Genomic DNA, 121,896 nt, shown 5'->3' on the forward strand with positions numbered 1-121,896 from the left:
ATCTCGCCTCCCAGAAAATATACTAGACCAAATCCGGTATAATGCTTATATTCACGGCGCTATAAAATGAGAACCTATTGATGAAATATTTTTTTCTTTAAGCCATTTTGAAGGGACGGTTTATGGACTCAATTGACAATGAGAATGGACAGATAGCAATACTATAAAGTATAGATTTAGCTGTACAAACAGCCCCACGTCTGTTTACATTTCCCGGTCCTCTTGAGAATAATTAGACTCATAGCAGTGGCCGCGATTGTGTTAAGAGTTAGCTGTTTGCTGTCTGAAAGGCTTGGCACCATACCTCTCTGACCAGCTAGAACCTTATGTTCCTTCAAGGTCCCTCAGGTCCTCTGATCAGCTCCTCTGATGTGCTTCTGATCTCAGTGTGATTATTTGTTGTTTGACTTGTACAGCACTTTGGTCAACTTTGTTGTATTTAAATGTGCTCTATAAATAAAGTGGATTGGATTGGATTGTTCTGTATTACATTTGTGCAGTGGTTACAATGGATATAGGATGAAGACGGTTGTGTAGCAGTTTGTCTCGTAGAGTAGAGCATCTTCTAAAACTGATGCATGGTTGTTCAAGGAAGACCTCACTCTCAATAATACTTTCCTGTCTCTGTAGTACTATGTTGTGACAAATACCACTCTACCTCTACCACTCTACCTGTGTAGTTTGTCAAATTTTTATTTGTGGTAATGTTTTGTATTGCTCGTCTGTCTGAGACCAAGGACCACAATGGAAATAAGTCTTGTATTTTCTTAAATGTCAAATAAAATAAAGTCAAAATCAAATCAAATCAAACCATTTGTTTGTTGTGTGTGATTGTGGCACTGAAACACAGACCATGCAGCACCTTCTGATATGTCCCCTGCTAGAACAGCCCTGCACAGCATCGGACTTGGCAGAGTTCAATGAGAAGGGACAGCAATGTGTTCAGCTGTGGTTGAACCACATCTAGCCAAGTGATGATGATGATAATGATTATGGTGGTGAAGTGATGATGATGATGGTGATGATGGTGGTCTTCTTCTTTTCGTGTCCATATAGAAACCTATTCAGCTTATACAACGTTTAGCCAGTGCTTGGTACATTGCTGTCCCTTGATGTTGTAGAGTGCTAGGTCCTTTGCTGTGCAGGGTCCACCTAACAGAGGACATCTAAGGAGGTGATCCATTGTCTGGGGTTCTGTGCCACAGTCACATTTGGTTGGGCCACTAAGATAACCCCATCTATGATGGTGGTGAAGTGATGATGATAATGATGGTGGTGAAGTGATGTTTTTTATTTATTTTTTTTACTTTTATTTATAGCATTTTCAGCTTTTTCTGGCCGATAGAGGGAGAGAGGGAGAACGGGAGGAGAGGTAGGGAAGACATGCGGCAAATGGTCGCCGGGACTGGGAAAACGAACCCGGGACAATGTGGTGTGCTACTGGAGCGCCCTGGTGAAGTGATGGTTATGATGATGGTGGTGGTCCATCGACAACAAATTAAACGTTCCAGTAGTACGGTTGGCATTATGAATGATGAACCCACACACACAGTAGGCCTATGTTTTTATTTTTATTTTTTTATATTTGTATTTCTTTTTATACACAAAACAAGACAAACACAATACAGTAACAATAACAAGACCTCACAATACCACAATAATAATAACAACAATGCCATTAGCAATAACAAAAATAATAAACATTTACAGACACAACAATAGACACCACAAAAGACAATTCCTCCCTGTTGACAGAATTGGCTATGGGGCGACAATAATATATACAAGAGGCATGGTTTCTATCTTTGGCCTTGCTCTGCTGGCAGCGGTTTATTCATTCACATTGATTCATAACACAGCAGCTCATGTGGTCTCCTCTCCGGGAGAGGCAGATGTGGGAAGAAGATAGAGAGGGAGGGGACCAAGGCTTAAATACTCCCAACCTGGCGTAGACAGTAGAAGCTCAGCCTATAGCGCCCTCCAGTGGACACAGATATATATGCAGTCATGGGAGCAGTAGAGGACAGTTACAGTTAGTTACAACCATACATACAACCTCTAGATTCAACACTCCCACTTATGGTTGCTTAGCACACTGTATGAACTCTTCAAAACAATTTACAAAGAAAATAACACAGTCTTAGAACATCAAAAAGAGTATGGCAGTCAATATTTACACACCAAACATGACCTCTGCAAATCTCCTCAGTTTCAATTTGGAAGCAGGCTTCGTCATAGCGTCTGCTACCATGTCATCTGTTGGACAATAAACCAGTGTCATCCTTTCTTCTCTGATGACAGATCTGATGAAATGGTACTTTATATCCATATGCTTACACCTCTGTCGGCACACAGGGTTTCTCGCAATGGCAATAGTACCCTGGTTGTCCTCATAAACAACAGTCTTCTTATATACATAGTTATCCATCCCTCCGAGCAGTTGTTCTAGATAAATACACTCCTGTATCGTCATGGCCAGAGCCATGTATTCGGCTTCACAAGTTGACAGTGCCACTGTGGGCTGCTTCTTTGTTTTCCATGAAACCAGTGAGCTGTTTGTGTTCAAACTAACACAGTATCCTGCAGTACTCCTTCTATCCGTGATGTCAGCAGCCCAGTCTGCATCACTGTAGGCTTTAAGCACTAAGCCTTCGCTGCTCTTTCTGAAACAAAGTAGTTTATCTGCTGTACCTTTGAGATAACGAAAAACATGTTTTACCGTAATCCAGTGTTCCTCTGTGGGATCAGCAAAATGCTGTGACAACTTATTCACTACAAAACATAGGTCAGGGCAGGTACATGTTGTTAAGTAGATGAGGCTACCCACGGCTTCCCTGTACATTTTTACATCTGTCAGTTTCTGAGCATCCTCCTGGTAATCAAGTTTCTGATCACATGGGGTTTCCCTTGTTCTACATTCCTGCATGTCAAAACGTTTCAGGATCTTTTCCACATATCTCTTCTGGGATACTGTTACACAATTGGCCGACTGCTCAAAGTCCATGCCTAGGAAATGCTTTAACCTGCCAATGTCTTTCATTTTGAATCTGGTGGAGAGCATACCTTTCACCTGATCTAGGTTTCTAGTGTTGTCTGCTGCGATGATCAAATCATCCACCCAAATGACGATTATCACTTTTCCTGACTCTTTTGACTCCCTTGAGTAAACACAGGGGTCTACTGGATTCTGTAGGAAGTGATCCTCGATGAGGCATGTGTGAAGCATCTCGTTCCAATTTCGCCCAGACTGTTTCAGGCCGTAAATGGATTTTTCTAGCTTGCACACTAGCTTTTCCCCTTTCTTTTCATAACCTTCAGGTTGTTCCATATATATCTCCCTATCTATGGGTGCATGCAGATAGGCTGTCTTCACATCCATCTGATGTAAAATCAGATTGTCCTCAGCTGCTTTCTGAACCACTACCCTTACACTGGTCAGGTTGGCGGTGGGGGAAAATGTTTCACCATAGTCTATCCCCTCCCTCTGACTGAAACCCTTAGCTACAAATCTCGCTTTGTACTTTTCGTGGCCTTCGATCCCTTCCTTGATTGAGTGCACCCATTTCCCTCCCACTGTCTGTCTGCCCTCTGGCAATTTTGTGAGGGTAAAGGTGTGGTTGTCCTCTAAGGACCTCATCTCCTCGTCCATCGCTCTCTCCCACTTACTCGACTCTGGGGACACTATGGCTTCCTTAAAAGACTGAGGCATGCCACACACCACTCTGTAGCAGTAATCAATACTGGCGAGTGTACTGTCATCCTCGTCACTCCCTCTCCGGGCATAATCTATCAGATATTTTGGGGGTTTGTGTTCCCTTGAGGGATACCTCCCACTGCTTGGGGCACTTGACGTCACCCTCGGGTGCTCCTCGTCATCGCCCTCTGGGGGTGGCTGGCTGTCTGCTTGCACGCCTGTGCTCAGTACACTAGGCTGTGGTGTCTCTGTCCCTCCATACCTTACCCCGGAGTCCAGCCATGGCTCCTCTGTCTGTGTCTCGATTTCGCACGTTGTCTTGGTGACAAATTTCACTGGTCTGTGCTTTTGCACCTTCCCTTTACCGGGATAGTAGACTAGGAGTGCTGGGCTCCCTCTGTCGTGTCCTACAAAGAGCCCTTTTTCACATCTGGACTCAAGCTTGCCTCTGTCCTGCTGGTAAGCATAGCACACTGATCCGAATTTGTGCATTCTGGCTAGATTACATCTTTTCCCAGTCATTGCTGTATATGGGGTGGTGCCCGTGTGTTTACTAAAACACCTGTTTCTGGTGTAAGCGGCTTTTTGTACCGCATAATGCCACAGGCTCTTCGGTATGTTACTATCGTCTAGCTTACACCTGGCCATTTCAAAAAGGGTGCGCCATTCCCTCTCTGCTACCCCGTTCTGATGTGGGGAGTAGGGACATGACGTATCGTGTCTGATCCTGTTCTTTTTCAGCAGTGTTGGGGAAAATGTGTATATGAAGTGAACTAGTTTAATATAGGTCAACTAGCACTACTGAAAGACGGTCCGGCTGATGTTCTTAAAACAATTTTGAGATAGACAGATAGACATTTCAGTACATCACGTCGTGTGCTTTTAATCTTGTACATCATATCGTGTGCTTTTAATCTTGTACATCATATCTTGTCCTTTTAATCTTGTAACATCTTGTTCTCTCTTTCATACACACACATATACACACACACATCTCACTCAATCATACACACACTCATTGTAATCTTGACTCTCTCTTTCATACACACACATATACACACACACATCTCACTCAATCATACACACACTCATTGTAATCTTGACTCTCTCTTTCACACACACACATATACACACACACATCTCACTCAATCGCATCTCTCTTCGATGTTAAATCTATGTGTCATTTTAATGTACGTCATGTCATATCTGATATAATATGTCACGTCATCATATCTGTCATGGGGGGGCAGGGCTGAGAAGGGATTTATCTGACGAAGCACAGGGGTTGAGAAGTCAGAGTGTTTTTGTTCAAGCTGTGGTCCGTCTGCTCGATCCATAGCTCTGCTGTTAAAACTTTCTTTCATTAAACAAATTGCCTGTTGAAATTGGAACTATCGTCTCCTGCTGTGTTAACAACCATCAGCCACAACATTTGGTGACCCTGACGTGATAGATTGCTCCACCGGGCCTTTCATACGGCCAGTTCCTGGAATCTCCCGTAGACATTCTGGCGGTTGTCGACAAAGAAGGTGAGCGTTGTGCTTTTTATTATAATATCCGTGAGAGATTCTGCGGGAGGAAAAAGTGAGCTGGCTGTGTGACTGGTTTTGGATGGACGACTAGAAAACGAACACGAGTGGTGAGGTGTTGACACTAGGGCGAATCCTCTTTTAACAGGCTATAAATGCGCCACTAATGAATTTTAATTGCATGTTTTCGACCTGTTTGGTCAAACTTTTCTCTGACCCTTTACAAAACACTCTCCCCATTCCCCACTTCCTTGTTATAACTGTGGTTGGCTGGTCATGGTTGTTTTGTAGGTTCCGGCCCTCTCATACACACACATACACCGACACACACGTACACACATAACTCTCTCAGAGACACATACACACTCATTCTCATCTAGGAGAGACAGCGCTCCGAGAGGGATGTGAGTTCACTCTGATCTTTTTAAGAACGAAGATAGTAGATAGTGCATCCGTGGGTGGGTAGCTACAGAGAGGCCAGCTGTGATAATATGAGCAGAGATTGAAAAACAAATTGGGCCTTGAAGGAGGAGGGCAGCGTTTGACGAGACTCTAGTTTGTTTCCACTGTTGGAAGGAGGGCAGCGTTTGACGAGACTCTAGTTTGTTTCCACTGTTGGAAGGAGGGCAGCGTTTGACGAGACTCTAGTTTGTTTCCACTGTTGGGCCTTGCTATATTTACCTAATATAAATACTCCTTTCCTTTATATACTCGACCGGCCGGTTGTAAACACATACACACACACACACACACACACAGTCACACACACACACACACAGTCACACACAGACACAAACAGACGCACACACACACAGTCACACACAGACACACACACACACACACAGACACACACACACACACACACACACACACACACACACACACACACACACACACACACAGCACACACACACAGTCACACAGACACACACACCGACACACACACACACACACACACATTCCTGTGTACACACATACAATACACACATACAATACACACACACGTCTGTGCAAAGACACACAGACACACACACAGACACACAGACACACACAGACACACACAGACATACACACACACACACTCACCACACACAGACACACACACACAGACACACACACACACACACACACACCGACACACACACACACACACACATTCCTGTGTCCCGGTAGACAGCGGGTTGTGAGGCAGGCGGGTGGAGTTAAACCTGCTGATTACATACATACACACATACAATACACACATACAATACACACACACGTCTGTGCAAAGACACACAGACACACACACACACACACAGACATACACACACACTCACCACACACAGACACACACACACACACACCGACACACACACACACACACAGTCACACACACACACAGTCACACAGACACACAGACACACACACAGACACACAGACACAGACACACACAGACACACACAGACATACACACACACTCACCACACACAGACACACACACACAGACACACACACACACACACACACACACACACACACACACACACACACACACACAGTCACACACACACACACACAGTCAGCACAGACACACACAGACGCACACACACACAGTCACACAGACACACACACCGACACACACACACACACACACACATTCCTGTGTCCCGGTAGTCAGCGGGTTGTGAGGCAGGCGGGTGGAGTTAAACACCTGTTTATAAGAAACCTGCTGATTACATACATACACACATACAATACACACATACAATACACACACACGTCTGTGCAAAGACACACAGACACACACACACACACACAGACATACACACACACTCACCACACACAGACACACACACACACACACCGACACACACACACACAGTCACACACACACACACACACACACAGTCACACACACACAGTCACACACAGACAAACACAGTCACACACACACACACACACACACACAGTCACACACAGACAAACAGACGCACACACACACACACACACACAGACACACACACACACACACCGACATACACACACACACACACACACACACACAGTCACACACACACACACACACAGTCACACACAGACACAAACAGACGCACACACACACAGTCACACACAGACACACACACCGCATTGTACAACCAGGTTAACCGTGTCCTGGCTGTAAGTAGAACCAGGTTAACCGTGTCCTGGCTGGAGTAGTAGCATTGTACAACCAGGTTAACCGTGTCCTGGCTGTCGTACAACCAGGTTAACCGTGTCCTGGCTGTAAGTAGAACCAGGTTAACCGTGTCCTGGCTGGAGTAGTAGAACCAGGTTAACCGTGTCCTGGCTGTAGTACAACCACACACACACACACACACAATAAGCACACACACACACTAAAGAACGGAATAAACACACAAGACATATACAAAGTTAGTAAACACGAACAACTACACACTTGGCATAACGGTTTGTTTTCACTAAGTGCCTCACCTGTCCTAAATTCAATCAAGATGCATACAGCAGAAGACATACTGTTAGACCGGAACCCGCTCCTAAAAAACTTAATTCTCAAGGTAGGTGTCCGTTGGCAGAGGCGTACAAAGGCCGGGGACACAAAATGGCCTTCCGGAGGTACTTTTGATCTCGACCTATGCGAAGAGATGAATGTAATGATTCGTAACCACAAGCCAGGCGACAACAGCAAAAAGAGGTTGAAAAAGAGGACAGAAGAGTTGGGGGTAATGAAGCTCTACGCCCAGAAGGGGAGAGCATACAGGCAGGAAGCTAAAGCGCTAAATCAGAGAGAGACGGATATAGGGAAACCAACACCCCCACCTTATGTCACGCAATTGCCGGTGGGCACTGTGACAATAAGAGGAGAATATGAGGAGACGGAATTAGGGACCCCCGCTAGGTCAGAAACCCCCGCTAGATCAGAGACCTCCCTTAGGCGAGATACCCCCCCCAAACTGACCCCGCAGGATCTCTATCCGAAAGACCTGGCGGCATATGGCGAGACAGTACGTCGGAAGTTGTATAATGCAGAGGAAGAGGAGGTAGAGAACCTGGGCAGGCAGAGGGAGGGAGTCGGGAGGAAGATAGAGGAAGAGCCCCGTCAAAATGTGGCACAGCAGACATCAGAGAAACACGGAGCGTGTGGCCACACTAAACTGTTGATTGAGGAGGAAGATGAGAATGACACGAAACCAGGACAGGAGAAAGGAAACATTACAGGAACCCTGACTTTCGCCCCTACATTCGTGGGAAGTGTGACAAGCACAGGCCAGTTTCCCCTGCTAATAAAGGGGAACGATATCTTTCACATGCCATGGTCACCTCTAGACATCGATGGTTTAATAGTAAGACTACCGGACCTTTCCGAAGGAGCCTCCAGGTGGATCACGCAGTTTGAGGAAAATACGTCATCTTTTCTGCTAGCAGTGGGTGACGTCAAATCCCTGTTGACGCGTTTGCTAGGAGTTGGTGCCTGCCGGGACATCATGGGTGATACATCGATGCGAGTGGCATGCGACACGCAGGCCCATGATGGAGACATATTCAACGCGCATAAAGCGGCGTTGTGGTACAAACTCAGGAATCAATATCCATCACGTATAAATCCGGCAAAACTGGCAGGCAACCCCATAATGGAGACGGAAGGGCCTGGCGCCTATGTGAACAAAGTACTGAAGGAGTGGAGAGGTGAGCTAGGACACAACCCAGAAATTGACCCGTTGCAGAGAGCGATGTTTAGAGAAAGTGTGATGAGAGGGCTTCCAGAGGTGGTTAAGAATAGACTGGAAGACGTGGTGGGGTTAATGGACATGACTTATCCTTTGTTCTGTGCACATGTAACACATAGTGTGGAGAAGCAAAGGGCTCAGGAGCAGAAAGTCAGGGATCAGGATAGAAATGACGCAAGGAAGTTAACTCAGCAACAACTGCAGCCCCAAAGGAGGCTGCAGGCAGTAATGGTGTCATCTGCTACCTCTCCACCCATGCAGGACCAGGGACCCCCGCCTGCACCTCAGGTAGTGAGAAGCTATGGCTATAGTTCACAGAACCAGGCGTCCAGGCGGCAGGCAGGGAATGGGCAATCAGGCCCACGGTTTACACAGGGACCGGGGAACGAACAACAGTTTCCCCGTTTCCACTGTTGGAACTGCGGCATGCAGGGACACAGGGAAATGAGATGTGGGCAACCATACCGTCCCGGCTCGGAGTATGGAAGACCCGTGCGCCAGGGGGAGTCACAAGGGCCCTACAACCAGGGGGAGACAGGAGGGCCCCGAAACCAGGGGGGTAATCACTAGGGGTGCCCAGAGAATGCGACGGGGGGAAATCAAATGATTGTGGTTTCCAAGGGAGCTGAGCAAGAACCTATTCTGCAGGTCCTAGTGGAGGGCAAATTAACAGAGATGATGGCAGACACTGGAGCAGGTTTTTCCTGCATAAAGCAAAAATACGCCGCTCACTTACCCCAGTCTGGACAGTATGTTCGGACGGTCGGATTCTCGGGAAAAACACAATTAATACCCACGTCAGATCCAATCTCTATGACGTATAACAACAAGACCATAACAATACCTGTATTAATTTCTGACAGCACCCCGCGCAATCTCTTGGGACGAGATGCAATGTGTAAACTAGGCTGTAAAATCCTATGTACGCCTGAGGGGATTCAAATTGAACAAGACGTGTACCAAATGATGTTACAAGGGACAGGGGAGAAAGAGGCCACTGTGTTCTGGCTGGGCAACATAGATGCAGAGCTGCAAAGGGTCTGTGACCCCTGGGAGCCATTTCTGAAAACCCAACTGCCTCAGTCTAGACAAACAAACATGGAGGCACATTGCACACTACAGTATTTGACGAATAGTGACCTAGTTAGGAACAAGGCATGGTTGCAGGGACAGCCCGAGCAGGTGCAGATTAACTCATCTACGATAATTGTAGGGAGACAGGGCGCGGCGTTGAGGGTTAACACAAGTAAGTATCTACGGGAACAACATAGACTAAGAGACGCCGCCCCACACATCACTCTGAGAATAAATCCTGGTTACGAATCCGAACATCTAGGTTCAATGATACAGGAATCCGAGACTCAAAGGTGGGTCTCCACGGAATCTCCGCTAATTTGGAACAGCGCAGATGGGAGTTTCATAAAAATAATGATTTCCTTTTCAGTTTTGGCAAAACCGCAAGTAATCAGATTACCAGGAGACCCTTGCGTTATTCCAGAGGCGGATGCTTTGCTGGAACAGGACATGTTGGCGCGCACCCCAGAACGGTTGTGGTCAAAACACGACACAGATGTGGGTCTAATATTGTCGGCACAGCCAGTGAAGGTCAGGTTAAAGAAGGGTTGTAGACCACCCTTTATCAGACAGTATACAATGAAGCCAGAGTCGGAGGAAGCTATATCACATCAGATTGAGGGACTGTTAAAGGGGGGAGTGCTCGTCCCTTTCAAATCCAGATGTAATACACCTATCCACCCAGTGCTAAAGGCGGACAGGGCTAGGTACAGACTGGTACACGATTTGAGGGCGGTGAACGACGTGGTGTCTGGACCAGAGGCGGAAGTCGCTAATCCACACACCCTCCTGACAAACATCCCGAGTAGCTCGCAGTACTATACGGTCATTGATCTCACGCAGGCATTCTTCAGTGTTCCATTGGAAAAAGAGTCTCAGTATCTGTTTGCTTTTACCCACAGGGGGAAACAATACTCTTACACCCGGTTGCCACAAGGGTTCGCGCACTCGACACATTACTTCTCGAAGGCGCTCAAGGAAGACTTGCAAGGAGTGTGCGACACACTACTCAGCACGGTCTTACTGTATGCAGATGACATTCTAATCTGCTCGGATACACGTCAGCAGTGCCATGAGGACTCCATCAAAGTTTTGAGTGGATTGGCCGTGGGAGGCCACAAGGCATCCCGTTCAAAACTGCAGTACTGCCAGCCAAAAGTTGAGTACTTGTCTCGCGTCATTCAAAAGGGCATAAAAAACATCTCACCCACGCAGCTCGAAGCTGTATCCAAGGCACCTAGGCCATTGACGGTCCGACAGATGATGACGTTTTTAGGGATGACTGGGTACAGCTCTGAGTGGGTGGAGGACTATACGATAGCGACAGCGCCGTTGAGGATGATGATAAAAGAGGCGGGTACAGACAAGCTTCGCGCTCCCTTGACATGGACCGAGGAGGGGGAGGACGCGTTCATAAACATTAAGCGTCTGTTGTTACAGGCCCCTGCCCTGGCGCTGCCGGATTATGAGAAGTGTTTCCACCTATTCGTCTCACATAGAGCGCAGCATGCGACAGCTGTCCTGACTCAAACACAGGGGGGGAGTGGGAAAAAACAACAGATAGCATATTACTCTAGAGCTCTTTCGCCGGTAGAGCAGGGTCTGCCACCTTGTTATCAGGCCCTGGCCGCAGCACATTTGATGTATGAGAAAGCAACGGCCGTGACAATGGGATATGACATTTGCATTTGGACACATCACAAATTGGCAAACTTGATTGAAAGAGGCAAATTTGTTCTGACCAGCCAACGGCAACAGGCTTACATGAGGCTCCTGCAGTACTCGGATGTTACGATAAAAACATGCCACGGCAGTAACCCGGCGGATCTGGTACCACTCCCGAGCGAGGGTCAACCGCATGAGGGCGAGGTGGAGGTACAGGCTTTCGTGAAACTCCGTCCTGATTTGGGAGTCGACCCGCTCGCGATAGCAGAACTCTCGCTTTTTGTGGATGGGTCCTGCTATCGGGAGGGGGAAAATTTAAGGTCAGGATACGCCGTCGTACAGTGCAAACCTAACGGAGAAACACTAACAAGAAAGGCCGGACAATGCATGCAACCATGTTCGGCCCAGCTTGCAGAACTAATAGCACTAACAGAAGCATGCATAATAGCTAAAGATCGCACGGTTAACATCTTTACAGACTCTGCTTATGCGCATGGCGTATGCCACCTATTCGCGGCCATTTGGAAGGCAAGAGGCTTTAAGAAATCGGACGGCTCACCGATCCTTCACCACAAGCAGGTTGTGGCGCTTATTCAGGCTGTAAAGTTGCCCAAAAGCATTGCTATCGTAAAGTGCCAGGCACACAGAAAAGACCTGTCCTTTGTGACGACGGGAAACAACGCGGCGGACGAGGCCGCGAAGGCGGCGGCTGCGGTGCCGTCCACGGCTGTTCTGATGTTTGCGGCCGAACTGACGACTGAGGTAACTGAGGATAATTTGAGTGATCTTCAGGACTCAGCCACGCAGGCCGAGAAACAGTCGTGGACGGAGAGGGGGGCTGTAAGGGGGGCAGATGGTCTGTGGAGGAGTCATAACGGTTTGATAGTCGCCTCCATCGATCTTCTGTCCTTGGTGATACCTGAGGCTCATGGTGTTGATCACTGTGCAAGAGCAGAGACCCTGAAACGAATCACGAAAATGGGATTTTGGTCCCCAAAGCTTCAGGCACAAATTGACGTTACACTAGCCAGGTGTTTAACATGCTTACAGGGCAATGTGCGCAAAGGAGTACCGACAGTGGCGGCTTACACACCCCTCCCTGAGGGACCATTCAGACACCTGATTATGGACTACACAGATATGATAACGCCAGTGCAGGGCAAACGATACCTCCTGGTAGTAGAGGACTGCTTTAGTCGCTGGATTGAGGCCATTCCATCTAAACACAAGAACGCGGACACAGTGATCAAGTTCCTGTGTCGCGAGGTCATTCCGAGATTTGGAATTCCCACGATATTACAAAGCGATAATGGCCGCGAGTTCATCGACAAGGTGGTTAAAGGGCTGATGCAGAAATTAGGTATAAGACAGCGCCTTTCCTGTGTCTATAGTCCCGGGTCGCAGGGAAAGGTGGAAAGGGCCAATCTGGTAATTAAAAACAAACTGTTGAAAATCTGTATGCAAACTAAGCTTAACTGGATTGATGCTTTGCCACTTGCTCTGATGGCTATTAGAAGCAGCGTAAACCGCCAAACACAGCTAACACCGCATGAAATGCTTACAGGCCGCAGCATGCCAGCACCGCCATTTAGACACCTGGCTAGGGGCCCGGCATTAGATATTTTTGAGCAAGATCTGAAAAAATATCTTCAGCAAGTGACTAAAATACATGAAGCTGTGTTTCGACAGGAGCAGAGAAAGGAGAAAAGGGGGGTGAAGGAGGCGGAGAAGGAAGCCGCCAAACCGAGGCTGATCCCTGGGGACCTGGTCTTCGTAAAGGTCCACAAGAGAAAGTGGTCATCACCCCGGAGAGAGGGCCCGTACGAGGTGATCCGATCAACTGGAACGGCAGTCCAAGTCAAAGGATCAGCGACCTGGTTCCACTTCAATCACTGCATAAAGGCCAGCGGCGATCTCTTGGGGGATACAATCGATCGCAGTTATGCAGAACCCGACATGGAGGGCCCGAGACGGCAACTGGAAGGTGCAGTGCCTGCTGATGCTCCCACAGATGTTGGCAGCAGTGTGCGGACGGTCGGCCGGGGGCAACGACGTCATTGAGAACCGTCACGGTCGACCCGTCCTTGAGGATGACGGGTTTGAGTGGGTAGGAGTCCCACGGGGTCCCGCTCAGGCTCAAGTACCGGCAGGCTTTCATGACCAGGCTCAGAATCAGGCGCCCCCTCTGCCCTCCATCGAGGAAGGGGGGGAGAAGATAAGACTACAACCAAAAGGGGTGTTTCCCGGAGGACCGCAAGGGCATGTTTTTGATTTTGACCATTCCCCCGTTACAGGCGGGGATACTTACCATAGTGTCAATGTTGGTGTCAGCAATACGCCCTCAGCAGTATCACAATATGTGTGTAATCATCATCGATTGGAGTGCAGAGCGTAACAGAATGAGATTGAGTTTAGGGGTGGGACGGTGGACGGTGACGCTAAAAGAGGCAACAAAGTTCTGCTCGCTACCATCTGCCTCTAAATACTACTTAAGATCCGTTTCATGTTGGGCCGCTGAATGCACGGTGCGCATAGACCGTCCTGAGAGGCATATAGTGCGTGCATATGCCAACGCTACATTGACGGAGGTAGTAGACGTGGACGGGAGAGCTGACGTCTCCATTTGCGCAACTGCGGTGGGGGTAGATAGGAGGGTTGAGCCTGTCCCGAACCAAGCACAGGGGACAGGGGTGAGGGGAAAAAGGGAGGTCAAGGACACTGAGTCGGAAGAGGTGGGGGGACAGGATATGTTCCAGAGGACAGCCGGAACGTTGAGGGACTCAGTGGGCTCACTCTGGGCCAGGTTGAGGGGTTTGCTTCCTCCCGGGGAACAAGATGGGGGCGACTATGACTATGACGAGGAAGACCCGGAGGCTGACCCGATGTATAGGGCGGCTTTAGGGAATGAGTGGTTTAAGTGGGTCCAGTACACGAGCGCGCAGAATCAGATAGAGGATTGTTATGTCTGCTCCAAGGCACGTCCGGATAGGCTGCTGGTGAAGGGCACGAAGTTCAGTTGGGCTCAGTGTGACAGGGACGCAGAGGCATGGGAGGGGCCCCATAATAGTCGCCCTTGGTGCGAGGCAGAGTGTTTGGGGTTTCTCGGCTCTAGTCGTTTTAAGGCGGCAGGAAACGTCACGGATTTCAAGGATGTCACTATGCGGGAACGTTGTAGGAAATTAGATGTACGTGTGCAGGGGGTAGCGACGGGGTTGCCAATACCCAGAGGTGTCAAACTATGGCTGACCAAGGATTTCGAGTGCTTGCAAAAGGAGGGGACCCGGGACGTAGGGGAGGTGGCAGAGGGGCGGTGCACTACTATTTGGAGCATCACGACTAACTGCACGAAAGAAGGAAAGTGTGGACACGGGGTCGTGTTAAAGGGAGTGGATACCAACCCACGGCCTGTAGCTTGCCCTTTTCATGTCCAGGATATAGCACTGGCGGACCAATACTGGCTCTGCGGCGGTAGGAGGTTGAGGAATACACTTCCTTTAGATTGGTCAGGTAGATGTGCCCGGGTTCAGGCGATCATGCCAATGGTGGTCCTACCATTATCAGTGACGGACGGACCTTCTGAGTCTCCTATCTCTCGAACGAAGCGTAGCTACAAGGCAGACCCAAGGGTGTATCTGGACAGCATAGGACAGCCAAGGGGCATTCCAGCCGAGTTCATGGCTAAGAATGAGATTGCGGCAGGGTTTGAGTCTATTCTGCCATGGATATCGGTCAATAAGAACACCGGGTGGATCAACTATTTGTTTTACAATCAGCAGCGGTATCTCAACTACACCGAGGAGGCGTTGGATGCAATGGGGGACCAGATGCACGCGACCAGTACGGTGGCGTGGCAGAATAGACAGGCTCTGAACTGGTTAATGGCGGAGAAGGGTGGAGTCTGTTCCATGTTTGGACAGTACTGCTGCACATTCATTCCGACGAATGTGGGGCCAGGGGGAAAGTTCTCCGAGGCCATGGCTAAGCTGAAGGATTTGAGGGAGGAGTTGAGGGGGAATTCTGGCCGGAATGAAGAATGGTGGGGGAGTGGGGTGTTGGAAAGATTGGGACAGTGGGGATGCAGACGGGGATATCCATTGGGGTGGCAGGGTTGATATTGGTTCTCCTTTTCTGTTGTGGTATGCCTCTCTTGGGTAGGCTGGTAACTTCACACGTAACGAGCCGAATGCTGATGGTGGGGCAGAAAGAGATTGAGCCACAAATCGGGCCATGCCCTCAGCTTTATGCTGCCTTAGAGGGAGACGAGGGGATAGAGGATTAGGGGTATGGTGAGGTAGGGACATTTTCTTTTTGTTTTGTTCAGTTTTGTTTGTTTTATTCCTTTAACTAGGCGTATGGTGAGGAAGGGACATTTTCTTTCTGTTTGGTTCAGTTTTGTTTGTTTTATTCCTTTTACTTCAAAAAAAAAAAAAAAAAAAAAAACATGTAAAGGTTTTTTGAAGACATTTTGTATTGGTTCTTTCCTTTAAGAGTGACGGGGGATGGTCTGAGTGATGGTTTATTTTTTATTATTTTTGTTTATTTTACTCATGGTCCTGGTCAACCGGAATGGGAAGGGGCATCGGTATGGAATGGTACGGAGTGTCGGTTCTGAGCCTGAGGAAGCATTGAGAAGAAGTGTTCTGGGGATCGGTTCTGGGGACTGAAGGGACAAAGGGGGGGGGCTGACGCAGTGGGCAAGATGGGCACCTCCCGTCGAAGATGGGGGGACACGTGGTGAGGTCGGGACCAGCGCCTCCCGTCCAGGCATGGGGACATGCTTCTACGGGGACTGGAGGTGTGGCGTGGTGGTTGCTGTATTGGCAAAATGTGACTTTTGGCAATACGGTGAAGAGACTATGGCGTGGGCATGGAAGGGGGGCTGAGCGATGGACACTAGGACTCAATGTTATGGAAGAGACAATGTCATTTTTTTTGGGGGAGGGATGTTCTATGTTTAGTTCTGACGGTCAACTTCTCCTTTCCCTGATGAGAGTCGCGGTTTCCGGCCGGAACTGTGGCTCATTTGGTAAGCGGTGGAGGTTGGGGGGATTTGTCTGTCAGGTTAGGATTATAAGTTGGGGTATTTTTTTTTTTTTTTATGTTTTATTATTACTCTTGTTTTGAGCGGTTTTGTGTTTATTGTGAGAACGGTAGTCAGCCTTTGTTGGTCCGTTAGGGGTCCAGTGAATGAAGTAAGCGTTCTTGTTTATTTAGACATTTAAAATGTATTAGGTTTCTTGTTTAGATTAGGCATTTAAACTTTTATTATATAAATATGGTGTCTCGTTTAGTTAGACGTTCACATTTTCTTGGTTATATGATTTGGGTGGGACTAGGGATAGCCCCAAATGGGGGAATGTTGGGGAAAATGTGTATATGAAGTGAACTAGTTTAATATAGGTCAACTAGCACTACTGAAAGACGGTCCGGCTGATGTTCTTAAAACAACTTTGAGATAGACAGATAGACATTTCAGTACATCACGTCGTGTGCTTTTAATCTTGTACATCATATCGTGTGCTTTTAATCTTGTACATCATATCTTGTCCTTTTAATCTTGTAACATCTTGTTCTCTCTTTCATACACACACATATACACACACACATCTCACTCAATCATACACACACTCATTGTAATCTTGACTCTCTCTTTCATACACACACATATACACACACACATCTCACTCAATCATACACACACTCATTGTAATCTTGACTCTCTCTTTCACACACACACATATACACACACACACATCTCACTCAATCGCATCTCTCTTCGATGTTAAATCTATGTGTCATTTTAATGTACGTCATGTCATATCTGATATAATATGTCACGTCATCATATCTGTCATGGGGGGGCAGGGCTGAGAAGGGATTTATCTGACGAAGCACAGGGGTTGAGAAGTCAGAGTGTTTTTGTTCAAGCTGTGGTCCGTCTGCTCGATCCATATAGCTCTGCTGTTAAAACTTTCTTTCATTAAACAAATTGCCTGTTGAAATTGGAACTATCGTCTCCTGCTGTGTTAACAACCATCAGCCACAACAGCAGTGATTGGAACTCTCTGTTTGTAAACTCGGTCCCGTTGTCTGACCTCAAACATTTTACGTCCCCATAGGGGGCTACATCGGCAAGGAACTTTTCCGTGGCTTGGAGTGCATCACTCTTTGCTTTAAGGAAATAGACGAACACTACGCCTGTACCCACATCTGTAAAGGACTGTACATAGTTAAAGCCACCTATGGACTCGTTCCTTACTGGACCGGCTAGGTCGGTGTTAACTAGCTCCAGTGGTCTCTTTACCTTCTCCGTGGGGTCCCTGTTCCTTGTTTGAGTAAACTTCCCCCTTATGCAAACTTCACATTCTTTGTCAGGTCTATGCTTTTCACCTTTAATGTGCATACCGTCTGTCACTGCTTGCAGCCTTAGTAAATCCTCGTGATTACAATGACCCATAATTTCATGCCACGTCTGCAAGTCACATTACATTTGTCATTATTATTGCACTCCGTTTGTAGGTAATACATTCTCCCATATAAGATAAGATAAGATATTCCTTTATTGATCCCCTTGGGGAAATTCAGGCATCATAGCAGCATGGGGGGGAGGGGGGAGGGGTACAGGTAGTAAAACAACACAGTATACAGGTAGTAAAAGACAACACAGGCAGTGTAAACAATTTGATCAATATGGTCAATATAATTTACTATCTGACTAGCTGAGGAATATTCACATTATTCACAGTGTCACATGAGGTGCAGTATGCAAGAGGTAGTGTTATAATAATTTACTATCTACTGAGTATACATTAATCAAAGTACCAGGGTAGTCTACTTTGTCCCCCTTGGGTTCCTATAAGTCCCAGGTCAATGTCTGGTAGCAGTCGCTGTCGCTGCCCCCTGTTGTGGGGCCTGGAGGCTGCTAGTCGCTGCCCACTGTTGTGGAGCCTGATGGCCGCTGGTATGAAGGACTGTCCGAGGCGGTTAGTTGAGTGTCGGGGGGGGATGAGTCTGTGGCTGAACGAGCTTCTCATCTTGACTAGCTCGTCGTAGAGGGGGTGGTAGGGGTTCTCCATGATGGCATCCAGCTTCCTTATCATCCCCCTCTCTACCATCACCTCAAGTCTAGGTAGCTCGACTCCCACCACAGAGCTAGCCTTCCTCACCAGCTTGTTGAGCTTGTTGGTGTCCCTTGAGTTGATGTAGCCTCCCCAGCATGCCACAGCATAGAAGAGGATGCTGGCCACAACAGACTGGTAAAAAGACTGCAGCAGTTTGTTGCACACATTGAAGGACCTGAGTCTCCTCAGGAAGAACAGCCTGCTCTGTCCCTTCCTGTAGAGGGCCTCTGTGTTGTCCGACCAGTCCAGTTTATTGTTCAGGTGTATGTTAAACCGCGTACCATCTCGTTCTACAAGAACATCTTTACCTTCACTGAAGAACACTTCGGCGCCGTTAGCAGTAGCAGATTTTACTGAGAATAGTTCTTGTGGGAACGAGGGTATATATAGAGCTTTAACGTCACTGTACACCGGCGTCCCTTACTGTCTATAAGGCATACCTGTGCGTCTCCTCTCCCTTGCGCCAACCCGTAGGTGCGCTTCCCATCTGCCAGCTCCATGCTGTGTCCCTCCGGCTCAAAGGATTTATTGAAGTTCTTGAAACTGTTCCTGTCGTTGATGATGTGGGACGACGCACCTGTGTCCACGATCAGTCCCCTCCTCGGGAACTGCCGGTGCTGCGTTGGCCGGGTGACGCCCGTTGTAACTGAGGGGTACAATTCCCTGACTGTATTACTAGATATGATACTTACTACCACTACCTTTGTACTTAATATTCGGCCACCCAGTACACGGCATAAATATATTATCATGAACACTCTCACGTAGATGAAACGGATCCAACACAAATGTACGAATTAGAAACAGGTCTTTATTTCTACACAGCGATGGTGTGTAGAATAAGCACTTAATCACTTAATTACATTTATGAATTGAAATAGTATGCACTTTTATGGCAAGGAGTATTCGTCGGTATATCAATAGAGAATGTCCAATCTCTGAAGGCGCAGGTGGTAAATATACGACCTGGAATAGTTAAGGAATAACAGCAATGATACTTTAATGATTATACTAGATACACTAGAGGGGGTTAATCCGGTCGCTTGTAAGCCGACAGGAGTAGGAGGGGGGGGGGGGTAGAATCCGGCTGCCTCGTCCGGCCAAGGGTATCCCAGGTGAACCCACTGTAGTGCCGTTCAATGCGCCGGCGATCCTTGGACCACAGATGAAAGCAGGTGGACTCTTTGTGGGCCGGCTCTCTCCGGTCCACGGGGGAGAGACGTGAAGCGACCTCGTCTTGCAGAGCGTCTCCTCACCTTGCGTCCTCTCCAGGGGGGGGGGGGTTCCAACACACGGCAGTGTCGGGGGTCTTTATCCATGGAATAATCAAAGTATCCAAAGCATAATCCGTGCCTGGGAAGGCGGGCTGTCGTCGGTAGAATAATCCGGTATACAGGTCCACTCGCTCGTCGGCTCTGGGGCTCCTCGGGTGCAGCTTCACATAGGGTCAACCACCCTGGGTAAGCAGCCAGTTCTCTGCCCGAAACGATGGGGTACTGACTACGGTAGTATTCTCACCGCACGAAGCACTATATATTAACAGACTATTATTAGCTTAATAGACTACGTCCAACTCGACGATATAGTGCCAAATATGACTATTCAAATATTAATATACACGATGTCTCAATACCGATGGTAGGCGAACTTGGCCTTACTCCCACACGTGGCGTCGCGGGGAGGCTTTACGTCTGTGACTCTATTGGAGGGTAAGAAACTGGACTGAAAAGAAAGTCCTACTTTAGTAGCGCAGTATATATACGCACTATGAACAAATAGTCCCATTAGTGGTGCGGTAGCCAAATTCCTACGCGGAACTAGGACTTGTTCGTACATGTCGAGCGGTACGTTTGAACTGGGTCTGAGGGGTATGGCAGCCTGGCACCAAGGTCTCGACCAATAGTAGAATGGAGACTATTATGGGATGTTCAGTAGGCTAGAATGGATATTCAATGCATATTGTACAAGGAATATACAAGGGATATCAGGGAATATTAGAGAATATACAAATACAATTAAATATATATATATAAATAAATATATATATTCGGTTTAATCTGGCCCTTCACAACAGCCACCCCCTGAATAGGTCCCAGACCTAATCAGTTAAACAGAGACAGATTAATCGCGTTGTCTATTTACACATAAGGGTTTGCTGTAGGGGTCAGTCAACTTCACAAAGTCATAGGGTTGTAGGGTCATGGTCATCATCGATTGTGTCTGGGAGTCGAGGCAGTTCTATGAGCCTTGCCACGGGACGGGTGTAAGTGCGACCCTGGACGAGCACTTCAGCTGCTCGGACCTTGCCGTCGGCACCGGTGATCACTTTGCTTACGCGGCCGGCCGGCCACATAGCTCTGGGCAGTGATTGATCAATAATCATGACGACTGTTCCTTCTGTCAAATTGTCTCTCTCCTTTACCCACTTCTGGCGGGTCTGTAGAGACGGTAGGTAGTGCAGTAGGAAACTGTTCCAAAACTTGTCGGCTAATACTTGGCTGTACCTCCACATTCGTCGGCCGTTCGCTTCTTCAGGCCGGTACATTGTCTGGGGTAATGCAGGATCTAGCCGCCCCATCAGGAGTGTGTTGGGGGTAACTGGGTCGATATCCGCTAGATTGGGGGCTCTGCGTAGGCGACCACCCACTCTGATGAGGGTATGAGCGTCGCTCTCGGGGGCCAGATGAATTAATCTGCTGTCGGATGGGACGGGCTTTCCTCCCTGTAGACAGGCCAATTCATCGGGGAACGAGTCTCTCTGGGCTCGCTGCAGTAGAAGCAATTCTGCTTCCTCGTAGTTAGCTGCTGACATATCAGCGGGGGACTTGCACTCCGGGTGGTACCGCAGGAATGTTCTTTGTTGTGCACTCTCTATGGACGTGCAATCGTCTATGTTAGGGTCGGTGGAGGCTACGGTGCTCAATCCACAGAACACAGACTTCTTAATTTCCACCTCCTCTGGACTTGCTTCCCTCGGGATAGGCATGGGCCACTGTCCTTCCGGGAGTCTTAGGAATGCGGGGCCGTCACTGTAGACATTGCGACGGGTGAGGTCATCCAGGGGCATCCCCCGGGTGATGACGTCAGCTGGGTTCTGTTTTGTATCAACGTAGCGCCACTCTGTTTCTCCGGTTAACTCTTCGGTTAAGTCTTGAATCTCGGTGACTCTGACTCCCACGAAGACTTTGTACTTGCATGAGTCCGGTTTGATCCAGGCGAGTACCGTCGTGGAATCCGACCACAGGACTGTTCTAGACACCGGTATGGTGAGCTCACGTTGGATGAGCGTGGCTAGGTGCGCTCCGGCTAGGGCTGCGCAGAGCTCTAGACGTGGGATAGATTGTTGCTTGCGTGGGGCTATTCTCGAGCGGGCGAGGACAAATGCTGTGTAGATCTCTCCCCCCTGGTCTTGGGCCCGCAAGTAGGCTACTGATCCGTATGCGACCTCTGAGGCGTCACTGAAGACGTGTAAGTCCATTTTACATGTCTCTGGCCTCACCGTGGGTGGGAAGTAGCTTCGGCGCATATTAACGCCTGGGAGTGAGTGGAGCTCCATCTCCCACTCTCTCCAGGTGGATGCAAGGTGTGCGGGAATGGGGTCGTCCCAGCCCTGGTCCTTGTCCCACAATGCTCGTACAATCATTTTTGCCCTGGTGGTGTACGGTAGAATACATCCTAGCGGGTCATATTGTCGGGCGAGTGTTGTGTACACACTCCGTCTGGTGGTCGGCGCCGCCGCCGGCCTTCCCTGCTCCGTAGTCGGGGGCTTGTGTCTGTAGTGAAGCGAATCTGTTTTGAATCGCCACACCAATCCCAGGGTCATCTCCTGGGCTTCTCCCGGGATTGTAGCCATCCAGGTCTCGCTGCTGGCTGCCTTGTCCTCGGAGGAGAGGCTGCGCAGTACTTGCGGATCGCTGCTGGCCCACTGCCTGAGATCAAAGCCGCCTTTGATCAATGAGGCGCAGAGTTTAATCAGGAGAGCCTCGGCTTCTTCCTGGGTTGAAAGGCTTTGTAGACAGTTGTCTACGTAGAAGCTGTTCTTTACGCTGTGTCGGACCTCTTCGTCCGCTGCTGGGTCCTCTGCTACATGTTTCTGTAGTGCAAATGTCGCACAGCAGGGGCTGCACGTCGTTCCGAAGGGGAGGACTTCCCATTGGTAGATGGCTGGGTGCTCATCTCCTGGCTTCTCTCTCCATAGGAACCGTAACAGGGGCTTGTCCGCCTCTACTAATCTCACCTGCAGGAACATTCCTTTAATGTCCCCGCTGATGGCCACCTTTTCCTGGCGGAAGCGGAGTAGAACGCCGAGTAGGGAGGGGCCGAGTGTGGGACCGGGCAGTAACTCTTTATTCAGATTTTGGGATCCGATCTGGTAGCTGCAGTTAAATACTATGCGGTCTTTACCGTTGTGATGGACCTTGTGGTGGGGCACGTACCACGATTCAGTGGTCTGGTCAGCCTCTTTAATGTCCATCTTTGTGACGTGTCCCGCTGTGATGAGCTTCTCAATCTCAGCGCGGTATACACTCTCTTGGGCGGGGTTCTTGGCTAAGCGCCGCTCCGTGTTCAGCAGGTACCGTTCTGTGGCGTCTGTCTTGGCGTGGAAAGTAGGCATTCCTTCTCGCCGCAGGAGTGGCGTGGCGTATCTCAACACGCCGTTGACCGGGACTCTCTTGGTCCCTGTCTCGAGGAGGTGAATTGCGTAAATGTCATCTTTAGAGCAAATGTCTTTCTTTCCGTTCTTAAAGGGCATTTGTTCCAAGGTCCATAGCCGCTCTACGTGTTGCAGGAGTGCGGTTTCTCCCTCTGTGACTCGGGAGTGGAGACATCTAGTGGCTGTACTTCGGTTGAGAGATTTGGCGAGCGGGCCTTGGAGAGTCCATCCCAAACGGGTCTCGACTGCTGCAGGGCAGCCTCGGGGTCCGGTATGAACCCGGTCTATCGGGACAATGAGGTCTGCATGGTCGGAGCCTATCAACAGGGTCGGCATAGCATTGTCTATGAGCGGGATCGGTAACTTGCGCAGATGTGCATATTTCTCCATCAGCTTGGCGACGGGGTATGTGTACCGCGACAGTCCTATTTCTTGGCTGGTGAAAGCGTCTGCAATCTGGTACCGTCGCTCAGGCTGGCCGCTTGCTGCGATAGAGAATGAGACATTCTCGCCCTTTATCGTCTTCAAATCTCGTCTTATTGTCCGAATTGTCATTTGGGTTTCGCTTCCCCGCAGCCCTAGCTGGGCCGCAGCGGAGGCGAGCAGCAGGGTCTTCTCTGACCCGTCATCGAGGACGGCGTAAGTGTCCAGGACTTTATTCTGGTAGCTTAGTGTCACACGCACTACTTTTAGGAGTACTCGGGCTCCACTGCTGCTGGCGGGATCGATGTACATGACGCTCGCTTTGCGGCTGGATGGTGCAGGTGAAGGGCGCCGTCTGTTACTGTCGTGAAGTATGTCCAGATGGGCTCCATCGCACTTGGTGCACCTTTTCTTTAAGCGGCATTCGGCTGCCATGTGTGAGCGCGCACAGCGAAAACAGCGCTTGTTGGACTTTATCCATTGACCTGCTTCCTCCGCGTTCAGCTTGGGGAAGGAGTCACATTGCGCTAGCCAGTGTTCTTTCTCACAGTAGGGGCACACTATCTTCCACTTCTCCGTTCTGGAGGGGGTACTGTGGCTCCTGCTGCTCGGTACTGACTCCGATTGGTGCATCACAGTCACCGATCTTCTTCCATCATTTAGTCGTCTGGTTCCTTCTCTGGAGCCAGGGGTGCTCCGTCCGAATGTATCTAGCCGTAGGCTGCTGACTTCTCTCGCCAGGAAGTCTGCTAGATCGAGGAGGTTCGGTTCGGGGCCATTCGGGTCTCTGTGGTCCCTCTGCCGCCTAAAGCGCTCCTGACAAGCGGGCGGCAGCTTCTCCAGGATCCTTTCCACATTTGAGTTGGCGTAAAGTTCATGCCTCCCCTTCTCTCTTTGCGCTCCCAACATCCCTACCAGGGACTGCACTCTGATGGACAGGTCGTCCAGTGCTCGATTGTCTATTGCTGGGGGTAAGCGGTCGATGTGTCGGATCTCCTGGATCACGTAATCCCATATGCGCCCATACCTCTGGTCCAATGCTACCAGCGCTGCTGTGTATGGGGTGGTGGAAGTCGCGTAGGCGAGCGCTATATTATGTGCGCGGGGTACCTTTAAGTGCTTCAGTAGGATGGCGTATTTGTGGCGTTCATCCAATACATCCACCAACATGGTCTCCAGACACATGCGGAGTTCTGTATACTGGGCCCGGTTCTCTTGGGTGAAGTCGGGTACCATAGGCGTGCCAATGTATGACGCTGACTGTGGATACATCGGCGAGCGTTGGGGGAGAGGCCTCCTAGGCGAGTCTCCTCCCGCTCCTTGGTATGGGCTGGTACCGGCAGTGTACCATGGCCCGCTTGTCCAGGTGCTGTTCCTCGGTGCGGGTCGTGCGTCGTGCTCACCCGTGTATAGAGTCGGGGGTCTGTAGCGCAGCTCCGCGGGAGTATAGCCTGGGCTGTACCGGACCTCGAATTAGAAACAGACTGTGCTGTCTTCGGGCGTGGTTCTCCTCCTCTTCCTCTTCGTCTTCAGTTAGGTCATCCAGTGCTTGTAGTCTCTGGTTTAGCCTCTCCACAGGATATGCTGCTCCTTCCCGGTTGCTAGGTCTCGCTTGGACCGGTGGGGGGAGGTGGTCTGTGGGGGGTATAGACCTCGTCTGTTGGTCAAGTTCAGGGTTGTTTACTCGGCTAGGGGATGCCGCCCTGGAGGTGTGTCTAGACGAGTTCCTGGAGCCTCTGGCGGAGGGAGAGGGTGTTGTCCGTCTGATCAGCTGTTCTATTAGTTGCGACTGCTGTCTGTCGCGCGCTGCGTCCCGTTGAGCACCGGCTCGTTCTCGGGCCACATTCTCTTCCATCTGAATGCGTCTTATTTCTAGACGTATCTGCTCGTGTTCGCTTCGCTGCTGGATCTGCAGTCGGTCGCGTTCAGCAGCGGCGTTCAGGCTGATGAGGAAGGCCTGCTGTAGGGTCCTCTCTGCCTCTGGAGAAGGCGGTTGTATAGGGGAGCCTTCCCTCGGGGTACTCCTTGCGGAGCCTTGGAGCTCTATCTCCACGGTGCTCTCCCCGTCTTCTTCCGTGCCGAGTTCTCTCTCGGTAGCGTTGTATTCCTCCCGGGACTCATCGGGGACTACTTCTTCAGTACTGGCGGGATGTGAAGTCATGTCTGGTTCCCACTGGTCCCCACCGTGAACTTGGTCAGTTACATTAGAGCCCGTAGGGGCCTCTATGGTCGGGGTAGTCTGGGCGTTGGGGTTAGACATACTTTTACTTTCTAGTTTTACCGCGTTTACTGTTAGTAGAAGACTAGGTTGTTGACTGACAGCGTAAGCCTCTAAGTACTGAGGGAGCCGTCGTTCGCGCTGCGGGCGTTGGTTAGGAGGATCGTTTCGTGGAGTGTTCATCATAGGCCATTTCAATATTAATAACACTATATTAATATTACACTAATTACCATCCGGCTCGAAGGACCAATTGTAACTGAGGGGTACAATTCCCTGACTGTATTACTAGATATGATACTTACTACCACTACCTTTGTACTTAATATTCGGCCACCCAGTACACGGCATAAATATATTATCATGAACACTCTCACGTAGATGAAACGGATCCAACACAAATGTACGAATTAGAAACAGGTCTTTATTTCTACACAGCGATGGTGTGTAGAATAAGCACTTAATCACTTAATTACATTTATGAATTGAAATAGTATGCACTTTTATGGCAAGGAGTATTCGTCGGTATATCAATAGAGAATGTCCAATCTCTGAAGGCGCAGGTGGTAAATATACGACCTGGAATAGTTAAGGAATAACAGCAATGATACTTTAATGATTATACTAGATACACTAGAGGGGGTTAATCCGGTCGCTTGTAAGCCGACAGGAGTAGGAGGGGGGGGGGGGGTAGAATCCGGCTGCCTCGTCCGGCCAAGGGTATCCCAGGTGAACCCACTGTAGTGCCGTTCAATGCGCCGGCGATCCTTGGACCACAGATGAAAGCAGGTGGACTCTTTGTGGGCCGGCTCTCTCCGGTCCACGGGGGAGAGACGTGAAGCGACCTCGTCTTGCAGAGCGTCTCCTCACCTTGCGTCCTCTCCAGGGGGGGGGGGTTCCAACACACGGCAGTGTCGGGGGTCTTTATCCATGGAATAATCAAAGTATCCAAAGCATAATCCGTGCCTGGGAAGGCGGGCTGTCGTCGGTAGAATAATCCGGTATACAGGTCCACTCGCTCGTCGGCTCTGGGGCTCCTCGGGTGCAGCTTCACATAGGGTCAACCACCCTGGGTAAGCAGCCAGTTCTCTGCCCGAAACGATGGGGTACTGACTACGGTAGTATTCTCACCGCACGAAGCACTATATATTAACAGACTATTATTAGCTTAATAGACTACGTCCAACTCGACGATATAGTGCCAAATATGACTATTCAAATATTAATATACACGATGTCTCAATACCGATGGTAGGCGAACTTGGCCTTACTCCCACACGTGGCGTCGCGGGGAGGCTTTACGTCTGTGACTCTATTGGAGGGTAAGAAACTGGACTGAAAAGAAAGTCCTACTTTAGTAGCGCAGTATATATACGCACTATGAACAAATAGTCCCATTAGTGGTGCGGTAGCCAAATTCCTACGCGGAACTAGGACTTGTTCGTACATGTCGAGCGGTACGTTTGAACTGGGTCTGAGGGGTATGGCAGCCTGGCACCAAGGTCTCGACCAATAGTAGAATGGAGACTATTATGGGATGTTCAGTAGGCTAGAATGGATATTCAATGCATATTGTACAAGGAATATACAAGGGATATCAGGGAATATTAGAGAATATACAAATACAATTAAATATATATATATATAAATAAATATATATATTCGGTTTAATCTGGCCCTTCACAACACCCGTAGTCCGCGCCCCGAAAACACAGTCCTGCTCTCCGGGCGTCATCTCGACTCGTCTCACAATCTCCGTCGCCACCATCTTGTCTGTAGTCGCCATCTTGTCTGTAGTCGCCATCTCGTCCACAGTCGCCATCTTGGCCGTGGCCGCAATCTCGTCCATCGCCGCCATCTTGTCCGTAGCCTCGACCTCGTCCATCGCCACCATCTTGTCCATGGGCGCCGCCTCGTCTATGGCCGACATCTTGCCCATGTGCGTATCGGGCGCTTTGGTCTCGTTTCTTTCGGCACTCTTTGTCTGTGTGCCCCGATGATCTGCAGAAGTTGCACCAGACCGTCTTGTTGCAGTTATCCCTCCGATGCCCATTCTCTCCGCATCGCCAACACGTCAGCTCCGTCGTGGGCCTGGCCTTCTCCCTCGGTGTCGCTCGGGCTTTCAGTGCTATCCCCCCCGCTTCCGCGGCGTCTGGGTGGATATCCTCTGAGGCCTCAAAGTTCCGCAGCTTGGCTTTGAACTGCCCCAATGTCATGTCCGTTGAACTGTGGGTAACCAGTAGCGCGAACGGCCTGTACAACTCCGGTAGTCCTCTCATCACCATCGCCATCATTAGCCCCTCACCTGGTGCCTCTCCTGCACTCTTGAGCGCCGTCATGATCTGCTCAGCTCGGATGATGTATTCTGTCATCGTCTCTGTGTGCCCCTTCTTCAGAGCCGTTAACGTTACATAGAGGGACACTACTCGGGGCCTTCCCCGTCCGATGTAATGCTCCCTCAACACTCCCAGGCTTTCTCGGCCTTTGTCCTTCGTGTCGCGGAATATTAGCCCCAAGCTCGTATCGTCGAGCAGCGGCGCCAACTCACAGTATGCGTCCGCATTAAGCTTGTCGTTTTGGGCTTGGTCCTCCGCTGTCAGTGGTCCCGCGGGGGCCGCCAAGATCACCGCCTTGAGTCCCGCGCCGTGCATGCAACATAGCATGCGCTCTTCCCAGAGTTCATATCCCTCCGCCTTTCCATTAAATGAGGGCCATTTGCTCCTTCCCTTGGTCGCCATCCTCCTTCTTGGTGGTAGGTGGTATAGGTGTAGCTTAAGCTCCGTTGGCCTAGTATCTAGCCACGCGGTACTCCCGGTGCTACTCTGGCCTACACTTCAGCTAAGCTAGCTACCCTTAGAGATCTGGGCCCATAACCTGTTGACAGAATTGGCTATGGGGCGACAATAATATACAAGAGGCATGGTTTCTATCTTTGGCCTTGCTCTGCTGGCAGCGGTTTATTCATTCACATTGATTCATAACACAGCAGCTCATGTGGTCTCCTCTCCGGGAGAGGCAGATGTGGGAAGAAGATAGAGAGGGAGGGGACCAAGGCTTAAATACTCCCAACCTGGCGTAGACAGTAGAAGCTCCGCCTATAGCGCCCTCCAGTGGACACAGATATATATGCAGTCATGGGAGCAGTAGAGGACAGTTACAGTTAGTTACAACCATACATACAACCTCTAGATTCAACACTCCCCCACTCCCCCCCCCCCCCCCCCCCCCCCAGGACCGACACCCCGACCCCGCTCCGCCGCTAGATTGTGGCCTTTACTCTCTCTGCCGCTGAGACCCAAAGTCCAATGCCGGCATGTCCACCCACACAGTATGTTATTGTCAGACGATGCAACTCTTACTCAGCATCAGCAATAACAGTTGACTGGTTTAATAATTGTCACTAGTTAAAAGCCTATCTACAGTAGAATTCCATGCCAGCCCTGTTGGCTCAGGTCACAGTTTTATCAGCTTGCTCAATACTGACTGGTCATTTTAATCTCATCTATTCCTGGCTTCCAAACTGGATTTCACTTCTCGTCAGTCGAGTAATGACGTCAATGCAATGAGAATATTAGCTTTTCGTGTGTAATTCGCTGTAAGGCAATCTTAAGCAAACAAGTAATGAAGGTAATTATCAAGTGGGGCAAGAACTCCTGTGTAACACGTCTGGGTGGCATTCCTCTCTGTTAATCACTGGTCTGGCACATTCTAACATGCATCCAGACCACCAGAAACATCACGCAACATCAACATGTATCAATCTTCCTTTCTGCTTGGAAAATGGGAATCAGAAAGTAATGAACATGCAATGTGTGAACATGTGCATTGATTTATTTTCTAAGAGTTAAGAAAATCTATCTGGGTGTTGCAGGGATATTTCATTTTAGTAGCACCTGTCAAAAATCTGCAGTCTTACCTCCGACCTGTATGATATGTACTGTATAATAATGCTGTATATACCGTATACATGTATTTATATTTACCGTATATTTACACCTCACACACTGCCATATATGTATTCATCAACATCTTTCTGTACATACCTGCAGGGCCGCCTGGGAGAAATGCGAGGCCCTGTGCGAGATTTAAACGCGAGCCCCCCCCCCCCCCCCCCCCCCCCCCTCAACATATTCTTAAATAATAGCGCTGCCCGAGGCTGGGCATGATACAGTCAACATATAGCAAGAGAGAGAGCGAGAGAGAGCTCCCGTTCTACAGTCAATATACAGTGTACAGAGAGAGAGAGAGAGAGAGAGAGAGACACATTGGAAAGAAATTGAAATGCTATTTGGCCCTAAACAGAGAGTACACAGTGGCAGAATACCTGAGCACTGTGACTGAAGATCCTTGACTAGGTACAGACTCATCGAGCACAGCCTAGCCATCGAGAAAGGCCGCCATAGGCAGACTGTGTGTGTTAGAAAGAGAGAGAGAGAGAGCATGTGTGTTTGTCGTGTGTGTGTGTGTTAGAGAGAGAGCATGTATGAGAGATCCAAAAGGACAAAGATCAACACTTAAATCCAAAGAGAGAGAGAGAGAGAGACACATTGGAAAGAAATTGAAATGCTATTTGGCCCTAAACAGAGAGTACACAGTGGCAGAATACCTGAGCACTGTGACTGAAGATCCTTGACTAGGTACAGACTCAGCGAGCACAGCCTAGCCATCGAGAAAGGCCGCCATAGGCAGACTGTGTGTGTTAGAAAGAGAGAGAGAGAGAGAGAGAGAGAGAGAGCATGTGTGTTTGTCGTGTGTGTGTGTGTTAGAGAGAGAGCATGTATGAGAGATCCAAAAGGACAAAGATCAACACTTAAATCCAAAGAGAAGAGGGTCTATACCAGAGAAAACAAAGCAGCAAGGAGCCAATGGCCGACATCAGCTAAATAGGCTAGCCAGGTACTGTGACACCAGGCCACACACAGCTTTGGCCAACGGCCCAACGCTACCCAAGCTACACAAACGACCAAGACATTCACACACAGCACATGTCGTATCTCCAAATGTTGTGAAGTAACATATGTTTTGCCTGGAAAAAAACATCGTTATTAACAAAACATTCGGGAGGGGAAGGAAGGAAGAGTGGGGTAATGTCTGTTACGATTAGTACGCTTCTTAGTCATGTTGGACCCAGATGGCAGAGTATGGATAGATGAGACCGGAGACAGCACTTGACGATTAACAGTTTACTTCAACACATACACGTACACACACACAGGTAACATTTATCAATGACCGCGCCCAGCAGGGCAGGACAGACAGAACTATATACACAAGACTAATTGACAAGACACAGAGGGTAATTTACAAACAAGACACAGGTGTGGTAGACAGAAACAATAGAGCACAGAGTACTAGGAAAACAATAACAAACAACCAGACTAAAACATAATTACAAACCACAGACAGGGAAACACAAGACTAACACAGTGGAGACAACAATAACAACAACAACACAGATAGTACACATAACAGACACAACTGACAATAAACAATAATGAGTTGATGTGTGAGCTGATGCCAGATCGGCATCAGCCCACCGGTTGGAAATGATGACTGAGAGTTATTGTTATTGATGGGAGGTTGTGAATATAAATGTCTGGATCCTGATCCCATAGGACCAGGACCGGAGGAAGTGTTACAGTACCCCGCCCTCGAAGGTCGACTCCCAGGCGACCCAACAGGCCCCCCGGGAACGGGGAGGGTGGGGGGTACGGAAGCTGCATCAGCGCAAAAAGAGGAGGGGGGAGGACGGGGGTTCGAGGGACGGGGCCTGCGGGAACAGGAACGGGGGGAGGGGGCTGACGAGGAGGGCTGGAGCAGGGAAGGATGGGAGGAAGAGACGACGGCTCCGGAGCGCGACCTGGGGCTGGGGTCTCCACGGTGGCGAGACCCCCCGCCGAACCCCGAACCGGAGGCTCCCTGGCAACAGGACGCGGTGCAGGACCCCCAACCGGGGTCCCTCCGGCAGCGGAATCCGACGTCGTCCTCCAGGTCTGCCATGGTGGTGGCTCGTTCTCTGGAACCTCCCAGGGCGGAGGAGACCTCGACCAGACCGGCGAGGAAGACCTGCGGTCCTGGGAACCCCTTCCCCTGGGGCTGTAGCGTCGGGATCCGCGCCCCGTCCCCGACGCTCCCCTGCGGACCAGGCGACTTCCCACCCAGGGATCCAGCACCGGGGTGGCCGCGGCGCAAGCACCCGATATCATCGGTGCCGCTGGCCCAGCCACTGCGTCCCATGGTGCCAGACCCAGAGCGGTCGCCTGGTCGGCACGCAGGACGGAAGCGCCCAGGATCCCGAGCGCGAAGCTGGCTCCGTCTCTCCTCTCTGCCGGGTCCAAGTTCGGCACGGTCATTCTGTTACGATTAGTACGCTTCTTAGTCATGTTGGACCCAGATGGCAGAGTATGGATAGATGAGACCGGAGACAGCACTTGACGATTAACAGTTTACTTCAACACATACACGTACACACACACAGGTAACATTTATCAATGACCGCGCCCAGCAGGGCAGGACAGACAGAACTATATACACAAGACTAATTGACAAGACACAGAGGGTAATTTACAAACAAGACACAGGTGTGGTAGACAGAAACAATAGAGCACAGAGTACTGGGAAAACAATAACAAACAACCAGACTAAAACATAATTACAAACCACAGACAGGGAAACACAAGACTAACACAGTGGAGACAACAATAACAACAACAACACAGATAGTACACATAACAGACACAACTGACAATAAACAATAATGAGTTGATGTGTGAGCTGATGCCAGATCGGCATCAGCCCACCGGTTGGAAATGATGACTGAGAGTTATTGTTATTGATGGGAGGTTGTGAATATAAATGTCTGGATCCTGATCCCATAGGACCAGGACCGGAGGAAGTGTTACAAATGTCATTACATTTTCATTCATCTTACCTGCACCAAGGAACGCAGGGCGAAAGGCCGCAACACAGGTCTCCACGTTGACGAAAGGCCTCTCGCTGGCGGGACAAAAAGAAGCTACAGTATGCTATGGCCGGAGCCTTGTCATGGTGCAGGCCCGACTATATCTTCTGTCAAAGATGATGTCGTAGGGGGAGCTCCAGTAGCTCACCGCGTACCTCGAGCGCTATTTCGGCGCCGGGGACAACCGTGCTCGTCACGGATCTGGGGTAGCAAGTTCGATTCCCGGACAAAGCCGTAACTTTCTCAGAGTGTCTTCCCCCCATCTGTACCCCCATTCAACCTGTTTCTGTCGGTCATTCTTGACCAGAGAAAAAGCGATAAACGCAAAAAGAACCAGCGGAATGGTCAAAGTTTAAAAAAAAAAGATGATGTCGTAGTCAGAGTGCCAGAACCCCCTGCTATTCTCACGGCTAATGTCAATGGTCGTAGCACAAGCTAACAGCTAACTCTAGGCTAACTGATAGCATCAAACTAACGTGCGCAGCCTGCAGCTAACGTCGTAGCTAAACAGCTAACTGGCTAACAGTTAGCTCAACCCGGCTATCGCTAACCATTAGCTAACGCAGAAGCAAGCTATGCGGCTACCACTGAAACTGTACAACATGAGAAAAGCAATACAGGTGCTGACACCAGGCCACACACCGTTAGCTACTAGTACTACAACAGCTAGTCGACCAGTTTGGCTCCAGAGAGAGAGAGAGAGAGAGAGATCCACGGCGGGAATAGAATAGGTTGCATGAACTCACCATAACGCAGTATCAATGGTAAAGTTGGAAGGAGACTTTCTTGGCCCACGGTGTAATTTCTTCTGATCCATGCTGCTTTTGAAAAGACATCCACTCGCTCCTCTGAATAGCGCTGAATTAGATCCCTGTACCTCGTGGGTCCGAGAAGAGCCCGGAAACACTATCCTAAAATCTGTAGAGCAGCAGAGCCGCAGAAACCGGAACACTGCAGTCTGCAGAGCCGCAGAGGCATGAACAAGTCAGACACATTCTACAAACGTGTCTAATGTGAAATATATAAGCATATAAGCAAAACTAGATTTTAGGTCTGTGATGAAAAAGGGCCTCGCGGGAAGGGGGGCCTCGCAAAAAAAATAAAAATTAAATAAAAATAAAAATCTTTTATTATTTTTTATTTTGCGAGACCCCCCTTCCCGCGAGGCCCTGTGCGACCGCACTGCTCGCACACCCCCTGAGGCGGCCCTGCATACCTGTATATAATAATCTTTACATACCTGTAGATATCTATATCTGTACATATCCCTTACCTACTCTTACTATACCACTGGCCAATATGACCTACTACCATAGTGTCTTTATACCTTTATCACTGTACATAATAATACTGTACATACATCTGATTAGCACTATTACTCAGTAGTACTCATTTATACATGTTATATCCAGTTTAATCACCTGTACATTGTATATTACTACTGCACTTTACTGTTATATTTGCACTATGGTTAGATGTCAAACTTATTTTAGATGTACTGAACTTGTGCTGAATTATGACAATACATTTAAATTGAATGTATCTAAAGTAATCTAGTAGTAAGTTAGCGACCACTTCCGGCCATCTATTGTTAACACCACCATCCCTCACTCCTCATTCACTTCAATTCATTTTGAGGACCATGTCCAAATATAATACTTCTGAACTGAAGTATAATAAATATATTTTATTTTTAATTAACAGGTTATTAAACTGGATATAAAATTTATAAATGAGTAATACTGAGTAATAGTGCTGATCAGATGTATACAGTGTTATAGTAGTATTACATTAGTGGAAGTTAATGAGGACCCTGACACCTGGGAGGAATGGTGGTGTTGACAGCAGACAACAGCAGTGGTCACTACTACTAGCTTACTTGTAGATGACTTTAGATAGAGGTAAGACTGCTGTAAAATTACAAGTTCTACTAAATATTTTCAAAACTAAGCTAAAAACGTATCTCTTCACCTTAGCCATTTAATACATTCTGCCACTTAGACTCATTACATCTACACTGTGATTATTGTATTGTAAATGAGAGCTATTTAATTGTATGTTCATTTTATGTATGTTTTTACTGATGTGAAGTACTTTGGACTGCAATTATTGTACAAAATGTTATTATAAAAAAAAATCACATGTCACAATCACACTTAATTCTTTGTACCCTTTAAGAATATTTATTGTACTATCCCTTAACTCCATTTACGACAAATCAGCTTACTAGGAGTAAATGCACTAGTGTACAGAGAACAACCAATTTTCAGTTTACTACAGACCCCTATACAAATAAACATATTATAGTATTATTATTATTATTATTATTATTAAAGTGAAATATCCCTTTAAGATAGCATCAGCATAGTAAAACCAAAATTACCAAAATGTCATCACATTTCTATTCTGTTAAATGCAAACAGTAATTGTATCATTATAATCTCTATTGTCACTGGTAAATATGCAAACCTCATGGCATAGCTCCACGGTTATTTTAAGAATGCTTGCATGTATTTTTGTGTCTGCATTCTAATCTAGTTCTCCAGTGGTATAGATTGTGTCTTGCTTATCTTATCTCAAGTGTACACGGCTAGTATCTGAAAAGTACAGTCATGTGGACTGCCTTTTTCTCTTGTAAGAAGAACAGTTTTTAATGAATTGTTCTATGTTACAGGCAGGGGTCGTAGAGGTGGGGGCATAGACCTGGGGTGTGATGTCCCACTAAGATTTTCACCCAGTGAAGATCAAACTATTAAGTATTATGGCCAAACTGTATTGTGTAGGTTCATAATCTTTAATTTCATTATTTTAGTGTTAGAACCAATAAAAGTACATTTAGAGAAAATACATTTTATATCACTGTATTCCTTCATCTCATTCGCTATCGTGCCAATCACCACCATCTTTGTTTTCATGGATCACTATGAACATTTACGCAAAACTCAAAAATGATGGTGTTGAAAAACGACTTTGCAATAGTATAATCAAGTCAAGTCAAGTCAAGTCAAGAGTTTTATTTGTCACGGCATACAAGCAGCGACGGCGCCAGAGAATTGGCCTCGCGGGAGCTTTGGAGGGGCTGGATTGTTTATAGCAGGGGCTAATGAATTTTAATGCAACAAACAAAATACCGGCTAATATGGCTAGGGGTCGGCTATTAGGTTTGGCCACGGGCCATATTTTCCACAAGCCGTTTCTTGGCGGGCCAGGATCAAAAACAATGGCTAATTTAATATACTGATATTGAAAAAAAATAAAAATGTTTTTCTCTGGTCTGCATCCCCTTAACAATTGTGTGTATTGCGCCGTACTGTATTGTACCCGTTCTGCAATCTGTTTTTCATTCATTCATTCATTCATTCATTCATTCATTCATTCATGAACAGCAGATCAGCTGTTGCAGTCAGATCACCGCGGCGGGTGACGAACAGATCAGAATGCATGCAAACACGACTCACCCTACCTTGTTTGTTGTTAAGTCCTCCAAAATCCCTGCTAATGTTTGAAACATGTCACATATCCACTCGCCGCCCTCCAATTCCAGATTGGCGTTGAATGCAGCTACTTTATCTGCCAACTTGCCTCGTTGTTGTTGTTGTTGTTGTCGCCACATATTATGCAGAGAGGACGTCGGCTCGGCACGCAAGAATCACCGACCTGTTGCGATAAACCCGTATTTTATGTATGGCTCCTGTTTATTAAAAGAAGCGTTATATTTCCCCGAATCGTTCTTATTTATATCCAAAGATGTTTGTTTTGTTTTTTGAACTCGCACGCATCTCGAACGCGGAAGTGAAAGTGCGTTAGGGACTATTGGTGTAGTCCCGGTGGGACTATTCCATTGGTTCTCCCAGTCCACGTGACCATTTCTAGCATTTCAATTGGCTATAGTGACAGACATGCTTTTGATAACGTCCGGTAGATAGATACAGCTTCACAATAAAAGAGGTGGAGATACTCATCACGCAAACCCACGATAATGTTGCCGTCTCTCTGCCAAATTTCTCAGTTCTTCGCTAAAATACATTCGTAATGTATTTTATATATAAATAAAATAAAAAACATAACTGGGAGGGGGGGCTTAGAGGGGGCTAAGCCTTTTTCAGAGGGGGCTTATGACCCTGCTAGCTCCTCCCCCCCGCCGCCCCTGCATACAAGGCATACAGTGAAATGCGGGTGGTCATGCCCGCAGCGATTGTGCAATAATACAAGTAATAAGAATAAGACATAACAGGTATAATGTACATAAAGTTTAAAAATGCATGGTAAAAAACATTGTTAAGCTACGGATGAGGCACTGGGTCTTATGTACACTACTATACAATACTATACAATATACAGTTATACTATATATCCTTATGCTATCTTGCTATATCCATCTATTACTATACAAGAACCACTCCCGTTCTTTTTTCTTTTTTTTTAAGTGACCTTTTCATTGTGTAAAGTGACCGTTTAGTGTGAGCGTGTGCAGCATGTGTGTCTTGTGTGTCTATATCTAGACTGACTCCAGTTTGATAATGTTTACACGCCACACCTCACAAACTGGAAGACACACACACACACACACACACACACACACACACACACACACACACACACACACACACACACACATCCAATCAGCAGTCTATCGCTAAATCAGTATTATGATATATAACAATATACAACAATATAGACTGATCTTACCCCCCCATCTCTCTGAGTGGTTGTCTCGTAGTGCTGATCAAGGTGGTGGATATCTCGGAGTCTTGGCCAAGATTGCAGTGACTGTTCTACATGCACCACCGAGGCCATGGATCAGCTTCTTACTGTCTTCTGTCCGTGGTCTGTCAACGTGGTTTAGATGTGGAGTTCATTGCTGAGTAAAGTACTTCTATTCTATTCACATAATATGCTTACTACATATATCTATTCTATTCACATATATGCTTACCACTTGTATCTATTGCTATGTCCGCCCATCATAATCACGCAAACTGTCCAACGCCTGTCCCGTCTCCCTGTCTCCCTGTGAGTGACTGTCTCGGAGTGATGACCGGAGTGTTGGACGTCCCGTGATGATGACCGGGAGGATGCGACCCTCTCTCCACCCCCTTGCCTCAAATAGATCAGCCATCAGCTCTATTTTTAATCTTTCAAAATGTTCAGTTGCTGTCGCATGCACTTATCTGTGTTTCATTACACATATGAGTGCATGCTTACCAACTGTTTCGCCTGTTTTATTGCAACACTAACACTACTATCACCGACATCTAAGAAGGGAGATCCCCCCTTGAACGGCCCTTCTAAGGTTTCTCTCCTCCACATTGCCTGTGGTGCATTTTTTTCTATTGCTAGGTTTTAGTGAGTTTTTCCTTACCTTCGCGTGATTGATTGATTGATTGATTGATTTTTATTTAGTACATACAATTTATACAAAAATATAAAAACAAGGGGTACAAGGATAACATGTCGACATGTCTGTCGACTTGTTTCCAACATGGTCCCAAGAAGAATACAATAAATCACAAAGAAAGAGTTAAGAAGATAAGATAGATAAAACAAGTAGATAATAGACAACACAATTTTCTGAAAGAGCCTCATTACATCATGTCATGTTCCTGTTCTTCAAGAGTGGTGGCCAAGCACCCACCTATTGTTGCAGATGTCGCTTCACACCCCTCTTGATGATAGCAATAGTGGGGGAGTTTTGGATGGCCCTGGGCAGACAGTTCCACAGCCGGCAGGCTGTGTAGACAGAAAGCCATTCTGTGAATAGGTACAGTATGTCTGGGAGTGTTGCATTTATTTGACATTTTCTGGACTTTATGGTGTTTTTGTTTTGTTCTTGATTTATTGTGATGTTTCTTCTTGACTTGTTTAACACTAGCACAGCCATGGAGAAAATGCCACTAATTCCCGCCAGGAAACGGGTCAGATGACCCGACAGCTTATATGATAAATATGAGAAAAATAAACAGTGTAAACTATATAATTACCTCTGAATATAAAAATATGAGGTTTACCACAATGAAATGTAGGTTTGAGTGACATACATATTTTTTCTTTTTATTTAAAATAAAAATATTATAAAAAAATGTTTTGGATGGAAGAGCCACACATTGACGGGCAAAGAGCCACATGCGGCTCGCGAGCCATGGGTTGTCTGTTCCAATGGCCCATATGTGGAATAACGTTCTAATTACATTTTCCTGGAGTAATTTTGAAATTTCAGAAACCGTGCCAGATAAAACGGGTACTTTTAGGAAAAGTCATTGAGTGACAGAGCTGGAGCTCGACCGAGTGACGAGGATACATTTATTGAAAATGCCTAGGGGTCATGTGACCCCTTGTCGGCTGTGCTAGTGTTAAAGAAGACGTCTCCAGCCCATGGGGACATTAACGTGTGTTGTCGGCCCCTTGATTTATAAAAACAAAATGGAGAGTTTTGGTTACATTTTTTTTTCCACTTTAGTAACAGTGTGATATTGCTATTTTCAATAATGAGAATTTACACATTTTAAAATACAGGAGCAAAAGAAGGGCCAGATTACAAAACAACATTATAGTCATTCAGGTCACTGGGACTCCACTTATGGAGAACCTCCAGGAGAAATATTTACATGGCAGACAATTTAGGTGACTTTTATGGGGAGCATTTTATGAGTTAAGTGCCTTGCTCAAGGGCCATGTCAGTGGTTGATTTTGAGGGATGGGAGAGAGTTATTCATTTATCTTTATCTTTTATACTCGTTCATAGGAAGATGATGTAATCTCCAAACTGAACATGTTTTCATCTGATAGGCTCTATGGCTACCAGCCGTGAATAATCCAAAACGTGATATTTTCATTTGCTTTCTTATTGGCAATTTGAGCTGGAATATAATGACTTAACTGTAGCGGTAAGATGTTAGGGATTCAAAAAAGTTTGCAAATCATTCAGTCTTGTTCACAGATGCATCAGGTGATTTTTTATAATTTTTTGTTATTACTATCTTTTCCCCCCTTTTCTTTTTCCGTTTTTCTCCCCTCCCAATGTTAGTCGTTATGCCAATTCCCAATCCCCTTCCTGGTCGTTGCGCACTCTACCCCCTACCGTCGGTCCGGGAGGGCGGAGACTATCACATGCTTCCTCCGACACATGTGTATCCAGCCCACCGCTTCTTTTCACCTGGCAGCGCGGACTCTCACTGGGAGAGTGTAACGTGTGGAAGGTCACACTACCTCTCTTAGATCCTTCCCTTGCTGTGCAGGCGCCCCGACCGAACTGGAGGAGTCGCTGTTTACAACGACCAGGACCCACCCTCGCCGGGTTTCTCACCCGCTAACACTGCCAATTGTGTTAGTATGGATGGTCGGCCAACCCGGAAGCACCACAGCTGGATTCGATCCCACTGTCTCTGTGGTGGTAGACAGACTCTTAGTCCGCTGCGCTACCCGGCCGCCCCAGGTGATTGATTTCTATAGCCTGTACATTCCAATCTGACTCCTTCCCTGTACCCCTGACAGACATCATCATATCAAACCATCTTGGCATCTGTTCCAGTTCTCTGTTGTCACAGCTCTTCTTCCAGTGAACCATCAGAGATGCCCGCTGCTAATAGCCCGGTGTCTCACGCTGCATAGGTCATGCCCGCTGCTAATAGTCCGGTGTCTCGCACTGCTCGGTCAATTTTCTTTCAGTGAAGCTAGTGGAGTGAGAGGCATTAAAAAATACCTCCTCTTTTTCAGTTTGATTTCTCCTACTGTAGTTGACTCCCTGCTAGTTAACCAACCTGGCATGTATCACTCCTTTATCTCAGTTGAGTTTTAGCTGCTTTCTGCAGGAATCTAGAAATTAATCTAGATGAATCTTGCATAAATGTTGGCAATTTTGTTAAGACCTTCTTTCTTTCTTTTTCTAAAATGTGCTTAACATTTTGTAAACAAATTTACAAAAAGCAGGTGAAAAAGGTTCATAAGATTCTTCACTACCTCATCACATCACATCACATCATACAGTATCATTTTGATATAATAGTCAGGCTTTCGGGTTCATTTCACCTCACCAAGCTGTGATGTGTGGAACAATATCCTTCAATCTGCACTGTGTGTGCACTGACTCAGTCACTTTATTATATTGAGGATGACCTGGACTGCAGAAGGTAATATCCCAAATGAATGGAGCTTACAGTATATCACATATAATTCTATCAGAACAGAATATGAATAAAAATAAACCACTTCCTGCTTAGTGCCCCAGTTTCACCCATTGTACTGTGATTAGACTGGTATTATACTGGTATTATCCTGGGATTGTACTGGGATTAAATAAAATAAATGGTGCATTTATATAGAGCTTTTATCCAAATCGCTTTACAGTTTTTGTTCCTCACATTCATCCATTCACTCACACACTGACAGAGGAGGCAACCATGCAAGGTGCCAACCACATCCATTGTCCTTTTCGAGAATAAATAAAAGTTTGAATGAATGAAATGTAAATGTTTAAAAGCGGGATACATTTTGTCCCGTTAGCCTACACAAAGTTTTGGATCATAAGAATATTTATTGTGGATTCCTGATCATGAACTGCATGTTGAAAATCCATCCTGCAGCAAGAAGCTTACCTGTGTCTTTTCTCTCCATCATATTAATCCCTCATCATCGCTGTGTGATCCCTACTTGACACCGCCACAGGGGTTTGCTAACAAATATATTCCTATCACAACCCCCTATTCTCTTTCCAGTTAAAGTAAACGTTAAGCTCAGCTGCGTGAAAACAGCAGCTTCGACAGTGTGGGGAAACTGTCACTCTGTGATGGGGAGCGGGACCTTCTCTAATGAGCGAATGGATTTTTCACTTGGTACAGTTGATGGCTCGGGCCCATCTGCTGTCCAAGGTGAATAAATAAACCAGGTCAGTCCAAACCGCTGCCTCCTGTTCACTTCCCTCAAGGCTTGTTTTATGTTCTCCCTATTTGCTGCCTGCTAATTTTACAAGGGAGAGCTCAAAGTGATTATTACTAGTCATCAAAGGGGTATGATTGATGGCGTGATCTGAAGGGAGGGGTGGGGGTGGGTGTGTACAACAACATATCTTTGCTTTTTTCAGAGAATGTTTTCTTTTTTTTTTCTTTTTTATTGATATTTTTGCACAAATCTTTCCATTATTTACAGTATACCTTTTCACAGCATAATATGCAACATCCGAGATTCGCCTTTTTCATTTTTGTAACAACATACAAAACATGTAATAGACTCATACAAACACATTAATAACTGACATGGAAATTAAAAAAGCACTTAAAAAAGCACTTAAAAAAAAACATACTATACATTGTGCATATACATCCCTGATATATATATATATATATATACGTCATACGTTACATGTAGACCGATCTACCTGCGAGCAGGTATGTGCTGCATCTTTTCTTTTCTTTTTTCTTTTTCTTTTTTCTTTTTTTCTTTTTTCTTTTTTTTACGTTTCAGCTATGTATGTGTGTGTCTCCTATATACTTGTGTACCCCTATGTGTCAGTGAAAGCCTATATCTCAACTATGTGTATATGTAGGTGTGTGTATGCCTATTTCCTATACATGAGTATGTGCTTGTATGTGTGCCCCTGACGTGTATACCTTATCCTTGTGTATATGCGTGCATGTAAACCTATTATGTACACATATGAATATGTGTATCCTAGATACTTGTATGTGGCTATATCTGCGCACATGTGAGTGTGATAGAGACAGTGACCGTTCCATAGACACACCATCCGGACATAAAATATATGTACATATATACATAATATATTATAGAGCACCATAAAGTACCATCAGATCAAATCCCCTTTTTCATATTCATCCTTGATAATATTGTAATCCCATTTTACTCATTTGTCCTCAGATCGTTCAGTCAGGTGTAGAAAACTGTCCCATATCTCAGCGAAAATATCCTCTCTCCCTGCGACTCTATACGTCACCCTTTCATATGATGCTGTCCAAAACATTAGTTCCATCCATTCTTTAAAAGTAATATCAACAGGTGATTTCCAATGTCGTAATGCAATTCTACATCCTGATATCATGGCCATTCTATACCACATTCCCCGGTATTTAGGCAGCTTAATCCCTTTCGGTACTATACCCAAAACACATGCCATTGGGGCGTTATTTATCTTCACATTCAGGACCTTACTTAGGAATATCACAATTTGATCCCACATTTTCCGGACCTTCTCACATTCGTACAACATGTGCAGTAAGGTGCCTGTCTCCTTCTCACATCTCCTGCAGATGTCACTGTCCCTTAATTTCAGTCTGGCCAGTTTACTAGGCGTCCAATAGCTTCTGTTCAGCACTTTGTAAAAAATAAGTTGTGATTGCGCCTCCCTAGAGAATTTACTCCATTTGGACACCAGTTTCTCCCACATTTCCTCAGTAATATCCTCATGTACATCGTTCTCCCAGCTCAATCTCAGACCCGCCAATTTGGGTGCATTGTATTCTCTTATAACATCATAAAATCTTGACGCACCGCCTTTCCTGCGCCATCCTTTATAGAATATTTCTTGAATTGCAGTAATTGGGCCGCACTTTGGTCCTCCTATTGATGACGATATACAATGTCTAATCTGTAGGAATTTATAAAAGTTTTTATTATCTATATCAAAATCCTCCTTAATATCCTCAAAAGGCAAAACCCCATCCTCCCCGGCTATATCACCTAGTACATGTATCCCCCTTTTAACCCAATCGTCCCATATGACTGATTTCTTCCCAATCTTTAGTTTCTTATTATACCATATAGAGGCTCTCGTAGTTAAGTATGGGCTATCACCAGTCATTTTGTGCGATTGATTCCAAGTTTCCCTGATAAATGCCATCAAAGGGTTTTTAAGAGGTATAGGTCTGTCTGATTGTGTCAGGAAGGATTCCAGAGATGAGGGATATATCATTTCCTCCTCCATCCTGACCCAAGCAGGTGCCTCCTCAGACGAGTGATTCAGTTTGGAGAGCTGGGAGAGCGAGAATGCATAGTGATACCAGTCTAGTTTAGGCAGGGATAAACCGCCATTTTCCTTTGCTGCATACATTTTGGCCCATCCAAATAGCGGCCTTTTGCCCCCCCACAGATATACATTAATGACTTTGTCATACTGTTTGAGTAACTGGGTCGGGAGAGTCAGCGGCAACATATATAGGATATAATTTAATTTGGGAGCTAGTATCATTTTCACTAGGTTTATCTTTCCCAGGAGGGACATATTCATTTTGGCCCAATTCTGGGTCAGAGCACTAATGTGTTCGATTATAGGGGCAATATTGGCTTGCATCAACTCTTTCAGACCTGGGATCAGCTTTATTCCTAGGTATATCAACCCTGATGGCATCCGCTCTCTCCCCTTGTTCATAATATCTTTGGTTGGTCCTAAATAACGCATATTCAGCCTTCTTTTGATATATGTTGTTCAATTCGTATTTAGATTTGCTTAGGTTCCTCCACGTTTCTGGGTCTGGTCTTTGACTGTGCTGTTTCGAAAGTATTTTAATTTCCTCATCTAACGCTGTCATTTTTTGTTTCTCCGCCCTTTTTAGTATCGCACCGTATTGTATGAGTCGTCCTCTCATGTAAGCTTTACATGTGTCCCACATTATGCCACTATCATCTATTGACCCTTCATTAAGTTCCCAAAATTCCTTAAATATAGTTCTAATGTACGTACACGATCCTTCATCATTTAACATCAGGTTATTGAATCGCCATCTCCGAGATCGTTGCCCTTCTTCCATGGATGTGATCACTAAATCAACCGGAGCATGGTCAGATATTACAATGTTCCCTATCCCAGTACTTGCAACCTGTTCTACCAGTGCGCTAGAGATCAGGAAATAATCTATTCTAGAGTATGAGGAATGTGGGTGAGAGTAAAACGTGTAGTCTCTTTCTTGTGGGTTCATAACCCTCCAAACATCCACTAGACCCAACTCCTCTATCAGAACACCAACCGCCAGTCTCCCTATGTTGTCAGCGGTTTTGGGTTGGTATGATCTGTCTATCAAGGTGTTTCCAACCAAGTTGAAGTCCCCCCCTATGATTACATTGCTATTCCCTATTTTCCTGATCACCTCACATACCTCATGGAAAAAGTCTGAGGACGACCCGTTGGGCGCATATATATTAGCTAAAGTAGTCCTCTGTCCCTCTAAATCAGCATCCAGTATAACCCATCTTCCCTCATCATGTGAGAAACTATTGTGTACCTTTAGGTCTAAGTTTTTTCTCACCAATATTGCCACCCCCCTCTTCCTAGAAGAGAACGTGCTATAGTATATTTGTCCCACCCAATCCCTTTTAAGCTTGGCCGACTCCTCCTCATCCAGGTGTGATTCCTGAATTAGTGCAATATCTGCCTTTTTTTGTTTCAAGAACGTCAATATCTTCTTTCTCTTAATGGGATGATGACATCCGTCTATATTCCACGATATTATTTTAATCAGCCCCATATTTCTCGTAATGCATCTCCCCTGTGCAATCCATGACGTAGTCTAGTGCCTGAGACTGTGAAGATATATATACAATAGTATAGCATACAATGAAATAAAAAAGAACATATAAAAACATAAATACACTCTCCCCCCCCACATTTACCCAAGCTACGTTCGATATGACCCCAGATAGAACAGTCGTACCGAGGGTGAAATCGATACTCACCCATGCACCTTGGTCCCCCTCGACTAACAGAGGAGTGCATACGGCACAAGGCAGATTGCCCAAAACTGTGCCCCTATTATCTTGTATACCCTGACGTAACGTATGGCTCACACTGTAATCTATATACAGTGCGATCAATTCAACTGAACTTGACAAAACGGTAACGTTTCCAACCATTAACATTTGTATATCTTTCAGATATATCTTGGTACATTGTAACTTCTATGACATAGCCATAATGGCCTGTGGTTCATTTCGTTATACTTTTCCTGTATCCATCCGGGATATTTCCCCTCCCATACTTTTATCATATTCTTCTATCCATTGCCCTCTATTTTCATTTCACATCCTTTTTTTTTTTTTTTTTTTTTTTTTTTTTTTTTATTATTTTTCTTTCTCTTTTGTCTTTTCCTCTATATACATATTGACATTTTTTGATGTTATTTACTCTATGACGATGCCCCCGTGACTTATCTGTATTCATGCGCTTCATGAACTTTATCTCAATTGTCCGCCTCCGACTGTCCCCGTCTGAATCCCTGTAGTTTCTCCCGGTATCCGTGATGACCATTGCCCTGCTGTGTGGGGCGTTCAGTCCCCGTCGTCTGCATGTCGTCCCCCGGTCCCCGTTTTCTTCCCATTGTCTGCCAGGTAGACAGCCGCATTATCTCCTCTCGGTCCGGGTCGGTAGTCGGGTTCACCACGGTGATCTTGAATCCACGCTTTGCCATATCCGCCGTCGCCTCCGCCGCGCTCTGGTACAGGCGGGTGCCATCCTCGTAGAATACCCTCATCTTCGCTGGATACGGTGTCTGGAACTTGAGATTCTTCTCCTTCATTATTCTCTTGGCCTCGGCATATTCTCCTCGCTTCTTCAGTATTTCAGTGGGGAAGTCATGGTCGACATAGAAGCGATCGTTGCCACATGAGACGTTCTTCTTCTGCCATGTTCGGCGTATTATCTTTTCCTTCATTTTGTAACTCCCAAACTTAACCACGATTGACCGTGGCTTCAGCTGTGGGTTGTTAGGCCTTGGGGCCAGTGCCCGGTGTGCTCTTTCGATACGAAGGTCCATGTCATGAGGCAGACCGAGGGCGTCTTTAAACAAGCCGTCTAGAAATCCATGCATGTCTTTCCCCTCTTTTTCCTCCGGGATACCATACACCCGCAGGTTCTCTCTCCTCGTCCTGCCCTCCTGGTCGAGTAGTTTAGCCTCCACGTCGGCCTGCCTCTGCATTAGCTTTTTTATTAAAACCGTCGCCGCATCAAGCACATTTTCATTTTCTCCAATTCTCCCCTCAGTTTCATCGAGCCTGTCGTTCATTTTGTTCATGTCATTTCTTATCTCCCGAAATTGACGCTCATTGTCTTTTCTGAAGTCTTTGAGCTCGTTGTATATGTTCAACAGCGTGGCTTCTTGTTTACAGTCATCGTCGCCATCTTTTCCTCCCGTTACTTCGTCATTCTCTGCCATTCCGTCGTCCTTTTCAGTTGTAATCGTGGTCGCCTTACGTCTCGTGATAGCCCCTTCTGTCATCCCTATTAAATATATACCCTGGTGTTTTTACTAAATGTTTCTCGGGGCTACATCATTTTGCTGTCGGGGAGCTCGCGAGTTAAGCAGCCATGTTCTTCCGCGGTCAGACCGGAAGACTCAGAGAATGTTTTCTGATGATCTTGCAGGTCGGACTTAAAGGTGCACTATGTAGTTTTGTGAGAGTCGGAGATGTGAATAATTTCTATGGTATATATCTATATTTTCATAATGGAATAAACAAATTAGATCCCTGGAACACCTTTTGAAGCTAGAAAGCTACCTGAAAAGTAGCTGTTTCATTGCTGTCGTTTAGAAAGGAAGGGCCTGTCCATGCACCTCTCACTACAACGCCAAAAGGCTGGCATTTGTCACACTATATTAATGCTGGTGTATGTTTACATGCACTGCCCACACAATGTGCGATACTTAGCTGTCAGAGTTGCACCCTTCCTGCTGACTTGTTGTTTTGGATAAAAGCATCAGCTAAACGACTAAATGTAAATGTAAAGAACACACGTAATATAACAGGCCTAACATCAAAAGCTGGTCTTGAGAAATAAATATGTACATGCATTTGGTCTTCCCATAAAAAAAAACTGTGAGACAGCTCCAACTCTATCAGAAAGTCTTGAGTGGGACCAAAAGATCTCAGTAGACCTCTCCATCTGCTCCCTGTGTCTAAGATGTTGCTACTTGTTTTTATAGCTATAAAAGGCCATATATAGCTCATCAATACACTTCAGACCTGCACGATGTACATGTTGTGATCCTCCTGCCTCTCAGGTCATCAGATGCAGCTCTTCTTCTGGTTCCCAGGGCGCAGACTAAATCGGGTGAATCTGTTTTTAGCCATTATGCACCCAATTTCTGGAACACTCTCCTGGACCAGTGTTTAGTTCACCAGTGTTTTGAGCTTCCCGCAGAACTCCCATAGGACTCCACTTGACTTGATTAGTGATCGGCTTCATGAAACTCATGGGATTATTGTTCGAGCTTATTAGTCTACATCCAATCAAAAGGTTCCCGGTTCAATTCCAGCTTCTCCCAGCAGCGTGTCGAAGTGTCCTTGAGCAAGACACTTAACCCCCAACTGCTTCCGATGAGCAGGTTGGCCTCTTGCATGGTTGCCTCCGCGGGTGAATGGGTGAATGGGTGAATGGGTGAATGTGAGGCATAAGTTGTAAAGCGCTATATAAATGCAATCCATTTATCATCCAAATGAAATGCATTTAAATGTAGGCCATACAGCTCTGAATCAGAAAATGTACGTCATCACTAGAAAGTTGTCTCTCTGGTGTTCAGCTTTAAGGAGAGAATTTGTTCATATTGATACAAATTGAAACTGAGTTGTATAATGTCACACTGTGAATTATATTTTATATTTTTCTCCCTTTAACTCAATATTACAGGGGCGTATGCCCCACAAAGTAGCTCCCCACTTCCCCATTTACACAATTTTTTATATTTACTGTCCACAATTTACATTTTGTCATTTAGCTGACGCTTTTATCCAAAGCGACTTACAAGTTCTGTATGACAAGTCAGCAGGAAGGGTTCCAAGATTCAATAGTTTTATTTCAAACCCGGCCCAGTGTTAGTTTGGCTACATTTACCATTGACCGGCAAAACAACATTTGAAAAATAAATTTTAATTTAAAACAACAGCCAGAAACTATACACTGTTTGAAAAGGAGATGGAAGAAGCAAAGCTTATCTGTTTCCATCCCCCATCAATAACTAATTGCCATATTATATATACTTCAGCAAGTACAATATGACACGATTTCCAATACATATTTTGCTTTGCTATTTTCGATTTACATGCTACCCCTCGGCGATATCATACGCAAATTTGGCATAAACTTTCATTTTTACGCTGATGACACCCAATTATATATACCTATTAAGCCAAATGATTCCTCCCAACTACAAAACCTTGAGGCCTGCTTGCTTGCCGTCAAAAAATGGATGTCGCAAAACTTTCTACTCCTTAATGCAGATAAAACTGAGATGTTAATTGTTGGCCCCCCAAACCACAGAGGCCTGTTTCAGGACATCTCCCTCAACTTTGATACCTGTCATGTATCCCAGAGCTCCACCATAAAAAACCTCTGAGTCATTTTTGATTCCTCCCTCTCATTTAATGCACATATAAAAAATGTCACCAAAATTGCATTCTTCCATCTTCGTAATATCGCAAAAATACGCCCCATTTTAACTCTGGCTGATGCTGAAACCCTGATTCATGCTTTTGTCTCATCACGTCTGGACTACTGTAATGCACTTTTTTCAGGCTTACCTAATTCAAGCATCAAAAATCTTCAACTCGTGCAAAATGCGGCTGCACGGATACTAACTAGAACTAGAAAATTTGATCACATCACACCAGTTTTGTCCGCCCTACATTGGCTTCCTATCCAAGCCCGCTCTGACTTTAAAGTGCTACTCCTCACCTACAAAATTTTAAATGGGCTTGCACCGCTCTATCTATCTGATCTCATCTCCCGATACTCGCCCGCTCGTGCTCTGCGCTCACAAAATGCGGGGCTTCTATCGACCCCTAGGGTTAAAAAGAAATCCGCCGGCCACAGAGCCTTTGTCTACCGCGCTCCCTACCTGTGGAACAAATTACCTGCCGTCATCAGGGGCGCCTGCTCTGTCGAAGCTTTTAAATCCCTGCTTAAGACTCATCTTTTCTCTCTCTCCTTCAACCTACCTTGATCTCACCTGGTCGGGGACTGACCTTTAGATTAATCTGTGTAGTTTAGTTATGGTACAGGGTACTACATGGTACTACTGGGTAGTTTACTATAGGGTAGTTTAGTTAGGGTACAGGGTACTACATGGTACCACAGAGTACTACTTGGTACTGCATGGCATTACAGGGTACTACATGGCTTACATAGCTCTACATGGCACCACAGGGTACTACATGGCACTACAGGGTACTACAGGATACTACGGGGTACTACATGGCACTATGGGGTACTATAGGGTACTACATGGCACTACGGGGTACTACATGGCACTACAGGGTACTACATGTCTGCTCCTTTGCAGCACCACAAACATGGGAACTCTCTAACTCTTCCCCCCCCCCCTCTCCCCCCCCCCCCCCCCCCCCCCCCCCTCCCTCCCCCTTCTCTCTGAGTACCCGTCTCCTGGCGCTGACCAAGGTGATGGATGCCTCGGGGTCTTGGCCAAGCTTGTAGTGACTGCTCTACATGCACCTCCGAGGCATTGGATCAGTTATTCACCGCCGTCTGTCCGTGGTCCTGTCAACTGATTAACAGACTGTTAACAGATTAACAGTCAACGCGGTTTCATTGCTGGGTTAAGTACTTCTATTCTATTCACATAATACGCTTACTTCATATATCTACTCCATTCACATATATGCCTACCACTTGTATCTATTGCTATGTCCGCCTACTACAATCTCATGAGCTGTCTAACGCCTGTCCCGTCTCCCTGTCTTCCTATGACTTGCTGTCCTGGAGTGTTGACCGGAGTGTTGGACGTCCCGTGACGAAGGCCGGGAGATTGCGACCCCCTCTGCGTGCCCCCCTGTCTTCGGAGGTCTCGTAGTGGTGACCGGAGTGCCGGATGTCCCGCGATGATGTCGGGGAGTTCGTGACCCTCTCTGCGCCACCCCCCCTTCCCCCTGTCTCCGGCTGTCCCTGAGCAACGACCGGAGTGTTGAATGTCCCGTGACTAAGACGGGGAGGACGTGACCCTCTTGCGCCGCCCCTGTGCCTCAAATAGATCCGCTATCAACTCTATCTTTAATCTTTCAAAATGTTCAGTTGCTATCGCTATTAGCTCTATCTTTAATTTTTCAAAATGTACAGTTGCTATTGCATGCACTCATCTGTGTTTCACCACACACATGAGTGCATGCTTACCAACTGTCCGTCTGCAACACTACTATCACCGACATCTAAGAAGGGAGATCCCCCCTTGAACGGCCCTTCTAAGGTTTCTCTCCTCCACATTGCCTGTGGAGCTTTTTTTCCCCTATTGTTAGGTTTTAGTGAGTTTTTCCTTACCTTCGCGTGGGGTATGTCTGGGAGTGCTTGCATTCTTTCATTTATTTGCATTCATCTAAAAAATGTTTGGACCCTATGGTGTTCTTGTTCTGTTCTTGACTTACTGTTATGTTGTCTTCTTGACTTGTTTAAAGAAGACCTGTACGGCCCATGGGGACATTAACGTGTGTTGTCGGGCCCTATAAATAAATTTGATTTGATTTGATTTGATTTGATATGATACAATACAATTAGCAAATATTTCAACTACACACAACACAATCACACATGCACACACACACACACACACACACACACACACACACACACACACACACACACACACACACACACACACACACACACACACACACACACACACACACACACACACACACACACACACACACACACACACACTAGACTATACTCTCATGTCACCCTTCAAATCATTCTCATACAATACGTTGGGCTTCCTCCCTGGTATAATTTGTGAACACCATCTTTTTGAACTTCCTCTTTAATATATTTATAGATTGATAGATTTTAAAAAATAAATAAAAATAAAATAAAAATAAAAACGATTTTATGCCATACATACATGCTGGTACAGTATGGACGACGTGATGAATACAAATCTGAATCTGAATCTAGCTAGTTTCCATTTTGGAGATATCTGCCATCGCTCCAGTACAACGCTTAGAGCACAAAAAAAAACACATCCAGAAATCATAACATGGTTATTGAAGATCAATTACAGACCTTGTTGTGAACAGTTTCATTTAGGAACAATTTGGTACACGACATATATTATGATGGTGTACCAAATGTATTTTTTTGCTGCGACCAGCCACTCTAAGGTTGGTTGGTCGGTTGCTTGATCAGTCGGTTAGTCCACAAAATTGATCCCCACCCTCAAGCAGCCACAGGTTTCGTGTGTGTGTGTGTGTGTGTGTGTGTGTGTGCGTGTGTGTGTGTGTGTGTGTGTGTGTGTGTGTGTGTGTGTGTGTGTGTGTTCATGCCAATTGGCTAAATGGGGGCGTGGTAAAGGGAGCTAATTCACACTTGTTTGTGTGCTTTGAGTGCCATTTAGCTCCATTATATTTGAGTGACGGTAGAAATCGGCAAATCACACCAAAACGATCTGGATTGTTTTGACTCTTTAATTTAATAACATCTCATTTGTTACATTTTACAACATTTTGAGTTCCAAGCAGTGGTGCAGTCGTAATATGGGAACTGGTAACACGCCACGCACGCGCACGCGCACAACGAATGGATAGAGCGCATCTTTGTGCGCGCGTACTTCTGCCTCAGTGATCATCTAGTAACACTGCATGTAACCGCGTGTGACCACGACTGCACCACTGGTTCCAAGACACTAAGAAAAATGAAGCATCTGAAACTTCCACTTTAAAACACAAATACACAACCTAATTTGTGAATAATTTAGGCTGTTCCCTCGACATTACAACCAAATTACACAATCATTCAGATTTGTCAAAGAGAATTAATCTTGAAGACGTGATGTTTATTAACAATCACTGCAGTTGCTGTTTGACTCCAAGTGTGAGACAACTCCCAGACAAAGAAAAAGAACTAACAAACCCAGATGAACAGCGTCTGAAAGACTAAACAGTTGTTTGATGGAGTGATTAATCAATAAGCCATATCATCCTTCCATGACAGTGTTCCTCCAAATTGAATTTCTTTGAGTGAAACTGCTCTACAATCTGCTGCTGTGCCGAGGACAGATTACAGGTGATTAGAAGTTCTCATAGTGATGGAGGAAGTGGGCCTGGTCCCTCTTGTTCATCTGCTGGCAAGCCTTCTCCACGTTCTGAGTCAGCCCAGGAGGTCCACAGCTGAACACGCCGATCTTACCCACCTTCAGATGAATCAAACAAACACATTAGTGAATTAAGATAGCAACCATTTAAACACAATTTAATGATGAACAGTTTCAACTATGTAACTTCAAATTGTGTTTTACTGCGGTACTATTACTTTATACTATATAAACTCCTTTTTAATTTATTTTTTTTTAACTTTTATTTATAGCATTTTCAGCTTTTTCTGGCCACGCAGGGCCGATAGAGGGAGAGAGGGAGAACGGGAGGAGAGGTAGGGAAGACATGCGGCAAATGGTCGCCAGGACTGGGAAACAAACCCGGGACGACCGCTTCGCGACTCAGCACACTATGTGGTGTGCTACTGGAGCGCCCAACTCTGTTTTAGTTAAGTGCTACAAAAATAAAGTGTTTTTTATAATTATAATAATTATTAGTAGTAGTAGCATTTAAATTGTAGTAGTAGTTGTAGTTCTAGTAGTAGTAGAAGTAGTAGTTCATGTGGTAATAGTAGTGGTAGTTAGTAGTAGTAGTAAGGGGGAGCGACAGTGGCTCGGGTGGTAGAGCAGTCGTCTGGTAATCCGGAGGTTCGCGCTTTGATTCGCACTCTTCCTGGGCAACGTGTCGAAGTGTCCTTGAGTAGTAGTGGTGGTAGTAGTAGTAGTAGTAGTAGTAGTAGTAGTAGTAGTAGTAGTAGTAGTAGTAGTAGTAGTAGTAGTAGTAGTAGTAGTACTAGTAATATCAATAGTACTAGTAGTAGTACTAGTAATAGTAGTAGCTGTAGTTGTAGTAGTAGTAGTAGTAGTAGTAGTAGTAGTAGTAATAGTAGTGGAAATAGTAGTACTAGTAGTAGTAGTAATGACAGTAGTGCTAGTAGTTTTAATAATATTATGAGTAATAGTAGTAGTAGTAATATTAGTACTAATAGTAGTAGCTGTAGTAGTAATAGTAGTAGTTGTGGTAGTAGTAATAGCAGTAGTGCTAGTAGTACTAGTAATAGTATTAGTACTAGTAATAGTAGTACTATAGTAGTTGTGGTAGTTGTAGTAGTAGTAGTAGTAGTAGTAGTAGTAGTAGTAGTAGTAGTAGTAGTAGTAGTAGTAGACACAACAACAGTATTCATGGTTGTAGTATAAGCTGCGTGGTTGTGTTGTGCAGTAGAAACACAAGCTAAAAGACTGACCTCAGGATAAACCTCCTGCAGGGAGCTGAAGAAGGAGACGAAGGGCGGACGGCCAAAGTGGGTCACAGAGCGCAGGCCAGTGAACAGACTCCTGTTCCACACCTTCTGGAAGTACCGTTCACACACATACTGCACGCACATGCACACGCACACGCACACACACGCACGCACATGCACACACACATACGCACGCACACACACGCACGCACACACACACACACACACACACACACACACACACACACACACACACGCAAGGTTTTGATGATTAGCACTGTAGCCTCACTGCGAGAAGGTCCTGGGTTCTGACCCGACGGGGGGCCTTTGTGTGTGGAGTTAGCATGTTCTGCCCATGGCATATAATAGGTTTCCTCTGGGTAGTCCGGTGTCTCACACACCCAAAGGGTTCATATCCTACTCCCGACTCCTACACCCCTTACCCTACACCCCTTACCTTAAACCAGGTTTGTATCCTACTCCCTACCCCTAAACCCCTTACCATACACCCCTTACCCTAAACCAGGTTTGTATCCTACTCCCTACCCCTAAACCCCTTACCCTAAACCAGGTTTGTATCCTACTCCCTACCCCTAAACCCCTTACCCTAAACCAGGTTTGTATCCTACTCCCTACCCCTAAACCCCTTACCCTAAACCAGGTTTGTATCCTACACCCCTTACCCTACACCCCTTACCCTAAACCAGGTTTGTATCCTACACCCCTTACCCTAAACCCCTTTGGAGCTTTGGTTTAAGGAGACCGGGAGGGAAGGTTCCTTTCTTTTATGCTACGTCCTCCTGGTTCCCCCTAGGCTGGGAGCACAACACCAACCCATTGGAGATACAAGGTACAAACAGCAGTGAAACATGAAAGCCGGGCAGACCGCAGATCTCACCAGCATGGTAGTGCGGAGGTCAAACTTCTCCGCCATCTGCGTGATGTATGTGTGGACAGAGACCAGCTCCAGCGTGTCCATCTCCTCCACCTCTCGGATGATGTCCGACACCCATTCAAACTGCCGCTGCGTCCGCGTCACCCAGATGAAGTAGACCTTCAGTGAATACATAGAAACCTTGATTTATCTTGATTAAAACAACATAAAATGTGTTTAGTGTGAAAGAACGTAAAATCACCCAAAACAAATGTAGGGGAGAACGGGGGACGTTGTCACACGGGTAGGTTGGCACATTCATTATATTTCACGACCAGAGGATCCTGTCTCCCATACTTTGGTATTTAAATGTCCAGAATTGGGGTCAGAGTTCACCTACATATTTGGAGTGAAACAGCTGAATTTGAGGTGAGAGGACTTTTTGTATTTTTCATGTCCATTTGTAAATATTCCGCTCCTCAGTATTTTTCTTCTAGGCTTTTACACAATTGGTTTATAATGAAACAATTATTACCCTTAAAAAGTGTGAAGGGATAGCTATTGTTGTTAGCTAGCTAACTAGTTGTTGAATGAATGAATGAATGACTTTATTTGACAATATAAAAATAAACATGTGACAGAAGAGCACAGTCAGGATATACTGCCAAGGATAAAACACAAAAAAGCTCAGAGCTTATTTCCATTGTGGTCCTTGTAGGGGGGTGGGGGAGTGTGATGCTTAATACATGCATCATACAAAACGTGACATCACAACACATCACATAAACCATTTAACATTTATATACATACAGACTCAATACAACATGCAAGGGTGCCTTAAACTAAGTGTCTAGGTCAAGTATAGTCCCTTTTGAGCCATGTCTTCAGGCTGGACTTGAATCTAGCGGCATTATCTATGATTTTCAGTTCGCTGGGCAGACTATTCCAATAGATAGCTGCTTAATACAGAAAATACTCCTTCCCCATACAGCTCCTGAATCTGACTGGCACAAAGTCAGTTGAGCTGCGCCTAGTTTGGTATGCATGGGTGTCTCTGATTCGGTTGAAGTAGTTGTTAAAGTACACTGGCACTACCCCGTGCACTATTCTGTGAACTAGGCACATCCCTATCTGGATTACTCTGTCTTCCACCTTAAGCCATCTCATGATCTCAAAGTGAGCTGGGTCAAGGTGGGTTCGAGCAGGTAGCCTTAGTATTACCCTGATTAGCTTGTTTTGTGATGTCTGTAGTTTTATTTTCTGACTTTTGGGGGCACTGCTGTACCAGGAGCCAAACGCATAGTCATAGTGACACTGTATGAGAGCTCCAGCAAGAATCTTCATCGCTGACTGATCTAAAAAATTAGAGATTCTGGCTAAGTATCTAGTCCTGTTATTTATCTTTATCTATTTAGATGGCTGTTAGCCTTGATGCTATCAAGACATTCCAGTTGGGGTTGGTCGTCACATTTTATTTGGGGTTGGTTGTCACATGTTGTGTAGGCTATTATTGTTAGGCCGATTTATTGTGTTCTTATTTTGTTATATAGGATGGCCTAAAGATGTGTTTGCTGTTTATGTTCATTAAGATGCATTAAGTTATGTATTTGTCAACTTGTCAATGCAATTAAACTTTCAAATTTAGTTCTGCCTTCTTGTCTATTCTCAGTCCTTGCCCCACAATGGTGGAATGAACTACCCACCCCAGTTTGGACAGCCGAAACCTGTCCAATCTTTCGCCGTCGACTAAAGACGCACTTCTTCAATCATTATCTGAAATCTAAATCTTGTCTTCTTTTTAAGATTGTCCCATTAAAAGTGTTAAAACACATGGTGACAACCAACCCCATAGTGTGTGACAACCATCCCCATGATGGGGTTGGTTGTCACAATGTGTCAGAGTGTCTTTGATAGGTGATTAACTCTTTGTTACAATACGTTGGAAAATGAGAGGGATACACATTTCAAGCCAACATCTTAAGCTTCAATTTAATGTAGGAATGACTATTGAAAGATGTTTTGATTATGAGCAATTCACACTGGAGTAAAAAGTGTGACAACGTCCCCCGTTCTCCCCTACTGTAGGTTGTTCTGTGTGTCTCAAATTCCTGCATATTTATTCATATATGATTGATTGATTGATTGATTGATTGATTCTTTTATTTTTATGCCATGCACACAAAGTGCCCAACCCTCATGAGTTTATAAGACTGTTTGAAATACTGTTGCAGTGTTCCATTATGATATCGCACATTACATTTCATTATCTACAGTAAATACGGATTACATAAATACAGATTACAGCTCGGTCTTGAACAAAGTATTCTGCCTTCTCTCCCAAGCTTGACAAATCAAATCTGCTACAATAACAGGTTCCCTTCCTGAAGCACAACTCAAGTTCATCTCAAGAAAATCTACATAAATGGAGGATATTCTACAAAAAAGTACTTCCCTTACACCCTCGTAGACAGGACAATGAAACAAAAACATTTACCTCATTCTCAATTTCACCTACAGTAGCTCACACACCAAACAAAGTCTGTCCTCCTCTGGGGTGGCATCAAATGCTCCTCTACTACTACCGGTCTCTAGGGCTAGTAGTGGTAATGTTCCTGACCATATCTGTGCACATAGGGATCTTTGTCTTTTGTTTAAATTATACATTCACTGAAACTATTCTTACATAAGAAGAGAGATATAATGTTTCTCATGTCCGACAGCCAGCCAGAAAGACAGACAAACAGAGAGACAGACAGATACCTTTTTACACTGAATCTTGGACTTAATGGAGGACTTGAACACCAGGTCCTTCAGAATGGAGGCGAACGGCGTGACCCCGATCCCTCCTCCCACCAGAACAGACACCTCGTAGTCTTTCCACTCCTGGTGACCTTCTCCAAACGGCCCGTCCAGGTACAGCTGGGTGGGAACCAAATGAAACATCATCAAAGAGTGAGGCTGAACGGATGGAGCTTTGACAAGAAGGTCCCACTGTCTGTCTGTAAAAATGTTTTAAGTTCATCCTCTCGGAACCTTTCTGTCCATCAAAGCGGACATGAATCTGACACATCGTCAGCCCTCTCCAGCAAACTATACTCCTCATTGAAAATGTATTAAAAACACATGTAGTCGGGCGGCTAAGTGGCGCAGTGGGCAAGGCGCTCGCCACTAATGCAGGAGATGCTGGGTTCGAGCCCAGCTCTCTGCATTGCTACCAGCTTGGCTGGTCGTTCATACTAATACAATTGGCAGTATTAGGGGGTGGGAAGCTGGTGGGTGGGGATCGGACGTTGTGGACAGCGACTCCTACAGGTCGGTTGGTTCGCCTGCGCAGCAGAATCAGGAAGCGACGGGGGGCGGCGTGTCCCTCCCACACAGACCCCCGCCGCTGAGAGATCGCGCTGTGCAGGTGAAAAGATGCGACGGCTGCTTCCTTGAGTACCGGAGGGGACACGTGATGTAAGGCTTCGTCCACATTGCAGCCGGCTTGTGGGAGGCATGGTCTAACAGCGTTCGAGACAGGGGATGGTAGAATTGGCCGATACGAAATTGGGATGGGAGAAAAATTGAAAATGGGAGAAAAAAGTAGATAAAAAAAAAAAACACATGTAGTCGGACAGACACAACGGATCAATGTAGGCGCATGCTGAGTACAAATGCAGAGAAAACAACAGGCATGCACACACATGCACTTAGTCCACCACATTCTAACTAACTATAGTAAAACTATAGAATTACTATAGGTATAGGTTTACTATAGGTTTTACTATATGTTTACTATAGACTTACTTTAGGTTTTTACTATAGGTTTTACTATATGTTTACTATAGATTTACTTTAGGTTTTTACTATAGGTTTACTATAGGTTTTACTATAGATTTACTATAGGTTTTACTATAGATTTACTATAGGTTTTACTATATGTTTTACTATAGGTTTACTATAGGTTTTACTATAGGTTTTACTATAGGTTTACTATAGGTTTTACTATAGGTTTTACTATAGGTTTTACTATAGGTTTACTATTGGTTTTCCTATAGGTTTTCCTATAGATTTACTATAGGTTTTCCTATAGATTTGCTATAGGTTTACTATTGGTTTTCCTATAAGTTCTACTCTAGTTAATGTTGCTATGGGACAGCATGCCTTTGGAACAGTGCCCAGCTCGATCAGGGTCTCCTCTGCGTAGAGCTCTCGCAGCTGGCTGGTCCAGGGCCCCACGGCGCGGATGTGCAGGCTCAAGGTCTCCTCGTGGGGCGCCGACGTCAGCGTGAACGGGTGGTACTCGTCTGTTCCCAGCATCAGGCAGGCGATGCGCACCCACTGGCCTGAGCGATACACGAAGCCCTGCGGACGCTTGAACTCCAAATGTGTCACGCCTGTTGGCGGGTAGGAGTGTTTACTGAAGCGTTGAACTCAAAACACAATACGTAACGCAGGCGTGACACCATGTCAGTGATGATAATAAACAGCTGTGGTGTCACTGAAGATTAAAAGAAGAACCCATAAGAGCTGACTCCATGTTGCTCTGCATTTGATCTAGAGACTGTAAAAATAATATGGTTTGCCAGCTTAGCCAGAGAGAGAGCTTCATAGTACCTGAGGGCAGCAGTTCAACCCTGACCACGGGGATCTCCACCTTCTTCCTGCTCAGGCTGATGAGCTTGTCCAGCAGGAAGAGCAGGCTGGGGGGGATGAGGTAGATGTAGAAGCGGGGCTCCTGGAGGAGAGCATAGCTGCCGTGGATGACCGTCTGTCAGAGGAGAAGCAGGAGGAGGAGGAGCACAAAGTCACTGCACTGCTCCCCATCCACACATCTAGTAGACCTCTTAGGTACCTTATGGAAATACCTTGACAAATGCTAAGCAATGTGGGGCTTGATAGTGAAATACTCACTAGTGTGTACACAAGAACGTAGAGGTAATGTGTGAGCCAGAATCCACGGAAGCTGATGCGGCGGAAATAGTGGGAGGCGAAGACATACATGAAGGCAAAGATGAACAGAAGCAGGACGCCTGTCATTCCTGGATCAGACACAAAAAGACAACAAACGTTTTGTAGGTTTTTAACCTTTGTAATAAAAACAGAAAGCTCTGAAAAATGCATCCCTTATTGTTTTCCTATAACATTACCTGGAATCGTTTGAAAGAACCAAAAGTACCACTTAAAGGGAAGCTCAGACCTGGAAATAGAATGCACAGTGAATCAGATATGTGCTATAAAATCACATCAACATATCATACTATGGAACAAAGCAGATTTTGTATATTGGACCTGCTCAAATCAAATGACTGTGAACATTACCCATTGTTGGACAATATCTTGGGGAAGACACAAGCCAGGATGTTGAGGTCGCTGACGGCAAAGACATAGATGTTGACCACGTGGCCCAGACTGTGGACGACTAGAGGAGGAAAGAGGAGACAGAAGAGGAGAGAAGAGGAGAGAGGAGACAGAGGAGGAGAGAGGAGAGAGAAGGAGATAGGAGACAGAGGAGGAGAGAGGAGACAGAGGAGGAGAGAGGAGACAGAGGAGAGAGGAGACAAAGGAGGAGAGAGGAGACAGAGGAGGAGAGACAAGGAGACAGAGGAGGAGAGAGGAGACAGAGGAGGAGAGACAAGGAGACAGAGGAGGAGAGAGGAGACAGAGGAGGAGAGAAGAGGCAAGAGGAGACAGAGAAGGACAACGTGGATGTAACACAGATCATGTTCAAAGGACATGCATTTTAGGGGGAAGCTGATTCGTTTGCATCGGCAGAACCTGTAATTGTTTCACAAAACACATTTATTACTATACACATATGTACTTCTTTTTTTTTTATCCACTTTTTCTCCCATTTTAAATGTTTCTCCCATCCCAATTTTCATATCGTCCAATTCAACCCTCCCCTGTCTTCGAACGTTGTTTCTTGCCTCCCACAAGCCGGCTGCAATGTGGACTAAGTCATACATAGCACGAGTCCCCTCCGATACTCGAGGTAACAGCCGTCGCATCTTTTCACCTGCGCGGCTCGATCTTTCAGCGTCGGGGGTCTGGGCTTTGGAGGGGCCCCGCCCCCGTCGCTTCTTGATTCTACTGCGCAGGCGCACCAACCGACCTGTAGGAGTCGCTGTCCACAACGCCCAATCCCCACCCTTCAGTTTCCCTCCCCGTAATACGGCCAATGTGTATTACTGTGGACGACCAGCTAAACTGAAAGCAATGTGGAGAGCGGGGCTCGAACAGGAGGCATCCAGTCTCCAGCATTCGTTGCGAGCGCCTTGCCCACTGCGCCACGTAGCCACCCACATATGTACTTCTTATGATTATTCTATCTCATGTCATCATGAATGCAAACTTTAAAAAAAACACGTGGAACATCATACAACAAACTCTAAGACTCAATACATTGGTATCCTTTGGTCAATTTAAATCCTTGATCACCAACCTTTCCACCATAATCTGTAATTGTACACATATTTATCATGATTTCACTCATGATATTGTATTGTTTATTGTATTTCTTATTGTATTTCTTATTGTATTGTTTATTGTATTGTTTATTGCATTTCTTATTGTATTGTTTATTGTATTTCTTATTGTATTGCTTATTGTATTTCTTATTATGTTTGCATGCCCTCAATGAATTTTCGAGTTGAAATAAAGACTGAGTGCGTGAGTGAATGAATGAAGAATGAAGAATGAATGAACGAACAACAACAACAACAATGACGTTTTCAGGTAACTTTCTAGATGTTCCAGGGACCCAATTTTGTTAATGTAAATATCACAGAATGTTTTGCACTTCTCTGACTCTACATAGTGCACCTCATTTGTACCAGTGGCCATCAGGCTCCACAACCGTGGACAGGGACCGCTGCCAACAGCCGGAGAACTAATGACAGCAGAACTCAAGAACTACTAGGATGTCTGATCACTAAGTGTGTTTGACTCTTAACCACCAAAACTGCACAAACTACAACGTATAACCTATGACATATATCATGTATACCATTTACTTTACTTACTCATAGTATATATTCAAATTATATATTTTTGTATCCTCTTTTTCTCCGCCTGATTTTTTAATTTTTCTCCCCATCCCAATTTAGTCGTTATGCCAATCCCCCCCCTCCCCTACCTCCCCCTCCCCTACCTCCCCCTCCCCTACCTGGTTGTTGTGCGCATGTTCCTCCTACTGGTCGGTACAAGGGAACCCTGAAGTCTACCACACGCTTCCTCCGACACATGCGGAGACAGCCAGTGGCTCTTTTTTCACCTGGCAGCGAGGACTCTCATTGGTGAAGCGTAACGCGTGGGAGGTCACGCTGCCTTCACAATTTCCTGCCTTTCGCTGAGCAGGCGCCCATACCTGACCTGTAGGCGTCGCTGTTCACAACGCCAGATTACCACCCTCGACTTCCCTCCCGCTAACTCAGCCAAACGAGTTAGTATGACGATCGGCCCAAGCCGCAGGCAATGCTGACTCCGGGAGTCGAGACCGCAGCCTCTTGCATTGGTGACGAGCGCAATCTCCGCTACGCCATCCGACCCCCCCCCCCCCCCCCCCCATTATATTCAAATTCTGAGTGTTTTATTACCCACATATTAGAGTAATATATTCAGAGTTAATATATAACAGCCTATATTTATGTCTTTCTTCTATTACCCTGCCCATACCTGTACCTCCCCTCCCCCTCCCCATGCTGCTATGACGCCCGGAGGTCCCCAAGGGGATTAATAAAGTAACATCTTATCTCATCTTATCTTTAAGCAAACATCACGAAATTAGGACGATTAGGATATCGTCCCTTGTCCAATTAACCCCTTCTACCCCACGTTCCCTGTGACGTGTGTGTCCCCCTCCACCAACCTGCGAGGAGGATGGCACTCATGGCCATGAAGCGGTGGAAGTCAATGGCGGCGTCGAAGGGGATGTAGCGGTTGAGAAAGGTCTCCCGGCACAGCGTGATGAGGTTGCGGCACACGGTGAGCAGCATGTAGGGAAACAGGAAGGAGATGGCGGCTGCCGAGCCACGTGAAACCACGATGCCGACGGCAGAGGTCTCCGTGACGCCCGTGGTGTCCGCCTGCAGGCCGTAGTCTGAACACAGAGGAGGGAGTTTGGTACCAGAGGTTTACTTGTAACGCGGCGGCCGTGAATGTAGATATTTGCTATGGTAATAAAGCTAGTTGCAATTTTGATAGCTTGGTATGATTAATGTAATACATGTGAAATCTACAGTGTCTACATACTGATTGCGATACTTTTAAGTGGTAATGTTTCGTAAAGTTAAGACAACATTTTCCATGAACCCATTCGTCTCTCCTTGTAGATCTGTTAATAGAAGTCTTTGGTTTATATGGTTTATAGCAGGGGTGGCCAACCCGTGGCTCGCAAGCCGCATGTGGCTCTTTGCCCGCCAATGTGTGGCTCCTCCCTCCATAAAAGAAAAAAAATAAGTTGCAGAATAAATATTTACAGATTTTTTTTTTTAAATGGTTCATTTGCATGTTCTTGGTATCTGATTCGAGGGACATATATGGATCTCAGGGAATGTATTCCCAGTGTCAGAAATATTGTGTATGTTACTAGGCTTGAGTAAATTGTAATGAACCAAAGGAGAATATCAATTCAATTATATATATATATATATTTTTCCAGTACCGGACCGCTCGGGCTTAAGAGGTTAACCGTGTGAGGCCCAAATAAAAAAGACATTAGCAACATCAGAGGCCAGAGGGTGAGACCTACAGTATACACACATGAAGGGTGCTGTGACTGAAAAAAAGGTTGAGAAACGCTGGTATATATGGTGTGGCTCTTTGTGGTACCACAGTAATTTTTGTGGCTCTTAGTCTCTGAATGGTTGGCCACCCCTGGTTTATAGGAACACGCCAACATTATTGGAAATGCGCTTACCGTCTTCTCCAGAGTCAGACAAGAAGATAGATACCAATTAAAAGTCTAGCCTAGCTTAAAACTAGGTACTAGCCTAGTTTAAGATTCTGTGAAAGCTATGTTTGGCCCCACAGCAAGGATAGCTGGTCCGTATCCGCTTCCATTCATTTGTGCTAAGCTAGGCTAGCTTGCAGCTAGATAGCTTTCTACCGAACACACAGAGAGGAAATTGGTATCTATCTTCTTGTCTGACTCTGGAGAAGACGGTAAGCACATTTCCCATAAGGTCAGTGTGTTCCTTTCAATCTGACCTGGGGACACAAAATTATATCAGTATGTGGAGGCCATCAGATACCCACGATGAAGGTTTACTATTCTCAGGGAAATCATACCAAGCAATATTGGGCAACGATAGAATAGGGAGGGCAGTGAACGGTACTCACAGTAACACCTCTCCAGAGCCACACCGGCCGTGATCCCGTACACGATGGAGAAGCAGACGATGTGGCGACGGTAGTTCTCAATGAAACGCTTGAACTCCTGGATCTTCTGCTTGACGGGGTTCCTGGTGTACCGTTGCTGTTTGGGCTTCACATAGACCTTTGGACCGAGGATACCCAGCCTGAGAGAAAGCATTCCTTTCAGCTTTTCAGTATGATTGGTTTTCATTCATTTTCATTCCAAAGAACGGTGAAAGATATTTGACTGCGTTCAGCTTCACCCATGGGGAAGGCTTGTCGATGTGCTCTGCCATAACCATAACCATAGATTAGATTAAAATGTATTGTCATCATACAGCACAAGTGCAGTACAACAAAAAGAGGTTTGGCATCCAACCAGAGTGCAAATGTAGCAGTAAAGTACAAAAGCAATATACAATGTACAGGTTACAATGTACAATGTACAATTAGTACTAGTGTAGTGCTAATCAGATGTATGTACAGAGTTGTAGTATAATATGTACAGTGATACAGGTGTAAAGACAGTATGGTAGTAGTAGTAGGATATGTACAAATATAGATATAGTATCTACAGATATGTAAAAGGGCTATGTGCAGGTAAATACAGAGAAGGAAGAGCTTGCATGTCATTGCATCAACATTGAACACAGTCCAACATTATTGGTGAATCGACATGATCTAGGACACAACGAAAGTAACCCCAATATGTACTTCCTGTATCACTTGTGCAAAAGGACTACTTTACATAAATCAATGAGAAATAAATATAAATAAAAAACATGAGAAGTCCTGATGTGTGTGAAAATATCAAATGTACAGACTGAAAACTGAAAAAGGTTAAGATGACCGGTAGTGATCAGTAGAGGGTCCTTGTCTAACGTCCCTCAGACATGAACTCATCTCATGGATTAGGAGATCTCAGCAGATTGGCCTCCAGCACGCCCAATAAGGCTCATACTTTCTCTGCATTTGTACAATTGACTTACCTCAGAAGAAGAACCATATAAGTCTGTTTAACGTTTTCAGAGGAACAATGTATTCAAACTTCATAATCTAAAGATGGTAAGTTAGAAAATTGTGTTCATTCATAGTTAAAGACAGTAGAGGTTGAGTTATTTCTGGTGATATATCACATTCACACTCCCAAGTGATTTGGATTGATCACTACAGACTTATACGGTTCTTCAGTGCAAGGGTTCAATTAGTGATTCCAAAAAATCTATAATGGGAGGATTTTTATTGTGATACTGAGACAAAGAACATACTTCTTCCACTGGCGTCTGCGTAGGTCCTGTCCATCTGTGTTGCCGTTGTCACTGCTATGAACAAAATGTAAACCGTGAGATGGTTAGCTCGGAAAGAATGAATGTCACCAGTGACACACATGTTTTGAATAGTTACAGGAACAATTGTCACACATTAACCAGCACTTCCCTGAGTGATTATCATCATCATCTGATAGCACCCGTTTAATTTATTTGTCACAGAAAATAGATTTAGTCTTCACTGGATTCAAAACACAATAATTTCTGCGGATACTACACCTTAAAATTTGCCCTGTTCTCCTACCTGTTCGCTGGGCAGATGAAGGAGTCTCTCTGCCCTGTTCTCTTACCTGTTCACTGGGCAGATGAAGGAGTCTCTCTGCCCTGTTCTCTTACCTGTTCACTGGGCAGATGAAGAAGTCTCTCTGCCCCATTCTCTTACCTGTTCACTGGGCAGATGAACGTCTCTCTCTGCCCCGTTCTCTTAAGTGTTTGCTAGGCAGATGAAGGAATCTCTCTGCCCCGTTCTCTTACCTGTTCGCTGGGCAGATGAAGGACACTCTCTGATCTCGACTCAGCCTCTTCTTCCCTTGCTTCTCCATCCCTACAAGTACACATGGACGGGGAATTCAGACAAGCCAAATATAGGGAGATCTGAAGGCTTGGAGCCGTTCTGATAGAACACTCAACAATCTTTGAAGCTACTACAGCTTTCCCTCAGTCAGTTGCAAATTCAAATGCTCATCAAACATCTTTAGTTGATGATCTATGTCGTATTGTTTCAGCTAATTTATGGGAAATGATGGGCACTTCTCTGGCATTGCAGCAAACATCTGTTGGCCTTGGTCACTAGGTTTAAATGGGTCATTTAGTCATTTGCAGGACAATAATGTATTCTTCAAATAGTCAGCTTGTGACGTAGGTAGGTTCGTCATCCTCCTTATTATTGTATTTGAGTATTTGTATATGGTGTATTGTCATCTGTAATGAATTCCCTCTTGTGTTTCCCCCTTCTCAGGTGCCGCCCGCCCCTTCCTGTAGAGTGGGCTTATTACCGGATGATGATGGCAGCTGAGGGCAATCACTCATTAAGGGGCGGGTGGATAAAACCTGAGATGCTGCACACACTCATGGCCTTTTGCCATTATCACCAGACTGTGTATTGTGGGTTGGGTGTTGGCCTCTTTGCCATTGCCACACTAATTGTGTGGACTGGATGTATTGTGTTGGCCTTTTGCCATTATCACCAGACTGTGTATTGTAGGTTGGGTGTTGGCCATCTTGTTATTCCCTGCCTACAAACAAAGATCACGTGACGCCGTCGTGTCACGTGAGACAAAAAAATGGTCTGATGAATCAGAGGCCACGCTCCGGGACGTGCTCGCAGACACGGATTGGAATATGTTCCAAGGTAGCGCCAGTGACGTCAGCGAGCTCGCAGACACCGTGGTGAGCTACATTACAACAATAGCTGATAGTATTGTCCCCACGAAAAAGGTGCGGGTTTTCCCAAACCAGAAACCGTGGGTGGACAGTACTATTAGAGCAGCTCTGAACTCTCGCACCACTGCTTACAACCTGGGCAGAGAGTCAGGAAACATGGAGGAGTATAAGGCTTCAGTCTATACTCTGCGCAAGGCTGTTAAACTTGCTAAGAGGACATATGCTGATAAACTGGAGACACAAATGGCACAAAACGACACAAGAGGCTTATGGCGGGGACTGAAGACAATAACTGACTACAAAGTCAGCGCCCCCTCAATGGGGAGCGACGACACCTCTCTCGCGGACAAACTCAACTCTTTCTACGCTCGGTTTGGTGTAGACAGTGGCGCTGCTAGCTCTCCGGCTAGTGACGTCACTGGCGCGCCGGCTGTTGTGGAGGGGGGGGGGGCAACCGCGGGGGGGCGGGGACGCTCTCTCGTTGTCGGAACACAGTGTGAGAAGAGCATTTATGCAGGTGAACACCAGGAAAGCGGCAGGCCCAGATGGTATAACAGGACGTATACTTAAGTCCTGTGCCAACCAGCTGCGTCTCTACATTTCGTAGCCGCATTTCTGCAGACCCCTCTCTGATTGGTTGAACTCCATTTCTGCAGACCCCTCTCTGATTGGTTGAGCGAAGCCCCTCTATGATTGGTTGAGCGTCATGTGAGCGAAGCCCCTCTCTGATTGGTTTAGCTCGTCACGCGGTAAAAGGCGGATGTAATGTTATCATATCAAGAAGATAAGCAGAAATGTACTACCAGATTCGCGTATAACGTTATTTATTTCCCGTGACTTCGCGGTTTATTCATAACGTTATGCACATTTCACAACACAGCCAGCTGTTAGAAACTGTACATTGTAACATTATATAACATAACGTTATGTTATTTCGCGGTTTATTCACATAACGTTATATTGTTTACACTGTCTTTCTTCTATTATAACCCTCCCAAATCATATTCAGAAAGTATCACAGAGACTTCTATTGACCAAGGAATTAGTTATTATTTCGCGGTTTATTCACATAACGTTATATTGTTTACACTGTCTTTCTTCTATTATAACCCTCCCAAATCATATTCAGAAAGTATCACAGAGACTTCTATTGACCAAGGAATTAGTTATTATTTTGCGGTTTATTCACATAACGTTATATTGTTTACACTGTCTTTCTTCTATTATAACCCTCCCAAATCATATTCAGAAAGTATCACAGAGACTTCTATTGACCAAGGAATTAGTTATTATTTCGCGGTTTATTCACATAACGTTATATTGTTTACACTGTCTTTCTTCTATTATAACCCTCCCAAATCATATTCAGAAAGGCACACACAACATATTCCAGTTAACGGTATATTTTTTTAATGATTCGTTATGGCGTAATCAATACTTCCATGCGTATAAATTGCGTTCGCGACCTCCATGTTTTGGGGGTAGTCATCAGAAACCTCGGATCCGGGATTCGCTCCCATTTGTCGGGCAAGAACTGTGGGTTTTCAGCCTCTCTCTCTGGAGCTTAACGGAGTTTCCTCCGGAGTTTCTGGAGGAGCTTGTCGCGGCTCATGCGCATGCGCACGCTCAACCAATCAGAGAGGGGCTTCGCTCAACCAATCAGGGAGGGGTCTGCAGAAATGGAGTTCAACCAATCAGAGAGGGGTCTGCAGAAATGCGGCTACGAAATGTAGAGACGCCAACCAGCTAGCCCCGGTGTTCACCGCCATATTTAATCAATCCCTGGCGGAGTCAATGGTCCCTGCCTGCTTCAAGATGTCTACCATCATCCCTGTACCGAAGAAACCCTCCCCAACATGTCTCAATGACTACAGACCGGTGGCACTCACCTCTGTGGTCATGAAATGTTTCGAGAGGCTGGTCAAGGACCACATTTGTGCCTCCCTCCCCAGTGATATGGACCCTATGCAATTTGCATACAGGACAAACAGGTCCACTGACGACGCAGTCTCCCAGGTACTGCACAGCACCCTCTCTCACCTTGACCGACAGAAGGGGGGCTATGTGAGACTGTTGTTCATTGACTACAGCTCAGCGTTCAACACCATAGTCCCCACCAGACTGGTGAACAAGCTGATCGAGCTGGGTCTGAGCTCCGCCCTGAGCGCCTGGGTACTGGACTTTCTGAGTGAAAGACCCCAGGCGGTCAGGGTGGGGGGGTCAGACCTCCAACACCATCACCCTGAGCATCGGGTCCCCCCAGGGCTGTGTTCTGAGCCCCCTGCTGTACTCACTCTACACACACGATTGTGTGGCCAAGTTCAGCTCCAACTCCATAGTGAAGTTCGCAGACGACACAGTGGTGGTGGGGCTGATCTCGGACAACGACGAGAAGGCCTACCGGGAGGAGGTTGAGGTACTGGAACGCTGGTGCCAGGACAACAGCCTGCTATTGAACATTGGTAAAACCAAGGAGCTGATCGTGGATTATAGGAGAGGACAGCAGGAGACACACACACCACTGATGATAAATGGGGCTACCGTGGACAGGGTGAGCAGCTTTAAGTACCTGGGGGTCCACATCTCAGAGGATCTGACATGGTCAACACACATAGACACAGTTGTAAAAAAGGCGAAGCAGCGCCTCTACCACCTGAGACAGTTAAGGAAGTTCAGAGTATCGGGGAAGATACTCCAGTCCTTCTACTCCGGAGCTGTAGAGAGCATCTTGACTGGAAACATCACTGCCTGGTATGGAAACAGCACGGCACAGGACAAGAAGGCCCTACAGAGAGTGGTGCGCTCAGCCGAGCGTACCACGGGTATTGCACTACCTCCCCTGCAAGTTCTATACAACAAGAGGTGCAAATCCAGAGCCTGCAGAATAATGAAAGACCCCCACCACCCCAACAACAGCCTGTTCCAGCTGCTGAGGTCAGGCAGACGCCTGCGAACCCCAGCTACTAGGACAGAGAGGCTTAGGCTCAGCTTCTTCCCCCAGGCCATCAGAGCCTTGAACAATGAACACTGAGTGCCACAGAACACTGATCTATCCACACACAAGCACACATGAGCACACACACGACACGCACGCTGTGCACGCTCACACACCAGCAGCCACTTTAACACTTTAACATGAGCAGACACACACTCATGCCGCACACGCCCACACTTATGGCCAAAAAGGAAAGGTCACTTTAATATTAGTATAACAACAGTAACAGTGTATTGCACTACCTAAGCTACCTAGCATGTCCTATATGCCCTGTAAATAACTATGTACAGATACCGAGATGTCCCACCATGTTACCTGTTACCTGTTACCTGTTTATTGCACAATGTTTTTTTTTTATTGGATTCTATTACATGTTGTACCACTGTATTGCACATCGTTGCGGGCAAGACCACCCGCATTTCATTGTATACTTGTATGCCGTGACAAATAAAACTCTTGACTTGACTCTTGACTTGACTTTTGCTATTGCCACACTAATTATGTGGACTGGATGTATTGTGTTGGCCTTTTGCCATTATCACCAGACTGTGTATTGTAGGTTGGGTGTTGGCCTCTTTGCTATTGCCACAGTAATTGTGTGGACTGGATGTATTGTGTTGGCCTTGTTATTGCTGGGTGGTTCCCAGATTGTAAGTGTGACTGTTGCTATTCGGCTATTCTTAACACATTGACTGCCACGCTGGGAACGGGATATGACTATGTGCTGCCACGCTATGTGTCTATGCCGCTCACCTTGTTTGCAGGGCTATAACTATATATATATTATAGCTATGGATGCAATACTATGGCCCATTTGGCATCAAGTATCTATCGTTCAAGATGTGAAAAAGAAAAAAGGCGGGATGGGGGTACAGTTGTAACTGTACAAGCAAAACTGTACATTGGAATATCGACAAAACCATACTTGGTTCCAAGAAGAGGGTCTCGTGTATTATTGGGTTAGGACATTTACTGTACATTGGAGGGGGTTGGGTTAGGACATTTACAGGGGCCAGTTTCGAATTGCAGTCTCCCGTAGGTGCTCCTTGAGAGTGGTTTTAAGAGTGGGTAGTGATTCACATTCCTTTACAGCTGTGGGTAGGGCGTTCCACATTGATGTGGCATAATTGCGAAACGTGTTTAGTCCCTTGTTTGAGCCGAATCTGGGTTTAACATGATTTGTGGAGCTCCCTCTGGTGTTGTGGTCGTGGTATTCACTGACCTTTGGGAAGTATTTTGACATGTACATGGGTACCTTAGTCGTGTAGTGTATCTTGTAGACCAGGCCCATTGCAAGTTGCTGTACTCTGTCGTCTACTCTAAGCCATCCTAGGTAGTCAAAGTGGGCAGGGGTGAGGTGGGTTCTAGGAGTAAGGTCAAGCAGTAGTCTGACCAGTTTGTTTTGTGATGTTTGTAATCTTGTTTTTAGCGCCTTTGAGGTGCTTTGGTACCATGAGGTGCAAGCATAGTTGTAGTACCCTTGAATGAGTGCTCCTGCCAGAGTCTTCAGGGTATTCTTGTTTACCAGAGAGGAGATCCGGTACAAGAATCTAGTTCGTTGGTTGACTTTTTTGATTACATTGGATGCCATTTTGTCACAGGAAAGATTTGCCTCTAGGATGGAAACTAGGTATGTAATTTCATCTTTCCTTGTGACAATATTGTCACCCACTGTAACTGAGAAGCCGTCGGTCTTGCTGAGTTTGTTATTTGATCCGAAGAGAATTAGGGTTACCTAGTACCTTATTTGTGCATACTATTGTATATCCCTGTTGTGTTGTCTCCTTCCCTTGTGTCAGTTTGTGGGTTTCATTCCCCATTTGTTAATAAATATCATTTACTTTTGAAAACGCTTTATTATTTCCTCCTACCGGGACCTGTGCTAAATGCACTTACTACTGGATGGGTTGGCTTCACAACAACCCGGTTCAGGTACATTTATATTATTATTAGACCTTTGTATGTGACACAGCAAAAAATGTATGATTAGTCAACTGAGACGTTCCTAAACCCAGGACAGCGATACAATAAACTCTTAAGTGACCAAACCCTCCCACTGACCTCTGATGTTGAGCTGGGCAAACTGCAGCTCCTGCTCGTGGTCCCTCAGCAGGAAGTGGAAGCCCTCCCAGGTGATCTTCTCCATGTCGTCGAAGCCTGCTGCCTGCAGCATAGCCTGGATGGCAACTTCCACCAGGCTTTTACTCAGAGTACTGTTGGAGATCTCAATGAAGGACCTGCGGCACATAGAGAGTCACAGATGGAGCAGCAGGCGTACAAAACGTATAATGATGCAATGATGAACTAATAGCAATAGCGCAAACCTGAGCAGCATTGAAAACTCCTCTTTGGATAAGAATCCACGTCCACTAATGTCGTGCATGGAGAACATCAATTTAGACTTTTCCTCGGGGGACCCTAGGTAAATAGACAGAGAATATGAATTCAATTAAATTAATTAAACAGGATCCAGTCATGATAATTGTACTTGCATTTACAGTTTGTCAACATCCCATGAAATGGCAGTCGCTGTGTCGTGTGTTTTGCTTGCACAGTTTTTTCCCCAAATCAAACAGGATGATCGGGCATTACTAAATGTTGGGAGGGACTTCATTTCAACACTAACCGCAACTGTTGGAAGTTCTCAGAATTTATTCTGGCCATCAGTCCCTAAAGTCTGTTCTGAACTGGACAATTGGGCTTTCATGCACGCTGCTCTATCTACTGTACTTGGAATCTATCACAGAAATAAATTGATCTTGTGGAGCTGGTCAAATTAGGTGCTTTTAAATCCATTGTGCATGCTGATTGTGTCTGTATAGTTTCTGGACAACTTGTGGTAAATGGCTGCTTTTTTATATAGCGCTTTTATCTAAAGCGCTTTACAATTTGTTACTCACATTTTACCCATTCACACACCGACGGTGGAGGCAACCATGCAAGGTGCCAACCTGCTCATCAGGAGCAATTAGGGGTTAAGTGTCTTGCTCAAGGACACATCGACACGCTGCCCAGGAGGAGCGGGAGTCGAACCGGGAACCTCAGGATTGCCAGACGACTGCTCTACCTCCTGAGCCACTGTCACCCCTTCAGGACTCTTTTGAAAATTAAATGTTTAATCTCAATGACGCCTTTCTGGTTAAATAAACGTTATATCAACTGTCCGGCAGCGTGACTACATGAGTAGAGCTCCGGACTCATGATCGGAAGATCACCGGTTCGAGCCCCGGTCAAGGCTGCTGTCGGAAAGTGGTGTTGTTGTCCAGCAGGGGGCACTCTGTCCTCTGGACTTGTCAGTAACAATGCCCCTGTTACAGTGATAGGGACACCGTACAGCTGCGAGTGCCGTGCTTCGGATGAGACGCTAAACCGAGGTCCTGACTGAATTCGGTCGTTAAAGAACCCAGGATGCCTATCTAAAGAGTAGGGGGTTCCCTGACGTTCCTGGCCAAATTCCCAATCAGGTTTCTGACATCAAGGCCACCTAATCATACCTTCCCCTTAATTGACTGATATCAATCCCTGTCTTAATATTATTATTATTATTATTATTATTATTATTATTATTATTATTATTATTATTATTATTATTATTATTATTATTATATAAAATAAATGTTGTGTTTGTCCATGAGTGTTGGGTGGGTCAGCAATTACATTTAGCAATTTTCCCGGAATAGAAAATAATGTAATTTTGATATAAAAAAAATAATAGGACAATATGATAATAATAATAGATAATAGCTGTACAACCTGGGACATAAGGTAACGAAAAAGAAATGTTTCACTTCACAGGGACTTTAAAATGTTCTGTCATGCAGAAACAAGGTGATGCTAGAGGGGAACGGAATGAGGAACCTTTCATGAAGATGACCATCACGTCTAAGAACTCCTGGAAGGAAAGGTAGCCATTGCCGTCCTTGTCGGCCAGCGTGAACATGGACTCCACAAACAAGGAGTCGGGTTTGAGACCCAGAGTGTCTGCAAACTCGGTCCCCGTCAGCTCACACTGGAGCACCTCCCTGGTCCTGCTGCTGGAGACACCGCTCAGGTCCCCTGCGTCACACTTCTCGATCTCCAACACCTGTACAAACACGACAGAGACGGTGTCACCGTAGTGTCATTAGAGAACGTCACCGAGGCTCCCTGCATCACTGGCGAGGTCACCATTAAAGCCGCCATTCAGCTCTTGTGGCTTGAGGCCAGGTCTAAAGTGACCTCTGAACAAGCGCTGACGACAATCTCTTGAGCATAAAAAGCGAAAGCGACCACAACCGCCGCTGCTGCAGCGGAGTCAGGGATGAGGTATTTCCCAGTGGCCCTGACGGTACCTTAGAGAAAGCCTGTCTGATGAAGGTCTCCACAATCTGAGCCCTCTGGTCTCTGGTCAAAGCCTCCTTGAGCAGCTCCTTCTCTCTCATCTCCCTCACTTTCATCTCCTGGTCTATGACCGTGTCCTCGGGCTGGAGATGCTTGAAGAACTCTATGCGCTTGGTCTCGTCCTCAAAGAGCAACACCTGCAACCAGAGACGCAACAGGGAATGGGCAAGAAGAATCAGAAGAATCAGAAAAGTCTTTATTGCCAAGTAAGCTTGTGTAACGGAGGTCCATGAGTAATATCGACAGTCACGATGGACGTGTGTTGTGAAGTGACTGTGGCAGTAAGCGGTACTGCGAGTTAAACTCACTTCCCCTTAAAAGACACATAGACACGTTACCAAGTAGTGAATTCACCTCTTGGTATAGCGGTCTGTGCTATCGCCCGCGGTGCGGCCAACTCGGGTTCGAAACTCCCTTGGGGCATCGACATTTAACACAACGCAGAAGGAGTAACATACAATCGGCCACACTTGCACATACAAGGAATTTGTCTTGGTAATTTGGTGCATCAACATTAATTAAAGTGGAATATATAAACTATATTACAATAAGAATACAATAGAATATAATATAGGACAGGGCTGTACAATTGTGCAGGATTGTAGTAGAATATATACACTAAATTTGAATAAAAAATACAGTGGAATAGAATATGTAACAGAGCTGTGTAAATGTGCAGTATTCTGCAGAAATATGACCAGTGTCATGTTCAGATGCTCACAGGTTTGAGTATAATGTGCAAATTAGTGCTGTCAGGCGATAAAGAAAAAAATTCGAATTAATCACAGAATTTGTAATTAATCACATTTTAATCGCATAACCATTTTAGGCCTGATATTCTATATTCTATAATCATATTTCAAATGGCATGTGTCCGGATGACAGAATTCAGTACTGTATCTACAAAACCTTCTGTTTAATCATCTTCCATTTATTCATTTGCTTAGATTTTTCAGGTCTGGTAAATTTTAGCATGGTGTTATTCACAGTCAAAGTAAAAAATTGGGTTCACAAGAAGGGTGAACCGTCACTCACATCCTGTTAGAAAAAGTATATGACGCCATTGTTGTTGTCGTTAGCTTACATGCTAACGTTAATGGCAGCGACCATAGCATTGTGGCTAGGCTAGCTATCATCGCTTAGTAGAGCTATAAACAACGTTATTTAACATTGCAGAATGGGTACAATTACAATACGGCTCAATACAAACAATTGTTAAGGGGCCCAGGGGGTGTAGACTGTTGTAGTTTGGTCAAATCAAGCAAATTTACATCATGCTCCAAAAAAAAAAAAAAAAATCTGCCGAGCGATGTGGAGCGGGGACCGGGGAGTGCTCGATTCAAGGTGAGCGGTGAGCGAGCAGAGAGCGACTTGGGGGCGGGGTCAACATGAGCGATTAGCGGAGCGGAACAAGCCGTCTAGAGCGAAGAGCGGATTTCTCGCCCGCGCCGATCCGCTCACGGGCCCTGGTTAATTATCAACACGGAGTACTTGCCGGTGTGCGTGGGACACGTCTACGCACGTGTGATAAATCCCGATTTTTTTGTGCGTACACACATTCTAAATTCTGTGCTTACGAACGAAAGTAGAACACTTTCTAAGAACTGTTGATAAATGAGGGCCCAGGAAGGGTGTGGTGATGTAACACATTGTGACAGATGCTTATGTAGCATATAGTGTATGTGGGGAGAGGAGATGATAGACGGTGTCAGTGGGGGTCCCGAGCCTCATTGATGAGGCCCAATGCAGAGGGGTAGAAGCTGTGGGCGGATTAGCGGGCTAGTCAGATGTGATCAGGTACATCAGAAGATGAACAGGAGTTACTGGTATCACAAGGGACGCCTACATGTTGTAAATCTGGGGCTGCAGAGTGGCCTGTTAGTTCCAGAGATAGGCCTAGGTCAATGTGTCTGTCACTATCAATCCGGTAAAGTACGGCATGCGTTTCTCAGATTGATAAGTAAAAACCATGTTTCCTTCGGGGGGGATTAACAAATTACGTACTACAAATCCAAATATATGGTTGGGACGATGAATGAAAAGCATCTGAGATAACAAGCCATCCCTTGCTCATCTCCGCCCACTCACCAGGTCATATTCCTTAGGTACTTTGAGCAGCAATGCCTTGCGGTGGTTGTCGTTGGAGACGACCACATCCAGGTGGGCCTGGTTGCCCAGATTGAGGCAGCGGAGCACCGGGCCGGCCCTGTCGAACACCTGCAGCCTCCTCTTCTCGTCCAGCTCCACGCTGACGGGATGCAGAGGCTTCTTGTGTCCCTGCCACTCGTAGGCTGGACATGTAGAAGAGGAGAGGGAGGAGAGTGTACTGATGATAACGCAACACAGTGAAATAATGGGACATCACTAGCGTAGGAGAAACATTTACATTTTTACATTTACATTGTGTCATTTAGCTTTTATCCAAAGCGACTTACAATTTTTGTACGACAAGTCAGTAGGAAGGGTACAACTCTATCAGCTGAGTAACAATGTTCATCAAACTGTTCAGACTTGAGTTTAAGTTAGTACAGTAAGTTAGTACATTAGGAAGAGTGCATGACAACATTTACTGTATATTAAGGATGCACCAACCACCAGATGTAGGCATCGGTGCCTCCTTAATAAAGACATTGCGGCCATCTTGAGGCTTGAACCAGCTGACTCCATATACCTGGGATTCCCACGGCAGGCTCCTCTATCCTGTCAATCACTTTTCCTCTCTTCTGGAACTTCTTGAATTTGGAATTGCGGAAATAGGCCACGACGCACGCCATCAGCAAACTCACTGTGAGGAGAGTGACAAGTGACTGGTGGTTTATCAACAATGGCCCCCGGAGCTTTGGTAATGTCAAAGTGATATTTTAAATTATTCTCAAGCGCACACAGTGGATTCAAATGTATCAAGACTGCAGGCCCGTTTCTTGCCATATGCGGACTATGCAGTCAACATGTACAAAACGGATTGTTTTTTCATCTGTACATTTCCGTTTTATACCGTTTTGAATACGAGTATAGTTTTGGTGATTTCTAGTAATTCCAGAGAAAGACGGGATAATAGCCCTTTAGTGGAATACACAAAACACGTTGTAATTTTTCGGCTGATTATCAAATCACACAGATACAGCGTCGATCAGGGTAGAAATACATATCAGATCAACGATCAAATTTATATATAATGTTCTTACCTTGTATCTGATGTAATGCAAAAGAAATAATCCAATTATCTGATCGCCATTTGAAGTACTGGGTGCGGAGGTCCGTGCCAAGTTCAACAGCATTGCATATGGGGGGGGGGGCAGCTTCGCAGATGTATCGTTGAAATCAGGTTACCTCGCCTGATTATTTAAACCACGCCCACACGGCTTGGATCGTCCCAGAAAAAAAAATATACCATTCCCAGTGGAGTGCAATACCAGCCGGAAGGCGTAGGGGGTGGTATTTGCCCTTTTGCAAGCTCAGACCCATTCCCAACGATAACATCAGGCTGGATGGATGAAAATGAATGGATATCGCTAATAAAAGAAATAACGACCAAAACACGACTATACTCGTGATTGGCGCTCAAGCGATGGCGAGTTAACCCGACTATACTCGTGATTGGCGCTGAATGAGTTAAAGGGTTTGGAATTCCCCCCCACCATAGTTTCACAAAATAGGGGCCCCCAAACAACATTTCCGCATAGAGCCCCCAAAAATCTACAAATGGCCCTGCAAGAGTGGTTGACTACTGACCGACGGGGAAAAGGAAAAGGACCACGATGAATGCGCCAAAACCGGCTTTGCTCCCATGGAAGTAGTAGAGGGTGGTGACGTTACTGCAGGGATGGAGCTCTGAGGCCTTCACTTGTGCCGGCTGATGACAATGGTCACCTTGGGGTCACAAAGATACATCGCACATTCATTTATTCAATAACGTATGAATTCATTCATCCATGAACATTTTATCTCACAATCAGAATGGAAGCCAAGCAGGGTGCGTTTTTACCATCTCTCGAAAAGAAGACCTCTTTCTGCACGGCGTCTGGGCCAATGGTCGCCGCGAGGACGTCGTGAAACGTCAGGTTACGGATGGTCCTGATCTCCTCCTCTGTGAATAAACTAGGAAATACCGTGAAGAGGTTAAAGCCTGTGGTCAGACAAATGACCAGCTTGATATGAATGGATGATATTGTCACAAAACGGTCAATCAATTGATCGATGATTGATTCCCCCATAGAGAAGCCACATCAATTACATGGTGGTGGTCACATGATATTGTCCATGGTATTACATGCTTTTCCACACGATCACATGTCACTCATGAAAAGTGAAAGTATAACGATATAATATGTGATGGCAAAGTGTCACATTAAAATGTAGACATGAAATTAAGTGATCCAAAAAAATACATTGTAAATGCATGTTATTTTAATATTTTTACACTGGAATGCAATGAGGTCATGTCGCAGTTATTGGCGTGTTGAATATGTACTGTGTGATGTCTGTGTTTGAGAGGGTCTCTCACCCATTCTGTCTGTTCTCAAACCAGAAACGGTCGCCGTTCCTGATGCGCTCAAACTGGTCCAATATGATGGAGGAGAAGACTGGACCGGGACCGTCCAGAGACTCCAGCAGACCTCCAGGGAACAGCTCCAGTTTAGAGATATCTCCGTAGTACAGCTCTGAGACATCTCGGAGTAACTGGAGGGAGACGGTACACAGTATATACATTGATTAACAATTATTATAATTAAATATACTGTACATTATGCCACATTATGACAAAATATGCTCACCTCGTTTTATAGTCAGTATAATTATTAGCAATAGTATAATTACATTTACATTTACATTTAGTCATTTAGCTGACGCTTTTATCCAAAGCGACTTACAAGTTCTGTACGACAAGCCATCAGGAAGGGCACAACTCTATCAGCTGAGTAACAATGTTCATCAAAGTGTTGAGTGCTACAGTGTAGGTTAGTTTATTAGGACAAGTGCATGACAGTATGGTTAGTTAGGGTTAGGGTTAGGGTTAGGGTTAGCAATACACCATATATGTACTGTATATATAATTATATATATATAATATCTATTCCACATAAATATGATAATTCACCTGTGTGTGTACTCTATATGTCTATTTTTCTATATTTGTATTATTATAATTGTATTTTGTATGTTGTCTTTATATATATATATACTGTATATATTTTTTTAACATATTATATGTTTTCCTATTTTCTTGAAATAGGTATGTTGAAACCCCAATAAAAAGAAAAAGATAAGATGCTAACCTTGTGATCCTTGCTGAATATTTACAAAATACAAATGATGACTTCATATGACATACAATAGTGACTTTTTATAATAAATTATAATATAATCGGGTTTCTTCATTGAGCGCTTATCCTTATCATTATTAGGCCACAAGTATCTTGTGTTTTTATTATAGATTCAGGTTAGTAATACGAGAATCACATTTGTCAAATATCTAATTTGATATATCCATGGATTAGCGTTTGGTTCTGGATCCGGTTGGTTCTGGATCAGTGCGTTGGAAGCCTCTAGAATTGTACCTGTGGGTCGGTCCTGTTGAGCTCCTGGTTTATCTCTCTGAAGGTCTTCACAGGAGGAAGGCCCAGAGCCTGTCTGACCTGACTGTAGCTGGGAAGACCGAAGTCTCTCCCTCTCTGGATGGTCAGAGCCACCAGGTCAGAGCGAGAAAACTTCAGAGGACCATACATGTAGTCTGGTAGGGTGGAAGTAAAAGGGGGGGGGAGACTTTTAATCAACAAACTAAATGATTAACGTTAGTGGTGGTCATTACAGACCAAGTGCATGACAATGAATGGCAAGGAATAGAACTGACCTCTCAGGTCCTCCACGACAACATGGTCTTCTTTCTCTGCGATCTGGGTGGCCATGCCCATGATGAGGTGATCTATATCTTGAGCTGACTTCAGGTTGGGCCTCTGTCATAGTTAAATGATAACATGTTAATGCCAAGTCTGCAATCAAAATAATATTTGACAGATACTATTGGCAAGATCTTAAAAAGAACACCAAGCATATTGTAGCCTGATTTGGAGGGCTAATAATAAAAACAAGAGAGAATAATAGGCCGTCCTGTCACCTGTGTGGTGGCTATAGAACTTGCTTTAGGCCAATATTTGTTTATTTTAAAAGAAATAACATAGCCTGCCCACTTTACGTGTGCACTAATTAGAGAATGAGGCCGTTTTTATATGCAAGCAATTCATACCGTATCTATTAATAATGATCTGTGACAGGCCATATCGTTTCAATTTCAAAACAAAAATGGATTTATCATTAGTGGATGTATAATTTTAGTCTTAGACTTTTCACCTCCACAATATTATCTACCCTACACCTACATACATCCTGCTTGGTACATCTACCCTACACCTACATCCTGCTTGGTACATCTACCCTACACCTACATCCTGCTTGGTACATCTACCCTACACCTACATCCTGCTTGGTACATCTACCCTACACCTACATCCTGCTTGGTACATCTACCCTACACCTACATCCTGCTTGGTACATCTACCCTACACCTACATCCTGCTTGGTACATCTACCCTACACCTACATCCTGCTTGGTACATCTACTCTACACCTACATCCTGCTTGGTACATCTACCCTGCGTTATTTTTTTCCGTAGCCGCATTTCTGGCAGACGCTCTCTGATTGGCCACTGACTGACGCTCTCTGATTGGCCACTGACATGTTTGCCCAATCGCGTGACGAGCTGTGTCTTTGCCCATTTCCGCGTCGAACAGCCTGCAAACTACCTGGCGTTCTATCGCCATGCTCTAAGACAAACTCTAACCTTAACCAACTTCGAAAGAGTGCCTAAGCTTAACCAGTGTAGAAACAGGCGTCGGCCAATCAGAGAGCGTCTTGCCAGAAATGTGGCTACGGAAAGAAATAACGCATCTACCCTACACCTACATCCTGCTTGGTACATCTACCCTACACCTACATCCTGCTTGGTACATCTACCCTACACCTACATCCTGCTTGGTACATCTACCCTACACCTACATCCTGCTTGGTACATCTACCCTACACCTACATCCTGCTTGGTTCTTTTGAAGATGTGTTCTACCTGACGCTTCCAGAAGCTGTTACAAAGACGTATGGCAGGTGACGAGCTCCCGTCTATGTTGACGATGTCCCGAAAGTTGCAGGCTCTGTCTCTGTAGCAGGAAAGGAGGTTTTATCAACGGAATTCAATTAAATTAAATTAATTCAAGATTACGCATGGAAATCTGCACAATAGCCGTTTGATAGCAGAATGCACTGGGAATGGCGATATGTTTTTGAATGTTTCTAGAAGACACCAGTCAGTACCTCATATACACACCAGCTGGGACCATGCTCATGCCAAGTCGTATAGCAGCGGCCTGAAACTCAGGAGAGACTCCTGGATCAACGAACTTCTGGTAACCTGGATACACACATGATGAGATGATGAACAAAACACTCCCTGCAATATAGTGAGAGTATAAAAACAACTTGTGAAGCACTGAGATCAAAAATAGCCTAACATCCATAGGCAAACCCTGTGGAAGTACTGTATCCTAGAAACAAGCAAACAAAAATATATATCAATCTCAACTGTGGCACAGTGGTGCAGTGGTTAGCACTGTCGCCGCACAACAAGAAGGTCCTGGGTTCAAACCCAGCAGGTGGCATTTCTGTGTGATGTTTGAATGTTCTGCATGGTTTTTCTCCCACACCATAAAAATACATGCAAGTTTATCCTGCCGTTGCCCTTGATCAAGGTACTGGCATTAAAACTGGAGCGCCGACCCTGTGTGGCTGAACCACTGCGCCTCTATAGTTAGGACGTGTCAAATGCAGAGGACGGATTCCCCCAAGGGGTAATAAGGGTTCAACTTAAATTAAACTCCATCTTAACCCTTTCACTACCACACTACAGAAGGTTAACCTGGGATCACAAGCATGTGTTATGATAAATAACAACGTCTAACTTGACTGTTTCAGCCAATCAGAATCGAGAAATTTGCATGCCATTGTATAACCTGGAAAACACACTATTGTAAATAAAACAGTCAAGACTCAGCTGGTCATCGACTCTTTAACTGACTTCATCTGCAGCTGCTTATTCAGAAGAGGACCAACCCCAGTGTGATCATTTGCTGACGGAGCACATGTTTGTATGTACAGCAGCACCAGAGGTAGCTGACCACAACCGTCTTGTGGGTGGCAGTGCATCACACGCTCTCCTCCCCTTTACACGCATAACACTCGCTGTGTTTCTCACCTGGATATGAGGGCAGGCTCTGCTTACCCAGGTATGCAGGGAGCCATTCATACAGAGCAATGTTCTGTTGACGAAAAGGTAACAAAGACATGAAATAAAACCAGATTAGATAAAAAAATGTTATCGTCATCATACGGCACAGCAAAAAGATAACAGCGAGGTAACAGTAAAGTGCAATAACAATAACAATATAATATATTATATGGAATATATAATATATATACAACTTCATTCCCCCAAAAATATGAATTAAATTTGAATATGATGCAGTTCTTAAAGAGCGATGCTAATATAGCAGGTGCACAAAGTGACACGATCGCCCCTGAAACTAAAACCGTTTTCATCCATGAAAGTCACGGCAGGCCTGGCGGTGATGCTACTGGGCTCCTTCCCCCCCAGGGTGCGAATTAAATGGGCACCTGTGCAGCGGGGAGATTAGAGGAGACTTTTCCTTCTACCTGGAACGTGGCCACCACGGTCTTCCTGGCGTTTTGAAACAGGTGTTCATCCGACCACTGCGGGTGTTTCATATGCAGTCTGTTGGCCACGTAATTGTGGTAACGGAACCACATGATCCCCTCTGCTGCTGTGAACACGTTCTCATTGGCCCAAGCGTTTCCCAACTCTGCACACAGAAGAGGACATAGATTACAGGGAATTCTCCCATTCAGTCGTAATAGGTGTACAGACACTATGGCTAAAAGGTTTTGTATGAATTACCACTCTACTAACGTACCATCCCCAGAATCAGAATCAGAATCAGAATCAGAAAGGTCTTTATTGCCAAGTATACTTTTCACATACAAGGAATTTGCTTTGGACGTTACTGGTGTGACATTAGCACAGACAGATAATACAATAAAGTGGTTGAGTAAAATTAAATGAAATATGACTAAGTTAAGCACAATAGAATAATATATTTATGTAATAAAATATGGGCCGTACGACTGTATAAGAGGTTGAATAAAATTATGTGGGATATAAACTAAATAAAATATAGCTCAATAGATCGCTCAAAGAGAGGTTGGACGTTATTGGTGCAGTATCATACTGCACCGAACTCCAATTCAAACACATGGTGTTACGCGTTACATGCCGTTACGTTTCCACGGCACAAATGACGACCTCTGACCACTAATTGAACAACATTACGGGTGTTTGTTTCAAAGGGCTGACAACACAACGCTGACAACAGAGGGAGAGCCTGCACCTCAGCCCCGGATAATGACAATACACTCTGTACAATACCAGCGACAAGACACTGGTTTCATGGCATCTGGGCTGCATCCTCTTTTCTATAGGTAAGGATTAACTGTGGTGAGTGTGACAATCTATTGACACAATGAAGAATCACAACATACTGTATGGTCCTGCGGAAGCCTCTCTCTCTCTCTCTGGGCCAGTACCGTCCGCGACTAAACAAACTCTTATTCGGCTGATTTAAATCTGCAAATCTGCAAAATACACCTTCGGCATTAATCAAGGACCAAAATATTGTTATGGTGCTAGAATGGTGCATTAAATATTTGAGATATCTATAAGATTAACTCATTAAGGAATATCCAAGAACTCCAACTAAAAACACTTCAAGTTCATCACACAAGCATACACACATAAGCACCTTAGTGACTTACAGTACACACCACACAAGCACACTAATTATATGCACACCCTGCTGCTAACATATGGGTCATTCCTGGCTATTGGTGACTTTTCTGTCCTCAGGATATAACTCGTTATATCTTACTTAAAATGAATCACATGTTTATAATGAAAGGCTTTTATTATAGGTTGAGGTCCTCTTTATAATATTAACACACAAAAATGCATGTACTATATATATATATGTAGGCACATACACCCCACAATCTAGTGAGGCTTGTATCTACATACAGGCCTATCATTAAGAGACAGCCACCTACCACCAGGTCTGTCCCACAGTGGTCTGCTGACGTCGAGGAGGAGCTAAGGGAGTGCTTCAGGTCGACAGACTGGGATATGTTTGAGAGGGTCCACGGAGATAACATTGATGGACTATCCCACTGCATTACAGACTACATTCCATTATGTGAGGAGAGCATCGTACCTACAAAAAAGGTACGCTGCTTTTCAAACAATAAACCCTGGATTAACAAGGACATTAAACACCTGCTAACAGGAAAAAGAAGGCCTTCATGGCAGGGGACACTGAGCAGGCCAGGGCTGTCCAAAGGGAGCTCAAAAAAGAGCTACGGGCAGCCAAGGACAGCTACAAGGACAGGCTGGAGGGCGACTACAAGATTAGTGTGAATAAGGCCAGAGGACCGGACAACACCAATCCCAGGGTGCTCAAAGCATGTGCGGGGCAGCTGGCAGCACCGCTCCAACATCTCTTCAACCTCTCCCTGAGGCTGGAGAGGGTGCCCCAGCTCTGGAAGACCTCCTGCATTGTCCCGGTGTCCAAGAAGGGACGACCCAGCACCCGCAACGACTACAGGCCAGTCGCGCTGACGTCACACGTAATGGAGACGTTCGAGAGACTGGTCCTGCAACACCTCAAGCCTCTGGTGCATGACTCCCTCGACCCCCTGCAGTTTGCATACCAGGCAAACATCGGGTAGAGGACACCATCATCTATATGCTCCACAGAGCTTACGCGCACCTGGACACGCCTTCAACACCATCCAGCCTTCACTGCTAGCGGAGAAGCTCTCTGTGATGAAGCTGGAGCACGGCTTGGTGGCCTGGATCAAGGACTACCTCACTGACAGACCGCAGTATGTCAGACTACAGGACAGTCAGTCTGACGTACTGGTGAGCAACACCGGTGCCCCCCAAGGAACTGTGCTGTCACCCTTCCTCTTCACCCTCTATACCTCAGACTTCTGCCACAACTCAAGCAGGTGCCACCTGCAGAAGTTCTCTGACGACTCCTCCATCGTAAGCTACATCACCGACGACGATGAGGAGGAGTATAGAGCCCTGGTGGAGAGCTTTGTGGGGTGGAGTGACAGCAACCACCTCCAACTCAACACCAGTAAAACCAAGGAGCTGGTGGTGGACTTCCGGAGGGGCAAGAAGAGCCCCCCCCCCCGATTCCCATCACCACCGAGGGGATGAGGTGGAGGTGGTGGAGTCATATAAGTTCCTTGGGGTACACCTGAACAATAAACTGGACTGGTCGGACAAGAGGTCCTCTACAGGAAGGGACAGAGCAGGCTGTTCTTCCTGAGAAGACTCAGGTCCTTCAATGTTTGCAATAGACTGCTGCAGTCATTCTACCAATCTGTAGTGGCCAGCGTCCTCTTCTATGCTGTGGCATGCTGGAGAGACACCAACAAACTGAACAAGCTGGTGAGGAAGGCTAGCTCCATGGTGGGAGTGGAGCTGGTCAGACTAGAGGTGGCAGCAGAGAGGGGGATGAGAAGGAAGCTGGCTGCTATCCTGGAGAATCCCTCCCACCCCCTCTACGACGAGCTAGTCAAGATGAGAAGCACGTTCAGTCACAGACTCATACCCCCCCGACACTCAACTAACTGCCTCGGCCAGTCCTTCATACCAGCGGCCATCAGGCTCCACAACAGTGGAGACATCCAACTACTAGGAACCTAGTAGCTGACTCCCACCTAAAAGGACAATATACTTACCTTATGTGAATACTGTATATCATCAGAGCATATATTCATCATTTTAGCATTTTTAGATTATATATTAGATTAGATTTAGACTATTGGATTATTAGATTATATATTGCATATTTAGCATTTACACAGTAATTGATCATTATTATAAAGTGTTGTCTATATACCTTTTCATTCGAATTCCATTGCTAGGGGAACAGCTTTGTCCTATGTTTACTTCCTGTCAGATACTGTATTATTAAACATTGCAACTGGAAACACAAATGGGGCCATTTAGAATGTTTATATTGTCAAGTTGAAAAGGTCTATAAGATTTGCATTATAATAATTATCTGTCTCTGTCTCTCTCTGTCTGTCTCTCTCACATTCTTCAATTTAGTTTCAGGTAAGTATGACAAGATTGCAGGTAATTGGGTAAATATAGGATACTTTGTATTATTTTTCAGGCATTCTATTGTCTTAACTGTAATTCATTGCAATACTTGTCTACATTTTAGGTAAGTATACACTTCAATCCATTTAAGGTTTTAGTTACATTAATCTCTCTGCCTGTCTCTGTCTCTGTCTGTCTCTGTCTATACTGTCCAGATAGATTCCTCAACGTATCTCCATGTTGCTATATCTAATTGCACAAACCTTTTGTTTAGTGCAGGGGTTCTCAAACTTTTTTATACCACAACCCCATTTTATTTAGGAATCTTTTTGGCGACCCCACACTTAATGTATCGCGTCATTTCAGCATGGAATTAAGGAATATCAAAATAAAAGCACAAGTTGTTGAACTTGATCATGCATATTTATTAGAACATTTTATTACAGCACTATGTTATCAATACAAATTTATAAAACTAGGCATATTTAGCCAAAATATGTTGGCAGAACATAAAAGAAGAAAAAATAAACGTATTGAATCTGAATCTGAAGTTAGACCCCAGCGAGGGGCCACTCCTAACTCTGTCTTCAGCCTTGTGAGCAACACCCACGTTAACTGCACGAAGTGTGACTCTTACCGTAGAGGCCCTGGGGCCCATGCTCGCCTGTGGAGGGGTCGGCAGCGCTCCACATGAGGAAGTGCTCCCCGCCCTCTCTGGGCATGTTCCATTCAGAGCCCGGGGTCAAAAGGCCACCGGAGAAGCTCCTCAGGGAGTCAACCCAGGAGCTGGTAGGACCGTAGATGGAGCTTCCGTCTATCCAGGCCGTCACCAGGTTCACCTGTACAGGGTTCATTATTATTAATTATTATTAGTAGTACTAGTAGTAGTAGTAGTAGTAGTAGTAGTAGTCGTAGTAGTAGTAGTAGTAGTAGTAGTAGTAGTAGTAGTAGTAGTAGTAGTAGTAGTAGTAGTAGTAGTAGTAGCAGCAGTAGTAGTAGTAGTAGCAGTAGTAGTAGTAGTAGTAGTAGTAGTAGTAGTAGTAGTAGTAGTAGTAGTAGTAGTAGTAGTAGTAGTAGTAGTAGTAGTAACGGAACGTAGACCAATCACAGCCACTCTTATTGTCTGGGACCATATACGGCCACGCCCCATTCCCAGTAAAAAGTGGGAATCTCTAGAATGTCTTTTGGGCGACGGTGTTTACGGAAGTGCCTCTCAAGGTGACGCTACACAACACTTTCTGTTGTCAGTAGATGGCAGCATTGGTTTAAAATTAAAAGGTGAAAATGTTGAAAACTACAACAATACATTTCCCAAGAGCGTTAGCACAGGTCACAGGTCACTGGGACGAGTCTATTCTTTGACGTGATCTGAACAGCGGTAAACTATTAATGCGACCTGAGTACAGTGACCGCGAATGGTAAACTAATTATCTTAACAAAAGTGCATCATTAGCATTACGTTTGTTGTCTAAAGGGAAACATAATGGTACAATTTAAGATATGAATGTTATCCGCATATAAAGGACAAATAAAACATCGTTAATTTGTAAGAAACCTCAATGAAAACAGCGCAGGGTAAGTTATATTCGCTGTTGTTATGAAAATGTGATAGAATCCTATAAAAATGTGGACGCACTTGGTCACTGTGACGTTAGTAGTAGTAGTAGTAGTAGCAGTAGTAGCAGTAGTTGTTGTAGTAGTAGTAGTAGTAGTAGTAGTAGTAGTAGTAGTAGTAGTAGTAGTAGTAGTAGTATATAGTAGTAGTAGTAGTAGTGCAACTAGCTCATTCACAAAATGGTCCTTGCGAATGAGCTAGCTAGCTACCCAGCTAGTTGATTCGCAAGGACAACCTAGCTAGCTGGGTAACCATTCGCAAAGACACATCTGCAACCTAGGTAGTGAGCTAGCTCATTCGCAAATGTGTCTTTGCGAATGAGCTAGCTGGGTACCCAGCTAGCTAGGTCATCTTTGCGAATGAGCTAGTTGGGTACCCAGCTAGTTCATTCGCAAAATTGTCCTTGTGAATGAGCTAGCTAGGTACCCAGCTAGCTAGAAAATGGGAATAAATGTTAAAGGGGACATGCATTATAAATGGCTTTTTTCAGTGTTTAGCATTGTTATATAGTAATAGGAGTTAGTATCAATGGGTCTGTGTCTCTAAATACCATATTGGCGGATTGCTCTCATTCAGTTGCGACAATTTCCTCCTCCATTTAATTAGGTCATTCTGATTTGACTCGCAAGGTGACGTAACGAGGCGCTGGTGGAGCTGATTGTGATCCGATTGGCTCTGTGGTTGGAGCCAATGCCCGCCCACAATTTTCATTTTCATTGCAACCCGACACTTCCTCAAACGGGGTTTGACAGGCAGAGAACAGCGAGAGAGAGAGAGAGAGAGAGAGAGAGAGAGAGAGAGAGAGAGAGAGAGAGAGAGAGAGAGAGAGAGAGAGAGAGAGAGAGAGAGAGAGAGAGAGAGAGAGGGACGGCGGGAGGGACTGCAGAAGTGTGTGTAAATGTGTGTGCGCCATCTCTCTCCCTCGTCGGGGACACACACACACACACAAACTTGACTGCGTGTGTGTCGGGGACGTAGGCATAGTGTAACCCGACACTTCCTCAAACGGGGTTTGACAGGCGAGCGAGGAGAGAGAGGGAGAGAAAGAGATAGAGAGAGAGAGGGACGGCGGGAGGGACTGCAGAAGTGTGTGTGCGCCATCTCTCTCCCTCGTCGGGGACACACACATACACAAACTTGACTGCGTGTGTGTCGGGGACACCTCTCTCTCTCTCTCTCTCTCTCTCTCTCTCTCTCTCTCTCTCTCTCTTGCTCGTTCTCTCTCTCGCTCTCTCTCGTATGTATCACACTGTGTGGGTGACTGTCACTGAAAGTGCTTATGGGCGGAGCCAATCCAATAACAGGCTGAAATCCTGAGGCTGAAAAATTATGCTTTTGAGTACTCCATTAGAAATATTTTTTTTTCTTTTTTATAAACCTTACAGATGTCTTCCATAGACTCACAGGAATTGTGTAAAGTTGCCCAAATAGTGCAAGGAATAGCACTGCATGTCACCTTTAAAATGGCTTGTAGGCCATAGTAGTAGTATTCAAGATTCAAGATTCAAGATTCAAGAGTTTTAATTGTCACGGCATACAGGTATACAATGAAATGCGGCTGGTCTTGCCCGCGACGATGTGCAATACAGTGGTACAACATATAATAGAATCCAATGAAAATACAGTGGTACAACATATTAATAGAATCCAATAAAACAGTGCAATAAACAGGTACATGGTGTGCCATCTCGGTATCTGTACATTAGTATTTACAGAGCATATAGGACATGCTAGTTAGCTTTAGTAGTGCAATACACTGTTCCTGATGTTATACTACTTTAAGTGGCCTTTCCTCTGGCCATAAGTGTGCGTGTGTGTGGCATGAGTGTTAAAGTGGCTGCTAGTGTGTGAGCGTGCTCAGCGTGCGTGTCGTGTATGTACTTGTGTGTGGATAGTTCAGTTTCTGTGTCTCTCAATGTTCATTGTTCAAGGCTCTGATGGCCTGGGGGAAGAAGCTTAGCCTAAGCCTCTCCGTCTTAGTCTCTAGAATTCGCAGGCGTCTGCCTGACCTCAGCAGCTGGAACAGGCTGTTATTGGGGTGGTGGGGGTCTTTCATTATCCTGCAGGCTCTGGATTTGCACCTCTTGTTGTATAGAGCCTGCAGGGGAGGTAGCGCAATACCCGTGGTACGCTCGGCTGAGCGCACCACACTCTGTAGGGCCTTCTTGTCCTGTGCCGTGCTGTTCCCATACCAGGCAGTGATGTTTCCGGTCAAGATGCTCTCTACAGCTCCTGAGTAGAAGGACTGGAGTATCTTCCCCGATACTCTGAACTTCCTTAACTGTCTCAGGTGGTAGAGGCGCTGCTTCGCTTTCTTTACTACTGTGCCTATGTGTGTTGACCATGTCAGGTCCTCTGAGATGTGGACCCCCAGGTACTTGAAGCTGCTCACCCTGTCCACGGTAGCCCCGTTAATCCTCAGTGGTGTGTGTGTCTCCCGCTGTCCTCTCCTATAATCCACGATCAGCTCCTTGGTTTTACCAATGTTCAGGAGCAGGCTGTTGTCCTGGCACCAACGTTCCAGTACCTCAACCTCCTCCCGGTAGGCCTTCTCGTCGTTGTCCGAGATCAGCCCCACCACCACCGTGTCGTCGGCGAACTTCACAATGGAGTTGGAGCTGAACTTGGCCACACAGTCGTGTGTGTAGAGTGAGTACAGCAGGGGGCTTAGAACACAGCCCTGGGGGGACCCGATGCTCAGGGTGATGGTGTTGGAGGTCTGACCCCCCACCCTGACCGCCTGGGGTCTTTCACTCAGAAAGTCCAGTACCCAGGCGCTCAGGGCGGAGCTCAGGCCTAGCTCGATCAGCTTGTCCACCAGTCTGGTGGGGACTATGGTGTTGAACGCTGAGCTGTAGTCAATGAACAACAGTCTCACATAGCCCCCCTTCTGACGGTCAAGGTGGGAGAGAGTGCTGTGCAGTACCTGGGAGACCGCGTCATCAGTGGACCTGTTTGTCCTGTATGCAAATTGCATAGGGTCCATATCACTGGGGAGAGAGGCACAAATGTGGTCCTTGACCAGCCTCTCGAAACATTTCATGACCACAGAGGTGAGTGCCACCGGTCTGTAATCATTTGGACATGTTGGGGAGGGTTTCTTCGGTACAGGGATGATGGTAGACATCTTGAAGCAGGCAGGGACTACTGACTCCGCCAGGGATTGATTAAATATGGCGGTGAACACCGGGGCAAGCTGGTTTGCACAGGACTTAAGTATGCGTCCTGTTATACCATCTGGGCCTGCAGCCTTCCTGGTGTTCACCTGCATAAATGCTCTTCTCACACTGTGTTCCGACAACGAGAGAGCGCCCCCGCCCCCCCGCGGTTGCCCCCCCCCCTCCACAACAGCCGGTGCGCCAGTGACGTCACTAGCCAGAGGGCTAGCGGCGACACTGTCTACACCGAACCGAGCGTAGAAGGAGTTGAGCTTGTCCGCTAGAGAGGCGTCGTCGCTCCCCATTGAGGTATTAGTATTACTAATAATACTAATTGAGTATTAGTATTATTATTACTGTTAGAGTTTGGAAAGTGAACTTGTAGGGAAACACAATAAGAACACATGCACGTATACAGTGCCCTTCTGAATTATTGAGACCCTTGCTAAAAATCACCTTACACTCAAATTAGCTATATATTCTAGCATTGCTAGAAGGTCTTTGCCAGAATTAAAACTTGATTGAACATTTTATGGCCTCATAAATTCAGAGTCCCATTCCTACAGTAGTCTATGGAACAGCCCCAGATGTTACATCCCAGTTTCATCACCGATTGGAGGGTTCTCACTCCGATTTCTAGCTTTAGGAGAGAGTGGTGCATGTTCACAAATACTGGACTGTCCTGGAGCACAGGAAGAACACAGTGAATTCTTAAAATGTGTGTCATTCCCCTTTAAATTAAAAGTAATTTCAGGAGAAAAAAAGAACAGCGAGCCTTGTTGTGAAGGTTGGGATGAGACGACTCACTGCTCAAAGAGGCCAAATCTGTGAGGTGAAACGTCAGAGGACTGTGTTATTTTAGCCGACCATGGAGAGCAGCTCACCAAATGGGTTAAAGCTGCTTCCTGTCCTTGTCGATGTGCCTGCTTGTCCCAATTCAGGACCCCACACAGCATGACCTTCTTAGGACAGTCCTGGTCCTCGATGAAGCGATTATAGATAAAACTGTAACTACTCGCCCAACTCTCCAGATGCTAACCAGACAAGTGACCCATGGGCGTCGTTCTGGTATGGCAAATAAAAATTTAAAAAAATATTAAAAATGTTTATGTTGATTTAGAATTCGAATGTCAACATTATGAACGAAGCTTCGAACTATTCAGTACAGCCCTAGCATGTTTTGATATTGTCAATTATCTCACTTTTACTAGGTGACTTTTACTGTGACTAACTGAAATATGCCCCAAAAAAAAGGAAAATGGACATAGGGACGTTTTTTAATCAAAGGGCAGCAGAGACAAGTGACAGGTAAGGTCTTACAATGGCTTAGTGATTATAACAGTGCAGTTCAGCATTCAGTAACCCATACTTTTTGTGAATGTGTTTTTGATACTACATTCTGTTGAACACACACCTCAAAACCGTACCTAAGGAAAATTGGCTCAATTGCAAGAAAAGTAATAGACAGTTATGATATTACATTCTGCATAATTCGTATGCAAAATCTGTTGACACATTTCTATACTAAAAATGCTTGTGTAGTCCTGTGTCATACCTAAATGTCATATAACTGAATTGTATAGAAACAACTCACCAAAAGTGACTATTGCACAACTGATTTGACAACCCCCCCCCCCCCCCCCCTCCCTCCTCGCCATACCTTGCCTTTTACTGAACCGACGCCACTGAAGTGACCCCTACCTGGGCTCAACTCAAGTAATCCCTGCTGCTGACCTTAAATGTATGACGCATTGCATCATATCATTGATATGTGCACAGTTACAATTGGGCCGCATTTCCATTAATTAGTTTTTTAATTATTATTATTATTTAAAAAAAATCAAATATTTTTATTTCTTTATTATTATTATTATTATTATTATTATTATTATTATTATTATTATTATTATTATTATTATTATTATCATTATCATTATTATTATTATTATTATTATTATTATCATTATCATTATTATTATTATTATTATTATTATTATTATTATTATTATTATTATTATTATTATTATTATTATTATTATTATTATTATTATTATTATTATTATTATTATGTGTTTCTTGCCTTTTTATTTAATTATTCTTTGCAATAATTTTTTTAAGAACATTGAGTTGCACTGATTGTAATAAATGTGCTATACAAATAAAGATTGATTGATTGATTGATTGATTGATTGATTGATTGATTGATTGATTGATTGTTGTGCCTATTATGTATGAATCTACTGATAACTGTGTCTTGTTTTGTAAGCTCAGCATCGGTGTAAATCAGGGTAACCTCAGTGTCTCACGAGTTGAAATAAAGGTTTGAAATTAAATTAAATGATGTTGGATGAAGAGGATGGCTTCTTTGAGGGGCTGTCTGTGTGGGAAGTGAAGCCTCCAGCATTTGGCAGCCAGGAAGTGACTGATTTGTGTGCTGAGCTCCAGAGAAGACTGCACACTCAGCCAAAGTACAACTCCACACATCATCAATGTGTGCAGAGTGGTACATTTTCAGACAGGAAGTCACCTACTTGCTATGACCCAGAGGCCACAAGACTTTATGCCTCATCCACAGTGTCTATGCCTACTAATTAAGTATATGTTGTGTTATTGTGTTGTATAGCATGTACAATAATGCTGTATATACCATTATATTGTGGCAGATATCACCCCCCCCCCCCTCATGGATATGTGAAGGATGGGAGATATTACTGCGACGGAAGGAGTGGAAATAATTAGGTAGCTGATTAGTACTGATAGAACACACCTATGCATCGTTAGTTCACCCACATCCCACACGCACACACCCCAGACACACACACTACAAATACACTAGGATAGAGAGAGTTGAGTTGCGTGGAGGTGAGGTTGGAGTTGTTGTATTGAGAGAGAGATTGTTGTGTACGGAGTTTTGCAAGGTGAGAGGTAGTGAGAGAAGAGGTGAAGGCAAGAAGGTGTTCATTGTGTACTGGACCCTAGACTGGCTGAGAACCCCCCTTGTGTACTGACCCTAGACCGGACGACTACTCTGAGTATTGAACAATCCCTTTTTTGTACGAGAGCCTGTTTTTGTGGGTTTTTTTCTTTCTCAAAATTATGTTTTTGGTATATTTTTATTTGTTTGTACTACCGGGCAGTCCGGTAGAGGGAGAGAGAGAGGAAGAACAGGAGACAGAGCGGGGGGAAGACATTCGGCAAAGGACGCCGGGTCCGGGAATCGAACGCGGGTCGGCCACTTCGCGACGCAGCACGTTACATGGGTCGCCACTTGGGTGCCCCTGTTTTTGTGTTTTGACCATCGGACTGTATAACGACCATTCTATTAGCCCATCGAACTATATTCTGCCTGTAATCAATAAATATTCTTAGTGATTGATATTGCACTTGTGTGGACATTTGAATTTGTTTGTTTTTGAACCGTGACGAGTCTGAACACCACCAGGCTCGTCACAATATATACTACTACAGATACTACATAAATGGTAAATGGCTGCATTTATATAGCGCTTTTATCCAAAGCGCTTTTCAATTTGTTCCTCACATTTTACCCATTCACTCACACATTCACACACCGATGGCGGAGGCAACCATGCAAGGTGCCAACCTGCTCATAGGGAGCAATTAGAGGTTAAGTGTCTTGCTCAAGGACACTTAGACATGCTGCCCTGGAGCGGGAATCAAACCGGGAACCTCCGGATTACCAGACGACTGCTCTATCTCCCGAGGCACTGTCGCCCCACATCTAAGACCCATCTTTTCTCTCTCTCCTTCAACCTACCCTGATCTCACCTGGTCGGGAACTGACCCTTAGCTTAATCTGTCTAGTTTAGTTAGGATGTCTGTTATCTGCTCCCATGTCTGCTTTTCTGCAGACATGTGAGAATTTTTTAACCCCTCACTCTGAGTGAATTTATCGATATAGACACAGTGACCTTCTACCTCGTACTGGACATGAGCACCACCGGTCCCATGGAACAGCTTCATACCGTCTTCTGTCTGGCCTGCAGCGTTTAACCTTACCTGCTCTGCCTTGACCTATTCTGAGTGGTTTCTCCTGCCCCCCGGGACATATGGCCCTGAGCCATCGTCTTGTATCTCACCCTGTTTACATATGCTTGCAGTAGTTCTTAGTTCTACCCATTACTTTATTTACTATTACTTTATTTATTGCTCCAACTCCGCCCACTACAAACATGGGAACTCTATAACCCCTGCCCCCATCTCCCCATCTCCCCATCTCTCTGAGTGGTTGTCTCGTAGTGTTGACCAAGGTGGTGGATGTCTCGGAGTGATGGCTAAGATTGCAGTGACTGTTCTACCCCCACATTGGTTATGTGCACCATTGAGGTCATGGATCAGCTTCATACCGTCTTCTGTCCGACCTACAACGTCTAAACCAGTGCTTCTCAAACTTTTTCTGTCAGGCCCCCCTTTGGCGGACCAAAATATTTTGGGCCCCCCCCCCCCCCCTCGCCCCAACAAAATAGTCATGTTAAATTTATTGAAATAACACCAATATCGTGACCTTTCAAATTGGCCCTATATTTTGTTTTCAGAGCTGTCATGGATGAAAAGCCAGCTTCACACAGATACTGTATGTGGTGCTGAATGGTATCAACACCTTAACTGCTGCATCATGAGATACTTGGTGGGCCATGAGATGAGATGAGATACTTGGTACTCAGCACCACACTCTGAAACTAGCTCTCTAGGTGGTATCAGATGAGACTTCAAAGAGTTCTTCCAAGAGTTTGGATGGAGATGTGTCAGGAAGCTTTGTCTCAATGTTGTCTGTAAAGGTTTTTTTTATCCAGAGTAACTTGGTGATCCTTTTCTGTGTTTTATTAAATAATGATTTTCAGATTTTGAGAAATGGTATTTTCATGGAGAACAGTGCAGCTGCAACAGATAGCACTTTAGTGATAGTTTTCTGTAATCCCCACTTTGAGAAACACTGGTCTAATGCCTGTTCTATTTCATTGCTGGGTTAAGTACTTCTATTCTATTCACATATATGCTTACTACATGTATCTATTCTATTCACATATATGCTTACTACATGTATCTATTGCTATGTCCGCCAATCACAAACACACAAACTAACGCCTGTCCCCGTCTCCCTGTGAGGGATGTCTCATGGTGATGACCGGAGTGGTGGACGTCCCGTGGTGATGGCCAGGAGGATGCGATCCTCTCTACGCCGCCCCCATACCTAAAATGGATCCGTCATCAGCTCTATTTTCAATCTTTCAAAATGTTCTTATGTACCCCAGTCCCCAGTTGCTATTGCATGTACTTATTTGTGTTTCATTACACCTGCTGCCTGGGAGGGATTTATCATAAGCCTGTATAGCCAATCAAACAACAGAATGCTCCATCTATCTGCCAATCACAACTGTGTCACATAGTCTGTTGTTTCAGTCAATATAATACAAGCTTACTTCCAGATAGGATTGCCTTCACCTTGTTATGGGAGGAGTTAAAGCCTAGTTAAAGGAGTTAAAGCTGAGTTTGAAGCCTATAGCCAAATTAAACAAGTTAATGTGCCAGTGTAAACAAATTGAACATTGAGCTATCTGCCAATGACAAGCAACTTTTCTTTGTTTGCTGTTTCATCCAATGCTATGAGAGCTTCCAGGAGTAAATTCCAGCTAGGAGTAAATTCCAGACAGGCATGGTTCCACCTTGTTCACCTACAAACAAGGTTGAGTGATTCACACCTCTTGGTCTGCAGTCTCAGTCCTTTGTCACCTGTTATGCCTGCTGTTTGATTATAATCACCTGTTTGCTAACCAAGATCTTTGTGAGATGTTTGGGTCCTCCATAATATTTCAACACTGACAGATTGATTAACATTCACATGTCTAGACTGGCTTATCCATAGGCCGCTAGGAATATTATTACGGTAAGAATATATTTTTTAATAATAATAATAATAAAAATAAAAGTAATAGTGAAAGCCCTTTTTGATTCCTGCAAAGGATTGCAGTAAGGGCTTTAATGCGTCACATCTTAGATTTAGATCTTAGATTAGATTCAAATGTATTGCCATTATACAGCACAAGTACAGTAATGGAAATAAGTTTGGCATCCAACCAGAGTGCAAATGTAACAGTAAAGTGCAATAGCAATATACAATGTACAGGTGATTCAACTGGGTATAAAATATATAATTTAGTACTACTGAGTGTAATGCTAATCAGATGTATGTACAAAGAGTAATATCAAAATGTACAGTCAGTGATACAGGTATAAAGACAATATGGTAGTAGTCATACTGGCCATATGAAACTGTTATGGTGAATCTAAGTGAAATTGACCATACAACAGACTTGGGATGACATGACAGTCAGTCAGCGTGGTACCTGTGTGCGTGGGTTGTTGGGACTCTGACTGGACTCTTTGTCCCATGGTCCTCTCTGAAACGGAAGCAGAACTTTGCCAGTGCCGGACGGGTCGAAGACGGGATCTCCTTTTGGAACCGGGATGTGCATGAACTCTGGGGGGCATCCGGGCGTTCTTGAGCCAGAAATCTCAAAAACAACATGGTAACCTGGAAGATTTAAGTGAAAAGATTCTCCAGGTCACGACCTGGCTGCAGCAAAGATTGTCAGCAAACGTTAATGCTGACAATCAGGGCTCTGCTATAGGATTCTACTGACACAATGTGTAATATAATATAATATAATGGAAATATAATAGTGTATAGCTCATTTTCGATTTGTGAATAATATGAATAAGTGTCTTCGTAAAGGAACACACCAACATTATGGGAAATGTTCTTACCGTTTTCTCCAGAGTCAGATGAGACGATATAGACACCAATTTCCTCTCTGTGCGTTCAGTAGAAAGCTATCTGGCTGATAGCCTAGCTTAGCACAAATTAATGAAACTCTCGAAAAGGTATAGTTGGCCAACGCAGGCTATAGCTGCTTCTCATTTGTTTCCATTCATTGTTCTAACTAACCAACCAGATAGCGTTCTACTGAACGCACAGGAAACTGGTATCTACCTTATTGTCTGACTCTGGAGAAGAAGGTGAGCAGATGTCCCATAATGTTGGCGACGGCGTGGTCCTTTAAAGTTTAGTTTAAACTGAACACCAGAGAGACAGGATTCTAGTTGTTGAAGTCAGAGGTTCTATGTAGGATTGTTAGTAACTGTCTAACTGCATATATAACTGTTTCCACTAGAGGGCGCTCTAGGCGGAGCCACTCAAGAACACCACCAGGCGGCGAGTATAAATAGAGATGTCTCCTCCTACTCTACCTCTTTCCCCCCAGCCTCTCAGTGAGAGGAGAACTCTAGAACTGCTGCTCATACCATGTGAATAAATAAACCCGCCAGTTAAAGGCTAAAGATAGAAACCATGCACTGTCTTGACCACATTATTGTCACCCTATAGCCGGATTCTGTCAACACTAGTGATGATGTTGTCAAGAGACAAATCCTGTAGCTGCTCCATAGAAGGTGAATAATGGAACAACTCCTATGTCGGGCTAGATCCACAAAGAGTGGATTGCACGGAGCAAGTTGCACCCTTACTTACAATTCATTATGAATTGAAAATGGGGGATGTAAACAAGACGAAAGTCTTTCTCTGGTCTGCATCCCCTTAATTGTGTGTATTGAGCCGTACTGTATTGTACCCATTCTGCAATCTGTTAATAAAACTTTCATTCATTCAATCAATCAATCAATCTGCACGTGATTGATTGAATGATAATTTTATTAACAGATTGCAGAATGGGTACAATACAGTACGGCTCAATACACACTAATTGGGATGCAGACCAGAGAAAGACTTTCGTCTTGTTTACATCAGGGTCCCCCATTTTCAATTCATAATTAATTGTAAGTAAGGGTGCAACTTGCTCCGTGCAATCCATTCTTTGTGTATCTAGCCAGGACTGTAATACCCTCATGTGATTTTACTGAGCATGGGCACATTTTCTGATTCAGAGCTGTAAGCCCAACAATTAAATAAAACAGCTCAAATTAAATGTCAGTGAGCCCACTAAATAGCTAGTCCAACTAAAAAAAGGGTAACTTATTATAATGCAAATACAATCAAATGATAGATTACATATTAGATATTTACCGAAAAACACAGAAAGCACGGTCTTGTTGTGCGCTGAGGGCAGACCTGAAGGACCTCTCGAAATCAAACGGCTGGTTTTTCGAGGATTTGGCAACTGCGGCTCTGGAACGGGCTGGTAGACGCCGTCAGAGTAGCGCGCAGGCAGGAGGCGCACCAGACGCGAACCTGCGCAAGCAAAAATACACTCACTGAGGTAATTCAACGCTGTAATGTTAATTGTGGTATTGCACATTGCTCGTGTTGTTTTAAGTTACCGTAGGCTCCTCGTTTAGGATATGCCAAACTGTTGTACCAGCCGTCATATCTTGGAACTTCCCAGTTTATTTCAGCGTCCGAATCTGTTCAGGTGAAATCAGAATGAATATAGCCTAGCAGCTTTTTTATTAATTTTTTTTAGACGAGAGTAACATTAAATATCTAGTTTTAATTAAGTAAAAATGTGAAATGGACTTGTCCACTCAACTTACGTTCAATGACAACAAGTACCAGTACCAAGCCAACCGTTGTTGAAACCCTCAACATCCATTTACGCACGACGTCCATTGATGCGAGAGACGCGCCTCTTGTCAAGTTTCAGACTTTTTTTTTTTCTTTCAAAAGAAAGTAAACATATGTTTCACATACGTTAGGCTAGCTGCATATGCTATTTCATAGCATTATGTTTCTATCACGATCAGAATCGAATGGTATTAAAAAAAAAATTAAAAAAAAAAAATTATGAATATATCCAAATGGTTGAGTATGCTTTACACCTGTACTCCAGACAAGTATGCTCTGGCCAAGTAAGTAACGCAGAAACTTTAATGTGGCCAATGTTGCCTTTGTGGAAATGGTCATCATTTCTGGCTCACACCTCCTTTTCGAAAGGATACCAATCAATGCATCCTCCTCCCAAGTCACACAACACCACGAGTATAAAAGAAGTGTATGTCCCCTTCTACATTCTCACTTTAGTTTGCACACCTCTGCACCCCTGCTCTCTCGGCCTGCAGGTAAGAAAAGGTATACCTTGCTATTTACAGTTTTGCACGTTTTATTTGGGGGCTTTTGACTGTTGAACCCATCGGGACTATTGGAAGTCAATCATTTAATTTAAAATGTTTTCACTTTTCACATCAGTCCGTTGACCTCATAGCCTATATCCAGTATTAATTTCCTATTTAAATTGCCACCCGACTGCACATAATGCTCTACCATTACCATCTACCATTCTCGTCGTGTCGATTTGTAATTACTTGCATGCTCGTCAAGTGAAATGTTTTAGCCGTTCTCCAGACATTGGTGTTATTTGAAGCTTTCTTTCTGCACACTGGTTCTAAAGTGGCATCCCCCTTCTATATACCAGGAGCAAGCACTAATATCTGTGGATCTAGTAACCGAGAGCCCCGGCTGCTAACACTGTCCTCTCTGTCACACTGTCTGCTCACAGCTACACACCTGGGATCACGAGGAAAGATGACTTTCTACGATGACATTTACCCATTCTACCCATTACAAAGGACCTCCTTCATCTTTAGTACCCAACTGCTTGCCATTATTCTTGTGTTCCTTGTGCTGGCGGCCAGCTTCCTTCTCATCCTGCCAGGAATACGCGGCAAGTCGGTAAGTGCACCACCACCGGATAACCCTCACTGTACATGTCTCGTATTACCCTATGAGAGTTGTTGTCCTCATCTGCGTTTGACCGGGAGGCCTTCATTAAACACGTGTGATTATGAATTGAAAAGGTGTAACTGCGTGATGTTTTATGCGTCTTATCTCACCTGCTGCTTTCACCTTCTTTATCAGAGGCTGCTGTGGACGTTTCGAATCATCATCAGTTTATTCATCGGCGTTGTAATAGTCGGTGAGTTTGAAACCTATCATCTGATATCATGAAATTAACCTTTTCAGCGGCTGCGGTCACAGTGGCTGTAGACACAGAACCAAGCATTTCACTGTAATGTACTGTACATGTACTTTATATGTGACAAATCAAACAAAACGTGAACTTGAAAACACACCATATGGTATAATGTCTTATCAGCAGAAATATTTTTTTGGAATTGGCTGACAGACACGTGGCTGGTGTGAATTCCAAACCCTCTCTTGTAGTTAATATTGAATTACAGTTTATGCAATGGTTTGGTTTCCCTTTTGATGTCATTGTCACGGGTCAGTGCGTCACAAGTTTGTACTGTCCCTCCAGCGCTGAACTTCACTAATGACTGGGCAGAAGCCAGGGCGACCACTAATGCCACCTACAAGTCCTTCAGCAGCGCTGTGGTCAACGCTGAGGTCGGCCTGCATGTCGGACTGTACGGCATCAATGTCACACTCAAAGGTGAGTCACTTTCTCTGTAGTGCAGAGGATTTACACACCAGCCATTATGTGTCTTGTATACACCTGTATTGTGTAGCCAAGACCCTTTTTCAATGTTTTAAAAATGTCTCTAATTTATTTCCCATTTAACATGACAGTACTAGTGCTGTCATAGTACTAACGATCATTTTTATTGAATCATACCGTACCATAATAATAATAATGATAATAATAATAAACGTTATTTGTATTGCACCTTTCATACAAGAATTACAGCAAAAAGTGGTTCACAGCAGTAAAATATTATGTCAATAGTAAATAGTTTTATGTTAAAACACGTCCATTCACTCGATGAATGTATAATGGTCATGCATTGACTCATCTCTCTGCTGTCACTCAGGGAACCCTGTGATGCAACTCAACGAGACCATCGACTACAATGAGATGTTCAAATGGCAGGACACCATCGAAGAGGAGGCCTACGAGGAGGCCTTGGCGAAGGGATTACCCAACCCCATCCTGTACATCGCTGAGAAATTCACCCGCCAAAGCACGTGTGGCCTCATCTTTCAATACAGATACTCTGGAAGATACGCCTCAGCCACCCTTTGGTAATAACAATAACATGTTCATAATATCAATATTTTCATATGAGGATATTAAAGGAGCAATAGGCGGCCATTGATTTTTGGCCAGAACTTGGAAATATTTATATTTAAACCCAATCAGGATGCCTCCAAAGCCACATCCCGCTAGGTGACTAGCAGGCAGCTATGGTAGCAGGAGGCCTTTGTGTACACGCGCAACTGTCATGCGTATAACAGGTTGTCACTAGAGGGTTTGATAGACAGCTCACTCGTTCCAATCATTTGACTTAGTCGTTAGTTTGATTGGATGCCGTTGTTTAGCTCCGGCCCCTTATCATTTCGATCAAACGTCTTTTTATTTATTTTGTACTATCGATTACTGTCGAGATATAATAAGAAATATAAAATTTTGCCATGATCGGTGGCCACCTATTGATCCGTTAATACTCTCACATTGATGTACTGTGATATTTTCAACGTTGTGTTATTCAGTGGAATCTTGCTAACAGGTTTTCTAACGGCTGTGTGCACTCATGCTTCCAAACAGGACTGCGTTCTGTTGCTGGCTGGTGGCCAACATCCTGCTGTCCATGCCAGTGATCCTGTACGCCGGCTACATGGTGCTGGCCACGGCTGCCTTCGTCTTCTTCTCCATGGCCTCCTTCTCCACCATCATGAATCTGCCCAAATGTGTTTTCTCAATCGGAACCAGCTCCTTTGAGACAGAGTACAGCCATTCGTTCTGGCTGGCGCTTGCTTTAGGTAAAGAGATTCTAGCTCACTCCTCCCGGCAGACAATACAGTATATTCCAAATACAATTAAAGGGTCACTTCCCCCCCCAAAAAACAATGCTGATTTTATTTTGCACATAATCTCACACACATCCAAAAACTCCTAAATGTTTTTACAGTTATTGAGAGTGAATGAGTTTGAATATGGCCACCAGTGAATATGGCCAGCAACAGCTCCATGGAATGATAAGGTAGCAGTCCCTATAAGACAAGGTATTGCTATTTTTTCATCTACATAATTTCATGGTGCTGTAATTAACATAACACAAGGATTCAATATCCCCGATGACATCACTGGTGGCCATATTCAAACAAATTTACTCTCAATGAGTGTCAAACAAAATTAATGTGTGCAAAACTGTTTAGAGTTTTTGGATGTGTGTAAGATTATGTGCAAAATAAATCGGTATTGTTTTTTGGTGAAGTGCCCCTTTAACTACAGATCTGTATGTGATGTTACTGTTACATTTAATACAATAACACTCCTTTGAGGTTTCTTCTTTAAATATGCATGTACACACCATATAAACATGGGATCATTGATATTAATCAGAATGGTTGTATATTTTGTTCAGGTGTGCTGTGCACCGTCATCGGCTTCCTGCTGGTGTTCTTAGACTGGATGATCCCTGAGAAAATGAGGGAAGCTTTCAGTGGCGTCGATGGTTGCGATGAAGATGATGAAGACTGCCATGGGAAGGGGTACCTGAATGCTAATTTCCTAGAAGGAGTGACGACGGCACCTTTATCAATCATCACGACCGTAAGTGGCTGACATTTAAAGGGCAGTGCTACTATTTTTGGCGTATGGATCATAGTTGCATATATAGCCGCTGCAGGTGTCCACCTTTTGACTGCTTGTATGAAATGGTGCCACAGCATCGCCTCTCACCCGAAATGATTTATTTGGCAAATTCTAAATGTGGCCATTAGCAATCAGAAAGCATAAAGAATGGCCTGGCAGTGACGTCTCTAAGAGATATGTATTTTCTGTTGCAGGGGACCTATTTCAAGCCCAACATACATTTTGGATCCGCACACTTTTTAAGTGATACATTCATTAATCAATATTTTTTTGTGGGAAAAGCAATACTTTTATTCCGCACCTTTCGAAAAGCTGTGGATGTACTAAAAAAGAAAAGATTACGCTACATACAAATGTTATCCATAAAACCTTTAACATATCTCATGCAAAAACATTCCCTATGTGATGACGATTCTGATGACCGGGAGGCTAGCCGCTCCGTTGAGTCATAACGGGAGTGTAATTTGACATGTACTGCATGGAGCGGCTTGTACTGCATGGAGATTATGAGATTTTAACACAACTGAAAATAATGATCTCACATTTTCTTTATTTTGTGTGTTTTCAGGGAAAGATACAGGAAAAGATACCAGTATGAAATCCACCCAGGCCTCCCCTCAAGGCAGCTTCTCCGGCCAATACTTGAAAATATTTTTGCTGAATGTGTTAGAGAATGTCTCAATGGTTCACATGAGTAGCATCTATCTGTGTGAACCTGTGTGTGTGTGTGTGTGTGTGTGTGTGTGTGTGTGTGTGTGTGTGTGTGTGCGCGTGCATGTGTGTGTGATAATGTAATGTATATAATAGAGTACTTTAACATTTTGTAATGTTTCCTACAAAATGGTTTCAGTAGGGAATTTTTTTTAATATAATGTATGGGATCCATACAATCACTGCTTACTGACGGTTCTTCACTGTTAATCTCCATCCTTTATTAAAATGGAGAACCGGGTGAAGTACGAGAGATGTTAATAGCATACATGACCTTGAGTACTGTAGCCTATTCAGGTAAAGCCAAATATGCAGAATGCCATGTTGAATCCGTGTGTTCTTACATGTTCTGAGCTTCCCAGCAAGGCTCTCTGTTTAACCCACACGTGATCCTCGCTGCACAACTCTCTGAAGTCTCAATAACTGTGAAAATCTGAAAGGATGAATGCCATTCTGCTCTGCAAGAATAAAAACTGGTTATTCTCAAAATACAACGTGTTCTACAGTTTTTGCAACTGTACCTCCTATATAAAATGAGAAATGAGCGACATCAAGCTTTTCACCAGTGACAGTTGTATTCTTAGTGTTGGATAATACATTCATTTAGCAATATACAATTTGATACATTCTGACACCGTATGGTAGAGGTGATGATCACCGGTATGTCTTCTTGGGAGTACATATACATGTTGCAGTAGTATCTTTGGCCTTCAGTGTCCCCATAATACTCAATAATGTCCCTCAAAGCCATCCAGCATATTCGTCTTCTTTTAATACTTAAGGTTTTGTCATGTCAGATTGAAAATGAACACCTGCTCCGTAATGCTTCATAATAAGTTACTGTATATTAATAAGCAACATGCATATAGGAATAATATGGCCTTTCCCCCCACGTGTAAACCAAACTATTTACAGTACGGTATTACATTCTTGAACTCCCGTACACATTATAAAAAATGGGTAAATAAAAAATAAATGTACTATTTTGTCTCTTCATAGGAAAATAATCATGACCTTATATTTACTCCTCTTCCATACCAGAAACTGACGCAGGGTCCTATATAGACGGCTTAGTCGCCCCGTGAGGCCGTTGTTATGACGATGTGATTCCAGATAGATGCCTGAAATGAGACCAGCATGTTCCCTTTAAGCGTTTGTAACAAGGAGGGCCAAAAAAGAAAATGATAGAAAAATAAATGTTCCTTATGTCACCGAGCCTCCTGACTAGACATGCAGAACTACAGCGTCCATGCAGACTCTAAATGTAGACCGGTGTCTCTTGTCCAGTTAGGAGTCTGAACATTACCGCAGGCATGGTCTTCATGTTGATCTGGCAAGGAGAGAGAAAAGTACTTAGTTAGGAACGATTACATCGTCGAGTTCTGTGCCCAAAATCTCAAACGCTGCCCTCTCTTCTCGATCCTCCAATCGCAACCGCTGCTTTCCTCGGACAGCAATAGTTGTGATTGAAGGATCAAGTAAGGAGGTTCGGGTTTGAGATTAGGTTAATTACCTTGTCATATCGGTGTAGATTTTGGGTCCATTAATGACAAATATGGATAACGCTTTACTTTCAGGGGCCCACAAATAACGATTGAGTACCTAAGAAGGAATGAGGAACTATTAAGTCAAGGAAGGAACAAGTATTATTTAACTGCTAAGCAGGTAGAAAATGAGGATTGGGTCAAATGCGTAGTTCTTTACTGAACGTGTCACTGCGAAGCGAAGTACTAGAAGGATTTCCCTGCACTGAGACATCAGGTGTGACACTGATGGTTTATCAGTCAACGTGTAGTTCCTCATTAAGGACATTTTTGTTTTCTAAGCAGATATATACTCCGAACTATTTTTTGCGAACCACTGCTGCCTGGGCGCAGTGATTTTATCACCTCAAAAGCCCTGTTTTTCAAAAAGCAACAGGGCTTTTGAGGTGAGGCTGTTCCCTAAGCCTAATGCATGCAGAGAAGAAAAAGGTATGTATCTGCTTGTCTAACTCCAGGGTAGATGGCAAATAAGCTAATCTCCCAAAAAGTTGGCGTGTTCCTTTAAGGTACTTAGGGAGGCCTAGAGGTAAAGAGGCCGGCCAGCAACAGAAATGTTGCTGGTTCACTGAAGGGTGGCTGGTGCTACATCTACGGTGCCCACCATCTCTTTGAGCAAAGCACTGAAGCCGACCCTGCGCCAGTGGCGGCCCGTGGGTGCTTCGCCACTAGGGGCGCTATACCAAACATTTTGCAAACATGTACAGTACCACGCAACAGACTCATGGCAAGACGTGAGCGATTCGACTCACGCTCACGGCAATGAATCGGCTCTTATGAACGACTCGCTCAGCTGTTACTACAACAACACACAACCAGTCAAATAAAGTATAGTCTAGACTCTAATTCACAACTTGAAACACAATATATAAATAGAAAAGTTAGAAACAAAACTCGCCCCGTCTCCAAACACAGGCAGATCTCTCCCTCTCTCCTTCTCTCTCTCACACACAGCGCGACGTGGAATCGATTCGTTACACAATCAGACCTATTATATACCAAGAATAACTTCAGTATGAGTACAGGGCTGTACACATATTTTGCATATTGTTAAACGAGCCAAGGCTAGCTATTAAACTATCGATATGAATCGAAAATCTGGGACCCTGATGTAAACAAGACAAACGTCTTTCTCTGGTCTGCATCCCCTTAACAATTGTGTGTATTGAGCCGTACTGTATTGTACCCATTCTGCAATCTGTTAATAAAGTTCTCATTCATTCATTCATTCATTCAAACATAGACGATATTGAACAAGCCATAATCCACATATTTTCAATCCAAACGCGAGAGAGAGAGAGAGAGAGAGAGACACTCACTGTTTAGTTGACACGTCCAGGGCAGGAGGGCTTGCCTTGATAAAGTAGTGTATCACTGTTGATGTATTCCAGACCACTGTCCACTGTGTCCAGACTGCATCCGCCATATAGCTTGTTAGCCAAGTGTTAGCTTGTTAGCAGCACCACACAACAGTCACAAGTACTTCATTCCTTTGTCCATTTCCGCTCGAACAGACTGCAAACTACCTGGCGTTCTATCGCCATGCTCTAAGACAAACTCTAACCATAACCAACTTTGAAAGAGTGCCTAAGCTTAACAGTCTAAAGAACTTGCAGTCACGGCACGCTCTAAGACAAACAACCTAGGACCAACCTAGGAACCAACCTAGCCGGAATAAGCTAGAATTGGAACATTAGAAATTGGATTCGGCCAATCAGAGATCGTCTCTGTGAAATTCTGCTACGGAAAAAAATACTGGCGTCGGCCAATCAGAGAGCGTCTCCGCGAAATGCGGCTACAGAAATTCTTGACACTACTGGCTAGACCGCTTCAAATCGCGCCCGGATTCCAACATAATAGTCATATTTCAACGCACAACGCGTTATGCACTGATTGGCTGTGACGGATACAGCGATCAAACTGTGACGCGCACTCAGAGCGCTATCGCGTCTAGCCCGGGCCGAGAAATACGAAAAAATAAAAAAAATTAAAAAACGTGATGTCACTTCCTGCTCAGGAAAACGAGTGTTTTTTTATTTGAGATAATAACGTTATATTGTGCATTGGAAATACAAACATACTTAAAATGAGTAAATATTATTCATTTTAAACATGTTTATATTATTTATAGGGCTATAAAACTAAAAACTAAAACGTTTTATTTTCTTCTTCTGTGATTTAACAGCAGGTGGGTCGGCGCCCTTGCGCCCCTAGTGGCAGAGCCGCCACTGCCCTGCGCTCTGACCTCTCTGATTAAATGCATATGTGTGGGGGACTGTGTGTGTAACTAGGAGGGATATGAGGACTGTGTGTGTAACTAGGAGGGATATGAGGACTGTGTGTGTGTAACTAGGAGGGATATGAGGACTGTGTGTGTGTAACTAGGAGGGATATGAGGACTGTGTGTGTGTGTGTAACTAGGAGGGATATGAGGACTGTGTGTATGTGTAACTAGGAGGGATATGAGGACTGTGTGTGTAACTAGGAGGGATATGAGGACTGTGTATGTGTAACTAAGACACATTTTAATTGCCTTGTGTACATAATAAAGTAATCTTCTTCATCTAGTTCCAAGGTACTTAATCATTATTATTGTGCTCCCTAAAAGTAAAGTGTTAGTAAAACGACTCCCAGGGTCTTACCTCCCCCACTGAAACGGATAAGGTTTGGACAATCTTCTCGTGTGCCATAGCGACCACGCTCTGGCCGTTGATTTCAATGATCCTGTGGCCGACCCTGACTCCCCCGCGCTCGGCGATGCCGCCCCGCATCAGACTGCAGATCTGAGAGAGAACGGATCACTCAGTGAGTCCAGTGGCGTCACGTTCAAGTGACCATAATGAAATGTGAGTTTCTCGTCACGATACACTCTGACACCGTATGGTAGAGGTGATGCTCACCAGTGGTGGAGGAAGTACACGGTTCCTTTACTTAAGTAGAAATAGAAATGCCCAGATAAATGAGTACTCTGGTCAAAGTAAAATTCCTCCATTCAAAAACCTATTTAAGTAAAAGTAGAGAAATATTTTATATTGAATGTAAGTATCAAAAGTAAAAGTAGGCGTTCTACACAATGTTTGTGTATTACAGTGCTTGGGAGCATTTATTCCTCTAACCCTTGACCTCTAAAGGTTAAAGTGGTATGTGGTCCAGTTATGCTGCTCTGATTAAAGGTTATGTTAAAGTGGTATGTGGTCCAGTTATGCTGCTCTGATTATGTTCAACAGCTCTGAACTTGGCAGGCTTCAAATGTGAAAGTACATAATCTTCAGCAATTATTGCCATGTTTTTGATGCAAAATCGTTTTCTTCAAAATAACTAGTAGCTGATGGGTTCAGATAAACGTAGTGGAGTAAAAAGTACAATATTTTCTTTGAAATGTAGTGGTGTAAAAGTACAAGTACCTTCAAATTACAAAAGTACAGTACTTGAGTAAAAAATACGTAGTTACTTTCCACCACTGATTATCACCTCTACGGTACCATCACAGTACCATCAAGGTGTGATAACCATTGGTACCTACCTGTATATATATATAAAGCCCTACTTGGTAAATTACCAGCTTATATCTCATCTATGTTGCAATGGAATACTGGTGCGCATGTGACGCAATCCAGTGACTGTCTGGTTCTTTAGGCACCATGAACTTGGAAACACTTGTTGATGCAGCTGTTGCCCTTACAAACTCTTGAATCTCTTGCAAACTGACCTAAAATGTAGTATACTTTTGTCTCACTAGGGCGCTTTAGATTATTAATAAACAACAGAACATTGTCAACTTGTAATTGTTTTCCATGACCTGCTCCTGTCTCATTGTCTCATTTATTTGTACTATATTGTTGTGTTTTTTAATGTATGACTGCTCTTGTTTTTACATTTTACTTTACTTTACTTATTGAATGTTCTGTCATTTGTGATGCTACTGTGTCACTCACTGTGTAAATCACTGAAAATGACTCCCAAGGTAAAATAAAATACAAATAAATAAATAAAAATGTGGGGGGGTTCACTAGAATACCAGAATAAAAAAGAAATTAAGAACAGCAATTATTCAGAAAGAAATCAGTTTCGGACTATATACAGACAGTATCATGTAATATTCTCTGAGGTGATGGCTGACTATAATTGTGGTGCTTAAGCATATGTTAAAATGTTATTCTGGTGGGAGAAACACCTAGTATGGACTAGGTTGATGTTACTCACGATGCCGTTCTGAACACTGAAGCCCAGCTGGAACTTGAGGTCCGGTCGTTTGATCAGGACGGTTGTGACGGGAGGGCAGCTTACGATACTCAGCTTCACCGTCACCTGGTTCTTCAGACCCTGAAACCACCATTAATGACACAACAAACAGCTCATGCTTGTTCTTATGCTTATTTCTTTATTGTGATTTGTACTTGTTTTGATCTGTCGCAACTTGGCCCTTCAAACAAGGTGCATGAACTGGAGAAAGCAACTCGTTGAAGGCCGATGGATGTTCTAAAAATAATGTTCTTTATTCATACAATTAAAACCAATGCGTTTCGGCAACATGCCATGTTCTATTTTCTTTCTAGTTCCAGGACCTTGGTTGAAGGACCAAGTTGCGACAGTTATTTAGTTTCTCTTGTACTTGTTTGGAATACTGGTATCTATTTGTCTGACTGTGGAGAAGATGGTATGGATTTTCCACAATGTTGGCTTGTTCCTTTAAAATGTAGATAATTCCTTTAATATGATCCCTACCTTGATGATTCCTTTAATATGTTCCCTACCTTGATGATTCCTTAAATATGTTCCCTACCTTGATGATTCCTTTAATATGTTCCCTACCTTGATGATTCCTTTAATATGTTCCCTACCTTGATGATTCCTTAAATATGTTCCCTACCTTGATGATTCCTTTAATATGTTCCCTACCTTGATGATTCCTTTAATATGTTCCCTACCTTGATGATTCCTTTAATATGTTCCCTACCTTGATGATTCCTTTAATATGTTCCCTACCTTGATGATTCCTTAAATATGTTCCCTACCTTGATGATTCCTTTAATATGTTCCCTACCTTGATGATTCCTTTAATATGTTCCCTACCTTGATGATTCCTTTAATATGTTCCCTCCCTTGATGATTCCTTCAGTATGTTCCCGACCTTGATGATTCCTTCAGTATGTTCCCGACCTTGATGATTCCTTCAGTATGTTCCCGACCTTGATGATTCCTTCAGTATGTTCCCTACCTTGATGATTCCTTCAGTATGTTCCCTACCTTGATGATTCCTTCAGTATGTTCCCTACCTTGATGATTCCTTCAGTATGTTCCCGACCTTGATGATTCCTTCAGTATGTTCCCTACCTTGATGATTCCTTCAGTATGTTCCCTACCTTGATGATTCCTTCAGTATGTTCCCTACCTTGATGATTCCTTCAGTATGTTCCCGACCTTGATGATTCCTTCAGTATGTTCCCTACCTTGATGATTCCTTCAGTATGTTCCCTACTTTGATGATTCCTTCAGTATGTTCCCTACCTTGATGATTCCTTCAGTATGTTCCCTACCTTGATGATTCCTTCAGTATGTTCCCTACCTTGATGATTCCTTCAGTATGTTCCCTACCTTGATGATTCCTTCAGTATGTTTCCTACCTTGATGATTCCTTCAGTATGTTTCCTACCTTGATGATTCCTTCAGTATGTTCCCTACCTTGATGATTCCTTCAGTATGTTCCCTACCTTGATGATTCCTTCAGTATGTTCCTTCCCTTGGTGATTCCTTCAGTATGTTCCCTACCTTGATGATTCCTTCAGTATGTTCCCTACCTTGATGATTCCTTCAGTATGTTCCTTCCCTTGGTGATTCCTTCAGTATGTTCCCTACCTTGATGATTCCTTCAGTATGTTCCTTCCCTTGGTGATTCCTTCAGTATGTTCCCTACCTTGATGATGCCCTGGCAGGTGGCCAGAGGAAGTCCCACCAGGCTGGTGTCGTTGATGGACATGATCTGGTCTCCGACACTGAGCCTCCCAGAGCGAGCAGCAGGGCCGCTGTTCAGCATGTTAGCCAGGATGACGGTGGGCAGGATGGAGCCCCAGCCAGACTCCACTATCACCACACCAAGACTCTCTCCTTTCTGCTTCTCCACATACAGCTGGGAGAGAGGGGGGGGGGGTGGGGGTTAAAAGGACAACGCTGCTTATTTAGATCCTATTTTTCTATCATATCGTGGTACAACCAAAATATAATTTGGACCACCACTAAGTGAGTTGTGTTTTCTTTTAACGTACGTTAACCGTCTGTAGGGTGGTAGTGAAAGGTTAACCGTCTGTAGTGCGGTAGTGAAAGGTTAACCTTCTGTAGTGTGGTAGTGAAAGGGATAATCAATCTTGTTTGTAGAAATGCGTACATTGGTCATCCGTCAAACCCCTGCATCACAAAAGAAAGTCACGCACCTCTTTACAGTTGTCTGAGTTGGAGAAATGGATGAGGTCATCGTTGTACATTTCTTGGGAGTTGATGATGTCACTGTACTGCTTCTGACTCAAGTCCTTAGGGTTGATCCCATTGGCTCGGAGGAATTCTCTGTAGGCCACACTGAAAGCTTGGCCGATGGACTGTGCAATGAGTTGTGCCTGCAGGGAGGAGGGGGGGGGGGGGGGGGGGTGCAGAGCAGAGAAGCTACTCCAGTTGCTAACAGCTCTATGTACCCTATGTACATATAACCATATGTTACTGGTACCATGTTGAAAACTGAACTTTCTAAACTCTCTTTAGTTAGTTTAGTTGTAAAGTATGTTTTAGATTAGATTAGATTAAAATGTATTGTCATTATACAGCACAAGTACAGTACAACGAAAAGACATGTATCTAACCAGAGTGCAAATGTTTGTATTGTAAAGTGCAATAGTAATATATAATGTACAGGTGATTAAACTGGATATAAAATTACTACTGAGTAATAGTGCTAATCAGACGTATAGTACAGTGTTAGTAGTATAGTATTAATAGTATTATTATGTACAGTGATACAGGTGTAAAGACACTATGGTAGTAGGTCATAATGACCAGCGGTATAACTAGTAAGAGTAGGTAAGGTATATAGTACAGATATAGATGTAGATATAGATATGTGTAATGTCGAGCACCCGGCACTCACGTCCTCCGACTCAAAGACGTAGCAGATCATCCTGTATTGACCCTTGCCGTCGCTGGAGGAGAGAGGGACCTCGGTGCAGTCCTGTGAGGTGGCCTGGGACATGCGCCTCCGCGCCATGAGGACCACGATGCTGCCGATGTCTGCGATGTAGGAGATGGTACGCAAGGCACTGTCCATCATTGTCTCCTATGCCAAAGACAAGAAACAACGACGTGTTAAAAATGCACTAGAGCACGTTTCGTCTCTAGGTGAAACTTATTAAAGAGGTTTTCTGGGTTCCCATAAATCCTATACGATGATGTCCACCCCAAAAAGATTTGTACCGTGACAGCTGTACACATAATATATTCATGGAAAATGACACTTTGAAATACCTCCTTGGACACATTCATGATTGATGTGTTAAGTGGGCCTGTTTTAAAATTGGGAGTGCATGTCTGCGTTTGCAGCAACACTGTCAGTCACTGTTCGGTTCGGAGTCGGTGGGAGCGGTGAGAACAAACTGCGTGAGGCTCCTGGGAGAGAGGCTCCTAACTAAGCATGAAGATAGCTATGGTTATTGTATCTGAAATGCCAAATAAATACACTTAATAATTTGATAACCTTTCTAGGAGACATTTGAAAGTGATAATACAGTTTGAGGGGAAAGTCCTCCTTAGAGCATATTTAAAGGATATTTCTGGTTATTTTCAAGCTAGATTTGAGTGTTTTTCTATCATCTAGCACAGTGGTTCTCAAACTACGGGTCACGACCCAAAGTGGGGTCGTGGGTAGGTGACAGTGGGGTCACGCATTGGCAAGTAATTTTTTTTATAAAAATAAAAATATATCACGATACATTAAGTGTGGGGTCACCAAAGAAAATCCTAAATAAAATGGGGTTGTGGTATAAAAAAGTTTGAGAACCCCTGATCTAGCATCACACTGTTTCATTCTGACAGACACGTCCTCAGTTGGACCACTATCACACCGGTGGGTTGGAGCCACACAAAGAAGGCTAAAATGTGCACGTTGTAATAAAAACAGGCTCCAGTATGTGCCAGGGTTCTCACCCGCACCAAGCCCTGGCAGCACATCACCCTCATCCACCTCCACTGGCTCCTGGTCAAGTATCTGTCTTCATATAAGATCCTCGTCCTGACATACAAATCCCTCCATGCCCCCCAATACCTATCTGACCTCCTACATCCCTCCCGGAGGCTGCGTTCCTCAGACACGAATCTGCTCTCCACCCCCCACACAACCGCCTACAAACCTTTGGGAACAGAGGTTTCAGCGTGGCGGCCCCCACCCTCTGGAACTCTCTCCTGGCTGAGATCCGTTCTGCCACATCCTTGGACTCCTGTCATTTATTGTTATTATTATTTATTTAGTTATGGGGAACAATAATAATAATTTATCCAATATGTTGAAGGGAAAATAATATGCGTAAAGGTAGCAGCGGTTAGTTTACTTCCTGTTTGGGCCGAGATGTTTGAGGGTGGAATGTCGTCCAACTCTCTGCTTAGGAGAGTGTGGCCTAAGGTCTATTCCTCCCCAGTAGTTGCTGTACTTTGCTGTTTTCTCATTTCATTGGGATCATCGTCCCAATCATGGGCCCTGTTTCTACTTTGGAGTGTTGTTGCCGCAGTACAAGCGATACAGAAGAAGCAGGAGAAAGAGAGAGAGAGAGAATCAGCAAAGTCAATGCATGTAAATGTTCATTACACGTATGTGAACAATGCTCTGACGCAGGTGGGAAGAGGAGGCTGTAACCGGATCAGGAGCGAGCGGTGCACTAAGTGGGACAGGGGCGTGTCCACGCAAGCCAAGCGTGTAACGGGCAATCTTTAATCTCAAAACATAGGTGTTCCACATTATACTCTGATTGATTGATTGATTGATTGATGTCTTTATTGAAGCAATAAAACAAGAATTGTGCAATACAATACAAAGAATATTGATCAAAAGGATAAAAACACAATAAAGCCTAAAGAGCTTGTTTCCCTTGTGGTCCTTGGTCAGGCTCAGGTTGAGTTTCCATTATAGGGCCTACTGTTCCAGATGTCTCTTTAAGGAGACAATCACGAGGATCTGCTCAGTGCAGGCGTAATTCTTGCAAAAGCCCTCAAATTCTCTGTTATGTGTCTTTTTTTGGTTGCCTTGTAAAGCGTCCTTGGGTTTCTTGAAAGGCGCTATATCAATCCAAGTTATTATTATTATTATCATTATTATTATTATTTTTTGTTTTATCCACTTTTTCTCCCATTTTCTATTTTTCTCCCATCCAAATTTCGTATCATCCAATTCAACCCTCCCCTGTCTCGAACGCCGTTTCTTACCTCCCACAAGCCGGCTGCAATGTGGACTAAGTCATACATAGCACAAGTCCCCTCCGATACTCGAGGGAACAGCAGTCGCATCTTTTCACCTGCGCGGCGCGATCTTTCAGCGTCAGGGGTCTGCGCTTTGGAGGGGCGCCGCCCCCATCGCTTCCTAATTCTACTGCGCAGGCGCACCAACCGACCTGTAGGAGTCGCTGTCCACAACGCCCGATCCCCACCCATCAGTTTCCCACCCCCTAATACTGCCAATGTGTATTAGTACGGACGACCAGCTAAACTGAAAGCAATGTGGAGCGCTGGGCTCGAACAGGCGAACCCAGCGTCTCCAGTATTCGTGGTGAGCGCCTTGCCCACTGCACCACGTAGCCGCCCTCATTATTATTATTAAAAGCATGAAACTGTGGTATTTTTGCTCACAGCCACCATACTTGCACAATGATGTAGCCCCCATGTGACGGGTCTCCTTGAACACACAGCCGGTGCCCTCTGACCCCTGTGGTGAAGCCACCCCTCTCCCAGTGAGCTGGTATCACAACATGTTAGAGCACGGAGCAGCTCACCAAGTGTTGTTCTTACCCTCTGAGCTCCTTCCAACCACAGAGTGAGTCACCGCTCTGATGTGTGTAGTATGTCAGAGAGGTCTCCTCACAGGGCACAACTTGTTTGCTCGGGAAGGAAAAGATACGCTATATAGATATGTTCTTCTGCACCAAAACCAAACTAAAGAACCCACGTTGCAACCCGACCGAGAACGTTGTGGATGGACTGGAACGCATGAGTCCTGCTGAGTGGGAAGCTGTGGGTGGATTCTGCCCCCTGCTGGTACCATGCTGTTATTAATTAATTAAATAATTGAATAAAGGGCCACTTCGCAGAGAAACAACACCGATTTAGTTTTGTACATGATCTCACACTAGGGTGACCAGATGCAAAAAGTCCAAAAGCAGGACAACAGTAAGATTTTGGTGGGACAGATAGATAATGTAACATTTTTTATTAGAATAACTCGTCTTCACCGAATAGATAAAGGTTAAATCAAAATAAATACAAATTAAATACAGAATTATATCTCTCCACATTCATCTTGGCACTGGCAGCCGGCTTGTTACCACCTAACATCTGTTTTAAATATTCAAACTTTATCACTTGACAGGAATGTCTTGTGTTCGATATATTTTTTTTTGCTTCGAAAAGAGGGACATCCTCTCAATATGTGGGACGCGGTCTCAAATGGTGGGACAGTACAACCAAAAGGGGGACACCTGGTCACCCTATCTCACACACATCCCAAGGCTCTAAACTGCTTTGCACACAGTTGGACAGCTATTGAGAGTAAATTAGTTTGAATATGGCCACCGGTGATGTCATCAGCGGATATTGGATGCTTGTTAATTACAGCTCAATGAAAAAAATAGAGACAAGGATCTCATCTACATCATTTCATTGAGCTGTAATTAACACAGCACAAGGATTCAGTGTCCTCTGATGACATCACATTCACTGGTGGCCATATTCAGATTGATTAACTCTTCATAACTCTTCAGTTTACAGACCTGTGTGTCTGCGTTCAGCACTTTGACAGCCTTGGTGGAGATGAAAAGGTCCACCTCAGTGACCATCTGAGAGTCTTCATCCTGGCTCTGAGAGGGGGGAGAGCGAGAGAGAGAGGACAAAAGATTCAAATGAATGAAAACATGAAATGGATGCAAACACCAGGGAGCCAAGCAGAAAGCTATGTGAGAGCTCCACCATGTGGTTGAAAGGTGTAACAACGCCCGGAAAGGAAAAACGCTTTACAGGGTTAACTCGGCAACAAACAACATACAGTAGGTCCAGTTTTGAAGTTAAAAAGCCTTGCTGATTCACTGAAAACAGTGGCATGGTTTACGATCCCTAAATAATCCCCCTAAATAAACCTTGTACCTTGATGCGGCTGACAGCCTCCTGGGCCTGTGACATGCGGATGGATTTGGACGGGTTCTTGTCGGACAGAACCTGAGTGCAGCCAAGGTAGTTAGCGGCAAAGATGATCCCGTCAATGAGGTCTTCTGGCTCACAGGGACCTGGGACTACACAGCAAACCAAACAGCCTTTGTTGTAAAAATGTCATAATACAATGTGAGTATTTACCAAATATTCTTAAATATTTACCATCCACAAAGCTGGGGAAAGAAGCTGTTTCCTGTGTTTTCTGGAAGAAAAATAAATGATTTAGACGTGTATTAGTGTTTGTTTACTCATATACAACAGTAATCATGATTTCAAGTCTATGGTACTAGTACTACAGTAAGTGAGAGGGTCAGGGGTCCCAACCTTTTTTGCCTGGTAGTCCCATATGGATGTTCCAAAATTCCTGTGACCTCACCATTTAAAATAACATGTTTAGACCCTACCAAGTACATGAAGAAAAAACTGTTCACACTCCCAGGAAGGAAGAAATCAGACTTCTGCTAAATGGTAAATGGCTGCATATATATATAGCAATTTTATCCAACACGCTTTACAATTTGTTCCTCACATTTTACCCATTCACTCACTGACGGCAGAAGCAACCATGCAAGGTGCCAACCTGCTCATCGGGAGCAATTAGGGGTTAAGTGTCTCGCTCAAGGACACTTCGACATGCTGCCCATGAGGAGTGGGAATCTAACAGGGAACCTCAAGATTACCAGATGACTGCTCTACCTCCCGAGCCGCTGTCGCCCCGCTGCTAGTGAGATCGTCAACAACAAGAACTCAAGAACTATTAGGAATGTCTGACCACTAAGTGTGTCTGACTCTTAACCACCAAAACCTGCACGGACTACAACATATGACATATATCATACCAGTTAGGGTACCTTGCCTCTACTGCACCTTGTGTATAGGGTTTACTTTTACTCAGATTCAAATTCTTTATTGCCTATATTTATTGTGAGTAACATATAATATAACCTCATCTGCACCTTTGTTTACACTGTTTATTTTTCTCATATTTTTATATTCAGAGTCAATTATATTGTTTACACTGTTTATTTCGCTCATATTTTTATATTCAGATCTAGTTGTATTGCCTATATTTATGTCTTTCTACTATTACCCTGCCCCTGCCTGTACTCCCCCATGCTGCTATGATGCCTGGATGTCCCCAAGGAGATATAGGAGATAGAGGAATATCGTATCGTATCTTATCTTATCGTATCAGCTGTGTATTGGCTTCTGCTGCATTGCTCTCTCCATGGCCTATGTTGGTGTAGTTTTTTTATTTGAAAATGACAAATTCGTGAATTAGTTTCATTATAATTCGCATAGTGGCCCTAATCTCATATATAAGGTTTCTATAAGGTTGGGAAAGTCTGCACTATAGGCTATACGTATACGCCCTCACCTTGGGCGTGTTGTTGGTGTTACTGTCCTCTGGTGGACGAAGTTGTGGACATTGCTCTGGGACGTCCTCAGACATCCGTGTGGTCCCAGCTCGCTCCACCTGCTGAACCAAGTGGCGTTATATGTTCCTCATTAATCTATGTTGGAATGGGACCACATTCATCATCGTCAGCCATGTGTGGCATAACAAATCATCGTCAAGTCTTCATTCATTCTAAGTTAGAGAGCCAGAGTAGATTGTACAGACAAATGGACAAACACATGGCACAGGTGTCCTATTTGCGTCACATACCTGTACCTGGTGGTGCTTCTCCACCTGCCTCTGTCTCTCATCCAGAGGCTCCCTCTGCTGCTCTGGCTGATGAGCCGGCGATGGTTTGATAGCCCTGGCATGGCTCTCCTGCAGGCTGTGTAGAGGAGGAGCAGGTCTCGGAGCGGGGGGAGTCTCTCTGTGATGCTGGGTTTGTTGGGTGCGGGAGTGGTTCTGAGCGGAGTGGTTCTGAGCTTGGGTCTGACGAGGTGGCGGGGGAGGCTGTGGTCTACTGGAGCCAGACCTGGGTTTGGTCCATGGGGCCTGATTGCATTCCTTCGGCAGCATCTTTGGATGCAGGTCTGTACTACTGGGTCCTTTGATCTCAGAAGCTATTTGCTCTAGTATGTCCTCTCCTGTCCCCCTCCTCACTCGCCCACCGCCCTGCCTCTCCTTTGACCCCCTGTGAGAAGACTCACACCCTGACCTCTTACCGCCCGGCGGGACAGTACAGCTTCTCGCCACCAGGGCACCGTCTTCTCTAACTCTGTCATCTCCTCCCTTCCTAGCCCTCTCTTCCTCGTCGCCTTGATGAAGGACAGAGGTCTTCTCTTGAATTCTGTCATCAGTCTCCTCAACAAAGTCCTCTACAAATATGGCCCCATCCAACACCTCCTCTATCTCCTCATTCTCACTGTGGAAATACCTATCCGGCCTCTGGACTTCCTCTATCTCCTCATTCTCACTGTGGAAATACCTATCCGGCCTCTGGACTCCCTCTATCTCTTCACTCTCACCGTGGTAACATGCATCATGTTGCTGCACTTCCTCTATCTCCTCACTCTCACTGTGGTAACATGCATCATGTTGCTGCACTCCCTCTATCTCCTCACTCTCACCGTGGTAACATGCATCATGTTGCTGCACTCCCTCTATCTCCTCACTCTCACCGTGGTAACATGCATCATGTTGCTGCACTTCCTCTATCTCCTCACTCTCACTGTGGTAACATGCATCATGTTGCTGCACTTCCTCTATCTCCTCACTCTCACTGTGGTAACATGCATCATGTTGCTGCACTCCCTCTATCTCCTCACTGTCACCGTGGTAACATGCATCATGTTGCTGCACTTCCTCTATCTCCTCACTCTCACTGTGGTAACATGCATCATGTTGCTGCACTCCCTCTATCTCCTCACTCTCACTGTGGTAACATGCATCATGTTGCTGCACTCCCTCTATCTCCTCACTCTCACTGTGGTAACATGCATCATGTTGCTGGACTTCCTCTATCTCCTCACTCTCACCGTGGGAACATGCATCATGTTGCTGGACTTCCTCTATCTCTTCACTCTCACTGTGGTAACATGCATCATGTTGCTGGACTTCCTCTATCTCTTCACTCTCACTGTGGTAACATGCATCATGTTGCTGGACTTCCTCTATCTCCTCACTCTCGCTGTGGGAATACCCATCCTGCGACTGGACCTCCTCTATCTCCTCACTCTCGCTGTGGGAATACCCATCCTGGACCTCCTCTACCTCTGCCACCTGTCCAGCCCCTGCAGTGGGAACGGGGCGTGAGCTGCACCGACGGTCTGCCTGGTCCGCAGGGCTGCAGCCCCCCCCGGTGCTCTCTGCCGGGGGCTGTGCGCAGCTGTCGCCCTCTGAGCCGTAGTGGTTGTAGTAGCTCCCATCTGCTCTGCCCTCTCTGTCCACCTGCAGCGACCGGTCATAGTCCTGCTCCACGTCCGAGCCCACGTTGTCGTACTCGGAGCAGGTGTCCTCCTCCTCCTCTTCCTCCTCCATGTCCTCGGGACTGGGGTCACAGCTCGCAAAGTAGTGACTGGCAGAAACAGGAGGGCTCAGCTGCTCATTAGCGCCATCCTGGTCCTCGCTGCTGCAGTGGGGCTGATCAGACACTTCGTTCCTCAGACCTTTCTGTTCTTCCCTGCAGTCCTTTGCGAGTCCTGGACTAGGACAGGGTGGGTGGCTGGGCCCCAGTATTCTGGTTATAGTTCCTGGCCTCTTCCCATGAGCCATGGCTGGCCCTGTGAGCCCCCTGTATAGCCTCAGTCCTACAGAAAGTAAAAGAAAAAATACACTGGCCTAATTAGATTTTCTAGGTGTTTTACATTGTAAATATAGACAGCAACATAATCCAGTGAATGAAAAAGTAGCATTTAGGAAGAACACTAGACTTACATGTCTCTGCTGTCTCTTCTCTGACTACCATTAGTGTTTAGCCTAACAAGCAATAAAGGGTTGCTTAAATATCC

The 121,896-nt window shown here is 44.9% G+C and overlaps 3 protein-coding genes across 3 annotated transcripts; 1 reads left to right on the forward strand and 2 right to left on the reverse strand.

Moving 5' to 3' along the window:
- Window positions 1-52,533: 52,533 nt before the first annotated feature.
- Window positions 52,534-100,131, reverse strand: duox (dual oxidase). Its single transcript, XM_084335162.1, has 32 exons — window positions 100,062-100,131; window positions 99,808-99,972; window positions 98,072-98,259; window positions 87,571-87,772; window positions 83,399-83,565; window positions 82,941-83,004; window positions 82,004-82,100; window positions 81,759-81,849; window positions 80,492-80,594; window positions 80,199-80,371; window positions 79,145-79,320; window positions 78,626-78,738; window positions 78,373-78,510; window positions 77,312-77,425; window positions 76,729-76,931; window positions 74,592-74,777; window positions 74,119-74,344; window positions 72,585-72,678; window positions 72,322-72,497; window positions 66,357-66,426; window positions 65,823-65,876; window positions 64,540-64,718; window positions 63,068-63,298; window positions 60,520-60,619; window positions 60,348-60,397; window positions 60,112-60,239; window positions 59,815-59,968; window positions 59,362-59,594; window positions 57,976-58,134; window positions 55,240-55,395; window positions 54,345-54,473; window positions 52,534-53,199 (listed from the first exon to the last, which is right to left on the reverse strand). Exons 3-32 carry the CDS (start codon window positions 98,198-98,200, stop codon window positions 53,077-53,079), a joined length of 4,218 nt encoding a protein of 1,405 aa, XP_084191288.1. The 5' UTR covers window positions 98,201-98,259; window positions 99,808-99,972; window positions 100,062-100,131; the 3' UTR covers window positions 52,534-53,076.
- A 653-nt stretch (window positions 100,132-100,784) lies between these two features.
- Window positions 100,785-105,378, forward strand: duox2 (dual oxidase 2). Its single transcript, XM_084334607.1, has 8 exons — window positions 100,785-100,799; window positions 101,237-101,409; window positions 101,596-101,653; window positions 101,996-102,130; window positions 102,510-102,720; window positions 103,244-103,458; window positions 104,064-104,251; window positions 104,862-105,378. The coding sequence occupies exons 2-8, from the start codon at window positions 101,263-101,265 to the stop codon at window positions 104,889-104,891; spliced, it is 984 nt and encodes a 327-aa protein (XP_084190733.1). The 5' UTR covers window positions 100,785-100,799; window positions 101,237-101,262; the 3' UTR covers window positions 104,892-105,378.
- Window positions 105,379-106,180: 802 nt separating this feature from the next.
- Window positions 106,181-121,660, reverse strand: apba2a (amyloid beta (A4) precursor protein-binding, family A, member 2a; the record flags this gene model as incomplete). Its single annotated transcript, XM_084335163.1, has 11 exons — window positions 106,181-106,334; window positions 109,188-109,328; window positions 110,749-110,868; window positions 112,460-112,672; window positions 112,974-113,153; window positions 113,678-113,863; window positions 117,555-117,641; window positions 117,925-118,070; window positions 118,153-118,192; window positions 119,369-119,467; window positions 119,660-121,660. The coding sequence occupies 11 exons, from the start codon at window positions 121,658-121,660 to the stop codon at window positions 106,263-106,265; spliced, it is 3,285 nt and encodes a 1,094-aa protein (XP_084191289.1). The 3' UTR covers window positions 106,181-106,262.
- Window positions 121,661-121,896: the final 236 nt, after the last annotated feature.

Source organism: Notolepis coatsorum (genome assembly GCF_963971535.1).
Source record: "Notolepis coatsorum genome assembly, chromosome: 18".
Classification (NCBI taxonomy): domain Eukaryota; kingdom Metazoa; phylum Chordata; class Actinopteri; order Aulopiformes; family Paralepididae; genus Notolepis; species Notolepis coatsorum.

Coding starts and splice junctions, on each gene's coding strand:
- duox (XM_084335162.1), bottom strand. CDS start 98,200: ATGCACATCCCGGTTCCAAAAGGAGATCCCGTCTTCGACCCGTCCGGC. Junction 87,773..98,071: donor CCAACAACCCACGCACACAG/GTACCACGCTGA, acceptor AACCCTGTACAG/GTGAACCTGGTGACGGCCTG. Junction 63,299..64,539: donor GGCTCTGGAGAGGTGTTACT/GTGAGTACCGTT, acceptor CTCTGTGTTCAG/ACTACGGCCTGCAGGCGGAC.
- duox2 (XM_084334607.1), top strand. CDS start 101,263: ATGACTTTCTACGATGACATTTACCCATTCTACCCATTACAAAGGACC. Junction 103,459..104,063: donor CTGGCTGGCGCTTGCTTTAG/GTAAAGAGATTC, acceptor TATTTTGTTCAG/GTGTGCTGTGCACCGTCATC. Junction 104,252..104,861: donor CTTTATCAATCATCACGACC/GTAAGTGGCTGA, acceptor GTGTGTTTTCAG/GGAAAGATACAGGAAAAGAT.